We start from the raw sequence: 143,220 nt of genomic DNA on the forward strand, positions 1-143,220 counted from the left end.
AATAAAGGAAGGTTTTGTATTTACTGCTATATTACATGGGGATATTCAAAGTGGGACCCCGATTTTCATTTTACAACTATTTTCATTCTGTAATCTAACAATTTTCCTGCTCTCCCCTTCATCCTTTCAAAAGTATTTCTTTTTAATGAAAATGAAATAATTCAGTTGCACTGATTTCTGTTTGACAAGCAGAAAATATTTTCATGTTGAGGAAAAGTTGAGCACTGCCATCAGATGGAGAACAACTTCCCCTCTCTCTGCAATGGGAATGATTTCTTCCATCAACATCCTTCCCCTTCAGTGCAGGCTGAGTCAGACCAAGGTCTGTCTCCAAGCATGGCCAGTAGCAGAGGACCAGGAAAAATTAAGACAAAGATTAAGAGCAATAAAGCAGGATATGAAGTGGCCAACTAGCAAGTTGAAAAATTCCAGGCATTCTTGTTTTTGCATCCTGAGACTTCCTGAGAAGGCTCCAAAGTCCCTGTCTCTCCTCACCTCAGCTGCATGGATCACGTTCCAGCTTTCCCTTGACGTGTGTCTCTTTTTACCAACTTTTCCTAATATTTTTCACAAAAAGAAATTACATGTCCTGACTGCTCCCATGATAAATGTACTGGCCTCCCAGAGCAGCTTTTAAAGACATAGTAAGCATGTTCGCTTGCCAGTGAGGAGTCATTACAGTGTCTTTGCCGAGCAAATGAAAAAATATCAGTCTGTCCTTCCCATCACAGATAATTTGGGGAGAAGAAGTACTCCTAAGGGCACTGCTTACTTGTTGCCTCTGGGAATAGGTGCACTGAGCTGTGCAGTGCCTCTCTCAGAGGTATTTTCTTCTCCACAAAAGCTACAATGAATCACAGAGCATATTATTTCTCACCTAAGTGCCCCCTCCAGAGAATTAATACGAAATACAAGTGGGGAGGAAAGCTGTAGTGGGAGTATGTCAATACCTTAGCTTAAATTTGGAAAGATTTGCTCCCTCAGTTTTAAACCTTTTCTAAAATCAATCCCTGTCCTAAGGCAGGGTATTCACAAAAACACATAAAACCAAGGTTTCCTTCCTTGCAGCAGAGGCATAAAAAAGTATTTTTAACAGATGACCTGTTGCTTAAAACTGGAGTGTCCTGTCAACCAGCATTCAGGGAAGCTGCTCCTCTATGTTCTTCCCTTTCAAGCATCCTTCAAGGAGGATCAAAATGCAGGAGGTTCTACAGTTGTTTAAAATGCATCCATATGATGTCTATTCATGGGAAACATCGAATTACATATAGAATCGCCTTCTGCTTGACATTCAATGAAATGACTGTGGCAGAACATATGGTAGCATATCAAGTGCTTTAGTACGGCCCAAAAATGCAGCAGTGAAGGGCTGTTTGGCTGTTCAGGGGATTACTCAGAGCTAATTACAGGTGATGGCACATCAGTATAATACTGCAGTTGCTTTTCTCTGGATGCCTTCTAGTTTTTTTACAAAAGATCTTGGAGGCTGTTGGAGCCAGCATTCAGCTTGGAGGTGGGCTGGGGCCATTAACATGCAACAGATCTGAATGTGCCTTGTAAGGGACTTGGCTTAGTTTAGGACAAAACAAAAGACCTGGTGAGGAACAAGGGGCCGAACTACAATATTCAGTTTTTTCTTACCTGTTCAAGACTTAGTCCAGGTTCACAAGTACTTTGGCACCCATAGGAGCTTGGAGATGCTCTCCTGGGCTTCCAGCCATGATCCTTGCCTGCTTCATTATGTCACATTACCTGGAAGAGCCCTTAATGGATTGAAACACAAGAAATGATCTTGGTGCCAGTGAAGACCAAACATATGCTGTTATCCTAACTCTATCTGCATATGTATGAAAGCTTACCTTGGATAAAAGTTAGGCAGCCACTACCTCCCTCTCTCCTAATAAATTATTTTCTTCAATAGATTAGGAAATTAATACTAGTCTTAAAAAAAATCAGGTGTAAAACAGAGCTAAGGGGAAAAGACACTTGCTGCATCTCCTCCCTTTTTAACAGAATTGTTGTTAACTGCATTAAGTACCTGCCTCTCAGATTCACTGTGAAGATTACTTAAAGCTGGTGCAATGCCTTGAAGACAAATTGAATGTAGGAAGACCAGCCAACATTACTGTGTTACTAACAAGGTTATTTTAAACTCAAAGTAGGTCACGAAGGAGTTCCATAAAACACCCCTGCAAAATGCAGTTCTTAAAACAATGTTAGCTGAGAATAAAGCACTAGCAGTCTCAAAAATAGAAACAGACTGAGAAATAGACCTTTTTTTAACACGTATGGTGCAATCACTGCTATAACCTCGCATCACCTGGCAGCTCAACAGGAGCCAGCCTGTGGAACAAGGTTCAGCTGTGGTTAGGGCATTGCCTTGCTCCAGCTACCTGATAAATCCCAAGCATATCTTCTCCCAGCACTCTGCAAAGGCCATGAGGGATTTTACTTTTGTTTTGGGGGCTTTTGTTTTGTTTGGGGTTTTTGTTTGTTTTTGGTGCTGAGGCCTTCTGGGGAGGAGAAGAAAGCCCTGAAGCCCATGCTGATGTACTTTCTGGCTGATTTCTGGCCCTCTGTGGGGTGGGATGAAGGGCTCAGCTGCATTGCAAAGACTTCAGACTGAATGATGGCTCCTTCAGCAGGACTGGCTGGGTGGTGCCACCTGAAGTGGTATGAAGAAAGACTAAGCAAGCTGGGCCTGTTTAGCTTGGAGAAGAGAGGGCTGAGAGGAGATTTGAGTAACATGTTTAAGTACCTGAGGGGTGACTGTAGGTAGGATGAGGCCAGGCTCTTCTCTGTGGTGACCAGTGACACGATGAAGAGTAATGGGTGTAAGTCAAAACACAGGAAGTTCCACCTCCATGTGAGGAAGCACTTCTTTCCTGTGAGAGTGACAGAGCCCTGGAACAGGCTGCCCAGAGAGGTTGTGGAGTCTCCTTCTCTGGAGATCTTCAAACCCGCCTTGATGCCACCCTGTGCCATGTGCTCTAAGTGTCTCCGCTGGAGCAGGGGGGTTGGACTAGATGATCTCCAGAGGTCCCTGCCAACCTCAACCATTCTGTGATTCTGTGAGAACCCGCCAATGCTTGGATTCTCTTCCTCTGGAAGATGGCTTGTATTACATGTTTGCTGGTGCTCAGACACAGCTGCTATCATAAACGCTCTCAGAAGGCATCAGCAGCAGCCGCAGCTTCCTAGGGAGAGATGTGTAGGTGTCCCAGACCCAACAGGCCCCATCGGCTGGTGGGCCCCAGCCCCTGGAGCAGGAGAGCCAGGAGGCTCCAGGGCCTCATCCAATCCCAGGTTTAACTGTCATGTCTTTGAGGCTGTCAGCAGGGGAAAAGAGCGGCTTGGTTTCTCATCAGGACTGGATTTCCGGCTGACTAGTCTAGGAATCTCAGATGTAGACATGAGAAACTGCTTTTTTTCTTCCTCCATCTGTTTCTCCCCTCTCCTCTGTCCCTCCTGCTTAGAGGGAACATTGGTGACACATTCACAGAATGAGTATTTCAGGCATGAGCTAGTGCATGTAAATCAGAGACTGACAGGGTACTGAGGGACAACTCGTAGTTCAGAGAAGTTACAGGTTTGCAAATGCATTTCATTATGCGTTACATTATTACATTTCCACATAAAAGAATTGAAATTCTGATAAATGGGTCTGAATGTTAAGCCAGCTTGCTTTGATCTAAAATCTTGTTTATTAAACGCACTAGTAACACTGTCAATCCACACAGGAGGTTCTCAGTTTGTTTATGTATATTAGCTTGCACATGGGGAGAAGGAACAACCAAACCCAAACCACCCACCTGCATGTCAGCAGCTAAATTTCCAGTGTGGGTGCAGCTATGCTAATATCCGAATTTTATACAGTATTTTACTTTATTGCATCGTACGTGGCAATACACATGTTGTTTTCATCTGAACAAGCCACCATTAGCTTTGCTGATCTCTCTCCATGGCTCATGCTGTGGCCCCCCGGGTAGCACAGAGGACCCAAATGCTCATGAATTTTGTGCCATGCAAGTAGCTCATCGTGAGATTATCACTGGAGCTATTAGCAGAGTTAAGATGAGGTAAATTGCTTACGTAATGATAATAAATATCAGCTTTCCCTAATCCGGATGGTGCCACTACCCTTTGCCCCTCCATAAAATGAGCCAGATGCTAATGGTATGATTTAAAACCGGGTAAAACAGATCATTCCAGTTCATGGAGGATTTTAAATGGGCCACTCTTGCAGGGGAAGGGAACTGTTCCCGTAGGCCTCCACCCAGCCATAAGGCTGCATGATACCTCCCATGGCAGCAGGGAGACTTGTGAGTGTAGATTCATCTTCCCTGCAACTGGGGAAAGCTGATTTATGGAGTCTGGAAGGTTTCCATGCTTGCTTTCCTCTGGCCTTCCAATACTCTTGTCCACAAGGGTACCTACGCACAAATAAATTGGGCTGAAATTTTTGAGCCAGTTCGTTCCTCGTACTCATAAAACCCACAGTGAGTAAGATAGACTTACAGTTCATACATTCCTAATAGCGTGAAACGTATGCACAATATAAATAAATTTGTTTTTAGCAAATATAATTTTAACTTAATTGTCATTTTAAGATGCAGCAATTAAGAATAAAATCACTACTGATTGGTGCAGCAGCAGCCTGGGTTAGGTACCATGAGAAGTGAGCATTAGGGAATGTCACAACAAATCGGCCCTAAATTACACAAAGCTGCTAAAAATATAAAGCTTTAATTATTAGCTCATAACACCAAGTGAGAAAGGGAAATGCTGCCATAGTGATGAAGTGCAAGCTCCCTTGGTGGCTGGCTCACTGGGAGAAACGTGGGAATGTGCCATTTCTGCAGCCGTTTGAGTTGTGGGAAGAACCACCTGCTTCTCCAGTGGCTAATCTAACATGACAGAAAATCCGAAACATCAGTCCAAAAGCAGGAATACTCATTAGGGACTACCAGGCTACAGCTTCAGGACTTGGTATCAGTCATATGGGCAGTGTCCTTCTCCTGCACCTTTCACATTCCTCCCTTCATGCGAGTGGATGGATTCCCAATTAGCATCACTTCTGCCAAAGCCAGAAGAACCAAGACAGCAGGAAATATTATCCTTAATGCCAGAGACTTAAAACATAACCTTTTCAGAGCACAGACAGACCCTGACCACAGCTGAGGTCTCTAAATGATACCTGAAAGGAGATAAATAATATAATAATAGGTAATAATAAATGTCAGGTTTGTCATAACTTGAAAATGCAATTTACCTTTTCAGCTAGAAGGAATATAAGCTTTAATGTTGTTCTTTGCCATTAATGTTCAGCCAGTTAATGTGCTAGAATTCTATAATTATCAACCCTACTTCTGTGATATCTGTGGTTGATTGAATGTTTGGAGATACACAATGCACTGTGCCCTGCACATTGGCCCTCGATTTATCAAACCTTAGGAGCCCAGGCCCTGCCTCTTTAATAAAGACAAAACGGCTTGAGGGAGCTCTGGATATTGTGTCTGTTTGCACCAGAACAACATCAGCAGCAGAAAAAAATAACTTGCTCCAGCTTTGAGTGGAGAGGTTACCACTGTCCACAGCCTGCTCATTAATTACATTTAATGATGGGATGCTGCAGACAAATTGTAAGAAACTGGTTCATAAAGTCTGGGAAACAAATGCTTGCAATTGTGTTATTTGTGTGCAGAGCTAGGCAGCTCCGGGATATATCTTGCCCGCTTCCCAGCTCTATGAGAAGATTCCTGAAGGGCCGGCTCGAGGGTGAGCAGGGACCAGGAGTGGCAGGGTGCCCTCCTCGATGGCCTCCACGCATTTACTGGTCACTAAACAGGGCAGGAATGTCCTTGCTGGTGGATTTCTCACCCCGACGAGCGGCTTCGCACTTGGAGAGGTTTGAACGTCTGGAAACGAAGTCTGAAGAACCTGTATGTTAAGTCTCCATAGTCCTTTTTCTTCTCCTTCTCCATCAATCTTTTGTGCGTTTTTGAATAGGTCACACTAAAAAAAAAAAAAAGAAAATCTTTAGACCGGCCACTTAGAGAAGTGTAATGTCTAAATACGTTTTTTTCAATGAGAGTTTTGGGTGTGTTGTGTGCTTTCCAATGTTTTCGTGATGTTCTTCGCATGTGTGATGTTTGGGGGGCTGTAAGTGATGTCCCTTTCAAGAATAGATAGTCCCTCCTCACAGAATATATTTTAAAAGCAAAGATGACTTTAAAAAAATATATTTTTTTAAGCACGCTACTATTTCCAGTCTTGTCACCTTCTGCTGCAGTGGTGGCTTTCTCTTCTCTCTGAAACCACCTCCTTCCTCTGGAGCACAGGGCAAGCTGGGTTAAGACATGGTGCACTTGGTTCTGCTCTGGTAGAGCAGTGGATCCACCAGTGCAGGAAGCCAAGAAACCTGCCAGAACCAGCACCTCGTTAATCAGGAACACTCGTTCAGTAATAAGGTATTAAAAATGTGAGGTCAGAAACTTCAATCAAAGCAATCTAAGGAAATAAAATAAAAGCCCTAAGCAACATGCAGAACAGGATGTTGGGAAAGCTGCTCTCCTGACAAGTATGCTGGTAGAAATGAAAGGCCATCAGAGAAATTGGGAACAAATATAAGCTTTTATAATCCATAAGTTAAATGTAAAGACACTTCTGCAAGCTAAGGGTCTTCATCACCCTGCAGAAGAGATGTCCATCAGGGAAGCTCTACCAAGCGGGTCACATCTTCAGAGGGCAGAGCTCTGCTTCACAGTTGCAGATGCTCAAGGATTTGCACCGGCAAAATAAATGTATCTAGCGATGCCACTTCCCCAGAACATGTCAGCTCTTTGATAAAATAGTTTGCAAACTGTACATCTAAACAGAAATTAAAGCCAAGTGCTTCCCAAAGCTGAGTGTGACAACCAAGAGCTTTTCAGTTGAATCCAGCTTGCTGCCAAAGTATCTTTCGTTCACAAGTGCTATCTGTAAGCCTGAAGAGTTTGCATGGTGTGAGGCATCGCTAACCTTACATCTCTCCTGCTCCTCAGATGATGCAAGATTCTCCATCTGCTCGTATCTGCCCTTCTGCGAGACTTGCTGCATCTCCCTGCACAGACAGACATCAGACAGACACGGTGTCTGGGAGCAGGGCCGCGGCACATCCTGGCTTTCGGGAAGCAGCTCCAGGCAGGCTCCAGCAGCGCCCTGCCACCCACGTTTGCTAGCACTCCTGCAGCTTTCCTCTTTGGGACAAATTAGTTCAATATGAACCGGTTCAGGAGAAGTCTGGATTACATGCACAGTGGTTCTGGGCCTGAATCTCCCATTTTCAGGAATTTCTGCACCTACAGCCCAAGATTCCTGCCAGTCAGACCAGCCTGGGCTCCTGCTGCTTCCAGCCTGGGTGTTTGCTGCTCTAATGGTTTGTTCCGCATCTCCATAACCTCACACCAGTACAGCCAGGCCCTGGGAGCAGGGAAAGCGGCTGGGAGACATCTGGGCACATGGATATTAACAATGTTTCTAATGTCACCAAGTGATTAAGGCAGAGCCGATAAGCAGTCGGGAGGATTGCTCTTGGTGGCGGCAGCCGGGGAGATGCAGATTCCCAGGAAGATGCAGACTTGGAGGGGAGAAAATCAGTGCCTGGAAGAGTGTTTGCAGTGTTCTGGATTTCCGACATGCTGCTAATATTGGATATTTTTGCGTGCAAGTGAGGGTAAGGCAGCAGCCAGCAGTGCCCAGCTGCCGGGCCGTGGTGGCTGCCAGACTCGCAGCCTTTCCGCTCCAATCTGCTCGCTTTTCACCTCGCTTTCCAAGGGGCTGCAGCCCCTTTCTGCAGATGCTCTTTTGCAGACTGTGGGAAAATAAAGCACAGAGTGAGTCTGAGGAGAGACCCGTATGCTTTAAAATCCCTGATGTAACAGCTGAATTCTCCAAATGCCATGAACCTAAGCGTTGTATTTTTTTTTTAAACTAATCCAGCAAAGCTGCCTATTCACCAGAAAGCGGCTGCCCCCCATTGGAACTTGAGGAGCGTTAAGCTAAGCCCCTGCCGTTTCACGCATGACGCTGTCGCATCCCTGTCACGGCAGATGCAATCTGCTGGTTCGGGGGGAGCATCTCTAATGCCAGGCGCGAGCCCCCCTTCGGCTGGCGGATGCGGGCTGCGCGCGCCCGCGTTGTGTAACGCGCTGCCCCGAGCTGCTCCCTCGCCCGTGGCCGTGTCGCAGCGCGCAGCGCGGCCCGGTGCCTGATGCCGCGGCTGCAGCAGCTGCAGCAGCTTCTGCCCGCTCTCCTCTGCTCTGCACTGTTGTATTTACCTTAGGTACCGCCATTCCCTTCCCAAGAGATGCTCGCTGTCTTGGAAGTACTCGTTTTTGGTGTGTTTTTAATGTGTCTTCCTGGTGTTGCCATCGGTTTTCTTTCACGTGTCACTCTCATCCTGCTGGAGTCCATCCTATGACTGCGTGCAGTCCCTAAATATTCATCATCCTGGATCCCAGCAGATTTTGGAGTGGTATTTCACCACGGCTGACTTACCTCCTCTTTGCACAGAGGCTGGAGATCCACGAAGGGAGAGAGACAAGTGAAAAAGCTTCCAGCAGTCAAGAGAGCAGTGATGGCACGTGAAGAACCAAATGTCTGGAGAGCCTGTAGAATATGGCAAGTCAAAGAAAGAGTCACAGAAATCCCAGGTCAAAGGGGAATCGCTCCTTCACTTGCCTTTTGCAGCATTAAGTATCTTCCCGCAGTGTCTAGGGCCCAAATATACCTGAATGTGCGTGTTGGGTGACAGCTATGGCCCTAGGTAACTCCCAAGTGATTCTTGTTGAACACTGGTATACATTGCTGAATACTTGAAAAATAAAATAAATTGACATTTCATGAAAAGGTCAGGCTCTGAGAGCAATAAACGTGTTTCTTGTTTGGCTGGAAGTTCTTAAGTGCTGTTTGAGCAGCCATTGGTGCTGGTGGGATGACCCAAGCCCTCAACAGTGGAGTAGTCCAGGATGTAGAGACATCTCCTTTGAAGAACACACAAACATGGACACGTGCATGAAGAACATTATGACGTATAGCAACAGCAAGGCAAGACGGTGATGCTTTGGCATGTGGAGAAAATGCAAACCTTTTGGACAAAGGCACCTCCGTGACCAGATCTTGGCTGCTTTGTCCTTTTTGTCTCTTCCTTTCCTCCTTTCTTCTTTTCCCAAGTGCTCTCCTGAGCTTTTTTAAATAAATTATTCAAAGATTTCTGAAATGGTCCCTCACTAATACATCATGGCTTGGATTAGTCTCTCTGCCAGTACTGATGGCAGCAGCAATCACTCTCAGGCTGGGCAAGGTAGTCAAATGATACCTCTTGCATAATGTTGGTCTAATGAAGGATCATTACTTATTGCATGGGGGTTGGAGAGGAAGACAGCCAGAAAAGTCTTCTGAGAAAAAAAAGGGTTTTAATTAGCTCTCCAAGCCTCTGAGCCAAAGGAGGGCTTTCAAATCACATACTGCATGCTGTTACACAAAATTATGCTGGACCCTGTTTCAGCCCTGTAGCAGCAGAGGGCATAGCTGAACCAAATCCGCATTTCCTGTTGCCTTCCTATTGCATCCTCTTTTTGATAAGGTAGAAGAAAAAATAGCTAGTTCCCAGCAAAAGACAGAGAAACCCTCTCACCTCCCAGCTTCAGACTTTTTATGTCTCACTAACAGGGAAGTATGTTTAAACTGAACAGTTTTCTTGCAGCCAAAAAAATTACCCTTCATTTCATGCTTTGCTCAACTTCAGACAGAGAAGCATCACAGCACTCTCAGAAGCCCAGTGCTCCTCAATTCTCTGTAACTGAGAGGGTGATTTAAGGTGATTTTTGGACAAAGAGAATCTGTCAGGCCACAGGGCTCTGTCTCTGCTCTAGTAACACTGACCATCACTAACATCTCTGTGAGCGCAGCACCAAGTCTTTCAAAGCCAAGGTACACACCACGCCAGGCACTTGGGGATTATGGATCTTGTACCAACACTTCATGCCCCTATGAGGTGCCCCCAAAATGGCACACCCTTCCATTTGAAAGAGTGTTTCTCCAGCTGAGCACTGGTCTGCAGAACATTGGGCATAGCCCATCCCGAGAGCTGAGCTCTACTGAGACATGGAGAGAAACAGCAAAGCTTAGTGCCCTTCTCTTTGGCTTTCCAATCTTGCTGTACATTGATCTGGTCTGAAATTTCTTCATCTTTCTGTGGACATAGTGACCAATGGGCATTTTAAGCATGATTTGGAGGAGAAGTGATTGCAGGCAGTGAAGAGAAACCATCAACAGAGCAGGAGGTGCTGGTGGGGAGGCTCACAGAAGCTTCATAGAAATGGGATTTTTTTTCAGGCTTCTGTATGTATATAATTAAGATAGAGGTATTAATATTGACCTCTTTTGTTAAAGACTCTCAATCCCCATGAGTTCTTCTGATGGACAGCATTACAGAGGAGCCTGAGATTTGTTCTTATTTAAGTTTTCCCCTACAGACACACCTAGATGGCTGTGCTGTCCCCACAGCACATTTAGAGACCTAAGGCCCATTCAATTACCAGGCATCTAGCTACCATTCCCTAGAATAATGTTGTTAAGAACATTCACCTTGCAGAACAGCTTAAATGCCATGCCAGGCTGGGAAAAAATGTGCCAAGAAAATCTATATGGATACAAAAATATCTAAGAAAATCCCTTGTTTCAAAAGCAATTTCAAATGGGGAAATAGAAAAGAAAAATATGGTTAAGGCTTTCCTTATGAGAAGGAGCCCTTCACTAGCTGCCTCAAACTTGGAGAAAATTGAAATAATTGGGGCTGAAAAGAGTGTGGATGGATGGGTGCTGGGCTGTGCTGGTAAGAGCATGTCCCATGTTGCTGGCAGGGCCGTCCATCCTCGCTCTTGGCTCTCTGCACCCCTCCAGCTTCCCGAGCCATCAGCCATCGGATCAAATCCACCCCCTGCTGCAAGGAGGAGGGTGAGGAGGAAGGTGCACACCCTGCAATACTTTTACCAGCTAGATGCAAATATGCAATGTCACCACAGCTGTGCTTTGTGGAGACCTCCCTCTCAAACCCAGCAGTTGAAGGGGATTGAGAGGGTCCCTTCAGTTTTAGCCCAAAACTCCTGAGCCAGGACCAGGGTGAAGACAGGGACCAGCAGAACAAAGCAGCCATCTCCACTGCAGATACAGATTAGGTTTGAGTGCTGGAACCAACCAGGGCTATGTGGGGGATGTTCTATCTGAGATCATAACAGGAGAGACATCGCTCCTTCTAGTCTGCGCTGCACATTTTCTCTTCCCTTTTCCATTATTTTCTTCTTCCTTGGTTTCTCCCTTCAGCTCGTCTGCACTTCTCAAATCTTCCTCCTTTCATTTTTCTCTTTCCAACCTCTCCTGACCATCTTGGCTCAGAAGACTCCTGATCAGGCAATTCCCCTCAGCTCAGTCCTCAACTAGACCTTGAGGAACCACCCTTTTAACATAACTTTAGCCCGATACTATGTTGGAAACATGCTGATATCTATCTTTTATTTATTTATTTATTTATTTATTTATTGCCTCCCAATTTTCATGTGATTCGTTTCTTAAAAGTTATAAGTAGTGATTTCCCTTTGGGACACCACAGCAAGCGATTTGCTCATGTCCAAGCCTGTTAAACCTGCCATACTTCTCTTTCTTCACAAATGAGCTAACATGGTGACTGACAAAAATGACAGCCTTAGTAATACCTCTTTTTTTCCCTATTCCTCAGAGATTTCAGTGCAATTCACTGCTGAGCCATTCAAGGTGATAAATTTGGGTGGAAGCAGTTAGAAGTGGTTTTCTGCAAGGAATGGTGATCTCAGAAGGGAGGAAAATGCTTATGTTTAGCCCCATTCTCTAGCCTAAGAGTGCTGACGCTCTGGTGCCTTCTTCCCTCCTTCCCCCTGGCTGGTAATCAGCTGTGTTCCCCATAGCCGTCTCATAAAGACGGTTCTGATGTTATAAAAAGATCTGTATGTTTAAGCTCATATTCAGAGCTGATGCTATTTAGCACCACTGCTTTGCCTGCCAGCATAAGACATGTTTGCACAACTTAAGGGAGTTTCTTTACAGACAGCAAACTATTAAGATCGCAGCGTCGGCCTGGCTGGGCGGCGCGTTCCAAGTGCAAGAATAAACAGGAAGCTTCAAGGCCTCAACCTCAACCAGACCAGGAACATCCAGACACCGAAGCCCAAAAGCAGGAATTCAGCCTCCAAGGGGACAATTTCAAATACTGAATGAAGGTGAGGAAGCTGCAGCACCTCTGGGGGTGATCAGAGCGAAGTGGAAGCAACATTCCCCGAATATGTGTTTTTCTTGGGCATCCTTAGGTTGCAAGGCCTGGGGTTGCCACTGCTCTGCTGCTCTGCCACCCTTGCTTTTTCCGCAGTACGTCAGGCAAGCATGAGGCCTGCACGATGAGGCACTTCAGCAAAGTTAGGAAAACAAGATCCCTTGGGTTCTTTGGGGAGGTCAGCTCCACGTGTGTGCATTTTGGGAGGCCCTGTGACCCATCCAAGGGAGCCAGACTTTGGAAGCAGCCCTTCATCACTCATCGCATCAGTGGTAGCACTGCCTTTCCTTGGGCAAAGCAGAAGGGTCTGGGGAGCAATTTTGCATGAATTAGCATGGGAAGAAACAAAGAAGTTACAGCGAGAATCAGAAAGAAATCAAAAACTCGGAATACAGTGAGGGATTCAAAGGAGCAGAGGTGGATGAAACCTTGCACTGAAATACAGCCTGCCCCTGCCCTGCACTGCTTTGCCTCCCTGGCACCCCGGCGTGGGCAAACGGCAGAAAAGGCTCTTGCAAAAGGAGACATTCGGCCCCATCAAGTGGCTCCTCCGTGAATTGCAGGGAAACACAACTGTACTTTAGGAGCAATTTTAAATGTTTATGCATTTCATTTTCCTAAGCCTATGGCATTGCAAAAATCAGAGAGTTACTAGTGTCGTGCTCTTTTGCAAGCAAAAGGCATGCTGGCCATTTTTAGCAGCACAGATTTAAATGCATGACTTGCTAAGGGTGAAGCTTAGAAATGTTAATTTTCTTCGCAACATTAAATTCAATTAATTTAAAAAGGACTTAAATTGGCTTGTCCGAGTAGCACTATTCATAACAACTGTTTCTGCACTGAAAGTGTAAGCGCTGCTGTCAGGCTTGTAAGACTCTAGTATAATATATGTGCAATTATTTAGTGTAATGCCAAGAAATTTGGCTAAGATCAGAGTATGTGGCTGTGCCTCATACACTGAAGCTTATAGCCTAATTGGGTTATGAACGATACAGTTTTTCTAAAGCAACATGCCATGCGTGGTGGTTTTAGCTCCGTTGAGGATTCAAAGCGCCGCTTTTGCCAGGCCCCACAACTGCTGCCAGCAGATGCCCGTCCTGGCACAACCCAGGGAGGTCATTGGACCTCTCCTGAACCTGCACGAGACCTGCAGTGGTGAGACACTGAAGTCCTGGCTTTTCTGCTGCAAAAAGAGAAGGAAATACCCTGCTCTTCCTGCTTCTGAGAGCAGGAGCCCACTCGGAGGTGCAGCTTGGATGAAGTAAACCATCATCTGAGGAGCTTGGCTTTCCACAGGCCAACACTGCTGTGTCTGTCCCTTCAGGGACCAAAACCACTGTAGGTTTTAGTGGCACTTCGCTCATTGCAGAGACTTTTCCAAGAGAAGGGATACTTTGGTTCTTAGTGATACTATTTAACATGATGCAATTTAACATATTGAGAAAACAGAATGACATCATGAGAAGTGTTTAGGCTGAGCAAAAGCTGAAACTGTGATTAATACCAGCACAATCAAAATTTTGCCATCAGGTAGGTGCTTTCCCTGTCAAGCACCTGCGAAGAGCTCTGAAAACAATTCTGTGATTGAATCTGTTAATTATTTTCTCTCCTCCTCACCTTCTGTTATGTTCATTTAAGGAAATACCAATCTAAAAACTACTTCTTCTATGCAAATGAATACAAACACCTGAAGAAAAGATCAGATGATTTGCCTGCACCTCAGCATGAAGCGTCCCATGAGGAAGAAAATGCAGCTTGGCTGGCAAAAGTAAAAATCTCATCTTTGTTGAATTTTAACAGTGAGGATCCTGCATTTTTGTGATTCAGGGCACAACTTTAAGGATGGGTCACACACAAGGGAATCCGTGTGAATAATGTGGCCATGATACAAGTTGCCCAGCAATTTCAGGACGTCTCGGCTCAACACCCAGCTCCTCTCAGTCGGAGAGGAAAAGGCGGCAGGAAGAGCAGCAGCCCCCCTAGTGAAATTCAATATAATTCCAATAATCTGTTAAAAGGTCATGGAAGAGTGAGTAATTCAGCGTGCAGCCGATAGCAAGATGATAGCGTTACTGGCAGGCAGTCCGTGCACTCTCACAGATAACTTGCTAAGCAAGGCCATTTTCCCCAAAAGACAAAGTTCAGACTAGAAGCAGCCCTCTCACTGTGAGATGGAGTTGGGGTTTAATTTCTTGCAAGAAGATTTCTGTCTCCTCCAGACTGCCTAGTTCGATCTTGGAAAGAAAAAGCTAATGGATGGTTGGCCTCACTGCTGGGCCACTCAGCTGCCACGTGTCTGGAAACCAAGCATCACTGGAAAAAAACAATGTCTGACCGGAGGAAATGGAGATGGTGCTTCTGGGTGTGTTTGGGGAAAGACAGGAGAAGGTACTAGGAGGATCCGGCCACTGGAGTCATCCTCTCCTTGAGTTATGCTGCTTCCTGTCTCCTGCCAACCAGTCTGGGCTTCATGCTCTCCCAGCAGGTTGTGGCCGTGGTGTGGTGGCTGGGTTTGCAGCTCCAAGGAACTGTAAAATCACCTCTCTGCCCGCAGGGTTGTGAAAGTGGCACGAATTTATCCATGTGAGAGGCACCTCCTGCAGAGCGCCCAGAAATGCAGGGTGCCGGAGGGGACATTTCTGCACAGTCCTGCACCACATTGGGTGTCCCTTCCAGGATAATGAGGTCCTCACGCCACCCAACCAGCCAAAGGCATCATTGCTATGATGGGGCTCCTACGGTGACCCATGGCCATGCCCAGCACCCTGGCAGCCGAGCCAGGCACCAGCACCACCAACAGCCAGCACCCATGTCTCTCATGCAGCACCCAGGGGTGGTACATCCTCCAGATGGGGAAAGGACATGCTCTCCCAGCACAGCTGGAGCAGACAGTACACATATAAACTGTGCTGGTCAGATTATCAGCCATCATCAAGGGCCTTCACACCTGAGGGTTAGCTCATTTCAGTTCAGAAAAAAAAATGCTGTGTTTTGTGTTAATGCAGGAGAAAATATGCAACTGCTTCTTTGCTCTGACATACTCCCTGTTATTCTTTACGTTCCCAAGGATCTCAGACAAGACCTCTGATCTACTGTAATAAATAGAGCATGAAAATCAGGTTTGGGCTTCAATTTTATCCATGACGTTAGTTCTGCCTTCTCTCTTTTCTCCTGCAGGGTAACGTCCTAATGAAAAAGGCAAAAGTCACTGCTAATAATCTGGGTATTATTTTTTGCCTCCTTTCTTTCAAACCTGAGCGAGGTGGATTTCAGCAAGAATGAATTTATAGTTCAGCATTCTCCTGCACTCATGTTATTTAAGGCTGCTGGCTAAATCATGAAGACATTGGCATCTTCTAGCCTCAGGGTCTTCCCAGTTCCCAACTCCAGCAAGGTTCTGCCCCACTCCCAACTCCTCCCACAGAGAAATTGCTGATAAAAATAATAATAATAAAATAAATGGATTAACCTTTTCTACCAAGAAGTTCCACCTACTCAAAATAGAAGGATTGTATGTGAACAATCCACTTTGGTTACTGTTCAGAAGGTTTCTCAGGGCTAGGAGATCACTCACTTCAGAGGTGCCCAGTTCACAGTGCTCACGTAGGGAATAGGACACATTGCCTGCCCCTCTCCATCCTGGTACAGTCAAGGTTTGAAAGTCCATCTTCTCTATTCAGATGGATAGATCTGGGTGTCAAGCCTGCACCTCCTTTCCCTGTGCACAGAAGAGAGGAAGGGAAGGCCAGCAATGGATGCAAGAGCTTGGGAGCAACCAAGGCACAGCATAAACCGGGTCTGGGGCACTTCCAGGTCTCCCAGGGGACAACCTGTGGCTCTGTGATGAGCTAAACACATCTACACTCTTCAGAAGCAAAAATGGGACTGTCTAAAGCCGTAAGCATCCTGAAGGTCTTATCTTGCTGCGTGTTTTGCTGTATTTGCTCATCAAAAGCAAAGCAGAGCACCTTGCTCTTGAAAGAGCCTGGCAGCAAGCGTGGGTGGGAACAAAGTGGCGGTGTCTGGTTAGGTTATCAACCACTTCTCTGTGCCGGCGCTGGTGGTGCCACCCCAGGCACAGCTTGACTCAATGTCCCACGCTCGCCAGGACGCCATCGCGCGGCCAAGCAGACATGGGGACAGCCAGGTGGAAGGCAAAACCCCTTAGTCCCTTCCCACAGAGCACTGAAAAAGAGAAGGACTTAATTTAGTTTGCTGTTAGGCTCAGTTGTTGTCCCTGGTTTAGCTGACTAATGGAATTCGACTTGGTTAGATTCCTGTTGAGGGGTCCTTCATCCTGGGAGATGCTTCCCAGGTTTGCCTATGTGCAAAAGCAGGCAAGGTGACAGCTTTTCAGAAGGATTTGCTGCAGAGATCAGACTCTTCCTCTAATTCAGAAGGTGAGAATTAATGGTATTAATTAAATAATATTGGTAAATTGAGAGTGCCTGGATAGTAGAATGCTTCCTGACTTGTCACAAGTCCCTTTTCTGCACTCATCTATGCCAAAAATTACTCCCTAGCAGCAGCCTCTCTGATTCACAAAAGTCTCCTATCACCCCCACAATAAATGGTGCCCCAATAACACCTCCCAAGGATTATTATGGAACATCTTGCAGGATCAAGGCTTCTGTGTGACTGCATGGTCTCTTTGCCAGGTGCAGCCCTACAAGCACTGCTTGCAGCTCCATTTCACAGGAATCCTGCCCATGGCTGGTGCTGCTGACATCTGCGAGGCTTTGAGACCCAGCCCCAGCCAACCGCATGGAAAAACAACCTTATGGGGATTAACCAGGCCAGGCATAGGCTTGCAGGTAGCAAGTACAAAGCAACACTTATCTATAAAATAATTCAGCAGTTTAAAAAAAGATTTTCCATTTTCTAAGGGCCTTAGGTTCTAAGAAGCACATGAAGCTCAGCTGCCCTTTCACAAAGGAGTCACATGAGAAGGAGTTGAGAGAGATACTGAAGCTGCAGGACCGGACAGAACGGTTAGCCCGGTATCCTTGCTCATCTGAAGCCCTTTAACACGCTGCGCATTTAGACCGTCAAAACAAGGGCTGTCATACAGTGAAGACCAAGAGAAAAAAAAAAAAAAAAAAACAGCCTTTGCCCTGCAGGTTAGTTGGCTTTTGGGCCATGAAATCAGTGGTCCTGGGGCAGTTAGGACATTGAAGGATGTATCCCAAACAGAGCTAAGCAACAGCCCCCAACCACCACAGTGCAGAGGGTCCAGGCTTGGGTTTCTGACCGCCCCAGGGCCAAGGCACCAAAAATGCCCTGAGCTCTGCAGCTGCAGAGAAGGTCCCTGTGGCTGCTCCTGTCTGACCCTGCACAACATCTGCAAATCCTCCACTCTCCAGCTTTCCTGTCTGGGTGGATCCAAGCAGGAAAAGTAGAGCTGGAGTGTGAATCGACATCATGGTTCATCTTTCCTGAAATGTATCCTTTCACTGTGATTAAACAGCTATTCTGTAAGACATGAACTTCACTTAAGACTACATGGTTTATTTGGGTTTGGGAATACAGATGCAGTCCTGTTCAAACTGTCATGCCCGGGAGCCAATGACAGAATATAAAAATAGCTTATGCTGTCAGCATGGCTTTTTCTTATTTGTATTCTGAGTATCATCACTTTGGCAGGCACAGGAAGCTCTTCTTGTTTGCATTTTATTTTGCCTGCAGAAAATTTACAGTTCAAATGACTTCTCTATGCTTCATCAGACTAATCGGATGACAAATTGCTTGAGCTACAGAGAAGAGACCTCACACAAGAGAAAATTGTAATGGAAGTAAAAATTAAATACATGGTTTCAGTAGGAGAAAAGATTTTGCTTTGTTGCAATCTGAATTTTCATGTCTTCCCTCTGTGTTAGGGCAGAGGTTTGTGAAAACGGAAGCAGATTATTTAATCTGATTACGAGGATCTGTAGGCAGGGCACTGTCGCTTTCTTTGGTGACACAAAACCTTAAAGACACCTCCCTCCCTTAACCAGAGGAAGCAGCTACATTCTCTAGCGACACTTCCTCCTTCCACTGCAGCCTGGCAGAGCATGGAGAGGGAGGCTTATTTTGTGCTCATCTTCCTTATTGTTCTTGATGGCTTTCTGCTACCCAGAAAGAGCAGTATAACAAATACCCAAACATTTGTCTCCTTTTCAGAAGCAAATGGAGAGGCAGGATGGGATTTTTTTCTTGTCTTGCTGGCTGACCTTGCCTGGAGTGACACAGGGCAAAAGCAATAAAGATACATTAGTTTTCAGTAAGAGCCTTAACACAGGCTAAATGTCACTTTTTTCAGCTATTAGTTGCCCTTGATTATAAGTTTGCTCTTAAATTTCTATCAATTTTTTTGTGCAAGTACTCTCTTACAGTCTGTTATTCATTTTTCAGGCAGAACTGTGGCACCATCTTCTGGATGACTCTTCAGACAATAAAAATAACCCACCCAAAGAGAAGACATTTCTTTATCATGCCTAACACTGGGAACAGCTTGAATATTCATTGACTGTATGCTCCTGATTACAGCTGGATTTAAATCATTTAATTATACCAGCCCTTTTGGAAACACCAAGAACTACAGACAAACTCCTGATTGATGAATATTGTTACAAGAGAATACAGATTTTGCTTCTTAAAGGATGCATCCACCCCCAGACTTGTGGCAAGGAGCCTCCTACACTCAACACAGGGCTACAGCTCTCCCTCATAGGAAGTTACAAGCTCAGACTAACCTGCAATGGAACAGATGTGAATTCTTGTGCCTCATACTGTTTATTCACGCAAAGTTCTCCTAAAGCTCCTGAAAAGTCAGTATTGCTCAGACACTTGTGATATCCACAGGTTTTATTGATGGTAATATTTGAAAACTCTAACAGGGGAGGTTATGTGTTATATCCCAGGTATTAGTTGCATTTCAGCTATCTAGCTATTTTCTTCCTATGGTATTTTGACCTCTCTGATTATGACTAAAAAAAGGTCTTGGGGTCTTGCACGCTTGGAAAGATGAAGTCGATGGGTTGCAGCTCCCCTTTTCTCCCTCCTCAGACACCTCATGCTGAAGCCTTTACTGGAGCCCCTTGTGAACCCACTGTGCCAGGTGGGATGCACAATCTACATCAAGGACACACTCAGCTCCTCATAGCCTATGAGTTGGCGCAAGGAGCTTTTCTTGGGTCTGACATCTAGTATTAGTTGTCCTCCTTAAATCCCATGTACAAAGGTCTCATCCCATGTAAATGCACTTGAAGTCATACTCCATGCATGGTTACACATGGATAACTCCCCATCCCAACAAGAACCCACCTCATGAAGCCAGAGAGCCTGACTACATTTGCCATGTTTCCTGAAGCCTTTTGAGAGCTCCTTGGCACAGCCCATGATCACTGCAATCATGACATTTATTTTGCTGGCTGATAATTGGGTTGTTGTTCACACACCCATACCCCAGCTTGCAAAATGACCTGTCAGGAAAGCTATGTCTGTCACAGCCTGACATTTAGGCTGTGACAGAGCTGCCTACCTGCACACAGGGCTGCACTGCACCAGAGCTCAGCAAGGAAAACTGCCCTGTTGGCTCTGGACTATCAGCACTGACCACACAGCACTGCCTCCTGCTTCAGGAATTAGCATGTATTAGCAGCTTTTGACTCTGTTTCAGACATAGAAAGACAACAACAACAAAAAAGGTTAATACAAGGCTAAAGCATGCATTATTTTTCATTGTATGGAATCCCTAATCCCACTGTCCCCAGAAACAGAACCAAGAGATACACATGCTTTGCTCTACAGAGCCTGCAAAGAATACAGGTCCAGATGTTACATTATTGATTACAGAAGAACCATGAATACAGAAATGACATGCAAACATATTTGCAATGTCTAAGTCTTGATGATATCTAGTCATGTTTGGATCACGTTCTCTTTTGACTGTTTCACCAAAATGTGTGATAATTTGCACAGATGTTTAGCAGGAAGCTTTTATCTGTGCAAAATCAAGGCCCCCTTTACAAATGAGCTTATGCTGATTTGTGTCAGAAGTTCCTGCAGAAGCATCTTTTCCTGTCTCAGCAGCTATGCAATTACATATTGCAAACAAAGAAAAAAAAAATCAAAACCCAGATCTGCTAAACATCCAGCACCTACTTGATTTTCTTGGCAAAAAGTGCAGCATTTTTATTCTCTATTTCTATACTCTTATCCTAGGACCAGTGCTGCAAGTTACTGCACCAACACAAGCAATAAGTCTCACCACTGCTTCACTCAGAGTCACATATCCAACATTGAATCTCATACACCCATGCAGAGCCACAGAGTTTTGCTTTATTCACAAAAGATGAATTGTCCAGATGTTATCACCACAGCTGTTTCTTGCTAGCAATATCTGGGTTAAAGAGAGCACAAATTAGAGAAGAAAGAGGAAGAGCCAAACCTTTGAACATGGCCTCTCCTCCATCCTCAGTTGCAGCACTCAGAGCTGTTCAACAGGAGGAAAACCACGGTGTGCTACTGCAGTTAGGTGATGGCCCATAGCAGAGCTAGCTTTGGTCATCAAATTATTCTACCTGAAATACCCATGTTTGTCTCGACAGGAAGGTGAGGTTTGGATGCTGATATATACCACAGTTTTATCAGTCTTGCAATATTGGAGGATTTTCCCAGAGCTTCAGTAGCACTATGAACAAATTCAGGCTTTTGTTGGATGCAACTAAAATCTGCACCAATCTCTGTAAATATTGCCAACTTTACTTCAGCAAATCATATTTTAAGGTGCCTGATCTGTGTGTTTGAAAGTGATGCAATGTAGATCCTGGAAAATAAGACAGAAAAGGCAGCAAAACATCCTCGCTCCAAAGTGAAGTCCAGGGCCCAATAAAACCCTGCACAAAGGTGCATGCAGAGGAGCCATCCACGGCTACACAGAACAACATCTGGCCCGTGATAATCTGTCTGTGCACATAAGGGTTTCGTCGTGGATCTCTGAGGACTTGCTCCAGATTTAGCATTGCATAGGATCAGAGCAAGGCTGCATCCTTAGAGGTACCAAACTGAAACAGCGTAGACTTCAGCATGGCAGGAACATGTAGAAAGGGTCACATTTAGCAGATATGCAGCAAAACAGACTGGCCTGAAGATCTCCCGAGGCACCATGGCATGTGATGGAGTTGGCTGCCCTACATTTAAATGGATGGGGCCAGGAAAGGACTTTGTTGGTTAAATAAACCATCCCCATCCTGGGGCAGAAATTTGGTTGGTTCCAACTTCTTGACACACGTCCCAGCCCTCCGGCAGTGACGAGCCCCGAAAACAGCCTCCAGGAAAGAGGATGAGTTAATTGCTCCATCCCAGCACTCAGTTTAAAACTAGCAGTTTGAAAATCATTTCTGCAGCTCCCATCACTGCTGTAAAGTGTCTTCCTTGCCCTAATCCCTTCAGTGCCAGCTGAAAATTGGACTCATTTGCCTTTTCTTACATATTTTGCCATCCCAAACTCACTAAGTTTTGAAATTAGAGGTGAAAAATCCACCCCTCCACCATGCTGCAGAGTAAAGCAGATAATTATTCTGTGTTGCCAGGCACGTCAAGGCAGTATGATGTCAATGTAGAGGAAGCCTGACTAAAAATACCCACCATGACAAATTGTAGCATTTCAAAAAACAAATTAATATTTATAAAATATTTAGGCTTCTCTGATTTTCACTTTGAACATCAGATTTTTTTTACAAGCTCAGATTAACATGTAAATATGCATATAATCAGGCAATTATTTGCAAAAATTATTCCTGTCATCATGGAATACAAATAGGTTTCTTCTGCCAGGTTTGAGGAAAGGGGCTTGGTTCTTATTCAAGCTGAAGCCTCCATGCTGTGCAGGCAGATTACTCCTATTTTTAGGCCCTTCTTGTTTTACCAGAGAGGTGTAAAAAGCCTTTTGTGCAAATGAGGCTTGGGAAAGAACTGCTGGTTGGTGAAACGGGATTACACTTATCTAGATTACAAAGGATGGAAAAAATCCTGGAAGAGTAACAGTGACACATGAAAATATAAAACCTATGATCCCTAGTATTGAACTCTACTACTAAAATATTTATAGCTTATCGGTGTTCAATTCATGCCTTTCTCAATGATCCATACGCTTTTCTTCTATAAGGAAAACAAGACAACGGATTTCTTCATAATTAACTCAGTTGCTCTAAAAGTAGAGGAAAGGCAATTAAACTACCCCAAATCCTGCTGCATTAATATTGACTGAGCAGCATGGAACGGGATTTGAACTAGATGTGCCATCCAAGAGCTGGGGAAATTCTCCTAAGAATTTACTTATGTGCACACTATTTTCATTAATGGCCAGCGTGGCATCAAAGAAATAATGTCTCTTTTAACTACACAAAGAACAATGTTCTATTTTTGTTCAGTCGGTGACTCGATTGCTTTCTTCTTTTAGTGGCATGGTTGTCCGTGGCAATAGAGATTTTGTTTTAAAACAAAGCAAGCTGTTCTTGTTTTTCACATCAAAGGAAATGAACATGTTTTGAATATTTTTTTTAAAAAAGCATTTTAATTGCCTGAACTGTATCTTTCTAAATGAATCCAATTATTTAAATCGATTGAACATTTCATGCAGATACTGTAAAGGCTCTGTTCTGCTCTTGGGGATCACCTTACTTTTAAAACAATAAATTCTGATAAGAAGGTTTTAATACCAACCTTTTCACATCATTTGCAATGTTTTCTTATACTCCTGAGGGGAAGCAACCCCTTTGAACTTAGAACTTCTTAGAACTCAGGTGCTGAATAGCAGATGTCAGAGACCAGCTTTTCAGGAACCTGTGTTAGAATCAGGAGAAGAGGGGGAAAGACTTTCCCAATGGAGCCTCTTTATTTACCCAGCATCAAAATCTCTCAAGTACCACTGAGACAACAGCCTGGGCAAACTGTCTTTTGGGATGGGCTCCTCTTTATGGTGCATGCAAGAGTCTGTCAAAATACAGTCGAGCTCCCAGCCTCAGCACAAAGCCTGTTGCATGCACTGGCAGGTGTGTCCTGTGAGAAGCTGTGGAGTAGCCTATGCTTCAGCCAAGAGTTTTAACAAAAGCTCCCAAATTGCCCCCAAGGCACCTACCTATCTGACCACAGCAGCCAGAAATGTCAAGTGTGAAAACCTTAGCACTGAAACCCCAGGGCATGTTCGCATGGTACGGACAGCCTGCACAGGAGAAAGCTGGTGCAAAAGTGAGCTGGAACATGGTGACCTCCAGGACTCTGGAGCACCAAAATTTCCCAGAATAAAAGTTCACACATGCTAGCACTAGGCTACGATGCCTTATGCTAGCCGAGGTGGCCAAAGACTACTTTGAACCTATCACTCCACAGTCAGTAAGTTGGAAACAGCTTTTCCTTGCAAGAGAAAGCAAGTCTGAGACTTGAGCCTTCAGCAATGCTTGCTCACAAGACATTTAGAGAACAGTGCTGTTCCCTTTTCATTACCAGTTTGCCAGAAAAAGAAGCTAAGCTCTTTCAGTCTCCTCTTCACACCCATCCCTGTGATTTCACCTTTCTTCTTAAAGAAAATGCCATGCAATATCCCAAATTGCAGTGATACATATTGCTCCATCTCCACTGGAAATACTGCTCCTGGGAGGGTCTGCAGCTGTTTGCCTTTGCCATAATTCTACCACATCAGTGACACACAGGTATCCTCAAGTGCCTATATACTTTCTTCCTGCTTAAACTCACTGAGCAACTTGTTTAAGGGCAAAACAGCCAGATTTGGTCCTTTGATAGAACGCATGTCCCTATATCTTGTGTTCCTGTAGGTATACTGGGTTAACAAAATTACTCTGCTTAAAAATGCTAGGAGAGCCAACCAATAAAGTATGAATATTCACATTAAGATTCTCTATAGATTGCCTTGTTCAGAGGAAGCTTTGATGTATAGTGGTAACTAGGATAAACTCTATGAACTTTATGGACTGCTCTAGAAGCTGTTTCTGTCATGGCAGATTTTGAGCAAAGACATGTATTGTCACTCTGGTACCTCCTGCTGACAGCAGCCTGGGGAAAGGAGCCCTCTTTACTTTCTTCTCCATCCCCCTCTCCTTCCTCAGACTTATGAGACACTCCTATTTCTCCTCTTATTTCTTTCTAGCAAGCTATTTCATGGACACCAACCCCTTTCCTGTCTCCTAACCTGTGAAAGCTGCCATAGCCTGAAGCTCCTCCTGCACCCAAGGAGATGTCCTTGCAGGACTGCAAGAACTTTTAAGTAGTAGGGCAGGAAACAAGAGCCAAAAGCTAAAGAAAGGGAAATGATAAAACTGACAGAGGAAAAAAAATTACAAAATCACCTTCTAGTCACATTCTTGTCCTTGCTTAAAGGATAAAAATTAACTATTCCTTACCTTATTCTAGCTTAGTGCAAAGTCTTACATTCTTACATACCTCCATTCTCCTCTTCTCTCCCAAACTCTCCCCAAGACCAACCAGAGGTCGGGCCCTAGGGGTATATATAGCCTTCCCAGCCACTGCTAATTCACTTAACGAGGCCTCTGGGAGGAGCTAATTCAATATAATTGCACCCTTCAGCAAAGCCCTCTATGTTTCTTCATTGCAGCTAGGCAGTGCTGCTTGTTCTGAGCTCTATCTTCCTTCTTATTGCCCTTTTAGGCCTCTATTTTTTAATTCTTTGCCCTTTTTTGTTTTATTCTTCATGCTCCTTTTGGTATAGCTATTTGCTGTAGCTGTTGGTCTCTGTCTTGCAGTGTCCCCTTGTGTTTCTTACTTCAAGTGAGGTGTTCCTGGTTCCCCAGAGAGAACAGTGACCCTTTACTTTGAAGTTTCATGGAGTCTTTAGGTATCTCCAGGATGGTGCTATTAAGTCCTTCAGAAAACTAGCTCTTCCTCATGAATCATCTCAGTGGCAAATAGGATTTCAAAGGCTGGTTTAAGTTGTAGAAGGGAATGACTCAGTTTGTTAGTAGCAAAACTTTGTACAGCAGCTAATGAACTAAATGCCTAATAACTGCCTAGCTAATCTAGCAAATAAAAATCAGATGTTGCTTGGTTAGTAGATATAATATGTGCATGGGTGCAAAATGTGCTCTTGAAATGGGCAGTGGAAGTTGCTCCTTCTGTGTGTGGGTTTTTTATCTTAATTTTTCCATGAGTCCTCAGAAAATCTTGGATTTTATTTATGTATTTATTAGTTCTAATTTGATGGGAAAAAAAATCTTGGGAGGAGGAAATGGACTTCAATGCTCTTAACAGCTCTTTAAGTGGTATCTTAGTATCTAGTGTGACTGCTATAACAAGTTTAGCCTTTGTAGATGGAATGAAACTCAGGTAAAGTTTTACAGGAGAAGTAGATGTTAATTGATACAGAAAGTGCTATGTTCTAAAGTCTTTTCAATGGTTATCTCTTGTTTTAAATAATTCTTACTGCGGGCATTAAATTTTTTGTTCTGAGGCACTTCTGATATCTGGCCCCTTGGCCAACAGATTATTGATAGTTACCATCATTTCAGATTAACTCCAGCTGAACTGCTTGTTACAACACGAAGGTTTACAGCACTGTGCTGCTTGGGGAAACACCAAAGCTGGGGAAGGCTACTGGAAAACGTCAGTCAGTATGAGAAAGGCAAAGGTGATGTATGTGCTGCTTTCTCCAAGGGTGACAAGAGGAATGGATGTTACTAACGCTCTTGTTGATCCTAGGTTCTTGTGTTCCCAAAATTCACACTCTTCCTTCTTCACTCAATTTTTCTGGGTTGAGAATTTGTTTCCTAGGAGCTTTTTGAAAATTTGAGGGAGTTGGTCTTGCATGGCCAGGGTATCACCAGTGGAATTCTCCAGGTACTTGAGGTTCTTCTGGGAGTGTTCACCTTGCTGGAGCTGCATGGCTTGGCTGCTCCCACTGCAATCCATGCTTCATCCCTCCTCTTGCCATCCGTGTTTTCTAACCTTTGAATTTTGGATTAGCTATTTAAGCTGGATGTGAAAAGTCCTCTCTGGCCATGTCCATCTCCTGGGCACAACTGGGAGAAGAGAGGTGCCTTCCTCAGGGCTGGGAGCCATGTTCTGGGAACAGGCACTGGCACAACACCAAAAATGTTGGTATCTCTGTGGCTGTAGACTGGAGTGGAAATTTGTCTGGTGTGTCAAATCTCTTGCTGGGCAGTCTCTGGTTGCTGAGCTGTCTGATTGGGAAAATGTGTTTTAGGATGTAGAGGTGTATGCTGTGCACGTACCTCATCCCCTTACTCATGCTCCAGCAGGAAAACATCTCAGGGACAAAGGTTTCAGTGGCGATAGATCTTATCTGAGCACCAATCTTGAAATGTCAAGTTGAAACCTCTTAGTCACTGGGCAGCCCTCACATTCCTTACCCTGAAAAGAGCTTTTCTCACACCAAAAAGGCTGCAAGGTAGGGTCCTTGGCTCTGAATAAGACTCTGCCGGTGGAGATGGCAGGTGGCTGGCAGGGACACAGCTGTGTCACAGCCCCGGGCATCTCCTTGCCTGTAGCCATGCAGAGGTGGCCACCTCTATAGTGAAGCAGCTACTGTTTCTGGGGTTGTTCTTAGGAGCCTGTGCACTGACATTTGTCTCTCTAAGGGTGGAAAAAAAATACATAGCATTTAAACATTGCTTTTGTAAAGGATGAAATGGAAAAGTAGGTCATATCTGAAGGATCCCAACCCTGACAGCATCCCCGTTAGAGTGCCAGATTTTTGGAGAGAGATTGCAGTGGTGGTTCTTGTGCTCCTCTCTACAAAGGCACCCGGGGTATGCCCAGGCCAGAGTGCGTTCCCAGGCTTTGAAGGAAGGGTTTTCATCGCTAGCAGTACTTTTGTTATGAAACTGCCCCTGTACAACTCTTCTGCAACTTTAGCTGAGATTTGCTAGAAGCAGGTTTTTTTTTCCCCCCTTTTAAGAAGTCTAAGCTAAATTAGCTGGAACCTAATTACAGAATGCTTTTGATTAAAGTCAGACAATATGCTCTGGAAGCTAGGATCAAAACTGACAAGATGTGATGTCAGGGAAGGATTAAAAAGGGAAAGAAACTGACTGATTAATTTTTTAAATCAAACCAGTATTGTTCTTTGTACACTGTACAAAGGTTCCCATGAAGACAGGCAAGCCTTTTGGACTTGGAAAAACTTGAGTTTTAGTAATATGATTTTCAATTTCACTTTACTTGCACATGAGTGAGTCTAAAAGAGCCCCAAAAGAAGATTTCTGCAGCTATTCTTACAGATCAGGAGAAAAATAATGGTGAAAGTCTTGTGTGAGAACTAGAAATTTCGTTAAGGTAGTTTGGCTTCTACATACCCCACACCTTTTGGTCATAAGCCATGCTGCCAAACCTCTGGTTGCTTGCTTTAATCACTGAGCCTTTAGAAAATGCTCCATAGTTTTCATACCACACACTGAAATGATCCTGCTACCTCTTTAAAGAAATTGCATGTTACTCAAAAACAATTACTGAATCAACAAAGCTCCCTTTAAAACAAATTGCTCTTGTACTTTTAACTTAATGGTGAGCAATGGCCTCTATCCAAACTTAAAAAGCTTTGGGCATCCCTCAATATTTGTTAATATTCACATTTCTTTGAATTTATATCTTGAAGCAGACTAATGACATAGCAGGATAAAAGCTAATTGTGCTGCAAAACTACCAGGGGGGAAAAAAGCTATACTCAGTGTAGATAGGAAAATAAAATTCTATAATGTGCAAGGCATTCCAGCACTATAAATACAGATGAAAACACTTTCCTCTGACTTCTGAAACAAGTGTAATCCTACTCCTTTGAATTCTAAAAATTTATCTAAGGTGTACTAAGGCCTACTTTTTTTTCTTCGAATTATTCTGTTCAGAAATGAACACATACAAGATTTTCTGTATTCAAACTTTTTTTCAGATTCTGAGGGTGGAATATGTGGAATATTCTATAATACTGTGGTCTTTGAGTTCACTGCCTTTAATGTGCAGGGGTGGAGGGGGAGGATGTTCCCAGCTGGCCCTATCCTGTGGACAGAAAGCAATCTACTGCAAAATAAGCTTTTAAATTGAGAGTTATTTATATGAAGAGGTGTGGGCCTAAAGCTCCAAAAGAACAAGGAGGGAGGCCCATGAATGCCGGAAAATGGCATTCAGGGAGCTGGCTGAGGCTTCTGGAGCACCCACAGATCTTCCCTGCATGCTTTTTGGTTACTTGAGATAAAATTCTTGGCTGTCCCATGGCCTCCTATTTTCTTGCTTATCTGTTATTAAAATTTGAGAGTGAAGACATCAAGCAGACAAAGCACAGCCATGCAATGACCGGCAATTGGCACTAGGATGGGAGAGCTAACTCGGGGCCAGGGAAAGGTTCGAGGATGCTTGGTGCAGAATGCAACCACAGGGAAAAACATCGCAACCTCCTCGGGAAGACCGGTGGCTTTAAAAACAGCGGAAAGCTCTGAGAGGTGACGCCCCGATTTGCCTCATGCCGCGAACAAATTTGACGGAGCCCTGTGCGAATGACGCGACCCTCGGCAGCGCGTGTCTCGGAGAGTGACAGGTAGGGTGTGAGACTGAGGCCTGGCTGTAGCTGGGAAATCTGGTGTGCGAAGCGCCATATGGTCCTCCTAGCGTGCGTGCGAGACCTCCTTTCCACACCCAACTGCTCGTGGAAAAAAAATAGCACTGGTGTTAGCAAAAGTTGCTTTAAAGGCGCTCCCAAGCAGGCTACCCCGCCGTCTGGCCTTGGCTGCTGCAGCCTGGATGAGGCCTGTTGGCCATAGACTTTGTGTTTTTTAGATATAAGTTGAAACACATTTTCAATTTTTAATATTTTTATGAGGGGGTGGTGGGTGCATATACACATGTATCAGGCCTACATTTAATGCCTGGTCTGGATGCACTATGTTGATAGAGGAACACTTTCTAGTCCACCTGTGATCTGTGGACCACATGCGTAGGGGGAAAATGCCTAACTTGACTGGCCTGGTGCTTGGGGCACCATCGGAAAGGATTTCCCAGATTGTGCCTTTGGGCAGGTCAGGGGGAAGAAGTTCAGAGGTCTAGCAGGTACCTTTTGGGAAAGCTCTGGGATAAAACCTCTTCCAGAATGTGAGGCAGGTACCTCATGATACTTCTTCTGCCAATATGACCTCTAACATATGTAATTATTCAATACTAGTGTTAATGAGGAGGTTTTCCACCTTCTGTGTGCCAAGCTAAACCACTGTGCACCTCTATGGCATCTTTATCTTTTGATTAATGCATGCCAAGCACAGACATTTTTCAGGTGTGAAAAAATGACTACTTTAGAATAAAACTGAATTTTAGTGTGGAGCTTCTTGCTTTCTCTCCAATAATTGCTGATCTATCATGCCTGCTAATTTTAACATATGTTTAGGAGTGGTTTTTTATTACACAGCTTCAAAAATGCTTGTCATTTGTCAAGCAAGGTTTGTGCTACCTCAGAGAGGCTAAAGAAGTAGCCAGGAGATGCTCTGACTTCTCAGCTAACTGGGATTGTGTAAAGAGAGCAGCTGTGAAAGCCAAAAAGACACATTCTGCCATATTGAAGTACAAATGCTAATAGCCATCTGGATCTGGAAGACTTAATGAAGGCTAGAAGAGGCACCAAGTGCTGACTGTAAAATCAGGTTGATGCTGCAGTTCTGCAAGGATTTCAAATCAATGGAGAGCTTGTGACGGGGATGGCTGGGTACCAAAAACCCACCTGGGACAGCAGGAAGGGAATGCAAATTGCATTGTGAAGAACTTGTGCGGAGCTCAGGCATGTGAAGTGAGCCAGGAGCTGAGAAAACCATGCCAGGCTGCAAGAGGGTGCAATCTGCAAGTGTGGAGCTTTCATAGTAGTCAAAATACTACTTTTCAGTAACAAGTACTTTTATTTTTCTGACAATTTCTGAAAAAAAGTGAATGCTAGTGCTGCTAAAAATCTCTGGGGTATGCTAGGAGATGATGATTAGGTCTCCACAATGGTCCATGCAGACTGGGTATTTGTTCCTTCACAAATGTACTCTTAATAAAATTGAGAAGAGAAAAAAACGATTCCCCACTTCTTCCCCACTGTTTACTGCTTGGTTAAGCCTCTACAAAAATGCTCCAGACTTTTTTTTTTTTTTAATTTTTCAGGAGTTGTTCCTGAGTTATTTCAATATATCCCCAGCTGAAAGTCTGCTCTAATATGAGAAGTATCTATTAAATGAAAGAGCATGGGAGAGTTGTGGTAAACAGCAAGCAGTGAAATTGCTTGAAAATGAAACTTTCTGCAGCAAGTTTCTGCAATTTAAGTATTTGCTTGTGCAAATGAGCTGCAGGTGATGTGAGCCATCCAGCCTGAAAATTTCTGCAGGAAGGAATGTGGTGGTCCAGCTGCATGGGGCACTTGACCAGTTTCTAACTCTGGTGCAAAAACTGCTAGTAGGAAACTGAAGCCCCAGCCCTTTCCCAAGCCTCTGCTGTGGTGGGACACGGCTCCATGGCCAAGTTCTTCTTGCCGTGGTCCAGCGTGGGGAGGAATGGGTGATGGCCACTGTGGAAGCAGTGCTCTCCACAGCGGGCTGTGTCGATGCGTTATTAAGGATGTGCTGGGAAATGAGGTCAAGGCGGGAAAGAAAACGCAGCTCTGCTGTCAAGGAAATGCTACAGAAACTCGTGTGGCCGCTTAGGGCAGCGGTGGGATGGCCTTGGAGCTGCTGTCGCTGAGGGCTGGCGCCTCTGTCCCTGGGGCTGGGCTGTGTCCCTGGAGGCGAGAGGAGCCCGGAGAAGCAATGGGCTGGGATAGAGGGAGCAATCAGGGTCAATCAGGGCTGGCAGAAGTCAAAATAATATTAATATCACCAAGAGTTGCTTTTCAAAGGTGCTGGAGACAGTGACCCCTGTATATTTTTTTCCCCTTATTGCCTCCTCTTTTTTTTTTTGCTACTATCCCTGACAAAAACAATAGTTAAAGAAATAAAAATAATTTAAAAATAAAATCAGCTTTAAAAAGTTAAAAAATAAAAAATAATTAACAACATATTTTTAAATGTTTTAACTAGTTAAAATAATTTTAAAATGGTTTAAAATAGTTTTAAAATAGTTTTAAGACTAGCTTAAAAATATTTTAAAGAGTTTTAAAGATAGTTTTAAAAATAGCTAAAAATGGTTTAAAGCAGTTTAAAAGTTAAAGTAGTTTAAAAATAGTTTTAAAGAGTTAAGAAATAGTAAAAAAAAGGAAATAGCTTAAAAATAAAAATAGTTAAAGGATAGTTAAAAGATAGATAGGTAAAAGATAGTTAAGATAGTTTGACTACCTTAACTATTTTTTAACTATTTTAAATAGTTAAAAGACGGTTAAAAGATGGTTAAGATAGTTAAAAGATAGCTAAAAGATGGTTAAAAGATGGTTAAAATAGTTAGAAGATAGTTAAAAGATGGTTAAAAGGTGTTTAGAAGATAGTTAAGATAGTTAAAAGATGTTTAAAAGATAGTTAAAAGATGTTTAAAAGATAGTTAAAACAGTTAGAAGATAGTTAAGATGGTTAAAAAATAAAAATACTTTAGTTTAAAGGGTGAAAAGCGGCGGGGCCATGGGGGTGCGGAGGCGCGGGCGGCGCCCCGTCCCCGGGAGGGCTGCGCGGAGGCCGGGGGGGGCGCTGCGCCGCGCTGCGCTGCCTCCCCCCGCGCCGCCCGGCCCCGCTCCGCCCGGCGCGCGCGCGGGGGCAGCGCGGCGCCTCGGCGGCGGCTCGGGCAGCGCGGGGCGGCTCCGCGCGGCGCGGGCGCCATGGAGGCGGTGGACCAGGTACGCGGGCAGCGGGGAGGAGGAGGAGGAAGGGGCGGCGGGGCCGGGGCGGGGAGGGGTGCGCGGAGGTTGCGCCGGTGCGTGCCCGTGTGTCTCTCGCTCTTTCCGTGTCTCTCTGTGCCCGCAGCTCGCCTCCGCGGGCGCCTTCCGCGTGCTCAAGGAGCCGCTCGCCTTCCTCCGCCTGCTCGAGTGGGTGAGTCGCGGCGGGGGCGCTCCGCGCGTGGGGGCGGGAAGAGGGGGGGCAGCACCGCGGACCGCGCGCGGTTGTTTATTTTAATATTTATTTATTTATTTATTTGGGAATGTGCTCGGGGTGGTCGCGTTGCGCTTCTTCCGCGGAGACTTGCCCCAAAGCGCGCGGCGCTGCGCGGACGGCGGGGAAGGGGTTGCGCGGCTCCCCCCATCCCCGCGCTGACCGTACCCGCGTCTGTCCCCCCAGATACCCCCGTGTCGCCAACTCGTGGTCGGGGCCAGGGGTGGCCGGGGGGCACGCGCAGTGGCGTCGCCCTGGGTGCCCGTGATGCTCATCCGTAGCGAAGTGTGCAGGTCAAGTGACATCCATCGCCAGTGGGTGCGCGGGAGGAGCGAGCGGCTCCGAACGGAAAGTTCAGAACACGTCAGGGAGCATTAATCACGCTCCCCGCGCGACCGGGCCCTTACATAAGACGGGGGGCCCAGGGGACGCGTCCACGCGTCGGTGCCCGCTCTGGGGACCGCGGCTGCCCGCTGCGGGGTGCGCGTGCTGGGACGTTCCTTTGGGGTGGCCCAAAGGCGGTGGCTATGGGGCCACCAGCGGCTCCGCACGTACCCCACGCTGTGCGCCCACGGCTCGAGACCATTTTGTCGTTCAAGGTGCTCGCAAACCTTGTGAGACGGGGGGCTCTGAACCACCCACCTTCCGAGGTGATCTCTTATGGGGGCCTTGGGCTCCTGACGGTGGCTCTTGCATTGTGGTCTTCTACTTCTGTGACTTCTCCTGGTCACCAAATGTGAAAACTGCCTTGTTCCTGGTGGAAACCCACAAGTGAAACTCCCCCGAGTGTTTTGTCTGCACACCAGGTGTGTTTGGGCATGTGCGTGCATGTAAACATATATGTAAGCACATATGTAAACAGAGCTCTTCTGATGCTGCTGAGAGGTCTGGGAGGCCAATAAGGAAGGAGGAAGCCCGGGTGTAGTGGGCTTCAGTTTAAGGCACTCTGAGAAATTGTTCTTTTCCATTTCTAAACATATGCGTGCGGAGGATTGATCTCTCTGTTGTGTGTGATACCCTGGTCACGGCGTCTCAGAGTCATGTTCTCAGGCTCGAAAAGCTCCCTGGGCTCCCCAAACAGCAGCTCTCCTCGTGGCCTCGCGTTGCTCCGCTCTTCGATCTCCTCTCACCGTGTCTCCTGGCTGCCATCCCGCTCCACCTGCCCTCTCCGCTCGCACGTAAACGCCTGTCTCTCCCTCAGACCCGTTTCTTTGGATGAGTTACTGCTTAAACTTAATAAATAAATAAATAAATAAATAGAAAGCCAAATGCTCCAGCAGATTCGGCAGCTCTCAAACTGCGCAGCAGCCTCGCAGCCTTTGGTGCACTTGATCAGAACAGTCAAATTACACTGCTAATTGCTGGATTTACAGCTGTTTCGTTTCAAGTGTTAAATGATGTGTGAGAGGGTTTTTTTTTCCCCTCTTTTTTCCTTTTTTTAATGCAAAAAGTGCTGATGACGGTGGAATTTATTAAAAACTGTTCTTGTTAGCACTGATGAGTTTTTCAGAGCTTTATGGGAATAACCTGTCTGAAGGTGTGACTGGTGTTGTGTTAATGGTGTGAGAGCTGGGTTGAACACAGATATTTGCTCTTTTATGTAGAGCTTTGGGATTTGGGAAAGTGAGTTCAAATAAAATGATTATTATCTTTTGTGGGAGATTATTTGAGGTCTACAAGGGAGACCTTGTTAACTTATGCACTTGGAAGTGCAGAAGTCCCTTGGAAAAGTTACACTTTTTTAGGCCTGGTTCCCAGAAAGCCAAGTTTTGGATTTCTAGTGTGAGAAGCAAGCAGGGTAGGTCACAGAGGTGGGGAAAGCCCTTTCTGGATCACCTAAAAAAAGATGAAAACAGACTTTTCTCCCCTTTACTGTGTGTGTACTATCGCCCATATGCTGCTTGTGTCACCTCTTAACACCTCCCACTTGAATCCCAGCTCGCATCTGCGGAGGAGCGGAGCTGCTGGCCCTGGTTTGGGATCCCTTGGGATAGGTGGGATCAAACCGCTCGGTGAGCGTGGTGGCCTTCCCTTGGGCTGGGGGAGATGCTCTGCTCCAAGAGGGGCCTGGAGATGCCCTTGCCAAGTCCACCCTTGGGCTTGCATCTCCACTTTCAGGCGCTTTCGGTAGGGCCACAGAGAAAGCAACTTGTACCCTAATTTTAGCAGCATGGCTGTAGAAGCAAGTGTATATTTTTGGGAATGTGGACACATCTGGAATAGCAATGGGGTTTCTGGGTGGGAAGCTATGAATCCATTGCAGAAGCAATCTGTAGGTGTGCAAATTCCAGCTTCAGACACAAGTTACAGGTTACACGTCCCTGAAGAGCAGGGACACTGTCCAGTCTTTTTTGGCCTTTTGTTTTGATGATCACCCAACATAAAGAGAGAAGATGCTGAAATAAGCACTGACTCTTCTGAATATTCATGAAACTGTAATATGCTTTTATTTATGGCTCTTATGTGCTTTGTAATCTTATTTTCAGCAAAGTAATTGGATTTAGAAACGGTTAAGAGACAACAGTGGTTCAGGCACAGGAAAGATATAGGAAAATGAACAAACTAGTAACAATTAAGCAACAGAATTATGTTTCCAGAAAATTCAGACTTCGGCCCCAGTCATATTGTGTCCTTGGAGTATTTATGTCCAATTCTGTGTTTGGAGAGTTGCACACCACTGTACAAGCTGGGTCTGTGGTGGTTCCAGTTTTGAGTCTCTCCTGCTTCTTGGCAAGTGCTGGTGGTGGGATAAGCTCTTTAAAAGCCATTTTTGTCCTTGCTTCCCTTAATTCCCTTGGCTGTTCTTCTCGAGATCTTTGCATGGAAAGATGGTGTGCTTCTGATTAGCTGCTGTGGCATTACAGTCATTTGCAACTGGTTGCAATGTCAGGGACACTATTGCAACTTCTCTTGAGAAATGACTGTCCTGTACCTGTCCCTGACAATAACGATCGAGGAAGGGAGAAGGAAAAAAACTATTTGTCTCCATGTGTCTGCCTGGATTAATTTCAGTTGTGTGGCTCTCTGGATGCCTTTAGAAGGAAGTTTGTTAGTTGTCTTGTGTGTGCTGTACAGAGCCTTTGCCTGCCTAGAGACCTACAAAAGGAAATGAGCTGAAAACTAGGGCACCTAGACACATGTATCTGCAGTGTGACACGTATACGAAGCACTGGGTACATACCTGCAAAAATCCCTCTGCAAATACGGAGGATCTCTATGGTTAGGCTGAGGTTCTCAAGGACTTTTGCTCTTTCCTTGCAGCCATTGGCCACGGGCAACATTTCTCCAGCCCAGTGCGAAGCATCCTGACGCTTGTCGGGTTTCCGTGTAAAATAACGGGAGCTGCAGGATCCTCCGTAACACGTTTTCCCGTAATCCACATTAAAGAGCGGAGATGCAGAAACTCCACCGTTGGCCAGGATGATCACGTTGGTGATGACGTGCAGGTGGTGGTTTTAAAATACTCCCTGCCCCGGGCACAAGCTGACAGTCACCTGTCTTGTCCCTGTCTAGGCTGACTTGAACACAGTGTGGGGACCCTTTGGACACAAAAAACATATGGATAGCTCTGTTAGGGCTGCTTGTATTGGGACAGAGGCAAGTCTTACAGATTGCAGGACCAATTTTATGGATGTGTTTACAGAAGTGAGTCATATCCACCCCTTATTCTTGTTGCTGACAGGGCTGTGCTGCTGCTGATTTGCTGTTGTGTTGCCATGTATGTGTCTGGGAGGGGTTTTATAGCTGTGGTTTTAATCTGCCAGTCGTGTGGCAGTCTTAAAAAACCCCACTGGGGCTTTCCTTGTTAGGACGATTTGGAGGCAGACATTAGGATGCCTGACGAACCCCAGTGTGTCTAAAGAGTTGCTTTAATTCTTTGTGCAAAAATTCCATCTCAGGCCTTGCGTGACTGCAGATAATCACTAAACATGAGCATCTTTTTGGGATGTGCCAAAGATTTCCAAAGCAGTCCCAGGCATTTGGACAACAAATCTCCATCCATCTCTGATGGAAATTAGACAACTAAATTGCCAAAGCAGTTTTAGAAGTTGTGTGTGTGTCTGTATGTCTTCTTGTGCGTACGTGAGCCAAAATAACCCTCATGCATGGCTTCCTTGCCTTCATGTGATCATTTTTTGTGAGCCAGGAAGAAGAGCAGGCTGTTACTGGTCTGGCAAGAGTCAAGCTTGCTTGAATTGGAAGGTTTAGCACCCCTTGCCTGGCAAACAGATGCCTTTTTGTAAGGCAAAGGGAATCTGAATCTTGAAAGACTGGTAATAAGTCTTGTCTTTTTGTCCTAATGCTGATTGCTCATCTGGCCGTGGAGCACTTTTGTTGGATTATATTTGCATGCATATGAATGGTCATAAGTAGCTGAATGCTTCCAAGTGTGTCCTAGAAAAGCCTAGATATCTTTAGATGATAAAAACAAAACAAAATTTTTTTAAAAAAGAGGTAACTCTTGCATGAGACATTTGTGATCATCAGTTTGCTCTATATAGTCTTGAAATGTTGCAAAGCGTTTGAGCCTCTCCATTGCACTTGCCCGTGCTTGCTTGGTTTTGGCTGCTCAGAAGGTAGGTGCCTGCTCTGATGAGCACAGCACGTTCTGACAGGGCTCTTCTGGGGATGGAGTGGGATAATCTTGCTGGATTAGTCCCCAGCATGGACACCTGCATCTTCACCCTCATATTGTGAGAAAAGCCTTAACAGAAACATATTTGCTGACTACTGATGCTGCGTATGCAACACCAATATCAGATGTTGTGTTCAGTGTTCAGCCCATCTTGGTGTGTGGGATACGCAAACATAATTAAAATGTGTTATTGATTTTTTCATTTGTTTTTTTTTGATATGTTCCTTGGGATCTAGGTATCTAAGCCTTTTTGAAAACCTCACCCTGGTTGCTGCCTCGAAGATTGTACATGCGCAGGGTCAGGTCAACAAAACATGTGGAAGTTAATCAATAAATGTAAATCCATGTCTATGGTATTTTAATATTAGAAAAATAATTATTATGTAGGTAACCCTTCTCCATAAACCATCATTAACTGGATTTCTCATAGGCAGATTAGCATAATGCATGCAAAATACACCTCGGGTCTGAGCAGACCAAAATTGCCACCGCAAAACTGCAGTAGGTGACCCCAGAGCGGTGTCACAAAGGCCACAGGGAGACTCATTGGCAGATTGAGGGCTTGTTCTAAAGTGCTTTGGCTGGTGACATTTTCTTTTCAATATCCTCAGTGGCTGAGGAAATAAAACCAAAGCACTGCTCATTTTGCAGAAGCCCAGGGTACTCCATGGAGTGAGTTCACCTCATCGGGTTTGAATGGGGCACAGATCTTGTGCTGTTGGAAACTCTGTTTGACAAGTTGCTCTTACTGTGACAAATGGAGACCTGGACATTGCCATTAGAAGACAGGCTCTGTTATGCTATTTTGCAAACTGACAGGAAATATCCCATAAGGTTTCATAGTCACCTTGAAGACAGATGTGAAAGTTGCATGTGGCACTGTGAGTGGCACTGGGATAAAGGCAATAGAAGCAGTAGCAGCACCAGTGTGGTTTCCCTCTTGTAATATGGGGTGGTGTCCTTCAAGCCTTGGCTTCTAGGAGCCTCGTGATTCTCAGCCCTTTTGCTTTTACACCATAAGCCCTAAAGACCAAAAAAACAAAAGACAGATGAAAGAGCAGCAGCTCTGTTTTCTGGTCTCGTGTTTGTCTGCAGATTGCCTGAAGCTGGTTGTTCTCCCTGTCTTTCACGTGTAAATCTTTGTGCCTATTTTTTCTGGGAACTGAGAATTGTCCTAAACTTGGCAGGTCTGAGAAGAACTGTTAAACTGGTTTAAATGCTGGCAAGGAGAAAGAGTTTATTGTTTGCTAATATTTCTTGAATGTCTGGAAGTTCAGCCAGAAGTTCAGAGTGGCACAAGAGTGGAAGTTCAGAGTGGCACAAGTTAGCCGCATTGTAGTTTGAATGTTGGTATGTGTTTCATTTGGAGATAAAGGAAAAAAGCTGTGGATCAGGAGGTGATCCACACATCTTCCCTGAAATGGGAGCCGAAACGCGCTCAGCGGGCGGACTAGTTGTCTGTTCCTCATGCTCTAGCATAGAAAAGCGAACAACTTTGTTGAAGAAGTGAGAGTCAGGAGACTGGTGAAAGATGGACAGAGGCTGCTTGCAGGATGCTTTTTGGTGTGTGCTGCTAAGGTCTGTGGAAACAGCTTCCAGAGCTCTTCAGAGAAGATCGGCCTTTATGAATGTTGTACTTTGAATCTTCAATACATCATGTCCAGCAAACAGCATTTCTTCCAGTAACTAACTTCTGGAGCGCTGGGAGACAGAGGTCGTCAAATAATCTGCAGTGGTGCTGCCAGGAATGCCTGCCGCCTTCCAGATAAAAGGCATCTTTTGTCTGAAATGTGCTTGCATTTGCACGTAGGCTCCCATTGTAATTGTAAAAGACTTCATTTTAAAAGGTTAGTTAACAATTCCTTTAAATCATGATGCTTCTCAGGCAGGTTGAGCCCCGAGATGACTGGGACTGGGTATAAAAGAATTATGTAAGATTGCCACGTGTGATCAAGAAGCTGTGCTGCAGAGAGCAGGAGGTTTTTTGGATTTAGATGCTGCTTCTGTAGAAATTCCTGAATGAAAGTGGTGAAATCTGCTTCTGTGGAGTCACGCTGTCGATGGCAGAATCAGCTGGCGCTCTGAGGACGTGGCTGCTCTGAGCATTAGGAATAGAAAATGGGGAGAGAGACTCATTAATGCTAAATTTGATTATCCATGCAAACCAGGTTTCTGTGAAAGGAAGAACAAAAACGATCTGACTTCCAAACTAGCAAGAAGACATGCGGTGGTAGAGTTCTGTGCCATTAGACATACACAGTTAGAGCCTTCTTGTCAATTTTTATGAGAGAGATGTTTCAGTCATCACTCTTGTAAACCAGCATCTGCATAATTTGAGCCTTGGGTTAAAGCCCTGCGTGTTGACATCTCCAGATTCAGATGATGCAGTTAGGGGGAGGACTGGAAGTGCTTGTGATAAAATGCTTTCAAACGGTGGAACCAGCAGTCCCGGAGTTAGCTGGTGTTTACTGCGTGTGACCCCGAAGGGCTCAGGAGTCCTGAGCAGTGATTGAAACCTGCCCTTTGCTACGGAGGGAAGGAGCCTCCTGCTCAAGCAAGCAGAAAAGCAGCAGGGAAGTGCTATGCTCTCCATCACACCTCTGCAAGGGCAGCTTTCCCCTCCGGCATGGTGTAGAGATGGTTGAGTATTATTTTGGTCCTGGGGTGCAGTGTAGAAAACATCTCTTGGCCGTCCATCCGTCTGTCTGCAGCTGGCCGGAAGGGTCTCAAGAGCTTTTACTCCTGGGGGAGATTTGCAAAGTGCTTTAAAGAACACAGGGAAAAAGGACATACAGTGTGGAGGTGCTGCTTTTAAGGTGTTTGCTCAAAGTGGCATATGTACTGCAAAGTGTGACACAGTTGCTAAGGTGACAGCTTGCTTGCTTTTTGGCTAAGGCAAAAGAATACTGAATATAGACAAACTGCGAGATTTTGCTTTGTTTCATTTGCAGTCCTATCTTCTGGTCTTTGCAGAAACTTCATGTTTGTCTCTGGAAGCAGCGTTCGCATGTTCAGGATACTTCATGTCTCAACTTAGAAAGCTAATATTGCTCCCTGTTCTTAAGGAAATGCTTAAATCACATGAAATCATGTCTCTTTTTTCAGTGAATGTAATTGTGATATAAGTTATGGCATTAAAATGGTTTGGTAATAGGACTCAACCAACTAAGGAGGAATTTTCCAAGAACCTTTCATATAAACAAACAGTATTAAATGTTGCCTCATTAGCAACCTGTGCGCATCTGTACACGTGTGTCCCTGAGCAGGGGTGACATTTCTGTGTATTCAGCTAGCAAAAATTGTAGGGCAGGAAGATTTCAGTAGCTTCTTGCGAATTTTCAGAAGATGGGAGATGTATAGTCCCAGGCCCACTGTTAGAAATAAATCTGACTTGATGGTCTCACAGAACTCCTAGCCTGTCAGCTTGATCTTCGTTCCATGAGAAATACTGGAGTCTGCTGCAAACAGCCTGGCTGAATATTCACTTAGAAGTGCATGAAAAGCTGAAGTACTGAGGGTGAAATTCTGCCCAAAAAATCTATCAAAAAGAAGTCCGGTGTCTAACATCCTCAAGAGCATCTTCAAGTACATCACAAGGTGATCTATAGTTGCAGTTCTTCGGTAGCTATTTGTATTTCAATAGGAAAAAAAAAAAAAAAAGAAGACTTTATTGAATCTGTCCTCAGAAACCTCACTTCTCCTGATCTTAATGCTTTTTCCTGCTCCAAAATTTCTCAGGTAATGCAAATTTGAAGTATTTTTCACTTGAAATGGTAGAACTGGGCTCAAAATCTTTGGGCACGTGCATCTTGGGTGCTCCACACGCCACTACTGAAGAAGCAAAACCTTCCTGGCCAGAGCAGCCCAGAGGACAATTTCCCCCTTTCCAGGGAATTCCTCTGGCGGAGACAGCATGACTATCGGGATGCCTTGGGGAAAGGGATTTGGAGACCGTGGCGGTCGCTTGGAAGTGACAAGTCCAGCGCTTGGCTTGCTGCGAGTCCGGGACTCGCCGCGCTGTCCTGCTGCGCATCCCTTGTCCCCATTTGCCGCATCCATCACGTGGAGGCTCCGGTCCGAGGGGATCGCTGGCCGGGAGCGGGCAAGGTCGCAGCTCCCCGCTTGGGACCGCGCGGGTACAGCCTGCCCAGCCCAACGGGGTTCGGTTTGATCCTGGAGACTGGCTTCTTATCGCAGCAGGCGTATGTTGTTTTACACTGGAATTGAACAGTTTTTCCAGGCTCTTTTTTTTTTTCTTAAGAGACCGAGCTTCAAAACCTTCCCCTCAAACCAAAGCAAATGTGGGATTCTCCCTGCTGCCAAATCCTGCAGCTGATAAATCCAGCAGAGCTCTCCCAGTTGCCATCGACAAGGGCAGCGAGCGTGCTGGAGTGGAATTAGGTCCCGGTTTGCTAGAGCACGCCTGCCAAAAAAAATTAAACAATGGATGCCTTCCTGTTTAATTTTAATATTTTTAATTCAATTATTTGCTGCAGCTTGCCTTTGATCTCAGCGAGCTGATATACACAGTGTCTTTTGTCGTGTTGTAGCAATATTCCCCTTTAATCTTGCACACTGACGCAGGGATGTGTTGGAGTATGAATCAAAGCGCAGAAGATGCGTGCTGTCAAGTACTGAATGCATCACGAGCCGGTGACCGGAGACATGTGGACAGAGGGATTATTCATGAACAGTTAGTGCCATCTCGCTAGAGCTGCTTTTTGAACATATTCTATCCCTTTTTTTTTTTTCCGTTTAAATCCACTTCTGTGAACGATACAGCGAGAAAAGTTTAATTAGCAGAATTACCATTGAAAGGTTTCAGGCCTGGAGCTGAGCTTGGTTCACGGGATCATTTTCAAGCTGGACAATTAATAACATTTGATTCCCTCCATCAGAAAGCAGAAGCAGTGCTGGCCGGCCCTGCCTGGGCGCAGGGCACATTTATTGATTATTCCCAGCCAACTGCACAGTTGGAGAGCGTTTGGCAGGCTGCTTTTTCCCTCTATACAGAAATGCAAAACGTGCGTCCCGGGCACCGAGCAGTGCTCAGCCAAACGGCTCCCCTGCAGCTGATCTGTAAATGTGCAGAGGAGCCTTCAAATGCAGATACGGTTACGCACCCTCTGCTCTGCTCTGCTGGTGACGGGCCTTTGATGACAGGAGCAGGTAAGTGAGCTAGAAGCATGCGAAGAAAGACACAAAAACGACCTTCCTCATATATATATATATATATATATATATATATAATTATTCCTTCAAGTAATTTTTATCTAAATATCTTCTGGAAACATTGTCATTTTAGTGAAATAGTGGATAAGAAAAAATTTTGATGGAAACCACAATTTTTGCAGGAGACAGTGGTCTGGACATGTTCTCCTCTCTGGGGGCATGTTTGTATTGTAGTTCATGATTATAGTTTGTGCCTGGGACCCTTTTTTTGGGTCAGGTGAGGAGTTTTCCTGAGGTGGCAGAGCCAGCATAATGCTCCAGCAAAGCTGGCTCTGCCGCTCTGCCCCGCAGCTCGTGGCAGTCGGCTCCGCAGCGAGGGTGCCCGTTCCAGCCCAAAACTGCAGCCCGCGCAGATTGCCATGCCCTGGGAAAGCGGCCCGGGTTGGTTTTTCCAGCAGGCTGACATATGCAGGAAAAGCTCGGCTCACCGCAGAGCGGAAAAGTGGGAAGCGAGGAGAGGTTTGGCTCCCATGGCCAAGCCAGCCCGGCTGGCCTTGCTGCACCGTGAAGCGGAGAAGCTCTTCTGCTGGCGATGGGTCCATCAAATGCTTGGTCATGCGCTGAACACGTCCTCTGCTTGCACCTACTTCTATTTATTTTATTTATTTTTTTCCCCCCCTCTCTTGGCAATAGCTCCGTCATCCCTAAAAATAGTTCTCCGTCATCTTGTTTCTGTGCTCATTAGCACTGGCCACCTGTGGAGGTGCTGCTGGTTGTTCACGCTGCCGAAAAGGCTCTTGTGGAGCTGGTAGATACTTTTCTGCACCAAAAAAGTAGCGGCTCAGCAATGATCCAAGCCGTGTCATGGGACAAACAGTTCCCCACTCTTTGCAGCTTACAATAGGAGCTGTGTGTTTCTGGGCAGCCCAGAGGCCGGGCTCTGGTGCCCGTACATCGCTCTTACGCCCACACAGAGATTGCTACACAAGTGCCATCAAGCCTGGCTTGAACGTTAGGATGAAAGTGCTTGGCTTAAAAGAGTTTTTCTGGGGAATTTTACACTCCACCCTGTGACGCGCTTTGGGATGCGTTCAGCTTTCTCTGTTGAATAGGGCTCCAGATGATGGCAATAAATTATCATAAATTAGAATAGATTGCACTCTTCAGCATCTCTACATCTGTCATTATGTTTCTTTAACAGTTCAGTTTAACATTTATACACACTCTGACAGCAGCTACTGGTGTGTATGCTATAAATATTGGCTAGGAGAAGACATTAATGGCGTTTAGGTAAACGTTTGATGCCGCTGCGATTCCATCCCATATGGCGGAATGTGGTGAAACCGGATCCGAAGTGCCATGTATAGCGCCGTTGTGTTTGCTCTATGCCAGTCCTCTGGATTTTAATTCTGTATTTCGTACAGTTCTGGACTATTGAGAAGAAAATGGGGTATTTCCCTTTCACTTGAAGAGCTGGTGGAGATATTTTCGTATGGACCAAAAGCATTTCTGCAATAATGGTACCCTCTGGGGTAATGCCTCTCTCAGTTTTCCTCAAGTTTACGGGTTTTATCATTGCTTTGACTGGTTGCATTTTTCTTCTGCCTCCAACCTCAACTTTCCTCTGCGTCCTGACTCTTGCAGAAGGAAGCGTGTTTGCAAAACCACTAGCAAAATCCTGCCCCCAGAAGCAAAATCTTGTCTCTGATTATTTTTCTTTGGACAGCTCGTTGTGCCTGTCTGAGCTTGAGGCTTGCATTTATATCTGTTCAGTGACGCTGTAAAGGAACTAAATTGCCTTTAAAGAAAGGCAATGCTTACGTTTGCCTGATGCTAAAGAGACTTAGCCCAACTAACATGGTTTCTTGGTGAGCCTTGATCTGGTGAAGAAGGATTCAGCCCTTTTCAAGCTGAAGGAGAAGGTGGACTCCAGGGACCAGCTTCAAAACACTTTGTTATTGGGGCACATTACTTTTTCTGGGCCTTTTGGCTCTTTGGGACAGGCAGTAAGACTTGTCCTTTCAGACATGGACTTCCTTGCCATCTGGATAACAGCACAGTCCACGATAGGCCCAGGTTTCTCTGTGATGCCCTCATAGGAGCTTGATGAATTTGAGAAAGGATGCGCTGTGGGAGGGTAGCAGTCTGCATCATGAGAATATGGCCCTTGACTGGGGGACTTCCTTAATTGTATTGTTTTACTTAGCTCTGATCTAGATTGTGAAGATCCTTGTGGGTGAAGGGGAGAGAAGGAAGCCCTTTTTCTGGAGTTGGTTTCGTCATTTTTCAAATACTCCTTGCGTCCCTTCAGGAAAATGGAGATGTGTTGTTATTTTTCAGGTTAACCTGACAAGTTTTAGCTTTCACAAATGACTGATGTTCATAAATCCTGATGCTGCTTCTCCTGGGCTGCTTCCCTGTCCCAGTAGCAAACCCATTCCCAGTCCCTCCTCTGTCACCTGTACCTGGCTGGAAGGCCACTTGGGGCAGGATGGGAGGGAGCTTGCAGTTCTTGCACTCCCATCATCACTGAATCTCAGAGTTTAAAAATATCACAAGTGCAAAACATGAACGTGAGTCATACAGAAAACAGCCTTCATTCCCAATGGAATACAATATTGTAGAAATACATTTTTCAGACATTTTAGACGTTGCTACCTCCGAGGAGGGGGGGAAAACATCTGAAGTGTTTAATCGTAAATGTTGGTCTCCTCTTGTCAGGCCTCTCGTACAGGAGGTGCCTAGTAAATGCTAATAGTGAATACCCTGCTGGAACTAAAGCAGTCACGAGGGTCTGGTTGACCTCTGAACAACAGGGAAAAAGCAGAGAAGGCTCCAGCTTGGGTCAAGATGCTCCAGTGATGGCAGCCAGCGATACCCACCTGACTTGTAGAGAGCTTGGTCCTTGCTTTGGACCCAAGTGCTCAACTGTGTCTAACATGCCTGGTGTTACACACCATCTTCTAGCTGCTGGTGCCGAGGAGGCTGCGTGTCCCCGGGCAGTGTGCTCAGCACGTGGTGCTGCTCTTCCTTTTCAGTCCTTGTCCCCTCTGCCCCTCAGCAGCTTGGAAACTGCTTGGAGGTTTAAATCTGTGTGTATTTTGGAGCAAGCATGCACTAAAATGCATGTGCATTTTCCTGTGTTTTTAAGAGATTAATATTTTAAAGGTTATTTAATACGAAAATGCTGAGAATTATTTAAATCTGAGACATGAAGTGGAGATCAGAGGATTCTTATAAACCGTTGAATGAGTCAAAACGCATGAGCAAGCATTCTTCAGTATCAGTGATTGACAGGCTTTTCAGGGAAGTTTTTACACCTTGAGTGTCTCTCCTCCTCCTCCTCAGGCTCTGTGTGTGTGTGTGTACATAGGTCCAGGTGGGCACAGTGCACACAGTGCAGACCCTCATCCCTTCAGCCCAAAACGTGGGCTTTTGGGAATGTCAGGGCTCCACGAAGTCTCCTCTCTGGAGTCCAGTACATTCCACCTTGATAGCAATCCGCTGTGGGAGCCTAGGAAAGCAATGGGAGACCTGGTCCCACCAGATGGATCTCATTTGTGTTGCTGTTTGGAGTCATGATAGGCAGCAAATTGAGTGGAGCCTGAGGCAGCACTTTGGTGCCTGAAGTTGGTGCCTGATGAATTCCCAAGATAAGTAAAGCGAGAGCCTGCCTTTGCTTTTCTCTTTGAGCAGGCACACGAGGGTTAGGTGGCCTGTGTTTGAAGAGCCGATGTGAAATGAGCTTTCAAATATTTCCTTGAAGTTCTCTTAATTATTTCATTATAATGGTAAGAAACAAAGCAGAAGAATCAATACGCCTAATTATTACATCTAAATGCAAGAGAAATTAGCCAGTGAACTCTCCCTTCTCTGGGGAGGATTAATCTTCCCGTGCTCCGCTTCAAATGTCTTCCAGAAAAATGAAAGGCTTATCACCCAGGAAACACGCGGTCCTAATCACCCAGGTCTGCACTTGGATTTTCCAGTGGTGAGGGGATTCTTACTTAGTTGATCTTCTGAAGCCAAAATGAGATTGTTTTTGCTTGTGTTCAAATGTTTTGGTGGGAGTTTTGTAGCAGGGCGATGCGTTGAGTGACAAACACGAGGGATGCGTGGACAACATGTAACCCAGCGAGGCCTCCTGGGCGACCTGCTGGGCACCAGGCAGGGCCATGGGGAGGGAATGACTTGGATCCTGGAAGCAACCCTGTCCCTGGGGCATCTCTGGGGCATCAGTGTCCCACTGATGTGAGTGCCCTCCCACTGAGCTCTCCCTTTTACGTGCACACTGTGCAATACCCACTCCTTGGGTACCTATGGGAGACTTGGAAAAGATCCCATTTTTGTGTGCCCTGGATAGGAATAGCCATGATGTTGCATCCTGATGGGGTGATCTGATCCTGATGGGATGTTGATTCTTAATCCTTGAATTAGTTACTGAAATGAAAAGGCAAAAGTGTGTCCTGTGTTTTAGGTTTAGTAAATTCCGGCTCCAGCTCCTTGTTGTTGGCTTGCACCAAGCTGACAACTTTTTTAATGTTTTCTGTTGACTAAAATAAGTCTAAGCTGTAACACAGATGTAGGATGGTTTCAAATAGAAAGTGTGTAAATATATTGTTATATAAAATGTGTTTATCTTAAACAACAACCAAATAAAAGTCTAATTTCCTTCAGATTTTGCAATTTGTCCTCCTACAGGAAAACTAGGTCTGTAGCTACTAGAATGTATGTCTCCAAAATATTACCCCATTCTTGCATGTGCGTATCATGCCAGGAAGAGAAGCATTAGGTTTATTCTTTACTTGAAAACCCACCTCTGTGTAAAGGAGACTCAGTAGCTAAAAGATAAAGTCCAGATTTAAAAAAGGACATTTTGTGTAACATTGGGGAAATCAGCCTTCCAGTTCACAAACCGAGATGACAGCTCGCTGTAGGGAAATACTTCATTCCATCAATTATTTTGCATTTTTGGATTGCATTACTCATGGCAGTTTATTAATTAGTTTGCATTTTGCATTGTGTCTTAAAAGTAAAAGGTCTTAGTTCATTATGTATCACCCAGCACCTTTCTCCATTCCCAAATTACTCTTTGAGTCCTGGTCGGGCCCCCTCTTCCTTGGCTGTCGAGCTGATTAGCTGTGGTGATGCTGGCCGGAGGGCATGGGATGGGCTACTGATACACCACCTGATTATGTGGTCATGGAAACTCCCTGGAGGTAAGACCTCTGTTATCAAAATAAATTGGGATTTTCTGCAAACTAATGGTTGGTGAAGCTTGCACTAATGCTAGATTCTGCTGGATGATGCACTATGGAAGCCAATTAGCCTTTGCTGTGATAAGCTAGGCTTTGATTAAGCTTTTCCAGCCTTTCATTGCAAGAAACATGTATTACTCATTGAACATGCAAATGCGTTTGCAGTGTGTAATTATAAAATTTTCTAAAGGAGTGACCTATTTTAAACAGCACTTTTGTTTCACTGCTCTTCCTTCGCTGCGCTTCCCAACCCAGTTGCGCAGTCTAATTCAGCAAACGTAATTGGCTGGTTTTAGGAGTTAAAAAATCCCGTTTTTAAATGTTTTATGCTTCGAGTGTGGAATATAATGAAGAGGACTGTGGTGGGTCTGTAAGCTGTGCACAGCCACGCTCCGAGCCCTGTCCTCTGCAACGAGTTTTGGGAAACAGGGGACCAGTGATGCTGCGATCCACCGTTTCAGCCCATTTAAGAGCGATCGCATCCTGATAATGCTGAGAATGAATTATTTTCCTGTAGCCATAGGCAGAGATGACTTTTATCCTGCTGAGTATGCAGCTCGTTCCACTTGACAGAATTCAGTTATTGATCCAATTAGCTCCCAACCTGTTCACAGAGCGAGTGGAGATGAAACAATGTAATTAAAATTGATTACGGTGGTATCGTGTCTTTGATCCTTGATGCTTGGGCTTTGGATTTGATGGCTGGCCTTCCGGATCTGAGAACGGATTGCATAGAGCATCAAGCAGTTAGTATATTTTCACACTCCTTAGGAATACATTTGCTGTGGTACTTTCCCTAGGTACCATCCTGTTGTATCTACCTAAGTATCCTGTTTCTTACCTGCTCGTGCTAGTTGTAGTCACTTCACCTTATAGATTGTCTATATATGTATCTCATATATATGGCTTTTTTTTTTTTTTTTAAAAAAAAACATTTAGGAAACAGAAATTTTGTTTCAGATTTAATTCCTAGCCATTGTACTTAAGTTTAATATAGAAAATGTATTCATCTGGCTCTAGGAATGCTTATTTCTAGTGTCTTTAATGTATTGCATGCCGAGTCCCAGGGAATTCAGGTTCCCTGTTCAGAGACATGTACTTTGGGACACAGGCGTAATAGTCCAGGAATGGCCTATTTAGTGGTTTCTGACTGAAGAGTCTTACAAATTCTCAAATGGGAGCAGAGGGAGTTAGAATTTCAATTCTGCAGCATTTGATATTAAACAGAATTTTAAAAAAATCTTAGAAGATTTAATTCTTTCCCACTCTATCAATAGCAACTGCAAACTTGAGCATATGCTGTAGAATAATGGAGGCAAAGCATCCTCTTACAGAAAGAGCACAAGTGACTTTTTCATCTCAGAAAATTAGCAGAAAGGATTCAATTCTTAGCCAAGTGCAGCTTCTGATCCACAAGCTGATAAAATCTGCCTATTAGCCACGAGTTATTTTTCTAGATTTTTAGTTCATTCTGTTTTCTTAATTAAAGATGTTGCCGTTCTCTTTCAGTCCTTTCAGTCTGTTATGTTCCATAACTAGTATGTTTGGGGTAAAAAATGGAAAAAAATCCCCACCACCATTGCTAGGGTTTACATCTGGCAGGTTTTGAGCTGTTTATGCCTCAGAGCCAACAGAGTTGCTAAGCTCTTTTTTATCAGGAGTAAATCTAAGGAAGAATACCATCTTTTATTGAGGCCAAATTCTGCAAAAGTGGGATTTTTCCCAAAAGGGATGTGTTATTTTATGACAAAAAAGTATTAAAAAGAATTGTTATATTGAAACCCTTCATTGTATGGATTCTGTGTGCAGCATCCCAGCACATCTGATGTTTTCACGCTGGATTTTTGTATTAATCAGAAGTAGAACTGCACATTTTATGCCAGTGTGGAAGCATGTGGCCAATTCTGAATCTTTTCTGTAATGGATGTGTGTCTGCTTAGGTCTTGCTCCACTCTGCCCTAATTGCTCTGTGGATTAATGGAAAGTCACCAATTTCACGTGGCTTTCAAGTGTTTTAGGTGCCACCAGGTTTTCCTAGTTATAACAGCAGCTTCTCCCAGAGGGAAGGGAGAACATCACTTGACTCATTCAAAAGCTCAGGGAAACGTTCTGTTATCCAGAGAGATGGTCCCTTTTGGTCCAACAGTGTGGTCAAAGAACGAGCTTTTCTGCCAGAAATAGCAACCACTGACCACACGGGCATTACTTCCTAAGATCATTCTATGATGTAAGAACATTGTGACTAAAAAGCTTAGCTTTTCAGCATTACAGTGACCAAGAAAACCTCTTGCTCTTAGTTCAGTTGCGCATGATGTTTTCTGCACTTGCTTGCAATCCACTCCCAAGTCATTCAGACTGTGTCCAAACCAGAGTTTCTGTGAGATCATCACCCCTGGGAAAGCATTAATGGTTTCAGTGCTATCTGTCGAGGGGCAGAGTAGCTGGCACAAGCAGGGCAACAAAATCTATTGGTTGTCATGGTGCAATTAATGCTCATGCAATTTGGCGCTGTCTGTTTTTGGCTGGTGTATTTTTTGTTTGGATTTTACTGTGTTTTGTATCCTGACATATTTTGTATCCTCTCCTTACAAGTGGAGGCTGTTTGGCCCTATAACACAGGGAAGGGTGTCACCAAACCACGCTTGCACAAAACATTTGCAGACTGTACTGGTGAGCTGCAAGCAGGAGACACCTCCAGAAAGGGTGAGTTTAGTGTGAGCAGCACGTAATGGTTAATTTGCAAGCAGAAAACTTACGCCTTATTATTGACCATACTTTGAATCATCCATACCTGGCTTTTCACTATCCATTTTAATTCCTTGCACCCTTTGCTTTCACCCTGGTTTTCTGCGTGTAGCCATGAAGTGCATGGGCATTCGCCCATGTCTCATGGTGAAGATTTCAGTGCTTGAAACAAGATTTCTAGAAAGGATTAATACAGGGTTCACATGATATTGATGGCATGTTTTGAGGTTTTTGTTATATGTTATTGCTTAATTTGCAACAGCGAAACTTAAAGATTCTCCAGCCCATCCTTACCAATGCAGGAATTGAAAGGAATCTGACCGTTTGGATATGGCAATAAAAACTTTAGCCCCTATAAAATACTAAAATGCTTTAAAGCAGTCTGTTTGTTACAATTTTATGTGTGTGAATGCATAATACATAAGAGAACCTTTGTCGTTTTGATGTCAATGATTTATCCCAGAGCTGTTTATCTCACAGGGTCTTTCTAAAGCTTTTCTAGACCATTTCTATTTTCTCTCAATATCTGCTCCGACATGTTTTACGTTTTGGAGTAATTGCCCTATACTAGATGAAACACTAACCTGTCATCATTTTTTTCCTTTCATGTGGTAAACTCTGGGAAGTTAAATGATAAATTCATGGTAAAACAGCAGGAATGTGTGATTGTTAACCTTTATGTCACTGCTTTGCATAGAAAATGGCCTTTGTTCATTTTCTGCTAAGGAAAATATATTGATTTGCCTGTACAAGATTTTACCTTCCTATGCCATGTCATTAATAAACATAGTATTTCATAATAGCCGTATCATCCTGTCTCTCTCTGTTTTTGGCCCGAACTTCATATTGATTTTGTTTGTCATTAGGTTGAATAGATTACAATGTTCTACCGTGTTATAACACTGCTTTTGGGTGCAAGTTGTGACTTTTCTTGTTTGTGTAGTAGGTGGAGTTCATGGATCTGGTGAATTCCTTAATCCAAGATACCAGGATACTTTCTGCTGAAAGTAACACATCTCCTGGCTGAAGGAGGACTTGGGGGAAAACAATTGCAAAGAAAGTTTTCACAAGAAGAAGCATCTGATATAGGAGCTCGCCTAGAGAAGCAGGGTAAAATAAGAGCTCAGTGTATGCACTGGCAAAATCCTGGTGGAAAGCTGTACCGTGGTGTTCACAGCCTTCCTATGGGCAAGGAGTGAGGACTCGGTGTGGGGCTGTGCTGTTCTCCACAGGATTTGTATGGACATCTCTGAGGAGGGATAGGTCGCTGCTATAGAGGTTGTTGGACCTTCTAGCAGAAATAAACTCAAAGCTTTTCAGAAGCTGGGAGCAACTAAGGCATGGTTTGTAGAGAAGCTGCTTCAGAGCATCCAAATAGCCAGGTTTGGTGTAGTGGGACAATAACAAGCCATTGCTAACATAAACCTTGACCTTCATCTGCTGGAAGTGACCTTCTGGCCTCCAAGTGAGTGCTGGAGTGCAGCAAAGCCTGCAGGAAAGTCTCGCCACATATTGATGCGGCAGTACTGGGCCTGTTTTTTAAAAAATAATATGTTTACTAATAATCTGAATTCATTTTAACCTTCTCTGACTGTGGGCAGGCATCACGCAGAGCACTGTAGGTAGGAACACCATGTATTTCCTTCGGCCCCTTCGTTTTTACTTTCTAAAGGTGGACACTGCTGGCAGGTCTTGTTCCTGAGAACTTGCTTGGAGCTATAAAGGTTATAACCACCAGTATTTTCCTCTTGTTTTGCTATTTTTTTTTTAAAGTCAAAGCTTGTTAAACATGGGCAAAATGAAGATCTGAAGGGAAGAGAAGCCAGGAATGCTAAAGCGAGAGAGAGAGCAAGTGAGCGCAAGCTCGCTTGGAAGTGTTGGCCAAGCAGCTGTTCGTGCCTCCTATTTAGCATGAATGGAAGACATAGCCCTCATTAAAAATGGTAGGTAGCAGCTGCACAGCCTGGGCTAAGGATTACCAGATGGTTAACTGTGATTGACTTGTCTCCATGGAGCTCGGTGGGGAGGGAGGAGTGGAAGAGCTGAAATGTGATGAACATGCTAGGTACACAATTTTTTTTTATATATATATATATATATATAATGAATGTGCCAGATTTGTTTACATGCTTCTTGAATAAAATATGGCTGCTAGTTTGACTTAAGACAGACATCTTTAGTACATGCTATGTTGCAAAACCTTGCTCTTTTGATTGTAGGTGTGATGATTTTCCCCCTCCCTCCCCAGTGCTGTGATACAGCATAAAATAATTGGTTGACAGAATGTTGATTCTGCAGCACGGGGAGGATTTGCACAGATGGGAGTCAAAATATGTCTCCTTGCCTTATGCTAATGCCACCGCAAAGGTTATAGAGAAGTTCAGAGCTGAATGAGGCATCCTTGTGCTGCTTTTAGCTGTTGCAAAGTATTAAAAGGTGGTACCTGAAGAAAGAAGATCTGAATCCAAGTGCTCCAGCTGTCTGCTCCCTCTGCCCCTTACAGGGTAAGGGCTTATTAAGTGCACACTTAATAAATGCAGTAATGCTTTAGACCGCTGCTTCTCCTTGACCCGTGCCCATCTTGGCCAAAGAGGGTGATTTTTCAGCCTTGTAAGGGCCTGTGCTCAAGAAATGTGAGAGCTCACAGATAGCTCTAAAAATACCGTGGCAGGAGGGTGACACGCAGACACGGCTCTGAACAGGATCTTCTCGTGTGGTTTGGCCAAAATTTGAAGCAACTGCCAAACGATTGGCACTTGTGTAAGCAATATGTTCTGCAGAGGCCCTAGCCATATGTGGGGGAATTTATTCAATGTATCATCTATTCTTGGAGGTGGCTGCGAGAGAGGTCTGGATGCGGGCATCGGTCGGGATGATAGCTGGGATGGGGGGATCATGGAAAGTGTCTGCTGGCTTCCTGACCTCAGGAAATGAATGTCCTGTGACTTGATTTTCCTTCCCCTCCCTCTGATGCTGACCCCTTTGCTGAGGGCAGCAGCTCTCGGGACATTTTTGGAGGATTCCTGGAGCTGTGACACCCCAGCCGTGCAGCTGGTCTAGTGCAAATAGTCCCGTGGGCTTCCTACCCTTAGCTCCAAGCGCCTGAGAGTCCCTGACTTTCCCTAATATGCAGTGGAAGGTGAAAAATGCAGCTAACTAAGAATAGAAAACAGTAATTTGGAAAGTAATATCTTGGCATGTCTTGAGGAAAAAATAGTAATAGCAGCGAGTAATTTGGAAAGATGAAGATAAATATTGTATTTGAGGGAAAGTGTTGCCTCCAGCTGAAGGTAGTGGGAGATGTTAATTGTGTGTCTCTTTATCCTCTAAACTGAACATTTTTACTTTGTGTTTTCATTTATTTTTAAAGGGAATTAAAAATATGTCAAAAAGATTGAGGTGTCAATTATGCCAGCTCATTCCCCCAGATTTGGGTGTGAGGGGAAATTGTGACATGAATTTGTCTTCATAAATGCACTATTTCCCAGAAAATGAGACTTTTGAGCTCATAACACTTAGTGCTTTCATTATTCTCACCTGCACTTACTCATCGTATATAAACACAGATAAAATGGTAATCTGAACTTCCAATACTGAAAAGTAGATGTTTTATTCCATCATGTTTTGGGATTTTTGTGTGTGTGAGTGATTAGGCAATACCTCCTCCCTTCCTAACATAAAAAAACAACCTGTGTCCTATGGGATATGCCAAAGAAGTGGTAAAATCTTGAAAGCAATGATGTAAAACCTCATTACCCCTAAGACATACCGGGAGGAGCTGAAAGGAACATGTGGGCCTGGGGATGGGACCCCAGCTCCCTGGCTCACCGTGTTTATGGTTGGAGTACACCTATGTGTTGCAAAAGAGCTGGCTGAGGACAGCTTCCTTTCTGGTATTTGTTTTTAAATCACCTTCTGATAGCAAAGAAAGGTGCAAAAAAGCACGGCTATGGTGAGAAGAAAAAATCCGTGCAAAACGTGTCATCCTTCCCGCATTTTTTTTTTTTTGGACAAATCAATATTTTTGAAGGGGGAAACACTCCAAAAAAACACCCCTCCCTCCCCTCCAAAAAAAAATCTTCAGAAAATTCCTTTCCAGGTTCATCAGGCAACAGATTGCTTCATTTTTAATGGAAGAGAAAATGTCCAAGAGGGACCCCGTAGCATAATAAGGGAATTAATGGCAATTCTTGAAGTTCAGTCAGCCAGTCCGTCACTGTGGATGGAGAAAGAAACTGGACCTATTTGGTTTCAAAATAGCCCAGTTGTTAATAAGCATAAGTTGTTAATAGCACGTCACTGAAGCTGCCCTTGAAGGTTGGTGTCCATGGTCATCTTTTTATGTATCGTTGGCTGCTGCGTGTTGTAGTGCCAATAAATGCCAAGAGAAGTATTTATAGTGGATTGCTGCTGCACAGCGGTGTGTCCTTCTCGTGCAAGGATGCTCAGTGCTGCCTGTGCTTCTCTTCCTCTTGTCTTTGCCATGCAGTGTTTTCATCTTAGCAGACAGCACATTGGTAAGTGCTTGATTGCAAACAAAAATATCTGGCTGCCCTCATGAACAAAACAGATACATGACATCTCCATGTCAGTCCATCACGGAGAGCTCTCTGCGTGACATTTTCCCTGCAATATTTGTAAGCAGGCTTTTTGTCCCCAGTAGCATAAACACTGGACCAGGATTTGTGTTTGTGACTCAAGGCCTAGCACTCTGTACCGAGAATAACATTTCAGCATGAATAAAATCTCTGTGACAAAATGTCAGGTGACTACAGCATCCTGCCTTCAGAACCGCTAAATTTGCCTCGGATAGAGTGTGATAAATTAGCTCTTTGGCACTTTCTTATACACGTATAGTCTGCTTTATGGGTGCTTGGGTGACTCACTTGTACCACATAATGTAAATCAAATATATCTTCTGCTGGTTGAGTGCTACCTTGGATGCAGACAGTAAAATCAGACATTGTCTCTTTAGGATGGCAATTGTTAAGCTTAATTTATGAAGTTAAAAATGAATTCTAAAATGAATTATTTCAACTGGTATAGAAAAACATATAGGTTTTGTTTAAACTAACTCTGTTTTTTAAAAGTATAAAGCAACATCAAGCTGGCTTAAAAGAGAGCACATCCATAATGTGCCATTTTGCCTTAGTCAGCTTAATTAAAGCAGTGAAATTTTGCCATTTAGCTGCCACAAAATAAGACGTATATATGTGTATGGAATATGTATGTATGGAGAACATGCATATGTGTGTACGTGGGTATAAATATGTATGTGTATGTACATAAACACATGCAAATATGTAGAAAGGAAGCGAAGGGGGTGAGTGCGTGGGTGGCTGTAGCAATCTGGATTTGAAGCATCGGCTTCCAGTTTGCAACCTGCACCAAACCTTGCTGGGCAGACGTGTCGCTCTGGTGCACGTCGTCCGTCTGACGCGGCAGGAGAGGTCTGGAGGCTGCTGCCTGGAGGCTGTGTTGAATCGTGCCCGTGCTGCACAGGTCAGTGGCAGTCTGGGTGTTCCCTTGGCCTCCTTCCTCGCCCTGGTATTCACGGTTTCAGTTGGATGCAGCTGCATAACCTTGAGAGGAGCCTGCAGCTGGAGAGCAGAGACTTGCTCGGCTGCGCTGTGGTACCTGCCCTGCGCGGGGGTTTGTGCAGAGATGAACTAGTGCAGATGACCTGGTACTGCTCTCTTGGTTTGTGCCATCCACCCAGCCCTGTATTTAGACCTTGATTAGCAAAGGAAGCAGGCAGCAGCTTTCATGTGCATGTGTGCCTTGTGTGTCTGCACTTTTGCTCCCCAAAGCAGCCTGCCTTGGTTATCTGCATCGGAGATGGGAGGGGATGCTGGGCCCTGATGCTCCCTCTTGGGATGCATTAAAACACGGAGGGATCCGTAGCGTTTCCTCACATAGAAATGGGCTTCAGGACCTCACTGCCAAAATGCATTGTCACTTCTTGTGGCACCCTCTGTGTTCGCACAGCAGGAAAATCTCCTTGCAGGGGATTAGAGGGTTTAGTTTTGCACTGTGTGGTTGAACTGGTTAAGCTGCACTTGGGTTACCCGCGTGCCTGAATATCTTGATGAATTTGTCCTGCCCTACAGCATGTGCATGTTCTGCCAAGAGTTAATTTATGTTTTTAAATATCTGAAAAATCTGAATAAACTAACAGAGTTGAGCAATTGATCTGGATTAATGGGGACCAACTCTATTAGCCTAATACAACACTAATCTGATTCTGAGCTGTTAGCATATTAAAGCTGCTTAATTATATGTTTGTTTGACACAATGTAGTAATCCTGTACGATATAGGTTATATTGCTGCAGCTCTTGACTTGAAATGACTCACCATTGATAAAAACACAATTAAAACCCTTCAGTAGGGTTTAGTCATTCACTTCGCCCTGTGCGTTGCCTTGAACTCTGTGCTGAAGTGTGGCTTGTAGTAAATGGTGCAACCAGCCTGTCCCCCTGTGTTTATAGGTGGGGAGGAACGGAGTGTTAACACTGCTCTTTAACACCCAGCTATGCAAGAGGCAAAGGAGAGGGTTTGCATATGTAGTGAGTCCATGTTGGAGCTGGGCAGTGAATCGAGGGCACCTGAGTCCCAGTCACTGATTAAATTATTCCTAAGAATCTAATAAAGGAGAAGGCCTGGAATTACTTCCAGACTAACCATGTGGGTAAGGCATGGGAGGCTATAGCGTTTGGATGTATTTGGGTGGTTGTCTGGTGTTGTGCAGTATTTTCCACCCAGTCTGGATCCAGCGATGCTCCAAAAAGTGGATGGCCTCCTCACATCTGCTCCTTGTGGAGAGTGAGAGAAGGAGATGCCAAAGCCAAACAGGACACAAGTCCTCTTGGCTCACTTGAGCCCGGCTCCTTTGGTGCTTAAGAGGCCTTTTGGGCAAATTTTTTGGACAAATTTGTTTTTTTTGTGAGCACTGTTCCTGCAACAGACCCAATCCTGGATGCAAAGTCGGGACATTTCTGTGTCACTCACTGTGCACCTCCATGTGCTGCTTTTTGCAGCAGGAGGTGCAGTGGGGAATGCACCTCTGCAAGGCAAAATGTGCAATTCCTTGTGGAAACACAGCGTCTTTGTGGCTCAGCAGAGAAGCAGAAGGAGGTGCAAAATACATAATTCATAGTGATGAATTTCCTGAACACACTGAGATCACTACTGAACATCTTACCAGAATATTTCAGCTAATAAGCTTGTCCTGAAGCTGCATTTATCACTTCTGGTTTTCAGACTGCCAAATCTGCAGTTTACTACTCTAGATTACAGCTTTTTGATATCTCATACAATACTCATGAGATTTTGCAATTCTAACAGGCAAGGTTGGAATGCAAATTTTGCATGTTTAAAATCAATACAAATCAGAGGGATTTTACTTGCAGCTTTGCACTGAATTACAAACTTAAATATTTTTAAATATAGATGACATTCTTGCAAGGTTGTTGGTTTTGTTTTTTTTTGTTTTTTATTTTTTTAGCTTTGGCTTGAAGATCATAGCTTAAGCTTGATGTAACTTAAGCGTTGACCATCCAGAGTGGCAATAGTCCTGTAACAGATGACATATAAAGCAATGTCTTTAAAAATGAAAAGAAAAAAAGGAAAAAGCCTTTCTGGTCTTGCATCTGTCTCTCAAATTCAGCATCTGCATGGCCTAATGAAGCATCTGCAATAAAAATCAGAATCCAGGGATTGCCTTCCATGAAAATGTGGACAGCAGCATCCCTGAGCCTAACAGATCTGATCACCAGTGATGATGTTTTCAGTGGGCATCATAGGGGCAGCCCCAAGACTAAGGTGCCATGGGACCAGCCGTGCCTTAGGTTTGGGGGTGCTGGACAAGGCTCCAGCCCTGGCCTGGGTATTCAGGGGGAGAGCAAGAAGAGCAGAATATCAGTTTCTGGAGACAACAAGCCTGCTGTTAAGCCTTGTCGTTCTGCACGAGGTTGCTTACTTTGACCCAAGGGCCTGAGGCACATTGACCAGTGGGGAAGGTCTGTTCCCAGTTAAAGAATTCTGTACCCATGGCAGCTCAGATCAGAGAGAGAAGGAAAAAAAGGTTTTTTAGTTCCTCTGGGTTTGTCTTTCATGTGACAAGGCAGTGCCAAGATGCTGCAGGGGTGTTTCCCCACTGACCGTCTTCAAAATGTGGCAGTGTCCGTCGGCACCTTGTCCTGGGAGGACGCTGTATCCGGCGTATTTGGAGAGGTGATTTTTGCTATCACAGCTGCTTCTCTTTCTCTCATTTTGAATCATTTCGGATGGATGTGGAAAGGTTTTTGCTCCAGATTCATGGCAAGGAACTGTGTCTTTTGCACTTACTGCTCAGAGGGCTTTTTCCAGAAAAAAAAAAAAAATCTCTCTAGCTTGGTGTCCTTATGCCTGTGTCTTTACAGCTTTGTGGGTGTCCCAAAGGATTTTCCCTTTGGGAAACCGGGACATAACTCCTCTCACATGGGTTTTGCCCAGCAGAATAACAGCAACAATACTTTATTTCCCTGTTATTTAGGACTGGCTTCTACTGCCTTGTGCAGAGCCAATACCCTCCAAACATCCTCTGGGGGCAAGAATTAAACTCAGTGCTGGGGCTGTGTTACCTCTGCCTAAAAGGCAGGGGGCTGCAAGGGCTGCCAAAGAAGCAAACATAAAATATGAAATAATTACCCAGAGGCAATTTAATGCAAGCTGCTGTAAAAGAGTGAAGACGAGCGGCGGCTGATATTGGAGGAGAAAGTGGCCATCTTCCCATGGTTTCTGTGGATGTATGTGAAAACGAAGCCCTGGGTGATAAAAGCAGATAAAGGAGCATTTTGGGATGTGATGTGCGTTCATCGAGAAGTTAGTGACACCTGGTGGCAAGTTCCGACTGCCTGGAAAACCAGCAGAAAAGCCACGTCCTCCTGGCTGCCCTGGATCCTGTGTGCATGGGAGTAACTAAAAGGCATTTTTTGTATTTTCGAGTTTTGCATCGTGGTGAATATTTTGCTCCTCAAATAGAGGCATGAGGGAATTGGTTAAAAAGAAGATGACAGGATGCTTAAATTTACTTGTGCTGCCTAAACCTACCAGTGTCTGCCTGAGCAGAGTGCAGCTGCCCGACAAGGGATGTTGGGGACATCATGGCCTGGGGTGAGACCAGGAGGACGCATGGCCTGGCACTAGCTGCTGACTGAGAGGAATGGGCCAGGGGGGTTGCAAAAGGACAGAGGGTTTGTTCATCTCTTCCTCTGCTACTTGTCCAGGGTGGAGACAACAAAACGCTGCTGAAACAGCGTGTGGAAAGGACATTAGATGGCAGCAAATAATTTCCTGGAAGGATGGATGGTGTCTCCTGGCTGTGGTTTCACTCCCCTGCTCTGTGCAACCGCACACGCATAGTCAGCGTGAAGAGGAAGAATTACTTAGTGTAACCATAGGTATTTTCTGTAACCTGTATTCCTGGGAGCTGATGTGCTTTTACCAAAGTTCATCCTCGAAAGCTTTTTCCAGGAGACCTCCTGCAGCCTCTGAGCAAGCGCGGGACCATCCGCACGTCTTACGGGTGGGCTGAGCGGCTTGAGCGCTGCCAAAGGACGGGGGTCCGTTTGGGTCCTGCCGTTGCCAAGCCCTGGGCACCTCTTTGCATTCAGGGTGCCCATAAAGCTGCACACGAGGCTTCCCCCCTGGACACTCTGTGGGTTTGGTGGGTGCTTGAGCAGGCGAAAGGGAGAGTCTTGGCAAGGTTTTTTCTTCAAACAGTTGGAAGAGGAGGCAAGTCATTCCCCCGGATGCTGCTGCTCAGCTGTTATTTCCCTCTGAGTTATCGCAGGCAGCCAGGACAAGCTGGGAGATGCATCTCGGGGACATGCAGGGGCACAGGGTGTCCTGGAGCAATGCTGGGGACAGTCTGTGTTCTCGAGATGTCTTGAGAAGTAATGTGGTGCAGAATGAAACCCATGCAAATATTTACAAAAACTTCTTGAAAGAATTCTTTCCTCCCCTGTAATCACACCTTCTGGTGGATAGAGGCAAGCACAGCATCGCTGTATCATCCCAGTGACTTTAAGGGACTGCTGAGGACTTGCTGCTGCAGAACTGCTTCTCCCGGCATGGTCTTATTGCAAGAGATTAACTATCAGACACATTTGTTGGCAACAATAGCATTTTAAGACCAGAGAAACAGAGACTTTTCCTAATCCCACTCAGTTTCGTTGTACTGGGGTGTCTTTTCAGACATGATCTAATGCCTTGCAAGTTTTTTTATCCTCTCAGCATAATTAGTTTCCTACAGTTGCGTTTGATTTTTGTTTGTTGACTAAACGGTTCTTTTAGATATTGCCCGAGGCGTCGTGCTGAGCTCGCAGAAAGGCTGAAGTAAACGTCGCTGTTTGGTGGCTGCGACCATTCGGGTCCCATCACGGGTGTCGCGCGGTTACTCGCTGTGACAGCTCATTATCCCCCTGATTTCCTAGGCACAATAATATCAAAATCACTCCATCCACCTTCTCAGTAGACCATTTTGTTTGTATTTGTGTGCATTTGTGCATGTACTGTTGTTGTCTGTACGGTGATATCAATGTGTTAAGTGTACAACGCTCGGATTGTAGTTTTATTGGTGCAGAGGCTGGGGGAGATGCACAGCTCAGAGAAACTTGTTTTATGGAATCCCGTATGTTTTCTATGTGTTCCTCTATATAATACATTGAATTATATGTATACACAATTTTATGGAAGTCCATGTATGACTTACTGTTGTCCAGCTTCTCTTTTGCTCTAGAAGATGGAAGGAAAGTGGAAAGGGAAAAATTGAGGAACAGGAAAGCAGGGCAAATTGAGGAAGGGGGTGTGCATTTTATTGTTTCGTTCCAGCTGGGTCATCTTAGCAATCAAGTTTATTTTTAACTGGAGTTTCCTCATTTTGCACAGATGGGTATATTTACATTGATTCTCGTAAAATGGTTTTAAAGGTACAAGAAAAAGATATTAATGTCCTTTTCTAGGTCCAAAATGCTGTGATGCTGGGGCTATACCATGTTGGCTATATCAGATGCTGGAGCATCCCAGCAGCTGCTGTTCCAAACCCCAAATGTAGCAAAATGTGTTTTGGAGGTAACATCTCTCAGCTGGAGCACCTGGTGCAGCATCACCAGCTGGTGGATGGCCACTGGTTTTAACTTCTTTGTTACATTTTTAACCAAAGATGTTGCCTACTTCCCCATGAACTGGAGCAATCCTGTGATGCCAACCTTTGGATTGAGCAAGGAACCTTTTTTAAAGGTACACAGAGTCTGTAATCTGCATTACACTTATCCATAAGTCATCCCATATTCGAACCTACCAGATACCTGTACAACTTTTCCTGTTCCCTCTCCTGGCTTTTCCTGTGCAACAAACTGCAGCATATTCTCATCAGAAATAGAGAGGGAGCATCCTGCAACTGCATACCTGCCCCCAGCTGCAGTTTAGGACCCGCTGCTGGGATGGGAGCAGGGAAGGATGCTCTGCTCTCAGCACCCCAGTCTCTGCCCCAGACAGGTCCCAGGTGGCAGCACATGGCATCTTGCTGGGTGATAGGAGACTTTATTTTCAAACTTACAGATAGCAAATGCACAGCATAATGTGCACAGATGTTTGCAGGGGTGAAAGCTCTCAAAGAGGGAGCCTTTGCTGCTGGCAGGGGTGCAACGTGGGCTCCCGCTGGAGCCGGCGCTGCAGTCGGAGGGGCGCTTGCACCGAGGGTGTTTTGCAGAGGCCTTTGGGAGGCTTCCCTGCTCTCTTACTTCACATTTGCTTTTATTTCATTTGCAATAAATTTCCCTAGTGAAGGCACTGATGAATAACTTATGAAGTTACTGTTATTCCAGATCATATTCTCCCCCCACCCCAAATCTTTCTCATGTCCTCAGAAATGCTTGCGTTTTCCTGCAGCAGGATAGACTCACTGCATCATATACAGATACAATCAAGAATTCGCTTCCTTTAGCCCATCAAGTGAGTAATATTTTTCCATGCTATTTCTCATCTTCTTAGAGTTCCTTTAGTCCATCCTCCTGCCCCAAGACAGAATCAACTGAAAGCGTGTTATTAAAAAAAGGTAAAAGTTTGATGAAGAAAACTGTTAGTTTTTGCATAGTGTGTTTTGTCATAAACTAAGTCAAGTAGCATCTTATATTGCACATAAGAATGCATAATAGAGTACATCAAAAAAGAAAAAACCCTATTCGGTTGCAACCATAGCTACATAATAATATTACTGCACCTGTTGCTATAGTGTATGACATAGACATTTTCAAATTACACAGAAAACAACCTCTTAAGTTTCTGAACTCAAATGTGTGAGTTGGACGTGACTGGCTCTGTAACAGCAGACAACAATCTCTGCTCTTCTTGCAGCATTATCTTCACTTCAATATTTCTGTGGTTTCCTAGCCCAGGAACAGCTTGTGCTTCGTTCCCAGAGCTCCTGTGTGCATTAGGGAGTACAGAGACTTCATGCAGCCCTCTACTCGTAGCTGAATTTCACCCTTTCACAGCATTTTCTGTAGCCTCAGAGCTCTGCTTTCAGAAGAGTCCTAGGCTTCAAAGCACCTTTGATTTGGAGTGGCTCCCAGCATGCTCTTATCATTTCTTAACACACTGCTGTAAACAGGACATAAAATAGCATAGGCACTGAGGAAAGTCTTGTCTGCTGTGTTTATTATGAAAGTAGCAACAGTACCATTGAAGAGGTTTAAAAATGCAGGTGAGGTGATGTCTGTGCTCACTGGAAGGACCTGATGTCCCTTTGCAGGGACCAGATAGCATCTAGTCTGATGCTACCCTCATAAACCTGCTGTTGGAAATGGGGTTAATGAGCAAGCAGAGGAGCGAGCTGTCACCACGATAAACACAACGGACAGCAAAACCTTGCTGAAGGTATTGCTTTCAATGCTACTTTTCCTTTCCTAGGTCCAAAACTTGAGAGCAACATTTGTTTTTTTTTTTAATTAGCCAAAATCTTGAAGAATCCATACAGCCATTACAACTATCGCAGTGTGAAGTCGATGCTACCTGTACTTTACCCTTCCATAATAACCTGTCCCCAGAAAAACAAGGAAGGAATGAATGAAAAAACCCTACAAAATAGTGAGATTTCTTGTGATGTGTTAGAAAATTGCCTGGGATTGGAGGGGTTTGGGGCTTCTCCATGTACAGCACCTGCTGCAGCAGCTGCCTTTTCCTCTCCAGTGTTGGTGTGTGAACTTACTGTAACCAGAGAGCTTGGCCCAGAGGCTTAGTAAAAGTTGCAATCATTTATTTATTTTTATAATAGTTTAAATAAGAAATAAGCCATGATTCATTTTGCAGTGCCTTGGGTATTTCAGTGGGCTGGTCAACACCATGATCCATTGATCTATCTAATGATCTGTTCCCCCATCACCTCCCGGCACCTACTGGATGCAAAAGTAAAGGCAAAGTCTGACTGCTGTTTTATGTTGATGCAACTGGTTTCAATCACAATGAGTATCCGTTCCCCCAAAGCCAGGTAAATGCACTTGTTTTAATACCTCTGCCTCCCAGAACAAATTTAAGCCTGGGCATGCCTAATGTTCTCTAGAACATTACCCAGCTTTGCTACTTGTCCTGTTATGGGTGAGTCGGTAATCTCTGATTAGGAGCAATAAAAATAAAATTTTAAGACAATAATATTACACTATATGACTGGCTGAAATAAGCATAGGGCTTCAGAGATTTTTTTTGCTTATTCCCCGCTCAGCCCTTCTCAAGGTTATAGACAGGTACTTGCAGTTTCAGCTGATCTAAAATATGGGCCTGGGGTGTCATCTGTCCTAAGTGACCTGGTTATTACAAACGTTTCCAATTATACCCTGAATTTCCCAGTACTAGCAGGAAGATGTTGCCTCCAAAATGGGTGTTAAAATCAAGTTTCAGGTAAGAACCAGAAGTCTGTTTATGACTGTAATTATTAGTTTTAACTGCAACTGGCAGACTGGAAATTTAAAGATCCTGCCTGCATTAAAATGTCTTCAGGCAACGGTGGAACTTTGCAGAGCTCTATGAAACCCATCAGCTCTAATGAAGTCACTCGCTTTGATCTCAGATTCCATTTTAGTTTTCCACAAAATTAAATGAAAGTATGCAAATATTTTAGAAGAGAATGAAAGTTTTATTAGAAATAAAGGGTTTTTTTTGTGTGTTTTTTTTTTAGTTCTTATGGAACATGTTTTGATTAAAATTGGTATTCCTAGACTGAAAATTACTTGCACGATAGAAGAGGAGAAAACGAGCATGTTAATTATGTGGATTTGCAGCTACAAGGTGATTCTTGGTTTTTAAATGTCACTTCTGATATTCAATAGTGCTTTTTTTTTTTTAACTGATGAACTCAGTCTTTTTAACAAAATAAATGCCAGGAGTAACAGACTGAAGGAGAAGCTGTGAGCTGCAAGTGCAAGGTCAAGGGACCACGAGGGCAGCGGGCCTCAGGCGCAGGGAGAGGGAAGCAGCAAATGGTCAGTTGTACATAAATATTACATAAATGTGCATTATGCAGGTCATATTTAATGTGATAATATATAGAACCAAATGCATGCGTGCACATACACATTTGTGGTTGTGTGGTTTTCAGACTCCTTTTTACAGCTATTGGTTCGTGTTAGCGTGGCCATGTGTTCAAACCCAGCCAGGCCTTGGTGTTCTGCAGCTTGGATGCTCTTTACTTGTCCAAGATGGAGAGCAATTTATATGTGTTTTATTTATAACTCTGTAACTGACCACAGTTTTGCACTAATAAAAGGATGCTTTGCCCTTAGAGTGATTAACTAGTCAGACACAGCTGCTGAGCATGCACTCAAAAATTGTCTAGGCTAATAGTACATTTATGGTTTTCATGAGAATTTGTATGTGCAAATCAGGTATTTGGCTGCACAATTACCACGTGTGTTGCTACAAATGCATACAGGCAGGTTTGGCAGGTTGTTTTGGGGCTGGAGTTGAGAACTGCTGTATGCTAAAACCTGTAGGGTGGTTTGAATCAGGCTCAATCTTGGTCATTAGCATCCGAGGGACATTGTCTTTGCAATGCCTTGTCTGCTTCAATTTCATTTTACCAGGGATGCTGGAATTATGTGTTCTCCTTGGGCAGGAAGCTAGTCCTTTTGGATTATATTTGAATTTATTAATCATATGTCTACACGGTTTATCACTTTTGATTATCATAACCTTGTTTTTCTGAGTGATCTATAATCCAGAGTGATTGAGTCTCCTCAATGAAGACATGATTTTTTTTAAACGGTCTAGCAAACCTAGAGATAATATGTGAGTTAAATGAGTGCAGCACAGTGACCCAGAACCACTGTCTGTGATAACCACAGTCACTGATGCCACAGTTAGAAGGACAACTGTGCAGGTGGTGGAAGAAGCACAACTAATATACTCCTTCCCAGCAGTTATTTCATAGTAAGCATCTGGGGATGTGGGCAGGATACATCTTAATGTTCTACCCAGCTCTGTTTCAAGAAGGAAATTGCATGCCAAATTGTTGAATATTCAATAAGGAGTGATGGAAGTTCAGCTGCAAATCTAATCCTTGCTCAAAAGGAAGGAAGGTGGAGCTCAAGGGGCAAACATGAGCAAGTGAACTCTGCAGATGCAAGCTGAGCAGGAGGAAATCTATGGATGGAGAAGCTCTGAAGCAGCTTCGCCCTGGGAGTCTGTGGAGTCCCAGGCACTGGGGGTCGGGAGTTAAATGAACATCTGCCAGATGGGATGCGGCTGACCCTGCTGCAGGCAGGGAGCTGGGCTGCCTGGCCTCCTCTTGGAGGCATCTTCCAGCCTTCCTGCTGTGATATTAAAAGCATATTTTGCACAAAACCAAATCGATGTGTTGACTCTTGCAAGGAAAGAGATGTAGGAAGTGCCCAAGAGGAAAGGATGTGGAATAAAGTAACTCTGCAAAGGGCAAAACATGACTAAAACATGACCTGAAACCAATGTAATTATCACTTCATTCATTCTCTTTATCTGTTAATAGTAGATTTTTTTTCATGCTATCAAGATAGCCAGCATTGAAATCCATTATTCTACACTGTAGCCCAAGCCATTACTGTGTGCTGCTCTGAGCTTTGTTTTGTAGTCATTTTCCTCCCCCTCTCAGAAGAGATTTTCTTACCGAGTGCCATTATCCGAAGTGAAGCCAGGTGCTCCTGTAGGATGCAATATGGTACTTTAGAAATGAGTTTCTCGGGTTCGGGAACAAACAGTGACTTTGCGGCGTCAGACTCCTTTGCTTTCCTTCTTGACGGCAGGCAGCCCTGCAGGATGACGGATTATAATAATAAAGAAAAGCACACTGTGTGCACCGGGGAAGTAATAAAAAAAGGATTTGTGTTTCTGAGCGGGATCCACAGGGCCTGTATCCATGTCCTGGGAAGCTGGCAATGCTCCTTCCCAGCTGCACAGCCGAGGAATATCGGCTTGCGGCTTGGCCCGTGCAGCCGGGAGAGGGGCACGTGGCGCCAGGAGCGCTTTGGGCAAATGCATTGAAAAAGTTAGGGAGTGCGTCTTTGCATATAACTCAGGGAAAACTTCTCAAGTCTGTGATTCATGGTCCCTCCTACTCCTCTGAGATCTGCCAGCTGCGGTGGGAGCTGGTGGAGTTGTTCTCTTGAAGATAGATGCCATCACAGGCAGGATGAAAATGCCCTTAATCAGTTGTATAGGCTGGTGGCCGTCTGCTTAAAGTCAAAGCTAAATAAAATCTCAAAGCTTTTGTGTACTTGGAAGATCTTTTCCATCTCATAGGATGCTGAGCAGCAAGTGTAGGCAGCTGAGCATCAGTGTAGTTGATAATCTGGCAGGGCTAATGTGTTAGCAAGAGACACTCCTAGCCCTGGAGGTCTTCCAGGTTTAATAAGGAAGATGGTCCAAGCAAGGAAACGTAGAGTCTTACTGGCTCATCGGTGCCCATGTTTATCCCTGAACCAGGCTCAGGGGTGGCAGCTACGAGGATGAGCAACTGCTTCTGCAGCTTCGCTTTCTCAGCCCCATAACGCATGAATTCATTGGGAGTGAGAAAACACCCACCCCAACACAAACCCATGCGAAGCCTTGCAGAAGAAAGAGCGCTGAATGTGGTATCCAAATGCGGAGCCCAATGCGGTTTAGTAAAACGGGAACAGCTCTCTGAGGTGGAAACATGCCAGAGGGCAAGTTTGGTGATCCAGGTGCGAGCCAGCTGAGGTGTGATGAGCTGCTGCCTACTTGGCTTTAATGGTTGTGGAGGACAGGGCTCCTTCCCTGCTCTCGGGTGCCTTTCCCAAGGAAACCCATGTGCAGAGGAACGTGGTTGGGAACCCCAGATGTGCTGGGCAGGGCTCGCATGCTGGGCTAGGTGGCAACGCCGGTGCACTGCCTGAGGACCAGGCGTTTGCAAACTGCAGCTGAAATGTACAGGTCAGAAACATAGATTTTGAGGGCTGGAAAGTAGTATCTTTGTGGTAACTCTATTAATTCCTTCTCTGAAAAATAGCAAGGCAAAATAGACTGGTTAGCAATCAGTCCTTCAAACACAAGTGCTCCTGGACAGTCAGCAGGAGCTTGCAGACAGCTGTTTGATTTATGAAACGCTGATATTTCATTTCTCTGATCTTTCTTAGCTTGATTTGACCTGATAAGAGCTAGGGCATTTTCATCAAGTTAGATCATCTGCTCGCGGTCTTGACCGAAGTGCTTCACGACTCAGCTCCCAAGATGAGCTGAGCTCTGTGGAGCTGGAAGTTTGTCAGGGGGCTTGATGATTCAATTTGGAGGTATTTTACTGCTCAGCTGTTGGTGCTGGGGAGGAACTTCAGCAGAGTTTAAAGATGCTGAGGTTAATGGGGACTTGGGGTTCTTTTTCTTGCATTCAAACCATAACTACTTGACTTTTGCATAAATTGCCCAGGCATGGGGCTGTTTATGCAGACTGCCTTCCTGATCTGCATGCACTGATTTTACTCTTTCTGAAACCCAGGCTTCCTATGGCAACTTTTGTTCTGCTGTGTTATTTCCTAGTTTCCTTTCCCAAGCACATACGATCTGTGAGCTCCCCCCATCCTCCTTGTTGCCTCTTACCCAAATGTGTTACCCAGACTCATAACCCAGATGTGATGGGGGTAGATGGAGAGTCTCTGCAGGCTTTGTGACCATCGGTGCCTAGGTGGAGCGGAGAGACCTGTTAGTGCCCCTCAAGACTACTGCCATGTTTCATAGAAAAGATCATAAATGGAAGCGGGAGATAAGAAGAAATAAGAGGCATTAGTAATTCCCAAGCTGGGGAAAAGTTCAGCCAGAGCTTCCTCCTGGTGTCTGTCAGTTCCTTTCTCACTCCCCTTTAAATATCTCTTCTGTATAATAAAGAAGCCTTGTGTTTGCTTTTACATTTGAGTTAATTTCACTGCATTCATTACAGGGTGAAATAATATAATTAGAGGGATAATAGCAAAGAGAGAGGTAAATTGAGAGGCACAGGAAGGGAAAGAAAATAAGTTTTCAGCCAAGTTTCAGAATGAGATGGAGAGCTAATGAAGTGGAGCTTTTCCAGACAGCAAGAGCAGGCGTCACATTTTCATTGCGAAGGGCTCTCAGCAGCTGCTTTTGTACCCGCCAGGCCAGGAGGTATCAGCTAGTGAGGCCGTCATACGTTGTCCTTGTCCTTGCCTGCGCTGCAGCCCGGGTGCATGAGCGTCACCGGGTTCCCCTCGCTTGGCCACCGAAGCCTGTGGTCGAAAGCCTTTCCTGCAAAAAGGAAGAGCGAAATTGTCTCCGATGGGCTTGACCACCATGCACGTGGGCCAAGTCCTGCTGCTGCCCATGGGGATGCGGCTGCACACGCGGGGAATCGCTGCTTGGGTGATGGGACAGGCGATCCAGAAGGTTTGCCCCGGGCTGAAGAGCGGGACCGAGGCACACCAGGGGTTGTGGCTGTCAGTGCACAAGTGAGCAATGTGCTTCCCCTCACCCCGATCCCCATCACCTCCTGCTCACGCGAGTGAGCGGGGACACGTGGTGGGCTGAGAAATGGCCTTGGTGGCAGCCCAAACTGAAGCCAGTGCATGTGTAGCCAGAGCCCTCTTGCCTGTGTGCTGTACTCCAGAGCATCACGGTGGACCACAGACCTGGAAATGAGCAAAGCACACGTAGCATCCTTTGGAACACACAAGGATGCAAAAGTAGATGCGTTTTATGGAATTCCTCTCCCCTACGAGGAGAAATCCCGACCGCTGTGTCTTCTCCAGCAAGCAGCTGTCCCCCGAGCAGGAGCTGGTGCCCATGGGCACGTAGTGCGTTTCTTACAGTACCTACTGCATCTTGAACTCATGTAAAGCACAGATAGGGTTAGCTCTCCTCCCTTTGGTTTTGGCACAGCAATCAAACCTGGCAAACTGCAGCGAAGATGGACACAGGTGGGCTGCTTAGTGTGACGGAAAATAATTAGGAGAGCATTAGTTTTAGCATGAAATAAATGGGTTGTCCAGCTGTAGTTGCTGTAGAAAGGAAGTTGAATGTTAATTAGATGCCACTAGTAATTATGGTGATTATGTATTTTTTGAGTAGCTGTTGGGAACGGCTCAATTCACATCCAAAGTGCGACGTGAATGACATCCTAATGGCTTTGAGGAGGAAGAAATGTCTCTTTTACAGCAAAAAATACAGTAAAACAAAGCTACAGTAGGATACAAAACTGCATCAGTGGCTTGATGTAACTGCTCAGTTGCAGGAAAAACATCTGTTGGGTGAAGTTAGAGAAAACGCCTCGTCTGCCACAACAGGTCACGCGTCTGTGGCACCAGCAGCGGTGCCGGCAGCAGCCCGCGGTGAGCGGGGCTCAGTCCTGCTGCCATCCGGCACGTCCCTGTCTAACAGCAGCGTCACGGACGAGGCAGAAGCTGGGGATAATTATCTTCTGTTTGTAGGTTGTGAACTAATTTAACAAATGTCATTAACAGACCATGACAGAGACAAGACCAACACCTATTCTTCCAAGTCCTGGGGCATTTTCTTAACTGAGACTGTCACTCTTGCTGAAAATAGCCTGAGTTTATTTTGCTTATTTTTGGGTCCGTTTGATGCTTTTTTCCCTCTCATTATCCAGATAGACAAAGGCAATGCCGGGAAAAGAATAATGAACTCAGTGATTTTTATAGGATACTCTTACCTGATTTATTGCGGATAGCCAATTTTAAAATTCAGACCAGAAACCTAATTCCACAGACTTGTCTCCATCCATAGAGCTACCCTGTTACAGTTGTTCCATGCATATTTATATAGGCATTTCAGGAAAACAAGTGCCCGCATGTGCACTTGTCTATATCTATTCAAGAATAGCTAGTGTGCTCCAAATTCACTTTTTCTTAGTAATATTTTGGTTGTAGATAAAACCTCTCGTTCGTGCTCACCAGTTAAGAAGTGAACCCATTGCCATGCCAACCGCCGTGTGTGATAACCTAACCAACACCTTCAATCTCACTGAAGCAATCTCAGGGTTTCTGTGCTCTGAGCATTATTTGTCAAAATTATTTGTAGAATAAATTTGCATAAATTCCCAGCAAGCGTGTTCTAGGCACGCGGGTTCCCAGGGAATGTTTTGCCCTGCTGGAAATGGGAGGCTGAGACCTCCTAGGTGGAGAGCTTTCGTGCACTGCGTCCCAGTGTTGTTTTCCATGCAAACCCAATAAGTGCTCCTAGGGGTCCTGTGTATCCAGAAGTGATAATAAACACTTGAATTCTATGTATACGAAATGCCCCAAAGCTTCAGGCAACATTTCTATTAAATGCTCTTGTATTAAAAACGAGAGTGTCGTCCCACAGTGCTGGGGCTGTTTGCATAGGGCTGGGGTGGGTACAGGGCAGAGCAGTGACCCTGGGCTGCGTTTGGGGTGTTTTCCTCAAGCTCTGCTGCGTGATGCCCTTTGTACCTCCTCTGGGGACAGGTGAGGGTCCCCTGCCCCTGATGCTGGGTGCTGATGCACCAGGAGCGGCTGCCCGCAGGGCACTGCCTCCGTGTTGCTCCCAGCTCCCGTTCAGCTCCGCACGCTCCGGCGGGATGCGGCTTTGGAGGGTGTCGTGGCTTTTCATCGCTGCCTTGCTCATCTCTCGGCAGTTTCTGTTCGTGCCCACCAGAGAGCAACGCCGGCACAGGGTTGGTGTCTCCGGCGAGACAGGGACGAGGCTTCTCCCTGCCGCTGCCCGCCTCGGTCAGAGCCTGTCTCAGACCCCTCGGTCCTTGCAGTCCCGTCGCCTCGGCAGGGCAGCGAGCACCACAGCAGCCTGCAATGTGCTGCAGCATCCCGTGCAAGCCCACGCCGGCCGTGGCTTACACCCTGCCCCGTGGGCACCGTGTGAGCAGCAGGGGACGGGGGACACTGCGGGGTTGGCCCACAGCTGCTGGCACTGCAGGCAGGGGGACAGTGAGGGAAGAGTCTGCCTGGGCCTTCTGCAGCCACCCCACCTTGTCCCTTGCTGAGGATGATGCTCTGTGGGCTTCCAAAGCAGGAGAAGCAGTTGAAGGTGCGAGGAGGAAGTAGGAGTTTGGGCAGACCCTCAATTTTCAAAAAAAAAAAAAAAAGGAAAAAGAGAAGAGCTGGTGCTTTATGCAGGCTCCTAATTAATGTTCAGACAGATCCTCCTCATCTCAGTGAATTTCTTTGGTGCCTGACTATGGACTTGTGGGTCTAGGCATGGTTTGGTGTGTGAGATAGCACTCCAGCACTTGGGGCAGCAAGCACCCATACTTGCCATGTGTCAGCAGACATAGCAAGTGACAGCTAAACTTTCAGCAGGAAAAAATATAAATGCTGCAACCAGAAGGAATTGGATTTAAAAGTGGGGGGTTCATGTTTGCAACATCAAACATCTTACCTGACCTTGCTGCCACGAGAGAGAGGGACAGATGGGATTATCCCATCCTGGGGCAGCCGTGCGGTGCAGATGGGCAGTCACTGGCTGGAAATGCTGCAGGAGTGACGCCTGGACGGCTGGTGGAAGGTGCAGTGGGCTCTGGCCTCCCCGAACTGCAAGCCCGGGGTTTGCAGAAGTGTTTGAGAGAAAGCTGGGCAGTGAAACAGCTCTTTGCTATTTTTATCCTTGCACCAGCCTGGGGATTTCAATTGACAGGATTAGTTATGAAGGCAATATTATGAGTTTAACTATGAGTGAAATAACACAACTTCTGTGGGAAGCGGACTAAAAGAGGCAATTATACAGTAGTTTAATAACAACGTTCTGCTGGCTTGAAAACTTATAGTTGACAGTAATTAGGTTTTTTTCTTTCTTCCTATTAAATAGTTACAAAAATTAAAATGGAAATTCATCTGATTGATTTTTATTCTATGCTGTTTCCATCATCCAGTCCATGTCCGTTTAGCCTTCAGGTTACTATTATATATGCTTTTCAGTGTCTGGTGTTTAAGACAGGAGTTAAGTGAGACTTAAGATGGAAAACAAGCATGGCAACAATAATTAACAGCCCTAATTAATGGCCATCAACGGAGCCACAGGAGTTATTCCAAATCATTTAAGATTACAGTATGAATGAGCTGGTGTTACAAACTGAGCACTCTTTGGCCTAATGTTTACTATATTGAACCGTGTATGACTAAACTGTCATGGGAAGGAGGGAAAGGGTCCCCATCATATGATGGGTTTGATCTGTGCTGTAGTGTGATTTTTTGGGCCCACCTTAGGGGGTGTGCTGGTCCGTTCCAGAAGGTGTTTGTCAGCTGGCAAAGACCTAGACTCGTGCTGCTTTGAGCAAGAATTTGTGCAATGTCTGCAGGTCTGTGGGGCCACTTTTCTACTAAACACCTCTGCTCCCTGCAGCTCCCATGCTGTGATGTGCACCAGCGTGTGGGCAGGCTGTGCCATCCTTGGTTGCATCCCGAGTGATGTTTAGTTGTCGCCTACCCTGCTTTCTAGCCCCGTGCTTCCTTTTTCGATTCTAGGCAGCCTTTTTTCTTGTGCCATAAAAGTTTGAATTACTTAAGTGCGGCTGTTTCCAGACTTGCAGAGTAGAACTTGATGAGCCAGCAGACGTGTGGCACTTCAGCCTCTTGTGATCCTAGCTTGAAAGCACTGCGCGGCGCGAAGCGAAGCGCTCTCGGGCTCACGCTCATTCTTGACAGCTCGGGATGGGAGGTTTGGTTGGAGGCTAGAAGTGTTTTTCCTCCTCTTCTCCTTTGTTTTACATCGCAAAGGAGCCAGGTGCAATAAATGAGGTCTCGGTGCTGCTCTCCTGATGAGGTGGCACAGGGGACCGACTGTGAGGTCTTGCAGCTCTGCTCGTGCCTCGCGGGATCTCTGACACAGGCAGTAAATTCTCTCCTCCGCAGCATACAGAGCGTGCGTTTTATTTCCTGTCCTCTGCCAGGGCAGGAACCTCACAGTTCAGCTGCACGCTTGTCTTTTAGCTTTAAAACACCCTGGAGATGCCCAGAGCCATTAGCAGGGCAAAGGCTACCTCCAGGTACGCTGCTACGCTGCTTGCTTCTGCCTGTTGACAGAAATACACCATGCTTTTGGCAGATGCAAATGCTCCAGATGGTACTGAGAAAAGTGCAAATGAGAGATCTGAGTCCTGCCCCTCTTCACTTCCATAAACCCCGTTCAGCTCTCCAGCAAGTCCTTCCTTTTAAAACACATCGCTCCTCATTCCTCCTACCCTGACTCCATGCCTTGAGCTAACGACCTCTGGCTGGTCCTTGTGCAGAAGGAAGGAGCCCCCCCGCCATTGCAGTCCTCTGCCGTCCAACACACGTCACCCTCATGCTCAGACCATCATCTGGAAGACTTGGATGTCATCCACCCATGCAGCATGTGCACCTGCCTCGGGCCGAGGGCCAGTTCTGGAGCTCGTGAGCAAGGAAGCAGCTCGTGGGATCTCGGTGCCGTGCACCAGTGGGGTGCAAACCTGCAGCCACCACGTAGGAAACATATCCCATTTGCCAGGGGGTTGCCTCTGGGCTTGGTGAACCCTATGGGCAACTGGACTCACCTAAATTTGGCTTTATGTCAGGCAGAGAGAAGCTGTCGTCTCTGCCATAGCTCTTTTCGGTGCTCCAACATCATAAGCTGTGTGCGCTCCGACATCATAAACCGTGGTGATGCTTGTACAGCCTCCGAGTCACCACCCCGCATTAGCTTATTCCAACATATTTCCGTGTTATAAAATTAGATGCATTTGCACATTGCTACTGCACTAGCAACTGAATTAAAGGATGGGTTTTTGGGGTGTTTTTTTTTTTTTTTTTGCACTGGAGTAAATCGGGAATAAGTCAACAGATTCAAGCCCTGAGTGCTTTCAGCAACATGCTCATTTAAATTGGATGCGAGAGGGTGTCTGTGTTTACATTTGGCCTGCCAAGAATCTCTGTTTCAGAAACTGGCTTACATAATATGTCAAAATTGGTTTACTCATTAGCATTGCAAACGGCGTGAAACAAGCCGCAGATTGATAAACTCTCGGCAATATTTGCATCCCAAGTCGAGCGGCGCAGGGGGAGGGGAGGCTCATTAGGAAACGTTTCATTTCCACGAGAAACGATTTCCAGTTCTATCTCAGACCTGGTTAATTCTGTGTCTTCCCAAATTTGAATCAAGATTGAGAGGGGAAGTGTGAAAATCACTTCTGGCAACCGGGCAACCCCTTTTAATGCATCCTGGGCTGCTGAGTTGTTTGCGGTTCCATGTGGGTGAGTTACCCACTCCCACGGGCCTGCTGTCCTGGAGAGCCAAAGTGTTCCCAGCGGGATGCTGGCCTGGTTCGGGAGCAAACGCATCCCTATCAGCTCTGCTGGCCATGAACCTCCTGCACACAGGGATTAAGTCTGCTTGGGCCCTTGAGTGATGTAGCAAAGCTGGCTGGAATCCGCCGGATATGTAGAGCTTTGTGGCAGTATCTAAAGGAGTTTGTGGCCCAAATCCCACAAAGCTTTTCAGTTGGCTTTGAAACTCCCAACTTAAAAATCCCAAGTAGAAAGCTCTGATACAGTATTGAGAGAGGCATGTCAAAACAAAGCTGGCAATGGCAGAGGCTGTTTCTATGCTTGGGGACGTTGAGTGCCATGTTCAATATTTCAGATTTTTTTTTTTTTGCAAAAGAATCTAATAAAGCAGAAGAAAGCACCAGCCTGAAGTGCTGCATGATGCGCCGCTGCAGCCTGGCACGAGCGTTTTGCCTCATCACCAGCCACCAACACGTCCACCTTCAGCAATGATAGGCCTGACCCGGGTACAGGGTGTCACCAGTTTGGAAGAAATCCGACCCTGGTCTCCTCACATGGTGGAGTCTGTGTTAGGGCATCGCTTGGAGGAGAGTGTGACAGGATGGTCACTGCCTGCTGTGACCTATTCTGCTCTAGCTGAACCACGTCTTCCACCCCATCCCGTTTGGGTGCCAAAGCATTCACCTTCCGGAGGGCTTAAAGATGGTAACACCCAGGGCACATCTGCCAAATTACTTGAACGGGTGTTTTTCAAAGCTGAAATTACTGAAATATTGAATTATCAGGTTAATCCAGTCTCCTTTGCTTTGTCTCCAGGATGTTCCCTATCCATTCCAGCTCTCATCTCACCATGCAAATCCCAAGGCAGCCAAAAAAAAGCGAACATGCTCAAATTTTGCTGTGTAGAGAACTGCTGTTATCCAGCAGGAGTTTCTGTACGCCAGCATGTAACGTCTGTCTGCAAATGAAAGAGAAACTTCTGCTGAATTCACCTTGTGGTTTATCTGTTAAGTCATAAGCATCTGCATATATTTCTTGGAGAAAAGAGGGTGAAATGCTGATATACCGAGGGATGATAAAATAGCATGCTGGGTGATTCAGTCTCCGTTATGTCAGGCGCTGTGGTCGGATGCCGACTCTCGCACAGGTAGAGGGAGATCCCCACAGCCTGAACCGTGGGCCAGGCTCTTTGCAGCAAGAGAAGGATCCATGCATTCATTTTGTGCTCCTAATGTACCAAAATCCTGAATGTGGAGCCTAAAACCCTTCTCACAAAGCGGTTTTACAGTGACAGGGACTTGAGTCTTTGTGCTGCCCAAGACAGATAAATGTGACTTTTTTTCCAGGGAGGCAAAGGAGTATCAAGTAATGAGGAGGACTGATTTTCTCTGGTTCTGGAGAAGATCTTTCCAAAGACCTGGCATGTCTTTGCTACCTGTGTGTCGCGCTCACAAGCAGATGCCTGTACATCCTGGTGATGAGTATCCCACCGTCTAGTAGGAGGTTTTTGTCTCCCTCTTTCCAGCACATAGGTCCACAGCAAAGGTTTTGTTTGGGTAAATTAACAGAATTTACCCCTCTTCTGGCAGAGGAACCCATGGGTACCCCATGGGTTTGCTTTGATATACAAAAAGAGGAAAAAGTTAAAGTCCCAGGAAGATGCTGTTAATGTCCAGCCCTGTGAGAACTTCAGTGCACACTTAAATACATGGGAAGTGAGGGCTCTTTTCCCCTCTCTGAACGGGCTCTTTGCAGTAGCTGCTGCACAGATTTATGAGACCCAGTGAGCGGCATACTGTGGACATCTGTCAAAACATAATAAATAGCCCAGGAAGCCCCCTAAAACCAGGCAACAAGGAATTCTGCACCCATGACAGCTTGGAAATGTCACAGATTCAGAGGATGCTTAATCTTTGTGCAGGTTCAGCCCAGAACCGTGAAGTGTTCCTTTCCCTGTAGCACGTTCCTCCAAAACGAGGCACTTCTGCATTAGCAGCAGTGAGGAATGGGCTGCATCTCGCAGCCCTCCGTGGTGCTACCTGCAGCGAGCAGAGCAGGGAGCTCCTCGCCGAGGGCAGAGCACGCGATTTCTCTCCCTAGGCTGCGGGTAGTCGCCGTCTAATAACATGACCGTTTTGCCATTGCTCCGCAAATAAGGCTGGGGCTGCTGCCTGATTGGTATATCATCTCACTTTCTCTCAGCATTGATTTTCTTGCTCTCCTTATTTGCTTCATAAAAAGAGAGACAAGGAGCTGGTGCTCTCGCGCGCGCTCTCGCTCGCTCTCTCTCTCTCCCTCTCCTGTGAGAAGCTTTTGGGAGCCTTTATTTTTAGTATGAGACAAACCTTGCTTTATTTCAGGAGACACCAGTTGGATTATAAATCCTTTTGTAAATGTGTATGGTGATATTTGCTCCGGTAAGTTACATGCATATGTATTTATTTGTGTAACTGTTTTGTTTGGGGAAGAAAGGAGGGGTTTTTAGTAATCATGAAGCCCACCAAGTTGTTTTTTTTCGGTTTGGCTTTCTCTGTACTCTCATGCTGTGCCCAGCTGTTCCATGTTTTTTATATACAGTGAAATATTTTCGTGTTGTATTTTGCTTTGCAGAGGGGGGTGCCTGTTCGGAAAACTTGCTTTGCGCTTCATTTCTACAGCAGCAATGTGCAGTGAGGATTAAGGGGGAAGGAATTCTGATTTGCCAAGTTTCTTTAATCAAAAGCTTCAGAAAAAAGAAAATAATGCAGCAATGTTTAATAGCAAAAATTTCAGGAAAAGCTGGCTAATATTGATCAAACTGAAGTGCGAATATCTGCCTGCATATTACCTGAGAAAGATCAATCTCAAGTGTGGCAGGTGGGCAGGAACACGCTCCTGCGCAACATGTTCAGGAAAATCTTTGCAGTGATGAACGAAACAGCTTTCTTTCCGAAGTGCAGGATCGCTGGGACGGGTCAGGGACTGTTGCTTTGCCTTGGGGGCTCTGCGCAGCTCGGCAGCCGCGTTCCTCGGCATCCTTGGCTAACTTGGAGCCTCCTGGTTACCTGGAAATAACGGCGCGATGTGGTTATTTATCGCACCCGGAGCAGCTCCTGCTCTGCTTTCCAGGCAGCGCAAGGCAGTGATGGTGAGAGGACAGCTGGGCAAAATAAGATGCCGAGCTGTGATGCTTTCAGGTGGCATAATAAATATTTGATTTTGCAGCATTATATTCATTTTATTGGCACTTTGGTTCTTTCTCACTCGAATCACATCCATGGGAGTTGATCTCTCTGGTGTTTCAGAAGTCTTTAAAAACTCCAGCTGGAGTACAAGCTGGAGCTGCCGTGAGGACATGCCTCAGTGTATAACTCCTTGGAAAATCAACATATGAGACCCAGTATAATCTACCGACTCTCAGGATACCATGGCATGCTAATAGATATATGAAATGTACTTTAATAAGATGTTGGGAGGCTGTAACTGGGTTTATTATGCCCATAAGAGCAGGTAAGGATGTGGTGTCTGGCAGACTAAGCTGAACTCTTTTTAGAGAGCAGTTTCAGAACAGCAATAACTGCTTAGTCATTTCAGGTTGGTTTGGGAAGAATTTAATCTTTTTTTTTTTTCAAAATGCGAGAGTTAGTTACACTTTCTTTCCCATTTGCACCAAGCAAGTGTCTTTTCTATTTTTCAACCTTCCCTAAATGCATAGGTTCAGCGCAGTGTTGGGGAGCAAGATGTGCCTGGCAGCCGCCGTCTTTTGCGCAGTCATTTAGTTCCTCAGGTGTGCAGGGCATCGGGGTGCGAGCAGGGCAACCCTCACCCTCCTTCTGCACCGTCCTGCGGCTCCACACATCGTCCTCCTGCACAGCTGGTGGAGGACACTCTGGGCACCCGTTTGGGTGACACCAGCATGGAAAGGGCTGGGTGGGATGTGCCGAGGACACAGCTCCTGCTCGGAGCCAAGGGGGTTTCTGTGCCACCGTAGCGGGGGGAACCGACTTCCCAGCAAGCTGCACACGCTGCTGTTTGGTAGGAAGCCGTTTCAGCCCAGCTTTAAGCAGGAAAAGTGGCCAGGACTGTTTGGCTTGACTGAAGACCAGGAGATCCTTCAGTCCTGGGGGCACCCTCAGGCCTCCTGCGGGACATCAGTGTGGTTGGGAGCTGCATCCCGCAGCCCTTCTCGGGTGCCTTCGCTCCAGCACTGCCCGTGCTCACGTTGCCGTGTGTGATGCTCCTGCATCTCTGGCTACTCCATGTTAGCAGGTCTAAGGGCAGCTCTGCTTGATGCCAGCCCCACCGCTCACCTTTCGGAGGGTTTGAGAGGCATTTGAAACATTTAGCAGTTCTAGAGCTTGGAGGCCTTTCCCTTGGAGACTAGTCTTGTTGGCCGTGGGGCACCTAGCAGAGCCTGGTGAAGCACAAATGATTCCCTGAGAAATTCCTTACACTCTGGAAAGATTGATTTCCCAAATATCTGGCTCCTCCTGAATACCAGATATTCTTTTTTTAGCCAAGTCCTTGGAACACTTAATGAATCCTTTCCTCACCTCTGTTAATCCTGTTCAAATCAATAGGCACTCAACAGGGAAAATGGTATTTGTGTTGATACTGGATAGCAGCTGCCTGTCACTGCTGGTGATGGCAGGTGGTGTTTTATTCTTAATGTCATTTTCGATTAGGAGCTCCTGTACAATTATATGGCCATTTTTTTTCCCAGGGAATATTTCCCTGCACATAGGATGGCAGATGGCAACCTGACCTAGAGATCGGTCTTTCCTGATTTTGCCTTTGAGCTCTTTTCCTCGGCGAGCGGAACACGAGTGGCTACAACTAGTAGCGCTGCACCCCCTGGGAGATGCAGAACCTCTGTGTGTATGGGACGGGCTGGGGCTCGGAGCCCAGCTGGCTTGAGCAGATCCGAGGTCCCCAGGGTCACTGCCTGTGCGGGTACCGCTGCGGGAGGCAGGCTGGGCGATGTGCTGAGGAGAGCCCTGGATTAGGGGCTGGCAAGGGCTGCGGCTCTATTTGGCAACCAGCACAGCAGAACAACCGCTACTTGACTAGAGCCAACGCGGGCAGCTTCTTGTAACAGCAAAAACAGCAAAAGCAGCTGAGACTCTGCACGCCCCTGCGTGTGAAATCGCAGCACCAGGCACCTCTGTGAGCGTCCTCCTTGGCAGGATGCGGCCGTCGTGGCTCTGCAGCGACGGAGCTGCTGTCTGCCAGCCTGCCGCGTGCCTGCCCATGGGCAAAGGTGCCGCTTTGGGAGAGCCCGGGCAGGCCGGCAGGGGTGATTTACACTCTTGCTGGGGTGCGTGGTGGAATAGCAGCAACCCTTGAGAAGTTGGAAGGGACCCATCAGTGTGTTTTGGGTACGGGTGAAGTTCGGGCTTGGTCCCCACGCTCCTGCCTAGATGCCAAGCGTCAGCGGGAGCAGAACTGGACAGTGCTTGCTTAGTTTTTATTTGATTCTGTATCCAGTGCAGATGCAGATTGTGGATTGACTCAAGTGGGATCCCTGCTCTTTGTCCGGGGGAATGTTCAGCACCCTTGAATCTGTAACAGAGCTTCCCTTTACTTTGGTAGGCAAGTGCTTGGGCCAGAGACCTGTGGATACTGTGAAACTCTTCAGCCTTACTCCTCTGTCATGCACAAGCTATTATGTTGGAAGGGAAAAGAAATGGGAAAAAAAAAAGGAAAATGGATAAATATGTGCTGAATCCTACTATACCAACAAGGGGGAGACAGGTAATCAGTATGGGGTGCTTTATCTGCAGAGCGGTGCCTTTCATTTTCTTCGCAATACACTGAGTGCCCAAGACACCTGTCTGGCTTGGTGTCAGTTTGGGGGTATAAGGTGTGTGCACCACTGCATCACTGTGCACCACCGCACCACTGTGCACCACCTCATCACTGCACACCACTGCACCACTGTGCACCACCACATCACTGTGCACCACCGCACCACTGTGCACCACCTCATCACTGCACACCAGCACATCACTACACCACTGCATCACTGTGCACCACCGCACCACTGTGCACCACTGCACCACTGTGCACCACCGCATCGCTGCACATCACTACATCACTGTGCACCACCGCATCGCCATGCACCATCACCTCACTGCGCAGCGGCTTGTCTTAGCGCGTGGCCCCAGCAAAGCAAATCTGCTGCAGCAGGCTCAAAAGCTGTAAACATATGGGCACTAACAACAGATTAACTGAGTGATTTAGTCTGAGGGGCTCGGTAGATTACCATAAAATGTATCTTAATTAGAAAAGCAATCAAATTTGCATGGAGTTGGTGAGACTGAAATGTCCCTGTGGGCAACAGCTTTCCCCCCCCAGGACAGGATGGGGATGTCAACATGTACATGAATGCCCTGTCGTTACACGTGCTCTGCTGTTTGCCCACTCCGGCCACGAGTGGAGATTGAATTATTTGTTCTTTGACCCATGAGCATCCAGGGAGCTGCTCAAAATGAGACTGATGGTTAAGTCGGTCTCCTTTAGCAGCATCAACAAACCAGAAACAGCTGAAGGTGAAAGAACAGAGCATTTGCACATTTTCCTTAAAAATGTGTGCAATTACCCAAAGATATATTTGAGTGTTTGCCATGTATAGCACAGCTAGTGCCAGTTAAAGGATTGGGGCTTCTAAGTGCTACCATAACACAAATAATTAATAAGTCTATCTTCCTTGCTGTGTCCTCTTATTTTTAGTGAGCATGACCATAATTAGCTTTTACCTGATCCTGAATTTACAGCATGTTCAATTCTTTTTTTTTTCTTTTTTTCCATTCCGCTTATGCTTCCTTGGCTTCCTTATTTTATTGGGCCTGGTTTTATTCTGCAAGTCTGAATCTGCAGCTATAAAAGCTAGGTAATCATCTCCAGCAGTGCAGGTATAAAGATTGCATCAGCCAAGCGCATATTGATGCATTATTGGTTTTGAACAAGTGCTTGCTTTCTCCTGGGCCTGGTAGGATTTGAAGTACTTCGGGAAGTGACACGGGAGATACACAAGAGCTGCCAGCAGCCAAGAGAAAGAAAGGGAAGCCTGATTATTTCCAAATTGCAAGTATTTTGTAACACAAAGGAAATGGGGAGAATTCAGCCAAGGGTTTTTTTTTTCCCTGAGTTTCTGTTTGTTGCCTCTTTTGTGTCTCGAGAACCAGCTATAGCTGCAGGCTTCAGGAAATGGGAGTGAAAAGGTGTGAAAAGGAGACAGGCAAGATATGTGTGGAGAATCAGAGCGAGGATGAACATGTAGAGGAAAAAGATGACTTAAATTGTCCCGATGAAGTGTGTCTAGCAAGATAAGGAATCTTCTTTCAGTTAAGGACAGTGATATTATAATTTCCTTAATGAATTTATTTAGATGTTCTATATGATGAACTGTTGTGATGCAGAGCAGTGCCATCTCTGAGACCAGAATATGAGAGAAGTTGAGAAAGAGGAAAACGAGGTTTTAATTTTGAAAATGTGCCTTGCTCAAAATGTTCACTTTGAATTCCCAGACCTCAGCAAGGCAAACTTTCATTTATAGCCCATCATTTTAATTACTAGGAAAGAAATTGTTTTTAGCATGTGTGCTGGTAGTTAGCCAGGAGCAAATTCTCTCTCAGCCCCCTGGGCTGAGCCTGCTGGTTTGAACTGGCAGGGAGTTTTCCATCCAGACAGGTTTGAGGTGAGCTGATGCGTCCTGCAGTTCGGGACACTGGGACAAAGCTCAGGTCTGGAGCAATCAAGTCTTCTGGATCATTAAAGGTGCTTTAGAGGGTGGGTAGGGACCAAGAAAGAAGTCTTGGGCATGAGCAGGGGAGGAAGACCCTTGATTCCCCTTGATCCTGCATGTGTGGACATTCAGGAAAGCATTCAGGTGTTGTGAGGTGGCAAGAAGGAAAAAAATGGCCAGCCTTGGTGATGCTGGTCCATCATCTGCAGGCAGTATTGCTCCATGGGCAAGGAGAGGCTGGAGGCCTCATTGTTCAGCAATCTGGAAGCACTTTTAGATCCTGATTATCAATCCTAAGGGCTCTCTGCTTTGATCTCATTCCAGATTCCTTCACCATCTAGATCATTTCCCTCCCATTGCCTTAAGTCTGCTTGGGAAACAGGACGGAGTTGCGCGCACGCCTGCACGGTCCTGGGGAGAGGGTGGGTAGAGATGACGCACCGTGTAGGGACACTGCAGTCCCCAGAGCTGGGAGGAAGCTTCTAATGGCCTCTGATGAGCATGGACATGATACTAATGAGGTTAATGCCCTTCCATTCACCCAGAACCATCTCAGCGAATGGATAATTCCTGCTAGTCACTGGGTGATCATTAGGTCATAAATATTACAGCGTGATGGAGGCACAGGAGCCTCACAAAGGTGCAAATGAGAGAACGAGGGGATTTCGGCAGTGCCCACACGCTGCTGCGAGGGCTCCGCAGTGCGGCCGGGTTCCCACGCAGGGAAGGATGCTTGGCCCCAGCCCAGGCTGGTCCAGGGGGAGGCACTGCCCCACACATGGGAGCTCTTTGGTGCTCTTTCGGGCTCCTGCTTTCCCTTCTCAGTTGTTCCGCACACGTGGGCTCTGTTCAGCCATAACTGAGATCCCCGTGTTGGTCAGAGGGAGTAAATCCCACTTAGCAGTGCCTCGGATCAGGCGGTACCTGCATCAGGGGATGCTGTGAGTCAGGGTTAGGGAGGCAGCTCCATGGGAAGCAGCGTCTCGCCTGTCCGTCCTCGCCCCCAGGACAAGCTCTGTCACCGCAGGGTGGTGACAGGGTTTTTGGGCCCTTCCCCAGCAAAGCCACAGCTGCCCCAGTGCCAATGTGCTCCCTGTGGGAGGTGGACAAGAGACCCCACGGAGCCTTCCCACCTCTCGCCCCTGCCCTGCTGCAGCACTGAGCCACTGGAGTTCTCTAAAGCCACTGATCAAGCAAGCAACTGAGCAACCATCCAAACTTTTTAATTTCATAATTAAATGTTTGCACTCATTACACAATAAATCCCATATAATCAGTCTCTGGAGCCTTCCTGAACCTGTGTTTTCAAGAAGGAGTAGAAGGAGAATTGCATTTATGCATGAACCCGAGGAGCTGTCAGATCACCCAACCTCATCTGTTAAGAATATAAGAATCAACATCACATTGTAGAAAACATCTCCTTTACATGAATATGGCTTCGTTCCTCATTGCCCCTCGTGTTTGCAGATGACCAACACCAACGGTGACCTGGGCTGGCCTGGGGACAGGCAGTGACTGCTTGTCTGGTCCAGCTTTGCGGCTTTGGGTTTTGTCCTAACATCTGTCCCAAGGAGAGATGTGGGTTTCTTTCTTTTGCTTGCAATCTTGCACTGGGAAAGTTGTCAGGCCCAGGAAGGAAGGCATGTCTGTGCTGACATGATGGATGTCACAACACGAGATATTCAGGGATCATAGGGACAAATCTAACTTTTGCTCCCACCTCCTTAACAGAAGAGGGTGCAAATGTAGAGTCTGCAGGGGAAGAGCAGCAACTTCAAGCTAATCTATGCATGAGGAGAAAAAAAAAAAAAAAAAAAGAGCAGCAGCCTTTAAACACAGTAAAACCTCCACATTGCACAGTATATCCCAAGTGAAGTAGTATATACACAGCAATTATCTCAGGTTACCATAAATCTGTCCACAGTGGGTATTTTGTTTCATGGAAGACTCATTGCCAGGCTGTCAAAGTCCACGTGCAGAAATCAATTTGTACAGTAAGAAAAAAATCTCAGGTGCTCGTAAATGTCTTTAAGTAACTCAGACCTTTGACAAGTGGTTCACAGAGGGCTGGAGCAGCTCCGGATCTCTGCCTGTGTCTTGAAAATGTCTTTGTTCTGTGACAGCCTCTCATTTCACTAACTCAAGAAGATGCTCTAAATATGTCTTTATTTTCCGCACGTTAACTCTTCTTTGCATCCTGCCAACCTTAGCATTAGCTTTCAACTTTATGGCTGACCCATTAAATACTGGATGAAATACATCTCATCAGCTTACATTACATTTTGAACTTAATAAATAGGGAAAGCATTACTCAGATTCTGTCTGGCCATCTGGAGGAACAATGTTCTTTACCTCAAAGAATGGCTATCTAATCCGCCCTTATACTGTTGGGTTTTATTCTATTAAAATATAATGAGAAAAGACTACCATACCATTATGTGGTAGAGCTAAATGGGTTTTTAGAATAATCAATGAAAGATGAATAAAGAAGATAAAGATTTTCTTCAAAGAAAAAGAGAGAAAATTGTCTCCTTGGAATTAAAGTATTGTAGAACCAAATCATTATAACATGATCTTTACTCACTAAAAATACCCCAATTTCATTTCCATAAGTCTTTCCATTAAGAATCAAATTAAGTTTTTTTTTTTTTCCATTTTAAAACATGCAAAGCATTAAATGAAATGCTGTGCTTTAAACGGATGATGTTGCAGGACTCCTGCTGCCATGGGGAGCTAAAACTTTCCCTGCTGGGGTCCGAGCTTTCCAGGCCAGCAGCACCTGCCGGGGATCCGTAATGGGCAACGTGGAGGTGTGGAGCTGTGGACAGTGGGTGAGATGAGAATGTCCCAGCATAGCCACTGTTTTCCCATCCTTCCTACTGAGCTGACACCAATTTAGGGCAGAAATTGCGTTTTTGCAGGCCAGGGTCACCACTGAGCCAGGGCCATGCATATCCCAGCTCAGGGTGATCTCCAGGGGTGCTGGACACTCGCTCAATGGTCCGTGTTGGAACACAGGTCCTGTTGGGTCAGCGACTGCCAAGCTGGACAACAGCCCCAGGCAGACTATGTGGTCCTTCAAGGCCAGCACCCCGAGATGCTCATCCTCATCGCACACACTGACGCTTTCCCATCCGTGCCGAGCAGGTCCAAGCAGGATTGCTCTTTGCAAGACTGCTCTTTACTTCTAAGGGCACATGACAAATCCTTGCAATTAGTGGGCACTTGCTCTGCACTGTATTTCTCGCAGGAGGAGGAGGTATTTCAGTGTGCTCCCCAGGTGGCTGCTGGAGGCCATGGCCCCGGCACCCCACTCCCCACAGCCCTGCTGCGGCCCAGCTCCCATTTATCAACCAGGCGACTTGACGTGATTAGGAATCCCAAAGTCAATAATCTGATAATCTCCCGTGCGCAAAGGCTTGCGTGGAGGAGCAGTGATTCCAGGAAGTCTGCAGCTTGGATTTGCACGGGAAAAATGCCAGGTTCTAAAAAAGAAACCTGGAGGAGAGAGCGCTTCCTAATCTCTCGCTGCTCACGTATTTGAAGCCGTTGGCTCGGCAGTAAATGTTTTCCCGTACAGTCATTTAGTGCCTCCGAATCTCCCTTTACAGTCTTAATAATAATGTTCAGTCACTGGTTCTGCTCTAAAAATAAATGATCTAAGTTTAACGAGATGCTCAGTAAGGGATGTGGGCTGCAGGGTGATGTCCCCAGGGTGCTTGGAGCAGTCCCCAGCCCTGCATGCTGCTGTCCCGCATGGGGCATGGTGTAAAACAATATTACATTTGGCAAACGTTGGCTGTCTCTTTTTTAGGGAGAGCTTGGAGAGAGATATTTGATGCAAACATCGTGCCAGAAAAATGTCTGTCTGTAAAACATTTTGAATGTGTAAAGGAGCTAATAAAAATGATTAAATATTTCAAATGCTTCACGTTGCTCTTTAGAAATGTCAGATGTTCCCGTTGGCTTTTGGTATTGAGAAAGGAATGGGGAGTGGGAGGGAGTGAAACCTTCCTTGGAAAGTGTTCAATAGATTAATTCCAATTTGTGCCTCTCAGCCCAAAGCAAAAGCATCGAAGGCCAACGTGCTTCCTGACCCACAGATCCTTCACAACCTGCCTTTTCCCCCACAGCTTGAGGCAAGGTTATCGTGATGCTTTTTACAATGTAGACACATAAAGAGGAGCAGGTGAGGTGGGAGCTCATCTTCCTGCCTGGGGACTTAGGGTGCAGGATCGATGGATTGTATGAGGGAAACATGCTCTTGGGAAGCGCTCCTGGCTTATATAAAAGTTTCATCAATTTTAAATGACAGTGTTATCTTCCTAACAGGATGTTTTAGCTGCAACATGCTCTACATAAGCCTTTTAGCTTGGTTTGTCACAAACCGCTCTGCCTTCCGCAGGTTCGTAACCCAAGCTTGTCGCGCAGAAGGCATTGAGGGGAATTGTCTGAAAGCCAAGCGCACGGATGTGATAGGAAATTGTCCCATTTTTCACTTATGCGGTGGGATGAGTGATGGCCAGGGTCGTGCGCCAAGGTACTGCCAACTGTCTAATGCACAGTTGGGACTTTAACTTCTCCAGGGCTCTGCTTCCACAGGGCCCTTTTGCTGAGAAGGATGTTGGGACTGTGAAATAAGGGGACAGCCTTGGATTGGGAACCGGGCTCCACAGACAGCTCAAATGAAGGTTGCGTAGAGCTGATGCACGAGTGCAAATAAGTGCACTCCTTGCATGTGAACCCTGTCCCTGGGTGACTAGCAGCTCCCAAATACAGAATGGGGGGATATCTTGCCACCACATCAAAACCTGGCATTAGAGAAGGAGCCGGGCCTCCAAGCGGTCCGATATGTCAGATGATGGACCATCATCTCCCCTGAAGTGGTGTGTGAAGCACATGCTCAGTGAGAAATTATAATTTTTCTCAAGTGCCAATGAGTGTATTTGATCTTTATAACATCCTAATCCTTTTCTACAGCAAAGACTGTTTATTATTATACCAGACCATGATAAATACTGTTTCTATCAGTGAAGTTAGGCTGCAAGACCTGCCTCACTTGCAAAGACGTAGCAATGGAGGCAGCCAAGGCTGGGAGCTTGCAGAGGAAATATCACCATGGCACAAGCAGGGCTGGTGTTTTAATCGGTGCTCAGGAAGACACTGCTGTCTTCAGAGATGTGCAGCCTCGTTAAAGACATGTCAGATGTCTTTTGATTTATCTAAGATTTATCCAGTGTGAAGGGGGAAAGCGATATGCATGCACAGTGCAGCCAGGACTAGCGCTGAGTAGGGATTTATAGGCAAGGAGTAAATAGGAACATAGGGAAACGCTTTCTCTTTTTCCATAAACTTTTCAATTTCGGAGAGGCTACATTCAATAAAATTATCTCTCAGACGAAGGTTTTATTGAATCTGGCCCATAAAGCTCCCATTATGGGGTTTACAACTGCCATTTACACAAATCCTGCTATAATAAAATACAGTGGTGTTTACAACGTTCTTGCAACTGCCACAGAATTATGGCATGCGCAAAACCTGACGAGTAAATCTTGGCTTAATGCAGCAGGCGCTCAACTGACAACATAAAGCAGCGAAGCTTAAAAAAAGTACGCAGAGCTACGAGGGTGAAGGTTACTTGGGCAAGAGGAGAATTATGCCTGCTACTTTGCCAGGAAACTCCAGGGAAATCGCAGAAGTTTATAACCTCATTCTTCTCTCCTGCAATGCAAAATGTAAATATGCTTCCGTGCAGGTGCAATGTGGGCTGGGCAATTGCAGCCGTTAGCAGCACCTGGAGCCAAGCCGTGCTGGCCAAGCCCTTGCTGAGGTTGGGTATAAAGGTCTCCAGCTGCGTCCCCTTTCTCTCCCTTGTTCTAGAGGTGCTGCCAGGGTGTTTGTGGGCAGAGCTTGTGGTGGGGCTCAAAAGCAATGGCCAGGCCTGGTGGTTGTGGCTGGAGAGGAAGGAGGGATTGCTGAGAGAGTGAAGGCATTGGAGAAGTCTTTGGGCCCTGGTGTGGGGCACAGGGGTAAGTACAGGCTTGTTCTAAACTGCCTGAGATGCTGAGATTTCAGCTGTCTGAATCTGTCCTCAGAAGAGGAGAGAAAAAGATGCAAATTTGGGCATATCTCCTTTCTGTGCTTCAGCAACTGTGTTGATCAAGGTGCTGAAGTGGCCTCTTGGGCTTAAGGAGCATGAGTTTATCCTCAAATCCATTACTTTATTGGGAAAGATGTGTCTGCAAAGCACTCTCTTCCTCAGCCTGTGTCCCTGCTGAGGCTGGTGGGTGAAGGAAGATGTGGCCCCTGGTTTCTGGCATTGTGCCCTTCAGTGCCCACTTTATTTATTGCAGTGTATTAATCGTTGGCTCCCTGTGTCTCTGCAAAAGGCTTGCATTTGCTATGCCATTAATTAGGACAGAAAGCAGATCAGTGCCAATCTCTCCTGTTCTTATTAATATATTGTTTTCTGACAGTGCCTCACAAATTAAATTGGGATGATTAATTCCAATTTTCAGTGCTCTTGCCCGTGTAAGGGTAGAACAGCTCTTTCTATTTGTAGAGGAAATGATTAAGTCTAATTTGGGATGAAGGCACACTATTCAAATTATGGCAGAAACACTTATGCCAGGGCAAATATTTAACAAGCTAATTTATAGCAAGCCTCAGCTTTCCTGCTACCTCTTCGTTCTGCCAGCAAGGCTGGTTTAAGGAAGTGACTTAACTAATATTTTCTTACCTTTCTGTATCACTGGGTGCCTCAGCACCTTTGCAAATCTATCCCCAAGTGATATATGTTGGTTGCAGTGGAATTGTGTGGGGTGTGGGCAGCTGGGGACAGATGTGGGACATGCTGCGTGGAGATGGACGCAGTGTTACAAGTTCTGCCTGTGGTAAAGCCCATCTGGGAGATGGAGAGCCTTTTTTAGCATGTTTGCTAGAAGGAGAGGAGAGATGGACTCAGGCTTCTGGCACAGCAGGTTCTGCAGAACTGATAATGAGCAGCAAAGTGAAGGTCTGAGACCAGCTGCTAGAGGAGCTGGTGTTCAGGCCTGTTCCCTGGTGACTGCTGCTTGTACCTGATGTGAAGCTGAGCTGCTTGACCCTTCCTGGAGCTGCAGTTCAGCTCTGCTCTTCTGTGCATCTTCCCCTTGCCTCAGGTGCAGCCCTGGCTGTGACACTCTGCTCCGTCACACCCTGCAGCCATCCCTGTCCCAAATGCTCATGGATTGTCCCCAAACCAGGCAACCTGTGAGGAAATGATGTGTGTTTAAAGTTCAAGTCTGAGGAAGACACTGATGCTCCCAGCTCTGCTTGTGTTGGAGCTGGCAGAGCTCAGGGTAACTGTGTTTCAGTGGTGCCTGCGCAGCATCTGGATGTGTCTCTTTGTTATCTGTCCTTATTGTCTTTAGTGTGGCACTTGCTCCATATTTTCCCTTTTCATTTGTTTGCTGTATTTTTTCCCCTGATTTTTCACCTTTCACTTCCTGGGTTCACACCGCTGTAGATCTTAGAGGAAATCTGTTAAAGCAGTGGTGATACTTCACAGGTTTCTAGTTATAAAAGATCGGAACAAGATCTGCCCCACATAACTGTTCACAATGCACTTGAGAAAACATTTGTTCACACCACACCTTTGAGATTTTCCTGCTTGAGGTCAAGCTGATAAGGCAGGTAAAGCAGGTGGGATGGGCAGCCCTGTGGTAGGTTGCTGCAATAAAATAAATGTTTTGTTGTTTTTTTCACAGCTTTTTGCAATCTTTGCATTTGCAACATGCGGTGGGTACTCTGGAGGGCTGCGCCTCAGTGTGGACTGTGCCAACAAGTCGGAGAGTGACCTCAACATCGACATAGCCTTCGCCTACCCGTTCAGGTAAGGCCTGTTGTTCAGGAGGGTTTGTTTGTGGGGCTGGTGTGAAGCCTATTTGCAGCTGGAAGTGCTGCTGCTTGCAGTGGGCCTGTGATTCAAGCACCAATGTGGGACGCCTGGGCTCTTCCCATGGCTGTCCAGGAGCTGGGAGTGTGGGAGGGAGAACTCTGGTTGGGTCAGGCATGGAGAGGGCCCAAGGGAAGCTGTAGGGGGTGGAAAAGGCACTTAGAACAAAAAGACATTTTTAGCCCATGAACAAATGAGGATGAGTAGCCTTTACTGTAGTAGCTGCTAAGCTGGAAATGCAGAGCCTTCTCCAAAATCATCCAAGGTGCAAGCACCTGGAAGAGGCACTTTGCAAAGATAAGGAAGCAAAAGAGAAAACAAGTTTTAACCATAATCTTGAAGTGTTTCCGAAATTCTGCTTGCTGCCTGTCCGCATTTCAGGTAAGCGAAGACGTTAAATGTCTTATCGATAGTGACTTCAGAAAATGTGGTTTTTGTTGTTTAAGTATTCTTGAAAGCTATCGGAGAAAGAAACACCAACTGTTCCTGCTGTTAAGGATTCTGCTTCAAAACACCCAGAACCTTGCACTTCTGAACTCCACTGTAGAAACTTGTATTTCATTTCTGTACAAGTGTTTACTTTAAGGAATTGAGATGATTAAGAAAAGAGTGTATAATCCAATCTCATGACTCTGAAGTTGTGCTTCTTTGGGAAATCACATGCTGTTTTGCTTATGACTCTTTTATGTATGGATCAAGCATAATAGTATTTACTACTAGTTTTAAGACATAGCATCTTTCTAACAGTGGAAACGAAGTTGATTCCGAGACTTGTTGCTGTTGGAATAATAAATACATGCCAAGCAAAGAGTCTTACTTTCTGCAATTGCAAATATTTCTTTTTTCTTAAAGTTGTCCTTTTTCTTTTGCTGCTGTTTAGTATGCATGAGATGGATTCTGAAAATTGAGTTATGTGAATTTGTAATGTGATTCACTTCCAAATAGGTCATTTTTTTCCAGCATTCATTACAGAATACACCCTACAGTAAAGTGCTTTTAATTTGCATGATTATAAAATATGACTTTGTGTAAAAAGTTAATAAAACTGAGCAAAATAGTCAGCAAGTATCTCCTGGTGTTCTAATGGGCCGTGTACACAATTTCTGTTAGAAGAAAGTCCCTGGATCTGCATTTCCTACAGTTTTGCTTATTAGGAAACTGAAAACACTGCTGAGTAATTAAAACATTCCATCAAGCCAGAAAGATAATGCAAAGCAGCGTTTTCTTGTGGAAATGATCTAGTTGGGACTGAAGCTATAGATGGTCCTTGAACTGTTCCTGTTCTGCTTCCAGCTATGGATGGTGTGGGAAGTCAATGCAGGCTCTTCTTCCTTGAAACAGCAGGCCATGTGATGTAAGCCAACAAATGTGTAAATATATGTGATATAATGTGAATATATTTGCACCTGGGAAGGAAGATAACCCTTAGGCAGCTGACGTTTTGGGGCAGAAACATAAAGATACTCCCTGTTCTTGTGCAGTTCTGAACTTTGTGTGCAAACTTGAGGGTTGGGCTGGCATAAGTGTCCAGAGACCTACAAACTGCAGCAAGTAGCATCTGTGCACCTTGGAAATCCAGTTCAGTTCTGCTATTGAACTCAGTTGCATTTAATTAAGTTTCATCTAAATATTCGTGTGACTTATGAGTTTGTTTTTCCCACTTCCCCCCCTATGATCCTTCTAGAGCAGGGGATGCTCTCAAACAAGAGGGGAAAGCTGATCTCTCAGAGCAGTTGATACCCTTGGGAAAGGCAGATGAGCTTTGAGCTGAGGCGGCCTCAAGACTGTAACCATGAAGTGCTTGCATGTGTGTGGCTTTTTTTTTTTAATTAATATGGACAGTGCTTCCCCACTGGGAGAGGCAGGGTTACAGACTGAGAAGGTGGCTGAAATGACTCACAACAGTGGCAATGCTAACTCCTCTTTATTCTTGTGCCATCCTATTTTCCTTGAGAGTCTCCTGTAGGTGTATGGGGTTTGTGCAGAGCAGATCTTAGTGGGCTCTGCAGGGCTCACTCAGCCAGCCTGCATCCTGCTGCCTGTGTGGGCTTTGCACAGGTAGGATGAATCCCCTCACAGTTGTTCTCATGCATCCAGGTCTGAGTAAGTCCATAGTCACCTGGCAACTTCTTTTCAAATGCTTTGAGTGTTTTGATTATTGGCTGAGAGCTGGAGGAGGTGTGGGTGGCAGGAGCCAGGCTGCCAAGCACCTGATGATGTTGGCTGCTGTCGTGGCTGCCAGCAGCGGTGCCGCTGAAGCAGCTGGATACATGAGAGCTGCTTTTTGAGCTGAAACTTCCAGAATGACTTAAATTGATTGAAAACTGCAGCTGTGCTAGCAGCTGCTCTTGTCCACGTTGCTCCGGGCATGAAGATGCTTGTTTCCCTCTAGATGTACAGACTAGCTAGACCTTGGCCAACAATATCAGGAAAATAAGCAAAACTGCAGGGTTCAACAGGATAGGTCAGGCCGGCAAGAGGGCTTGGGTGCTTTGGCAATGAGATTGAAGTTATTTAGGAGCCCAAACCTACTACTGAATCCAAACCTACCATCTCCCCACTGTAACAGGAATTGGGGTTGATGTGTTTTTTCATCTGCAGCTATGTTGTTTTACATAACCTAATTGATCTTAAGGCTCTTCTTGATTTTGACCTCTATTTTCCCTTAACTTCTGTCTGCTTTAGCTGCTGATTTTAGTAAACTCTGCATAGCAGAAGTGCTCTGACAGTGCAGTGTGGTATAGACAAGGAGTACACAGCCAGGCAGAAATATCTAATATCATAACCCACTGCTTTGTGGCTGCCTCATTTCTGCAAATCCCTGTTCCCGGCCAAGGGAGAAATGGCTCTATCAAATACTGTGATGGTAGCTTGGTGCCTTGCACAGGCCTGATGGGTGAGTGCTGGGAGCTGGGAGAGATGGAGGCATTGCAGCATCCCTTCTATGAGTGCAAAACAAGTGCAAAAAGCCTGGCTGGGGAAGTGAAATGGGCCTAGCTGTGTCCCTCTGCTCCCACTTGTATGACAGCAGCTCTGGCTTGCTCCAGGCACCTGGAGCACACAAGGTTTTTCAAGGATTAAAATATCTTCTAAGGGGAAGGAGCCACTATTTTGAGAGCAGGCAGAAGACAAGGCAGGAGAAGGGGTGTAATGAAGTAGATAATGAGTTTTATTTTTTCAGTTAAAAGGAGAGGGGAAGGAGCATTTCGGAGGTAACTGTTACCTTTTCTGGTGGTCTTCATTCTCCAAGCTATTTGCACATTGGCCTCAGAGCACAGACCACCTCTTAAATGTGAGGAATCTCGCCTAAGTCAGTGGTTAAGCTAGGTATATACATATATAACGTGTGATGGGAGAGCTGAGAGGTATTTTATAGTGGGGCAGAGAACTCGATTGCCTGGTGGTACTAATACATCTATATTCTTCTTTGCATCACAGCAGTGAGCAAAATGAATACTGATTTTCTTGCTTTATTTTACATCACGATTAGTAGCTTTCCAATGTGCTAGTAAAGCTGTCTTTTGAAGCAAGCCTAGTGTCTGAAGGAAAAGGCACAGAAATTGTATTTGATGGAAGCTTTTCATTCACTAAGTATTGCATCTGAATAAAGACGTTCCTGTTGAGCACCCTTTAAAGTGTGTGCCTCATCTACATGCATTGGCTAGGCTACTCTTTCATTTGAAATTTGACAGCCAAATCTAAATTACCTACTTATAAGCTACAGATGATAATTAAGAAGAAAGTAGCTAGCTTGCTATGCTTCACAAAATTTTTCTTTGGTAAAAAGTCTTCATTATATTAGCACATTTCTGTCTCAAAATGTACTAGCCTTCATTTTGTTGTTGCTTTTTAACTTGCTTGTGATAAATTCTGTTTCAGAATTCAGTAGAAAATATAATTTTGGCAAAAGGTGCAAACAGCCATTGTGGTTGGAGACCTGTTGGGTACTAGGTGGTCACCTGCTCTGCAGACCTATAGATGTGTAGAACACTTCCACAATTGGCTCGACGTTGGACATGTATTTTAATATGGTTTTAAAACCAGATCTGTCTCACCATACACCCTGATGGGCAGTAGATCACTGCAGAAATTACCAAAAAGTTGGTGCAGAGCCATTTCAGAGGCATTGCATTGGACATGGAGCATCCCTGCATGCGATGTACAGGGCAAATGAAGACATAAATGGCAATTCTTGCTGCATGGGATGTGTTTGGAGAAGATGTTCACGCCTGCCTGGCAGCTCAGGCATTTTGGTTACTTACGGTTTTACAATTAGCCCACAAGAGCTGTGTTACTTTAGCCCCTTTCGTTGGCAAACTCTGACTCCGTCCTCCAGCCCTGCAGGTCTGGGGTTAACATCTGAACCAGCAGGGAAACATGTTCAATAATAGATCAGAGACACTGGAGGTTTTAAGCAATATTCTTATATAAACTGGCACTAAGGACAGGCACTAAGGGCTGGGTCACAGCTTTAATTATCTTCTTCCACAACAGACTTTCAAACTGTGATCTCAGTGGTTCCTTTAATGCCTAATTTTGGCCTTTGGAGAATAGTTTTGCCTAACAAGAACTTCTAGCTTTTAACTGCTGTTAGTGGAAACTGGAAATGATGCGAGTGAAGAGCCTAATACTGCATCCTGCTGTTTAAAGTTCAGGAGATGAATCCTTCAGGACACAGGAACCTCTAGTTGTGACACTTTGATACAAGTCTCTTCATATTTAATGTAACCTAATGATCCAGGGAAGACCAAAGGCTTAAGATCTGCCTTTTAACTAGGAAAAACAGGCACTAACTTTTTTATTTGTGATTCATATGTTCTAGTAATTTATAGGGCTGGCCAGAAAGCTGAGGCTTTTTTTTCTTCCTCAAAAATCCTTCCCCCAGCCCCTTTTCCCCTTTTACTAGGGAAAACCTATTAAACACTTTATTCCGTAGTACCATAAAAGCAAGAACTTTCTAAACTACTTACGGTGCAGCCCTGACCCTTGGATTTTTTGGTGGGGAAGGTGTTGGAGGTCTTGGTCAAGTCCCTGTGCTGAAACAAGTCCATAAGAGACTTGAATATTGAGCTTATGTAGCCAGGCTGAGTGCTCTAATCGAAGAGCTATTGACTTTGTTAAAGTTGCTTGCTCTTATCTTCCCTCTTGGGCCTGAAAAAAGGTGATTCAGGTCTGCTCAACAAACGTGTTTTTCAGCTTTGGATGAACATGGTTTTTAATGGAAAGATATTTCACTTTTTTATAACCAGCTGTAGTTATTATTAAAGAGAATGTTGTAATTCAGAGCCCCAATCAGATTTTGTTAGTTTGCTCATGTATGGCTACAGGCTACTCAAATAACTATAGGGTGTTGGGTTTTTTGATTGATTGTTTTTCTGTTAGGACAAATTCTTAGCGTGTGACAACTGGTGCTCTCCAGTCTGTATGGGTCTCCAAGGAACCCTATGCACTCTGGGAACAGTCTTTGCTTTTCTCTGTGCTCATATGTCCCGTGGGACTAATTTCTGGTACCAAGGAGGATAGTAGAACAGAAGAAAATGCCTGTACTTATATATCAATAGTCCCTTAAAGGAAGTTTAAGAAACCAGTGTATAGTAAGGGTGACAAATGCAATTACTTTTCCACTTGAAAGGCTAAAGTCTTCACTTGCACTTAGATATCCAGCCTAAGTGCAGCCTGTCCATTAGCACAATGTATGCTGCAATTCCGTCTTCCGAGAGTTTCATGAAATGACTATTCGTCTGATTAAAGCAGGTAAAATAAGGGCAACTTTGTGGCTTTTCTGGTTTTGAGGTCATCAGTTCCCTTTCCTTGCCCCAATTAGTCTTAGCATTTTTTTAGGAATTGTGGAGAAGAGACCAAAGAGCACCTGTTACTGCAGCTTGTCACTTGTTTGAAGCGTGTATGAAGACAAGCATCCTTTTCCTGGCAGTATGGGAAAAGGCCTGACTGATACTTCCAGTCACTTTGCTCATGCATAAGAGCCACAGGGAACCACCATACATTTGATACAGCCGTATCTTTACCTTGTCTTTACTGCTGACCTCTTGCATGTTCTCCTCTGCATGTCTGATGTCCTGTAGGGTGGAGGAGGAGAGGCTCTGCTGCTTCCATGACTTGCTCGTTGGTTTGAATGTTGTCAAGCATTGCATGAACACGGCGTAGTCAGATGAGCTCCCACTGCCTGGGAAATAAATGGGAAAAGTGGGTGGTAGCAATGCTCTGGACATGCCATTTGCTGCAGTGGAGAGTGCTCTTTCTTGGATCTTCATGAAGCTGTAAAAGCTTTTCTTTTGGTGCCCAGAGCAATCAGATTTTTGATGAATTTGAATGATATTGATCCAGACTGACCTATTCTGCATAGTAAGTGCAGTATTTTGTTTAACATTATCTAAAGCATTATAACAAATCTTGCTTGTACCAAAACAGAATTGATTCTTAAAGTGGAAGTGCGTATATCTACTAATATATGCAGCTTTTCCCAATTCAAATTTTAATATATATTCATGAAGGATCTCTACGGTATTGTACAAGTAATGGTGTTTTATCTGCGACTGCCACAAAGGCCTTTGTAGAACGGCTGCCTTTCCTAAAACTTTCCTTGCAGATTTCTTTTTGCATGTTTCCATGCAGCGGGTACAAGCGCAGGCATTATGGAATTCCTTCTGTTTTGCCTTGCTTTTGATCTGTTCCCTCCAAAGGGATGTGCTGGCCCAGCTAGACAGCAGTCAAACACATGCTTTTCCCCTGCTCCCAAATCTGTGTGTCCCATGCAGGGGCCCTTGAGTGTTTCCCCAGGGCAGCAGGGAATTCAACATGTGGGATGTCTTGGGCAGGGTGCCACATGTGACTTCCACAGGAATTTATTTGCCACGAGTTTAATGCAGTATTTTTACATGTTCAGTAGATTCCAGAGAGGGTGAGTGTTTGGTCCCAGCTCGCATAGGTACTTCACCATGAGGCGCTATTTCCATGCTTTCTGGATTTCCAGATATGACCCTTGGTGTGTTATTCAGTGTGAAGCTCATAGCAGGATGTCCATGGACCTGTGGGTCTGCCTGGCTCCTGCCCTGGCTACTGCTCAGTCTCTCTGCAAGCCCCCAGGTTGCTGAGGAAAGCTACCAAAGCCTGCTTGGAATGAAAATATCCTCACTGGGAGTTTTATTGGAGTCAGTCTTAAATGTCCGCAGGGATGTGAATTTAATTACCTCACGTCCCTTAGGACAATTTATTTGGAGAAAACTATAGTTAAAGTACAATATTAACATTAAAATATAAAGGAAGGATACAGAGGATCTTCTGTAATTGCTCTTGTAATTATCTCAGCTGGGACTGAAACTTTTCTTTTGAGGGTTTATGGACCTAGATTAAACTGTATGTAGACTCAGCATTTTCACAGGGCAAAGGATTTATTCTTTTTGGTGGTTCTGGCAGAGCCTCAGGTGATGCTCAAGAACCTGGATCGATTTTGCATGGACTTTGTCCATGTGAACCTGTAACACAGGGTGGGTTGGAGGCATCATAGATGTTGGGAATCAAAGCAAGCAACAACTGAGCACATTAGCTGGGTGCAGACAGCGGGGCTCCGTGTTCCCTGGTTGCCGTGAGGAAATGCAGTGCCCAGGCTTGAAACCTTCCCCAGGAGCGCTCATTATTGGAATCAGTTGCTACTACCTGTGCCTTTGCTTTGTACTTTGTGTGGCTTCTGAGATGCCTTTGGGAGTGTAGATCTTGGTAGGTCTTAGCTCCAGCTTTCTTTCTTGTCTGGCAGAAGTTTGGTAGTTTGGTAAGTCTTGGGTCCCTCTGGAGGAGGATGGAGCAGACTGGGGTGCAGCTACAGGGTCAGTTGCACTCTTCCTGGGTGACCAGCATTTGATGACTGCCGTTTGGCAATGCAAATCTGTTCCTCTGGGATTTCCAAGCCTCCTAACTTTCTTTGTGGCAGCTATAGAGGTTTGCAAAGAGCGATGGAGCACAACTTTGAGTACCATGTGCTGCTTGTGCAGTAAGGAAGAGCATACATTTGCAAAAAGAGCTGTCAAGATATCATGGGATAAATATGGATCTGGGTGTAGGCTTGGAAATTTGGGTTGGGATCACCCACTCAGCTTTTGAAGCACTCGTTGAAGTGCTTACTCCATCGTGAGCCTTTTTATTTTCTTTCTGGTGTTACGATGAGGTATTAGAACTTGAGTTACAGTGTGCATGCACAGTTTGGGGAGGTTCTTTGCTATGGCTGGCACGTCTGGGATGATTCTCCAAGCCCAAGCATGGAAAAAGGCTGTTTTCCAAGAGCTTTGCAAAGACGTTTGCAGAGAAAAGGCTGCAAGCTGCAGGTACAGCTGCTGTTCCCTCCTTGCCACTGAGCAATGGCTCTGCCGTGCTGCAGCTCTCCCTTATCCCAGGGAGTTTAGACCCCATCCTCAAAGAGGTTTTGGTGCTTTGCTTCCTGAAGACCTGGGAGATCTCCAGCTAATGGGAGAGGAGGTGCAAGAGGAGGATTTGGGACACAAAGATGGGATGGAGTGTGTCTTGTCACACTTGGCAGCGCGGGGGACTCGCCACCTCTCCCAGCGCCGTGTGTGCAGTGCGGAGGCCTGAGACAGCAACTGTGGCTGACAGCTTGTCCTATTAAAAACCTTGCAAAAACCTGTAGCAAAACAGCACTGGCCAAATGTTTGCACAACAGCTATGTGCGAGTGAGTGCTGGGAACCCAGCAAGTTAAATGGAAAAATGTGAGAGGGGAAAAATGTGTATGTATTTTTTTATCAGACGTACCTGGGAGAGAATATAGGTTGCTATGACTTTTCTGGCTAGTTCTCTTGCATTTCTTTGCGATGCCTGCTCTGAACTCGCTCCGAATGGGATTTTGCCTTGCATCTGAGCAAGGCACATCCCTGTACCAACCACTGCAGGAAGCTCTGAGACAGGACACATCTCTAGGATGTTCAAATGTCCTGTGCAGAAGTTAGGAATAAAAGTTTGCAAGTTCCAGTGTGTTCTTGTTTGAGGGGTATAATGTTGAGTAGTTCTAGAAAGATCTGTGATGTCTTTTTGGAAGAAACTGGGAGATTTCACTAAGACAGAAATTTCAAACCGAGTGCTCTTTGATCAGCAAACAATATTCTTTCTCTGGAGAAAAAAAAAAACAGAGAGAAACAACAGACCAGACTTGAATTGCTGGGTCAGCTGGAGCACTTTATCTTTTTTTCCTGTTGCCAGAGAGAAATGGGCTGATTTAGCAGCAATAGTTGTGTGATAGAGGCTGATGTGCCAAGGCTCATTCTGCTGCCTTGGAAGCAGAGAAAGGTGCTGAAGGTGCTGGGGAAAGGTGAGGGGCAGGAAGAAAAGAAAATGGTAGTTTTCTCTCCTGAAAAAACAACCTGTCATACTGGATACAACTGTTCAGATCCCAAGGGAGTTTCTGGAAGATGCTTATAAATGCCAAAAATACAGATGCCTTGAACCCCAGGAACAGGCAGGAAAGCTGCCGTGTCCTCCTGTCTTACTGTCGTGATTTGGCTAGCTATAGGGCCCCTATTTCTGCTCTTTTCAGCATTTTGCTCCTGTATATGAAAATCCCATTTACCCCTCATGTTGAAGATTACCAACCAAGATAAACATTTCACCACAAATTCTTCCACGGGCGCTACCTGCAGTAATGAATTTGCAGGACTGACTTTCTCCGCTCGCTTGCTTTGCAGATGGTAAATACAATTGACAGTGGCGAATACCAGGAATAAATGAGGGGAAAAGAAAGCCCGAGTGAGTGGGTAATGGGTCTTTGAATTCTCACAAGCACGTGTGTGGGTGTTGTGTATAGTGTGATGTCAGAGGCAGGTGTAGGGATAGATTACAAGATGCTATTTTTGGAAAATAGGACAGCTTGCCAAAATAGGTTTTTTCTTGCCTGTTTGTTCACCACATCCTACTAAGCAAGTGGAGAAATACTACCCCCCGTTCAGAAATTTGAGGCAAAATTTGTATTTTATTAAGCCTGGCACTGATGAAAGCCTGGAAGAAGAAATCTGAGTCAGTTCATCAGTAATACCTATGCACGTGGATGTATCTATACATGGTCTATTTGGTCTTTTGGTCTATACGGTATTTTGGTTTCAAGGCTAAGCATGTGCTTGTGTGTGCTGGAAGAGATTTCCCAAATCAAAAGAGATTAGATGAATTAATAGGGGACAGTTTCATGGTGGCTCTTCAATGGTGTTTGTGAGTCCATAAATCCATGAGTATTGATGTCTGGCATGGTCCACACAGAGGGATCACTCTGTGTGCTCTCCTCGTACTTTGGTCCTGCATGGGCTGGTGGCAATGGGATGTGGGACAAGACGGTGCTTGACTCTTTCTGTGCTCTCTGGTCATTGTGGCGGCCGAACCAGTCCAAAGAAAGGCCATAATTAAAAGCAAATCATGTTTTGAATGTTGCAGTGAGGAACCAGCAGGAGGTAGAGGCAAGGTTGTGTTTACAGGCAGTGTGTGCAACTTCTGCTCCCCAGCGCAGCTGCAGCCTCTGAACGTGTTGGGCTCTGTTGTTTTCAAAGTGTGGGCAATTAGTGTCTGAAAACGAAGCTGTTCTTTGCAATTGTGGGACAATGCAAAAATCCTTCTTTTCCTTAGAAACATTCCTGCCCTCTTTTGCTCTTGTCAAGCCAGACAACACAGCTGTCTCATCATTGTGTTTCCCACAGCCACAGAGAGCTGGCCAAATGGTAGGAGAAACCTCACGAGCCTCCGATGGCCGTGACTTCATCAGTGTTATCAGATTTGTATCAATTTGAGGGAATTCAGGGCTGGAAAGTCCAGCGGGGCTGCTGGCCCTGGGCACGGAGGCACTAGCAAGGCTGGCTGTGACACTGCTGTGTGGAGGTGGAGGGCAAGGTCCTTTTGAGTCATCGGTTTTATTTCCGAGTTAATAACAGTGCTTAGCTTTGCACAAGGCAAAAAGCACTGTCACACCTCACTTCCTGAGGAGCATTTTGGTATCCTTGATGAGAGGTGGGAGGCTTTCAATGACACTTTTTTCCCCCCAATTGGTTAACTTTATGACTGAAGTGATCCTATTTGTGTTGTCAATCAATCAGTGAAAATCACTTCTAGCAATGCAGCCCAAACGTGTTGCTCATGTGTTAAATACGTGCCGAGGGCAGGATTGCAATAAGTTGTTCTTGGGGTTCATGATTTTATTTAGGAAATGGAGAAGCAAAGATTAAATTCAGATGTAGAAAAGCAGCAGAAGGAAGGTATAGGTCCTGGATGATCTGAAGAAAAGGGTGGGGGGTAGGGAATAGCAGATAAGAGAAGATGAAAGAAGAGGTGAGAGGAAATAAAATGCAAGCCAGGTAGGATTACATCAAAAGAGGCAGGCAGAGTTGAAGGCAATGAGGTTTTTGTGAGTCATTCCCAAGCAATCCTGCCCCCAGAAGCCTGAGTCAGCAGCAGATCTGTGGGAGAATCAGAGCTTTCTCGGTGGTGCCTTTACAGATCAAAGAGGATTGGCTTTGATTAATAAAGTTGGACTTTTCTTCATTGATCCTATCCTACTTTAAAGAAACTTTGAGTGCCTCTCAACAAGTCATCACTTGAACCACCCCTTTGCAAGACTGAGGTCATCCCTGCTTGGGCAGAGGTGAGGTGGCCGTGAGAGGCACCAGTTACTGCGGGTCCTCATAGAGACTAGAGAAACCTAAGAAGAAAAGCTAGTGAATAAAAATAAGGCAATGGGAGGAGGCTTTTGTGACCATGATGTGTTTGGTAGCCCTGAAAGATGCTTGGCCGGAAAAGCACTGCTGGGAGGATGCATGAATTAGATGTTAATATAATGTATGAATACTTATTCTGACCTGTTTAGGATGCAGAACTAAGATGCAGTCAGAAGAATAAAGGATAGAAAAGGAAAGCAGCCTCAGTTAGGAAACAGTTTTCTTACCATGTGTGTCTTATGTGGCTACAGCCAGTTGCTTTCTCCCCATACTGCAGAACTGGAAGGACAGACACTAAGAAATCCTTTTGCTTTCCTTTTGGAAAGGACCGTAATAACAATAATGAAAAATGTTTGCACATTAATGCCAGGAAGCTTTTGAAACCAAGTCAGGAAACAGTCTAATTATGCTCAGAAGCATTAGAGTCTCTCATGTGTTCAGTTTTCATCGCTTTGCTGTGGTTGTAGGAGAGTGTAGTCAGGTGCTGCTCATCTCCAAGTGTTGCAGTCCAGGCGGGCACATTTCATGCTTTAATCCCACGGATTCTATAGCAGCAGAAGCTCAGAGAAGGAGGTGCCCAAGGCCAGTAGCTCATGTTATGCATCAGCCACTGATGAAGAGGCTCTGCCTGCTCACTTGGGTACTTTTAGTATGGACTAGGAAAAGCAAAAAGCCAAGCAATCTTCCAATGCCCATTAATCCATCTTGCATGCTTTCTACTGCAGATACTTTGTTTTCCTCTAGGGATCTAACTTTTTTATTTAGTCATATATTCATGGCTGCTGCCTCCATTGACTTGCTGTTCCACACATTAATTACCCTTGAGCAGAGGAATGTCTCCCAGGTGGCCTCGGCCTTTCTCAGCACCAAAGCATATATTTTTTTAATTGCTGCTGTTACCTTTCTGCTGTTTTTGTCCCTTTTGCTCTGTATATAGAGCAGAACAACATGCTCCCCAGCACCACCCACCTGCTGCCAAGGGTCACCTGGACCATGCAACAAGACCAGCTACAGGAGGCCACCAGGGAGCCCCTCTCTCTTTCCAAAGCAGAACTTGCAATTATTAGGGTGAAAAAAGGTCTGGCAGGAACTGCCAGGCAGAACCACAGAGTACAGAGTGTACACAAAAGTCAAAATTTTGTACTTCCAAACACAGGCATCCCATGGCTTTAAGGATATGACCTGTTTGCTGTGTTCTTGATTATAAGAATTTGAGAATCAGATCATATTTTGTATTTTCTCTTTTTTTGGCTTTTGCCAAGGCAAAGCCCCATAAAGGAAAGGAGTTGTGCCAAACCCCTGGCACATCAGCTTCTTTCTGAGTTTGGTTAAAGGAGTGATTAAAAGATGTAATTGGCGTCTCAGTTCTTGACCTGCACAAAAGTAACCCCATGTGCATCAGCAGCTCTGAAGGGTATGGAAGCTCATGGCTTATAGGGTCTGTTTGTGTTTTTTGCAGAAGACTAATGCACTTCAGGAGTGAGATGGAACAACGGACCAAATGTAACTCCATTTTTATTCAGGTAATGGTTTCCTGCTGCTCTGCTTCAGCTTCTCTTTGGGCTGTTTTCCAGGTTGCACCAGGTGAATTTCGATGCTCCCACTTGTGAAGGCAGACGCCGAGAAAAGCTCTCCTTAATCGGGGACTTCTCCTCCTCGGCGGAGTTCTTCGTCACCATTGCAGTCTTCGCCTTCCTCTACTCGCTGGCAGCCACCGTCGTTTATATCTTCTTCCAGAACAAGTACCGTGAGAACAACCGGGGGCCTCTAATTGTAAGTGTGCCATTTCTGTGCTTAATGGGAACTTAAGCACCCAGCACCAATAGTAATAGAGCCAATGTGTCCCTGGATTTAACTCCTTGCTTGCCGGCAGCTCCTGCCATGGGGTAATGTTCATAAAATCATAGAATCATTATGGTTGGAAAAGGCCTTCAGGATTGAGGCAACCATAAACCCATTACCACCATGTTCCTGCAAGGGTGGCTGGGCAGCAGGCAGGAAGCGGGGAGGCATTTGCCCGGTGGGTGGGTGAAATGGTGCCCTGACCCAAGGAAGGCTGCGTGTTGCTCATTAACCCTGGGGTTAGCCAAGCTCCCATGGTTTGGAAAGGTGGCCATGGAGCATCGCGTGGCAGCTCCTGTGGACTTACCCTGAGCTGCAGCACATTCACGTGTCTGCTGGTGCATGACACTGGTCCATGAACTTCCTCACCTCCCCCTTGCAAAGACATGCTTGTGCCTTTCCTTTGCTGTTCACTGATTCCTAAAAGTTCATGCTAAAAAGCAATTCCTATTTAGGCATTTTCTTATAAATCAAGGCTGTAAAATCTGTCTGTTACTTGTTCTGTTTCCACTAACCATTAGAGCATCATGAATCATAACACAGCCCTTGGCCTTGCTAGATAAGGGCATTGTGTTGAACCCCAGATGCACTTGAGCTCAGTTAGGTCTCTAAATATGCAGGCTTGAAGGGTTGCATCGTGCTCTCCATCCATGGCAAAAGAGAATAAGGTTACGCTAGAGACATGTTCTGTAAATAGCTGAAAGCCACCAATACATAATAGCAGAAAAACATATTACAAGGGAGGATAAATCATCAGTACAAAAGAGCCTGTACCTGTTAAAAGAAATGGCTGCAGTAACAGTAAGTGAATGATAAAGAAAAAAAGGTAATCTTAGCATCACCTGGTTTTTAAAGGAGAGAATTTCCTGCTGCAAGGAGATGTGAGTCCTTTTATTTAAATTTGCATTATTTGAAAATGATAAATTGATACAGAAATAAAAATTTTCTTTTCACTTTAAAGGAAATAAAACTTCAGTGTTTGGGAGTATTGGAGGTCTTCTGTCCCTGGAAAATGATGGGGAAAAGAGGGGAGATCATCACAGGAAAAGTACTGATAGGAGAGGCAAGATAAAGGGGTCCCTGCAGAAGCAATAAATAAATGAAGTGCCTTCTTTCTGCATGATTCAGTTGGCATCGAGTAACTCTTTTTCAAACTGCCTCATCAAAGGATTAGTTGCAGAGATCTGTCACTTTAATTTTTTTGTGGAACATAATTCTTTTTTTGGCAAACCACATTTTTCTGTGAAATAATAGGAGGGAGGGAAAGGGGGGGAAAATAATACTAATATGTTGGATTATGATGTGGATGCTTGAAACTGTCCTGGTAATTGCAGCAGTATGATCAGGAGAGTCCTGGCTGTCTTGTTTGTTATAGGATGCGTGCTGCAATCCATTGCAGCATCAACAGGGCATTAATTTAATTTGTTCTATGTAATGGACTGTAATTGGATCTACAGGTTAAATTTAATGGGTGTCTGTTACTAAAGCTGTTTGCAATTTCCCAATCTCTATGCCAAGGCTAAATTACCTTTTTTTCGTGTACATATAGAGATGTCTGTCTGTCTCCTGCCATTGTGCTGGGTTTAAGCCTGCCAGGAGGGCAGCCCCACCTGCCTGCTCTACTGTTTCTTGGGGGACGGGGAGAGGAAAAGAGACCCTTTAAGGATTTTTGGTGGTTTTTTTTTGTTTTGTTTTGTTTTTAAGTTGTCTAACAGACCTGACTGAATGCTGATTACATGGTTATCAAGAGTTTAATGAGCATTTGGTCACAAGAAACTTGAAGAGAGAATTTCAGCCAAAAATGACTCAAGCTTACACTATTTGTACAAATGTAAAGAAACAGGCTTGTCTGTGTCATCATTTTTACCATGGAACGATATTTTAAGGTTTGGTGTTGAATAAGGCCTAATGCAAGGAAATATTTCCAGTAGGAGAAGCTGTTAACTCTTCTGCAGCTGCTTTTGTAGCACTGGCATGTGATATTCAGCAATATCTTGCTGAAGTTGCATGCCACTTTTGGGGGATTAGCACTTGAGGCCCTCCAACTCATCTGTGTCTCCCTTAGTTCAAATCTATCTATTTTCAGGTTCCTGCAAGCCGGGAGCAGCCAGCCTTAGCTCTGTGCTTAAATTTGGGGCTTTTCCCTCAATGGGAAAGGTGTTACCATTTGTGTCTGGATCTGGGAAATATGGAAGAGAATATTCACAGTCAATATGTATCAGTACTTGTTACTCGGACTACTGCCGTCTTTGCCATTTCTGTATATGAACTCCACACATTCTGGCAGCAAATCATCTTTGGAGGGCTGTAGATTGTCTATGAAAAAGCACATACATTTTAAGTGTAAGGATGCATCACTTGATAAATATTCCAGTTAATAGATAAGTGCAAATTAACAAAGGTTGCTTAATAACAAATAAGCTTTAAGCTTATGATTTCATATAAATTGCATAAAACAATTTAGTAAAAGTGAATGACTTAGCCCTGAAAGATATTTCATTTTTATAGTGATTACTTGATAATCTGATTACCCTGCATAAACATGCTAGCATGTAAGGAGATGAGATCTCTCCTTTGCATCTGGAGTCCTATGAATAATTACATTAAAGCCTTACATTAAAGATGTTGGATGTACCAAGTCAGCTAAAGCAAACACTTGTTCTCTTCTTGGTGATATCTTTGATTATAGGTGTCTTATTTCTTCCTCTCTGGTCTAGAAAGTAACACAAAAGATTCCCACAAACACAGAGGAAAGGGATAAAGAGCTGTCTAAGCCCATAAAGCAAAGACTGAATCTTCAGTTAGAAAACAAACTTCAAGTAACCTGAAGAACTCTTTGCTTTTCAGAGAGCTGTTTCAACCCATCTGTGTCCTCTCCTTTTGGAGCTGCGGTGACCTTGCTGTACATGTTGGTGCCTCCCAACAGGCTCAGCACAGCCCTGCCAAAACAAGCTTGCAAGGCCATAAACACTAACTAAAAGTGTGCAATTCTTTCAAAGCTTCATCCTGCAGAAAATCCAGGGTGGAATCTTCCTCAAAACATGAGGATGGTGAAGTACCCAGGTACCTGCTTCCCTACTCAGTCTCTGGGACAGCCGCCTACTCACCTTGTAAGAGGTGCAGGGGATATTTGCATAAGCAAATATTTTTGGAGAGGCTCTGGAAGTTGCCAGTTGCCCCTATTAGGGAAGGGAAAGCAAGCAGTGACCATGGCAGGACGATCAAGGCCATAGAGGGGTCCTGCTGAAGCTTTTTGTGTGTTTTGGCATGTTTTCTTGTGCTCAGGTGAAACCCTGGGTACCTGGAGCACCTGAAGACACATGTGGTACCATGGGTTGGGGCTGAGTTGCTTCAAGCAGTCAAAGAGCACGCAGACCTCCAAGACCTTTTGGCTGGATGAGGTGGTGCTGGGCAGTGGGGCACTCAAAACTGCTCTTGGGAGGCTGAAGGGGCTGCACTTAACTGCCCCAGCAAAGATATGAATTTTGCAGAAGTTAGTGGTTTGATAGCAAAGAGAAATGTTACACTCATCATGAAAGGAAAAGGAGTATTCACAGTTCCATCCACAAACTTGTAATATATGAAATTCTTCCAATTAGACATTTTTGAAACACCAAGTTTCAACTTGAAAAAGGCAGTAAGAATTTTTTTTTTTTTTTTTTGCTATGCATACTGCACCAAGCTCAAAGTCTTTTCTTGGTTATACAGTATGTTTTCAATCTTGATGTCTGCTTTCTTTTACATGTTGCTATTTTGCCTCCTTCCCAAAGGCACCTGCAAGCAGACCAAAGTATCTCAGCTGAAATCTGAAAAAGGAACTTTGCAATTAGGAGGGCAGTGTAACCATACAACAATACACACTGAAGAGATCTGTAGACATCATTTCAAGACAGCAACTACAAAAATTACTTTGTTCCAAAGGAGTGGGGGGGAAACATACTATGGGGATATTAAACATTCAAATGCAAGATTTGTTTTAGTATGCAGGCACTCTGGCTTTAATTACCAAGGAGAAATTCCCCAGATAGACATTAAGCCACAGAACAGCTTAGCTTGAAATTCACTTTTATTTTCAGCATGTCATTATCTTGTAACTCTGTTCCACCCAGAGCTGTGAAAATGTTCAGCCAGAAATCCAAACCCACTTGAAAACAAGAGAGGTTCAAGTTTCAGCCAAGGCTTGAAGGTTAGCAAAGATTCAAAATAGAGGAAGATGCAAGTTTACTGTAGTCCTAGATTTTGCTCTGTGCATAGTGCCATTTCTTTCTGGGGAAAGAAGGAAATGGTAGAAATCTTCAAAGAGCCTGAATGCAGGCCAGTAACCTTGATGAAAGTACACACTGAAATAATCCTCATGTTTTATTAGACTTTTGGTTAAGTCTTGACAAACTCTTGGCCTTGTAACCTCTTTTGGGGAGTGGTTGTAGCCTCTGGCTTTTGGAGGGGGTAGATGGCTTCTATTTCCAAGTCCTACCATCTGACAGCCCTCCTTTCCACTTGGGTGAACTGTCCCCTGCACCCAGATGGACTTTGTCCCCAGAATCATAGTTAGACAAGTAGACAAATTCTTCACCGAGATGGATTGGAACTACATTACCAAGTGTGTTAAAATTGGGTAGGATTTCTTCGTTTGCACTCAGATACCCAGGTCCTAAGGTCCCTCTCTGCCTCTTCTAGAATCATTTCAAGTGAATTTGCTGCATCCAAAATTTGCTTTTGCCAGCTTAAAGCAGAAAGATGTGTGTTTGCTCCACCATGGCTCATGACAACATGAACCTGCAATTTTTGAACTACAACACAAATTCTTCTAGTTGTATCGCTGGGGTCAGTGCCTGCTGCCCGGAGATGCCGGTAACTCTGCTCACAAATGTTGCTGGAGGAAAGGCAGGATTTAACCCACTGCCGGATGGGTTGGGAGCTTGGTATTGGGTTTGAAAATCCCCTGTTGTTGTCACCTGTTTGATGAACTTTGCTAACTTTTAAGCTTTTCCTTTTTTAGTAAGATTAATCTTCTGTATTGTGTTAGTTTTGCTCAATTTGTCTGTTTGCCTCAAATTCCTTTCTGCTGCCATTTATTTATCTTGCTGTTATTGTCAGAGGCACTGACTCCCCAGCTTGATTTAGCTTGCAAAGCTTTGCAGTTGGGTTCCGTTGAGAAAGTCTCGATGATCTCTTTCAAGATGTGTTCCCCAAACCTCTGGTGTGTCCCAGTCTCAGCATCAGGGGAAACCTATATACAGGCTTGGTGTTCGGGTCCCAAGCCTCTTGGTAAATAAGCATGCATCATCGTAATTCTCAGCTTAGAGAATATCTGACATTTCTACCAGCTGAAATTTCTAGGAAAATATTTACTATTAAACTGTTGCCTCTAGGAGCTCATTTCTCATTCAGTTACTGCTGAAACTTTTAGCATACGGTAATTTCTTTGGCTGGAAATCTCCCTGATAAGAAAATGTACTCTGGGCTCTATGCCTCTGTCTAAATTGAGTCCCTTTAGGTTTTAGGAGAGATGTCAGTTCCTGCATTTTGCAGCATGCTCTTTGAGAGCGCCCATTTAGATAGCGCAAAGTGAGGGCAGAGTAAATCAAGGCTCCATGGCAGACACAAGCCCGTAGGAAATAGACAGTGACCCCGTTCAAAGGGAATGACTTATTCCTCAGGATAGCATCCAAGCGCAGTTAATCCCATCTGCGTGAGTGGAGAAATCCTTTGTCTGCCCCTTGCAATGGGGCCAGCTCGTTGCCTTGTGTCTTCCATCAAGGGAAACATAGGGCGCGTTTGTAGACGAGAATTGGGTTCCCTAAGATGGTTTATTTCTTTGGCTGGCAACCCAACCCACCATCATCTTCACGAACGTTTTCTTTTTCCATGTGCCTCCCCTTTGTAGGGGGAAAGGGCGGGCAAGAGGAGCCTCCACGGGAGATGGGATATCAAGACACAGTGATGCAGTTAGTGGCATGTTAGACTTTGGCACCTCGACCATCTGCTGTGGGTTGACAGATGGGATGAAATACGACAGTAGAAAGGCTCTTCTGTTTTAGCAAGACACAAGAAAGCTTGAAAAATCACACTTCCTCCCTCCTTTCCCCCCAAGCCCACACAACAACGGTGTCATTTGGCCACTTGTTCTGGCCGCGATGAGGAGAAGTTTCTGCATGTGCGCGCTCCTGACAGCCTTCCGAGGGAAAAGTGAGCAGAGTGGTTCAGAGTAGAGATACTTGCGGTTGTTAGATCCTCGAGGCAGTGCCACACGTTCTCCTTGGGTCTTGTGAGGATGGGAGCTAGAAATGCATTATGGAGGAGAGAAGAGCTGAAGAGTCTCTGGGCTTGGCAGGTCTTTCTGCTTGTTTGTTTGTTCCTGATAATTGGTGGTTGTGCAGTTCGTGCTCTTGGGGATGTTTGGCCTCTGGTAGCTGGGGATTAGCCGGTTTTGGGCTCTGCCAGAGATGCAGATCTTTGTGGAAATGCTTTCCAGCAGAAGCCCATGCTGGCTGTGGGTAGGAGGGTCGGCCTTCAGGAGGGCTTATCACCTTCCCAGGCATTGAAACAACATCTGAACTGGCTCCCAGTGCAGTAGCTGGGCATCATGGACAACCCCATTTCAAGGTAGCTCAGCCCTTGGTAGTATTCTCTCCCAGGGTCAGAGCTCCAGATGTGCACAGCCAGGCTCTAGCCCTTTGGGTATGTCAAGCCCTTCTGCAAACTGTCATTGCAGGTCGTGACAGTAACCACGATCTATTAGGAAATTATGAGCTCTTGTTTCTCATCTCCTCAGATGCAAGATTTTTGTTTTCTGGTGATTTTTTTTTTAATGTTTTTCTTCTCGGGTGACACAGCAGTATAATGCTCCTAACTCATTTGTCTTTCAGGATTTCATTGTGACCGTGGTCTTCTCCTTCTTGTGGCTCGTGGGCTCATCTGCTTGGGCGAAGGGACTGTCGGATGTGAAAATTGCAACGGATCCTGATGAAGTTCTATTACTGATGTCAGCCTGCAAACAGCAGTCCAACAAATGCTTGCCTGTCCGCAGCCCGGTTATGTCGAGCCTGAACACTTCGGTTGTAAGTGAATTTGATCTCTGCTTTCTGCTGTTCCCTTGCAAATGTATCTTCATTTCTTTGGAGCTCTCTATTGACCTAAATCAACTGGTGTAAACTAACTAGCTGATGTTTTAACTGGGATTACCTATAATCTTTGTGCAGGGAAAAATAGAGTCTGACCCATAGCAACTCCCTAGCTAGCTGCAGCGTTAGGGCAAGCGGATGCTTTGGGATTAGGAGAAAGCAAATTGTCTTTTCAAGTTCACTGTTTGGCCTGTTTACTTTTAATTTACACCGCAGAGCTTTAGAAAAGGATTCTGTGTTCTCTTCAAAAATCCTCAAAAAGAACAACAAAAAATAGTCTTCAAAACTAAAACCAAAAGCAATGACTTAAAAATACTCTGGACAGCTAAGCAATCTGTTTAACTCTTTTAAAATATTTTCTTTAAATTTTATATTTGCAAAGTTTCTTTAGATTATGGGGGGAAAAAAAAGCAGGAACATCTCTTCCCTTAAAGAAGAAAATAAGATAAAAAGAATTGTTTACTCAGCGGCCTGTGTCCATTTGTTCCTTTGCAATCTGATGTCCCTTTGGGTGTCCAGTCACCTAATAAATTTTGAAGTGTTGCTCAGGGGATTTTTGCCACTTATTGATGAGGAGGTATGTGGTTGCACTCTCAGAGCAATGAAACTCAGGTGACTTTCCTCCATCGAGCATTTTCTCTTCTGAGATGCCAGCAGACTTCACCTTGCTGGCTTCCTGGACCAAGAGATGTGCTTCACTGTTCTTGCATTGTGGTGGTTGTAGTCTTGTCTTGTCTGACTTCAGCCATATCTTGCCATCTTCTGTGGTCAATCAAGGAGGTTTTTCACCTCCAGGGCCCCATTCAGCACAGCTCCCAGCAGAGCCAGGGCTCTGCAGGTGGTCTCTGGAGTCAATCATGGCCTTCCTTGGGTGGTGACAATGCAGCCAGCTAGCACAGGACATAGTTGCATCTGCCAAGTGAAGTATCTACATGGGGTGGCTTTGTGGAGTCTCCTGCAGCAGCCCCACACAGCAGGAGTGTTCCCAGTGCCCACAGGACCCAGCAGACTCGGTCGGGCCGTGGCACCACGGTGCCTGGGTGACACGCTGCCTTTTATCTCGTGCAGGTCTTTGGATTCTTGAACTTTATCCTCTGGGCAGGCAACATTTGGTTCGTCTTTAAGGAGACGGGTTGGCATTCGTCAGGCCAGCGGCACCCCGCGGACACCATGGAGAAGCAGTCCAGCAGCTACAGCCAGGGCGGCTACAACCAGGACAGCTACGGGCCCACGGGTGGCTACAACCAGCCCAGCACCTATGGCCAGGTGGGTGAGTATGGCCAGCAGCAGGGCTACGGCCAGGGCGGCCCGACCTCCTTCGCCAACCAAATCTAGCACAGCCCTCACGCGTAGAGAGTTTCGCAGGTCTCTGTTTCAGTGGTGCCAGGCTTTTTTGGGGGTCTAAATCCATACTACAACACAGTGTTTCATGTCAGCTGAAGATCTAGAGGTGCCTCCAGAGCTGGCTGGTGAGCCGGAGGTGGCACCTCATCCCTGCCTAGCCCAGTGCGGCAGACGTGCTCGTCACAGGTGGTGGCCTGGAGTCAGTGCTGTAGTATGTACCGTAGAGATAACATTATGGTAGTTTTGTATGTGTAATGATGGTAGAAGCATTTCGTAGCCTCAAGTCTGTAGTATTTAATATGCATAGGATAATTGGATTTCCTTCTGCATTTTTGTGGAGAAAAAAAAAAAAAGTGATTTGCTATTATTTCTACAGATTACTCTGTATATCCATGCATGTAATATTGCTCCTAAATTTTCAAAACTGCCTGTCTGTGACTCTTCAGAGCATTTGTTTTGATTATATTTTTTGTTTCAGAAGATTTTGCTATTATTTCAAATAATCAAGTCATCCGTAATTTAGTGCATGGATAACCAGTTTATTACTACCAAATGTTTGGACTGTGTAAATGGAAATTCTCAACTTCTGCCACTGCATTTTGTTAAATGTATGTTTAAAAGAAGTATGCATCTTTTATATATTTCACAGAGTTGAATATATGGCTTATCCAAGTTCTGAATGCTTTGTAACTAAAATGTTTTTCCTTGAAATGGCATTCAGTAGTATATATGGTACCTGACCAATGTTTATTCTATTTAACTAAGCTAAGTATTCATTCTATAAATCACTATTTCTATGGGTGTTTTGTGAATCTTTTAATGTGAGCTGTGAAGAATAAGGACCAAGTAACTGTGTTATATGTTTACAAAGGTATTTATTTAACTAAGATAACAGAGGTGCAGATATCAGTACAGAAAACCGTGTGAAAACACCCCATTGCTTAACACAGCAAAACAGGAAAAAAATGCACATATTGTTGTTATTTTATAAAGCCTAAATATTCCTTTATGCCCTCCTTTAATAGAGGAGGGGAAAAAAAAAAAAAATCTTTCTATCCATGCTGCTTAAGAGCTGTCAGGTATCCCTCTGTCCCACTGCTGCCCTGAGCACTAGCTTGGTGCTATCAGAGAATGTAACCAGATTGACCAAATAGCCCAGGTTCAAAGGAATTTATCCTAAAACAACCGAGCCAGGGCCAGACTTGTATCCCATAAACATTTATCCCTGGAGATTTGAGCCCTCCCTTACAACAGCTTAGGGGCTCCATTGCAGCACCGAGTTTTCTAACACAATTTAAAGCCTGAAGCACAATAAACTAATCAAAACTGATCATCTGCATTTCTAAATAAAAGTGTATCAGTATATAATCTTATTGTATGAGCTGTAATGTTGAAAGCATCTTAGCTTAAAATGGCTTAGTCTCTTCTATGATTGTTGTAACCAATTTATGGCTACTCGGTGGATGAATCTATATTGTGATATCTATTTGACCCTAATAAAGTTATTGCATACAATTCATATTTTAAGAGTATGGTAGTATTAAAACGTCAGTGTAAAATAACCAAAAAGATGGGTAGGGTATTCTCCTGTGCTTGACCATATCAGTTAAAATTTTGCCGTCTTCCAACACTTGTTTAATGTACCATGAAGTGTGACACATCTGCAGACACTTGTCATTAAAGGTCAGTATCATCAGTTTAAACGAAAATCATTTAAATCTTTGTAATTTAGAATCTGCCTGCTTTGTTCACCTCTTTCTCCAACTGTCAGTAAAATTAGCCCAGTGCTGTCCTAACTAGTGAGTGCCAGGGATTGCTGGAAAGCCTTGTCTAGTGCTTGTAGAAAGGACAAGCCTGAATATCTAGATGTCCTTGTATTCCAGGTCAAATGAAAACCCAGGTCAATGAAAAAGTGGTTTTTCAGTTCTTTTGTTCCATGTTTTTTTTTTTTAATATGTTTGGAAAACGCTAAATATAGACAAGCCATCAGAAAATGAAATCTGTGCAAGTAGAGCAGGAAAGGAGGTGGGAAGGGTGTTCTTCATGCCCCCAGGCCCACTTAGTCCCACTTCTCCACAATCATTTCTGTTTGAAAGAAGTTTGCTTTGTATTAGTTGATCAGAGATATCCCAAGTTATCTCCACTAAGGCCTCTCCACTAGAAGCATGTGGGTTTTTTTGTGTGATCTGTTTATCTATTATCAACTTATCCCCCTACATCAGCAGGGTCATATTTCCGAATTTTTCTATGCAATGATGAAGGTTAGAAACCTGAGTCTTGCTTAGGTTTTTTCCTGTATTTCAAGCAAGCTGAAATTCTTGTGCCGTTGCAGGAGCACAAGAACTGCAGCTTCCTCAGCTTCCGGAGTTGACCTCTCTGGAGGGAAGCAGAGGCAATTCCTGATAGAAGCTTAGAGTCTGACTTAGGAAGATACCTTATTTCGAGTACTGTTTGTCTAACTTCAAGACAAAGCACAGATTTCCTCATGAAAAACAGGACTACTGGAAAAGTTTACAGAAAAAAGGACACATTTTTCAGAAAAGAATTGCACTTTGCTTTATTCAGTACGAAAGCCTTCAATAGGTACAGATTCTCCTCACCCCACGTAGTGCCAGTGAGCTGATCATTATCTGAGATAACCTTCGGGCACAATAGTCTTCGCTGTGAGTTAGGAGGGATGAAAACTCTTCATCTTTAGCATCTCTGATTGATATAATATGGCAGGAGCAAAAGTGAAAACAAAAATGGTATGTGCGCTTGCCCGAGTTACATAAGGGAATATTTCTGAATATTTCCTCTGTGTTCCTCTGAATTCAATTCTTATCACATCCTTCTGTAATCACTGAGAAATTGGAAGCTTATTTGAGATGGAAATAGTGACTGTGTAGCAAAATATTAAGTAACAATAATAAAAAGACTGTATTTGATGTTTCCCAGTTTTAAGACAAACAGCTAAATAAATGCTAGCATCCTCTGTGAAGCTGCTGCTGGCAGACTGATTGCTCTCCTGCTTCATCATTAGTGAGTATCTCTGCCAGTTAGCTAAATAACTAGGTCAGACTAGAAAAAAAAATGTTCCTTGATCTTGTGTGCTGGCCCTCCTGTTTTCCCATGTGTTTCTCTTTATAGCCCAGTTCTCAGCTACCCTGGATGGGAGCACATGTGCATTGCCAAGGCAGTAGCTGTGATGGGGAGGCAGGAACCTGGTGCGATGGGGAGACAGGAGCACAGGGCCTGCTCTCCCATCTCCCATCCTTTCCTCTGGGAGATGTTGCCCAGATGCTTCCTCAGACTTATCCACAGCTGAGTGCTGAGGTGACTGACAAGTCCCCGCACATAGAGCAAGCTGGTACCTCTGCTTGCACAGCAGGCCTGTCCCCAGCCAAGGGGGGTCTTTCTCCCTGCCTGGCACATCAAGACCATGAGGATAAGTTTATCCAGCCCATAGGACTGTGCTCCTCCTCGACTGGATATTTTTGTTTTTAGTTTGCTGTACTTTCATGATGACTGACTGTATCCCCTCTGTGGCCATGAAGGTTCCCATAACGCAGAGCCTTGGTGATGACCAGGACTTAAGGAGAGTTTGTTGCATGAATTTGTATTATGACTGTCTAACCTGACTTAATTATTTCCCATTGATTTCTAATTTGCATATGCTCTGAATTTGAATGAGCAAATAGAGCCCCAACCCTGAATTATTTCTGGCCGAATCTCTGATGTACTGATGAAAGAGACAACCACATGCAACATTTATTGCATCTGCCTATAGTCTGCTCCTGACACACTCTCTCCAGAGTTTCGCATTTAATATTACAGATTTAAAAAAAAAAAGAAAAAAAAAAAGAAAAAAAAAAGTCATGTTATTTCACACTTTTCAGAAAAAAAATCTTCTCATATTGTGCCACATCATATTATAAGGATTTAGTTTCTGACTACTAGTTTTAAGACAGATTTAAGTCAAAATCTTTATTCAGCTGAACTGATGGGCTGCTTAGCTTATGCTCTGTCTGACTTAACTATTCTTTTTTCGGGATTACTTTTTATTCTTTCCTTCTACTAAAGCCTAGAGCTTTTTCTCTGAGAATTTTCTAAGAGCAGCAATAATCTGCACTTCAGTATTAAAATCGTGTGCTGCTTTTCCTCATTCATCAAGTCTTCCAAGAAGATCTTAGTATTTTGGTATGAAGTTTTAGTAGTAGAGTGGGAGCAGTATTCCTTTTATAGCATTTAGCTACTCATTTATTTTCTTACATTCTCTGTCTCACATAGTTCTTTGGAAAGTTTGTAGTTTTCGATGCATACAGATGCATCTCCTTGTCTTCAAGGGGAGGAGGATGGACAGTGCTGAAGGCACCGCAGATTTCTGCTGGCGCTGGCAGGTTGAGCACACTGATTTTTCCCCTTTTCCCCCTGCTTTCCGCTGTTAAGGAACTGATTTTAAGAGGATGAAGCAAGAGGAAAATAGCATCAAGCTTTAGTCACCAGGCCTGCTTTGGGCTAAGAGGATGCAGTTGGGGGGCCTCTCAGGCTCAGTGGGTTTTTTTGAACCAAAACCCTGCCATGTAAGTTCAAAATTAGCAGTCTGTTCACAAAAAGTTAAGGCTTCTATCTCTGCCGTGGTGGTCGGGGCATCTCAGAGGGGGTCAGGCTGTCACCCACCTGGTGTTTCTGAAACATGGGTCTCCTTGAGCTGCAGAAGTCAAGTGAGGAGGAGGAGGAGAGGCTCCGGGAAAATACCCCCAAATGGGGTGGCACTGGTGGATTTTTGCAGCATGAGCAGCCATAATAAGGATGTTGCAGCTGAAAGCTGTCTGAGAAGAGCACCTGGCTATTTCCAGCACAAATAGAAGGCATCGAAATAGCTATGGAGCAGATGGCCTCCTCCCGGCACGCCTTGGCGGGTTCGAGGGCTGGCCGGGTTCCCATGTGGATGCACGGAGCCGGAATCTCGATGCCGGCCTCCCGGCACGTCCCAGGGAGGCAGCGAGCCGACGGTGGCCTTGGCTTTCCCAGCAAAGCCAGGAGTCCGCTGGGTCGGAAAACAGAAAAATGAATAAATAAATAAATGAAAAGTGAGCTGAAACCTGATCTGCAATGGAAGCGACCCAAAACGCAGCGGCAGGCGGGCTTTGCGAGCCAGCTCCCGGCGCATTCCCGGTGTAGCTCAGCACCACACGCTGCAGCTCACGCTCGTCTTCAGCTCCGATGCTGAGACCAAGCATAGGGATTAAGCCGGACACGAGGCTTTCCGTGCCCTCTAGTAGGGTTCAACAGATGTAAAGGGGAGTTATCACTTCAATGTGATATCAAGACTCTTTTTTTTTTTTTTTGACTGATAGCAGATTCCTAAGCCTGAATTCTTGTTTAATTTTAGTGTGTTAATTGATGGGGTAATGAGCATTGATTATATGTGTTTTGGCTGCGTCACTGCAATTATGGGCTCTGTTTTATTCATGAGCCAGCCCCAAAGAAAGCTAGAGATCTAAGACAGCTTAAACCTCTCAGAAAAAAAATAAAAAGCTCTGAATTGTTTGAGTAATGACACTCTTAGATGGAAAATTAAAGGTTCTCTTTTCCCATGCTTTTTAAGATAATTAAAATACAGGAACAGTAAGGTGGTGAACATCCTTATTCATTAGCCTTCAGTAATTTAGCTTCTACTAAATGAGGAAAACATTTTAATTCTCTAGGCCATCTGTTGCAGTCTCCTTTGAGTGTCCTGTTACATAAAGTCTCTTTCTGGGTAGTTCTGACATCAGGATTTCACGCGTTCACCAGCAGCGATGAGCTGGATGAGGTAGCTCGAGCCACCACCTTCCATCAGACCAGCCTGGGATTAAATCAGCCTCGATTTCTCAGATCACAGGGATCCTGTCCGGCCACCTCTAGGCTAAGGATGCGCAGCAAGGAGAAGGCGCGGAGAGATGTAGCGCCCGACAAGCTGCGCGCTTCCTAACAGCGGCATTCCTGCCAATAAATAACAAAGTTCATGGGAGCCCTTCCAGCTCCCCTAGCGCGCGACTGCTCTGCCATATGGCTCAGCGCTGCTTTTGGAAGCAGGCAATATCCATTCGGGTAAAAAATGGGATGGAGGCACCGCTGTTGGATGCTGTTTTGCTAGCAGGTCGGAGGCAGAGTGGAGCTCCCTTCGGTGCAGTGGTGGGGAGGGATGCGGGAAAGTGCTGGGTTGGGGAACATGCGGTTTGGGTCTATAGGAACAGCTCGCTCGCTAGCCCGGAGCAAGTGGTACTAACCCTCTCTAGGGAGTTGCCCATTAAATGCCCATGCGTGCAGCTAAATGGGTAGAAAGCTTTAATTTTGCCTCATTCGAAGTTATACCTGCATGGATTCAGGTCCCATTTGGATTTTCTTTGCCTAAAATAAGGGCTGCTCGCTGGCAGGGTATGGCTGCAGGCAGGCTGCTTTCGCAGGCAGGGCTCTCGCTCGCCTGTTTGCTCTTGCTCCAGTTGCTTGGAGATCTCCAAACACCGGGGCTTGGGACAATGTGTGGCTGCAGAGCCAGCGTGGCCAGCACAGCACTTGGCCCCGGGGACCTGCCTGCTCCTGCTTCGCCCAGCAAGAGCCCTTCAGCAGCAGGGGACATGCCCAGACCGTAAGTGATTGCTCTGTTTCTTGTGCCTTCATTAACCTGGTGTTTCTCTCGGGATTTTGTTAGCGGGACAGGTCTATCCCCACCAAAAGCAACCTCTCCTGCTGCGCCTGGCCTGCTCTGCGTTCCCTTCCCAGTGCTTTAGCAAAAGTAGCCATCCTGGAGCTCCCCCCAGGTGCAAGGGAAATAACTTAAAAACCTGTTGAAATGCCTCTGCCTGCCACTCACATTTTCTGATAAGCATCCAGGGCCCTGGAGCTCAGAGCAGAGCTGTGGGATGCTCTGCGCTGCCCGTGCAGTGGAGCTACCACTCTTCCTTTGGGGAATTACACCATGGAGGTGGAAGCAAGTGAGCCTGGTGATTGAGCCCTGTGTGCCCGTGCCTTCCGTCAGGCGCTAACTCTCTCCTCTCTCACTACCAGCATACCCATAGCCAAGCAGCTGGCCTCCATCAAAGGTAAGGAGCCCCATCGTTGAGCAGGGGGGTGGATTCCCAAAGGACACAGCCCTACGGCAGAGAATGGGGGTGATTTAGCAGAGCCGCTGGAGCCCTGTGCAAGCAGCAAGGGTCTTGGGGGGACACGGTCCCTGTGCCGCCTGCCCCAGATGCACCCACAGAGCGGCAAGGGCGGCCGGTGCCCACAGCACGGCCGGTCTCTGCTGTGTAACCCTCCCCTTGCGTGAAGCCAAGGAGCTCGTCTGGGAATTTGCTGGGCTCAAAAGCCTCCCGTGAGGGCTCTGGAACACACAGTGCATCACTGACCCCCTCACATAAAGCATCAGCCAGGCTCTGTGGGTAAAAGGAGTTTCACTAAAGTGAATTCCCAATTCCCAACCGCTCGGGCCATTTCTGATGGATTCCCTTCACTTCCACCGCCAATGCCGGCCGTGCCACCGTCTCTGCCGCAGCGCTGCGGAAAGGCTCGGAGCTGGAGAAGGCCTTTGCCACGGCCGCCCTGGTGTACAGCAACGCTGCGGACGCGCGCGGCAAGCTGGGCCGGGGGGACGCCAAGCGCCTGCTGCAAACGCAGTTCCTGAGCTTCGTCCAGGTGAGCCAGGAGGGCGGCCAGGCTCTGCGCGGCCGTGGGGGGACGCGAAGTGGCTGCTACAGAAATTTGGCATTTCCAGCTCATGCGTTTCTGCAAGCTTCACAGCATATCTCCTTCTCTGGGGATCTTCAAAACCCACTTGGACACAGTCCTGTGCCACATGCTCTAGGTGACCCTGCGTGTGCAGGGGGGTTGGACTAGATGACCTCTAGAGGTCCCTTCCAACCTTAAGCATTCTATGATTCTATGATTCTATGATATGTTCAAGTACCCACCTTGAGCATCAAGGCCGGAAGGATTTGTGCTCATTCCCTCTCCTCGGTGTGAGCAAGACAGATGGAGAGGGCTCCACTCCTCGGGCAGTTTCTAGTTGAGTTTCTCGCGTTTCAAGAAAAGCCAATGCGAAGGTGGACATGGAAATCCGGGTGGGAAGAAAGGAGCTCTGTGCTAAGTATCCTTCATTAAAATTCTCTGTAGGGCCAAGAAAACAAACCAAAATACCAGGAAATAATTTCTGCCCTGGATGAGGAGTCGGAGAACAAAATGGATTTTGAAGACTTCATGATCCTGTTAGTCAGCGTGGCGCTAATGTCTGACCTGCTGCGGGAGATCAGAGATGTGAAAACCACAAAGTGATCAGAGCTATGAAGGAAAAAGTAGCTGTGCACATTATGGAGAAAGCTCCGTGCAGAGAGAGCATTAAATGTCTGGCTACCTTATGTTATTTCCTTTTAAATGGAATAAAGTCTTTTGGAAACCTGAGTGAATTCACATCTGTGCAGATAAATAAATTGTAGCCAATGTCCCTGCAGGAGCAGGTCTGTGGAGCGGCACAGAGGTGCCAAGGTCTCACAGGTCCTGAGGTTTCCACCCCCATTTAAGCACGTCTTTTTTTTTTCCTTTTTTACAGCTGACCTGTTGCAATGTTTACCAAGTGATCACTATTGCAGAGATCGAGGCCAATGCTTGCAATGTGTCCATGGTAGTGGAGCAGTTGCATGACCACAGAGTTAATTAAACGTGTCTGTCGGCCAGGCCCGTTGCTTTGTGAAACTGTGAAGAGGGGAAAACAGAAAAGCTAAGAGGTGGCCAAGATTAGGAATAATATAAAAAAGGGACAGCTAATAAACCAAAGTAATGGAACTGAGTGATGCCGGCTGCCCAAGCCCATTCCTAGGCAGGGCCAGATCCTCAGTAGTAAATGTTCATGATCCTAATCTTTGCTTCTATTCCTACCTATAAGGTCTTGCGGCCTTCTCACAGCCAATATTTAGCATACTGTGATATTTTTAAGGTACAAAAAACAGCCCTATGCCTCATTAACAAAATATCCTCTGTAAGAATTTAACCACCTCTAACAAGGCAGTGAACACAGCAGAGGCAACAAAATAGTGCAACCCCTTTAATTTTCTTTTCTTCCTTGTCTGAAAAGAAAAAGAACGATTTAGTTTTGTCTATGGGTTTGTGGTGTTTTTAAGCAGAAGGAATCAAAAATTAGCACATTCATTGCCCTTTAAATCAATGCCATCTGAGTAGCCAGATTTAACTCATTGACTTAAAAGCCCTTCTGCTTCCACAAGTTAATGGGATGCTTGGTAGTGGATGTTGATGCAAATGAAAGACATGTTGCAGTAGGAGGCTTGCAAATACGTTGTTTTGCGAGAGGAAAATTTATGTCTTTGTGCAGTATCAGGAGGCGTTTGTGCAACGTGGGATGGAGTTGAGAGAAGGAATGTGAATGGATGTGGTGGATTTGGAAATGAAGCTCAACAGGTAAGGTGCTGCTCTTGGCACTGATCCTGTGCTGGTGCCTGGCACCATGAGCTGACTCAGAGGGTAAACATCTGCAAATGTTCCTCCTACAAATAAAAACTGGGGTTAGCTAATCCCTGGTTCTGATGGTGAGGTGACCAGGCTCACCATCCCCTGGAGCAGACCTTGGCCAAGTATCCCTGGTTCAAAGTGAGAATGTCATCTGCAGCATAATCCACGTGGGTACCCCAGAGAGGGTTGTTTTTATGGGGTGGATGCAACTTCAGTAATTTATCCTCATGTTTCTCACCTTCCTCTCACCTTATTTTTGGCTGGGCAGAAAATCTGTGAAAGCTTAAAACAATCAGCTGATGCTCCTCCAGGGTAAAAATATGGATTGAATCTGCAAGTCCTAAGTAGGCTTTTCCCATTACTAAAGTAAACACTGCACTGCCCTGAAAAGCTTGTTTGGGAGCCACTGATAGGTTTAAAAGCATGTATTTCATAATATATCTCTGTTACAACAAAAGGCCCTAACACAACTTCTGTTATTGCTGAAATGTTTCTTCATATTGTATGACTTGAATTAATGAGTTAAGAGCCTTTTATCTGCTCGCTTCAATCTGTCAGCTCATCATATACAAGCCCTTTTTATTCCAATGCAGTATGTGTTGTGTACTGGCATTGAGAGCCCCTGGCTTCAACTAAAAGCCTCTTGTGTTAAGCGCAGCACAAATCCAAACTCAGAGGCAATTCCTGTACATTTCAATAGGCAAAATACTCAGATGGGAGGAAAGCAGCTAGAGGCAAAGAGGTACCAGCACCTTGCTCAACACCTGTAGCAGAGCTAGAGGTAGCAGCCAAGCTATCCTGGGCTTCTTGCAGTGCCTGGATGGCAGAGAAGGGCTTTCCAAAGGGGCAGTGATGGTTTCTGCAAGAGTTTCTGAGTAAAGTGAATGGGATATCCCTGGTGTGATTTGCAGCAGTCCTTCGAGATACTGCCCAATGCTCCAAATCCGAAGGAGGCACTTGGAAGAGCCACAGCATCTTCCTACAGCTAAGAGTAGGCAGAAGTTTGCAACTCGGCTATGGAAGTTGCTCTTTTATTAGCTCAGACTATTTGTGGCTGCCCTGAGCACTCTCAGCTAACGACTTTGAAGCTGATCTGGCACAGACAGTGTGTCTGGCTGTGTCCTTGGGGAGCTGGCTAAAAGCTAGCTTAAAAGGCTACTGTTGTGTTTTATTTCATTCCTAGCTTGCTCCTATCGGAAACGGTGGGCGTTCATCATTGATTTCATACAGCGGAGCCCACGCAAGTGATAAGGAGTTGAGCAGGCAGCTAAAGTGATGAGATCTACAGGCCCTGTGCCTTGGCAAGTGCAAATATCATATCAGTGCATGATCCTCCCTGGAAGCAAAGGCAGTCTTAAGAAGCGTCTAGTCAAAATCTGACCTGTGTGGGCTGGGGCTGGGTTGGGATTTTTTCCAGCTGCACCTTTCAGGTGCAAATCACCACCCTGGGGAGGCTCTGCAGACCTGAGACCTGCGTGTGAAGCTCTGTTGTGAAAAGCCTGAGTCATCCCTGCAGTTAGTCATTTGAAAGCTCACCTATCAGAGAAGTGGGGGTCAGGGACTGCTGGGCTAGAACCTCCAGCTCCAAGTCTACAGCTTTCACTTCTAAATATCAGCTCAACAAGGCTAGCTCATTCACACATTTTAATTGACACACCCAGAGCTACAGCTTCTCCCCATGACTTTTTAACTTCAGATCTTGCCTTAACTCTACAGTCTTGGAAGGTTTTGAAGATCTGGTTGCTGTCTACTCTCTAAGGTGTTCTCCTATGTGGGAGAGGAGTCCCAACCAGCTGATGCTCAGTGGGTGAGCCCCAGCAGGGTTTTGCATGTGGAGCTTTCTACCAGGGACATAAAGCCATGTGCACCACGCATCCAACTTTGCATGTATTCTTTAGCCACAGGAAATGTACTCCCTGGCTGGCTCATTGCTATTGCACCTTCAATAAATCCTTCCAACGGGGGCACTGGGGCCTTGGTGGCTAAGGAAATCTTGCAGTCAGATATAGATACTTCGCCTGCTCTATCACCTTTTTCAAAGTAAGTCTTGTGTTGCCTTTTCACATCAAAGAAGAGTTGCCTGTTTGCACACGCTTTCCAAGTAGATGTGCGATACACACACCCACCTTAATGCTTCCATGCATGTCGGTCTGCAAGAGCTTCTTGGGCACCTATTTGCAACATGTACAGGAGGATCAAGTCACCTTGCAGAGAGGGCACAGAGGAGACACCTTAGTGCACCACTGGGCAACGGTTAAATTGCATCCACACAATAGAAAAATCCTCTCCAGGAGCGTTGGAACAACTCAGACCTTACATGGTGTGTTCCCTTAGGAGTTCAATACAGAGCTGATGAAAAGCTTTGTCCCAGAATTATATTCTCTCCAAACTGTTATAGTTTGTTAGCTGAAAAGGAGCACTCTGAAATGTTTCTGCATTTAAAAAAAAAAAAAAAGAAAAGAAAAGAAAATCTGTTCACTTTAAGCTCAGTCAGAGAAGGCAGATAAAGAAGAAATTGTGTATTTCATAGCTTTCCAAATTAATAGCTTTTAATTCCTACGTCGACTTTTATTGCAGTCATTGGTTTGCAAGGTTTCCAGTGAAGTTCTCAGCATCTTTTCTCCCTGCTTTGTTCGTCTGCTGCTTCCTCGCTCCACAAGTGTTTAATGGACATCAATAAGTGAACTTCACAAGCCTTAGTTCTGAGTCCTCCTTCTGCAAAGGTAAACAGCAAAAGATGTTGAGCAGCCAGATATATCAGGTTGTCTCTCTAATTCCCAACCACACACATCAGCCATTAGATGCAGAAAGATTCAGAGCCATGGGATTTATCTTTTATTCATTGTTATTGTAGGAGTGAATTTATGCCATGCATATCCATAATGAGATCCAGTCCCAAGCTCCAATGCAAACAGAGGAGGTGAAACCTTAATCCCCCTTTGCTCAGCCAGCGCAACGAGAGTCCCATGGCTTCAGCCTGAGTCCAAGGCTGGTTGAGCACAGGCAGTTTAGTGCATTGCTCGTTGCTTCTCCTGTTTGAAGCTCTTAAAAAGGCTGCATTGCAAAGGCTGTCCTGCCTCCTACTTTCTGCAGGCCAAAAAGCAAATTGGATTTTACAGTGAATGAGCATGTAATGGCTTGTCAAAGAGCCAGTGAGTCTCAAACAGGACTGGAAGTAGATTCATGGGCAGGTGGGGACTCCAGTTTGCTGAACTGCTCCAAAGCAACAGGCTCCTCACACAGTTCTTGAGCAGCAATTCTCCACCCCAAGATGATGTAGCTCTTCAGGATGAGTGGGAGGTTCAGGGAGCGGCGGGGCAACCTCGTAGGGCTGGTCATGCACAAAGTACCCCATGAAAGTGGAAAATTGTTCAGGAGGGCTGACGCATTCATGCTTTTAATGTCTACAAAGCTCTCCTTGTAGCCAAGGGGCCAATTTGTGCTTCTTTCCTCCTCTTTATTTTTTTACCCATGATCAGACTTTCTCAGTCACTATGTGCTTCATCTTGGTGCCCAGAGAAACACAACGGGCTGCAGCACATGTTCCTGTGCAGCTCAAGTTGACGAGAAGCCGGGACCTCTTAGGTAGAAGGAGGTATCCCCTCCAGAAGGCTTTTTTTCTCTAACCGTGCAGTAAAATAGCAGATAGACAGAGAAGCTCATCACTGCTGAATCAAGTCTCTGTCTGTCCTGAGCAGGATATATGAGATTCCTGCACCCTGGCAACAACGAGCAGCAATGATTCGGCCTTGGGAACGAAAGGGAGCAAGCGTTGCACTAAAGGGTCTTTGGTGAAAGCCTTGACCTGCTGCAAATGATTAGTGTACAGCTTGTTAAGTAATTAGTCAGTGTTTTGAAGCAACATCTGAGCTCTTGAGAAGCTAGACTAGATAAGGCTAGAATGACTTCTTGCCTGGATAAATAGATGTATGCTAAGTCTCTGCTTTGGTTAAAAAAACACAGTTGGCTAGAACTGCACTAGGCCAAGCACTCTTGCAGTGGGGACAAATGGAAAGATCTCTAGCCCAGCCCGGAGACCTTTCCTTCTCTAAAGCAGCCCAGAGTCCTTTGGCCATGAGTTTAACTCCTTTTCCCAGAGATAGAAGATGGTTTGCTCTGACATCTGTAGCTGTTAGAGGAAGCCTGTGTAAAAGTGTTAATCCATTTCCCATATCCACTGGTGGCTTTTTCCTCAATTGAGTTGAGCTAATCTAATTACCTCCCACCTCCATCTCCACATGATGGTCTTTTATCTGGAGACAATGTGCACATCCAGGGCAATCAGTGCGTGATAGAGTTTGTATCTGCAGAACTGGAAATGCCATTGCATTTGGCAGATATGAAAATCACACTGGAGGGACAACTTCAGCAGCTAAAATCCCCTTCCCCAGGTAATATCCCCTTTCTTTGGACACCCTAGTTGAGGTTAGAGCTTCCCTGGGTTCATGCTTCACAATGTGGATTATGTCTGGTTTAGCCTAATTATCTCAAAAAAAAAAAAGTTCTTATTAAACCAATCTTGCTATGGAAATAAGGTTGATTACTTCCCCCACAAATTTTAATTAGGCAGCTACAACAAACTGTAATAAAGAGAACAAATTTAAACCAGATCATATTAGATATGGCTTTGTCAAATGCTGTGTTAATACTGTGCTATGTACACAGTGATAGGAAGAAGCTTTGCTTTTCTCCTCTGGTAATCATCTAACATATTCCTAAAGGAAGAACAGTTTATATTAAAACATCACATTAATAACTAACACACCAGTGAGTGTTTATCAATACTTCCTTTCTAACAACAGCTCTTAACTTGCATGTTCTGTAACACTCAGACATTACAGTGCTCTTAATCTTCTCCCTAAATTTATGTTTGTGCTACACGCTACTAAAGGTTACTGGAAAAGTCTCTGAGGAAGAGAAAAGCTTTATTAACCTGTACATATATTCCCCAATTTGCCTTCTTTTTCTGCCTTTTTTTTTTTTTAAAAAAAAAAAAAAAAAAACGTACTTGGAAGCAGCACAGCAGAAAAGTGAGCACAAATTGAGAGTAATTTGCATAAGAATTGCAAGCAGCCGCCTGCACAAATTAGGTGTTAATTAATGAGCACCTAAAGCCTTCTGGTGAGCACATCCTGAGGAGAGGCAATGCTGGGAGTCCTCAAGTCTGCATGGAGGAAAGAGGAGGCAAGTACATCAAATAAAAGAGCAACACTTGAATCTCCTTGAATAATTATTACAGCTGCAGGAGAATGGAGGAGGGTTTTTTTGCTGGTTATAACACAGCAAAGGATGTCCCTGTTTAGATCAGCCCTGCAGCAAAGCCTCATTAAAAGAAAGGCTCCTTTGTGGGTGGCTAAACTTACAGAATTGTTATGGTTGGAAAAGACCTTCAAGATTCTCAAGTCTAACTGTAAGTTCCCCCAGCAGATCCTGGGCTACAGCAGTTGAGGGAAAGACCTCAGGGTGCATCCCCCATGTGGAGGCTTTGTAAGGCTCCTGAATGATGGCCATGGTCTAGCGCTACTTTTAGTGCTTTTAACTGGGAGCTCTTGGTTGTAATGAGTTTTTGTTTGACTGTTAAATGTTGATGTGGCCAAATGCTGTTCTCCTGCAGGGCCCTGGGGAGCTCTGAGATCCACAGAACAAGCTGGGCTGAGCTGGCAGGAGCTCTATTTTGTGCCCCTGTACAGGTATGTGAAATGTGGCCTTGCAGCAGAGATTTGCTAATAAGCAAGAAAACAGAGGCTGATGTCAATGGGAGCTGAAGATGCCTTGGAGCCCTGGACATCATGCTGTGCTGAAGCTGCCTGGAATATGGACAGGAATCTGGGTAGGTCCGGGAGGCTTTGGTCTAGCCTTGTTCTTCTTCCCCCTAGTGCCTAGAGCTTTTGGGAAAGGTGTTTTGCCATTCCAAGCAGGAAGGCTATGAACTGTTGGGGTGCCCTGCTGGGACCAGGGAAGATTTTTCTCCTGGCAGTTATTTCCTAGCAACGTTCCTGTCTTGACTTCTGTGTCCCAAGTAGTACTGTGGGCTAAGAGGGGCCAAGAAGTGCTTTAAGATGAACTGAAATTCTCAGTCAGCTTGTTAGAATAACAAGTAAAGGCCTAAATTATTATCTAATAAATAAACAGAAACCTTTTTCACTTTAAAACTTTATTGTAGAGGTTGTTGCAGAATCTAAAGTGTCAATCATGATTCATAAAAAAAAATCCTCTGCCCTTCTGGAGACTGCTTGTGTGGCTCTGAGATTTGCTATGTGTACACACGTGTATACATGTGCACACATATATATATGTCCTCCAGCTTTGCTATTGTGACTTATCTCACTGATGAACTTTGAGTTTCTAGATGGTTTCTATCTGCAGGGAGCAGTGCAGATCCCTGCATCCCTCCCTGGCTGCCTCCCTCTGCTGCAAAAACCCATGCTTATTCCTAGACCTTGTTTTTCATCCCATTAGTTATTAGTGCATTAAGAGAGCTCCCTTTTTCTGTGACATCCTGGCAGTTTTAAGTGCTTTGGAGAGGTTCTTTGTCAAAGCCCCTTGGAATGAGAGTGCTGCTCGATGAAGAAAGGGATCATCTCCCTGGGCACTGGTTCCCCAGTGCTGAGATGGCTCCTGCCCTTCTGCTCCAGGAGCAGTGCTGTTCCCCCTGTTACCTGTGCTGTTTTTTGCCAAGTTTCATCCAGTCCACCAAGTATTGAAGTTAGCAGGTCTTCTGTGGTGGTATCAACCACATTCAACCCTCTAGGTACTTTCTCAGTTACAGAATTTAGCCTTCACATCTGTCTGAGGATCTTCAAAAGGTGCTTTTTAATATACATCTAACTCGTGTGTGTGTGTGTGCTACCTTGTTGGTGGTAAGTGTACAAAAGCTGCCTTTGTTCGTAACCTAATATCTCCTTCCTTTGCTCTCTCTCTATTCCCCTACTAGTCTGGATCCAGAAGAAGGCAAATAATTTTTGAAGGTCTAGGATATATATATATTTTTTTCCTCTAGTATCATCCCTTTTTGTTTGAATCTGATTGCACCACAACTCCTCCAATCAATTTCCAGGATGATTACAGAGGAAGGAGGCAGTGAAGGCAGCAGGGTTTTGCTGTTTTGTCATTTTGTCTGTAAGGAACTGCCACGCTGTAGCTGTGTCTCAATGAAGGTAATTACCAAGAAGAATCACTGTTGTGTTCTCAAGGCACCACCCCTAACAGGTGTGCACGGCATGAGCCAAATGCTCTTCCCACCTGACGTGGACTCAAGTGAGCTCTGAGAAGCAGCTACAGAATCGGGGGTCTCAGTCACTAGTTAGTGATTGCTCAGGCTCGTGATGAAGGCTGGGGTTTGAGGGCCTACCTAGAAATATGGAATCAAAACTATGTGGGCTTTATATAATTTTCCACCAAAGAAGGTGGCTGTGGTGGAGCACTGTGTGGGCTAGTTTCAAGGACGGGCTATCAGCAGCCTCCGAGTTGGATGCTACCAACCCTGAAGGGTGTGCATGGTTTTGTGCATTTAGCAAGAAGGTTTTGCCCCTGCAGGGGATGAAGTCCCAGGAGAAAGATGGTTCTGTGGTTGCAGTTTGCCAGGCGACAACCCCAAGCTAGTGATGCTGTGTTAGCTCCCTGCTGGGATCCGTGTTTCTGGTGGAGCCCTGCAGGATGGGCTGGCAATGAATGGGACATGGATGGTAGTGTTTGGGCTTGCACAATGAGCTGTGTAGCACAATACTAAGCTTCTCCCTTAAAAGTGTGTTAGCCCAGACAAATCCTGGCTTCCAGCTAATGGCTTTTAAGGCTATTCCTAGTCAGCCACCATTTGAAAGAGCTAAACTATATAAGGTGTATTTTCCTATCTCCTGAAGCTGCTGTGCTATGGCTTCTCCTATTATAGGCTTTAGGAGCGAAAAGCCCTGTTCCTGGTCACTGAAAACCATTGTGCTGGGGAGCCGTGCTGCCTTCCCGCACCCCAGCTTTGGCCCTGGGATTCAAATGTGTTCCTGCTGTGCCACAGGGTGCAGACATTGTTGGTCAAAGTATCCAAAATGAAACTGCATGGAATATTTAACCAGCTTCTTTCGACAAGTTGTCTCTGCTCTATTGCAAGACTCTTGATTTGAAGGCTTAATGCAGGACATGCTAATGAACCAGCAAAGACAGCAGGCAAAGATCTGTCTGCTGGTTCCAGACAAAACGGTTCTCAACTGAGCAGCTGAACCTGGTGCATGCTGATGCCACTAAGAAATGCCATAAAAATAACAGCAGTACTTGTGCTTGTCTCTGAGGACAGAACTAGTCGTATTTCTGGATGTAGCTCCACTGCTGTGGTGCGGTGTTGGCACACCTGTACGATGCCCATCACGGCTCGTGGTTGAGACGCTCCCTTGACAACTTTGAACTTGCCCGTAGCATATTCTCAGCCCATGCATATGGAAACACAACCACTAAACACAACTGCCTGGAGAAGCTCCAGCCTAGGAGGACAGCGTTGCTCTGCTGCTATTTTGAAAGATAAATGACGTGACTGCAAATGGCTGTCTGCTCACATAAGGAGCATTTAGTCATTTGGCGTAAAGCGGAATATATAGAACATAAAGGTGTGTGGTTTTGCAGTGCATAAATAAGTTACAAATTAGGAATTCTGAGTGGCGGCTTGCTCCTCGGGCGCAGCGTGCCAACTGATTACTGCTCTCCTCTTTGTCTAATCAAAGATCCTCAGATCAGGTTTCTAATTTAAACACTTGAGCACAGCCTATCTTGCTAAATTAAATAACCTTTACCCAGACAAATCATTGCAGAAATCTGAGCCTCATACATATCGGATTCCACACCCTCACTGCATATACATATCTGTATTTTCTTTTGTCACTGTAATACGATGACTTCCAACATGTAAATGATTCCTACTATAAACAGGAATAATCTAGACTTTGTTGTGTTGCATCTCCAAGCAAATCTATCAGAGACTTACTAGAAAATATAGGACTAGGATGAATATCTGTGACTTTGGACCTGATGTTTTGGATCATTATGTCTCAATCCAGGAGAAGCTGGAGCTACTTTGGGCTTGTGTTTATAACAGGGCATCCTTAGTTGATGCCTCAGATATTCGGCACTCCCTGATCTGCCAGCGCTTCTGCCTTTATCACAACACTGGAGTAACTGGAGTATGCACAAAGCATATGTGCAAATGTCATAGGATTACTCCTTAAATGAGCCCTCCTGATATAAACACACTTTTGCATTATGTAAATAGTTGATGACCATCTACTTTACCCACCAATATGGGGAGCACATGACAAATATAAGATCTCTCCTACACTGCTGCTGGCTCCTGCTGTGGATATTGTTTCTTGGCAGTGCTGTTTGCAGGGCTTAACATAGGTTTTGAGATGAACTGATGAAAAAAGCTACGCTCCAGCTGGCCGTGTTCCAAATTTGAGATGGATGTGGTTATTCCGGTTCTGTATATAGTAACAGAAAGGTCTTTAAGGTATCCAAGGCCCATGACAACCTATAAGCACTACCTCCATGGCTGGTCAAATGAAAAAGCAAGTGTGATGTGCTTGATAAATGGTGTTATCAGATAAAATGCACATCTTGGGGATGAGGGCATGCAAACAGAGCATCCTTGTAGACAGAGGGAGAAACTTAATAGGGTTATGTGTGTGCCAGCAATGAAGTCTGCCCTTGTCTGCACTGAGGCTGAAATGAATTAAATTGGAACCTGACATGTCTGTGTATTAAGGCCCTAACTCAGAAGAAGGGTGGCTTAGTTGTGGCTTTTATTTACTTTTTTTTTTTCTTCCTTCTGTCAAAGGCAGAGACATCTCAATCAGTTGTAAAACAGCTGCAGAGCTCACAGATGAGCAGGCTGAAGCACTGTGCAGATGGGAGCCAGCTCGCTTTGCTGAGCCAGGGGCTACAGTGTGATGGGAAGGGTTTGGTGGGGGCAGCCTGCAGTTACTGCATCCACCCCCATATAGGCTTTTTCCACTGGTGATGAAGCTAGATGCTCGTATTCACAGGCGTTTAGAGTTACAAATAGAGGCTTTCAGCTTGTGCTTGAAGTTAGGCAGCTGCACCCTGCTGCTGCCTCCTGCCTGTGCCCTAATGCCTGCTGCGCTCCAAAGATAACCTCCCCCTGCAAAACCTGCCCATTCAACTGCTTATCCTAAAAGGACAGTGAAGCAGACCTTTATGTGCATGAAAATATTCAAATATATGTCTTTCAAAAACCCTTCTAATTGTGTCTTCAAAGGGCTTCTTGCTATGGAGTTATTGAAGACAAGACCTTGGGGACCCACTGCAGAAAGGGCCAGCCCTGTGTTTTTCTCACAGAGGCTTCCCCTTTTCCTTTCCTGAATCAATTCAGTTTTATACAACAGGCTATCACATTCCTCAGAGTTATTTCTTTCATCTTTCTTTCTTTCTTGGGTCCTATATAACCAGCAAAAAGAAGGAAAGGGCGTGTGGCTCGCTGCTGTGCGGAGGAGCTGGCTTTTCTTTCAAGTATGGTTGGAAAAGTTCAAGGGCTTCTGTGTTCAGAAACACTGGTACTTAGCGTACGGTTTCTCACAGACTAGAATTGTGTTTTTTTTTTTTTTTTTTTTTTTAATTTATGGCTTGATAATCTTTAAGTCCATGGTGTTACTCGAGCTTTTGCAGAGCTGCGGGGGGCTCCTGCAGCGCACGGGTGCGTTGGCTCTTGGTGGGAATGGGATCATTAATATGGCAGTGCCTCCGAAAGGAAAAGCGCCGTCCCTTGGCAGAGCAGCAGGCAGCAATCGATGGGAGCTGACATGGGGGATGAGTTGCAAATCCACTCTCTCAATAAGCAATTCATTTCCTTTTTTTTTGTCTATGTGTGATCAGCAGCTCATCATTTATGGATGTGTGTCTTTCAGACAACAGATTGCTCAGTGTTAAATGGAATTGTTTCTGCCCTCTGGTTTTGATCTAAACCATCAGCTGATGAAGGAGAGAAATGCTAAGGAGAAGAGGATGATGAATGCCATATTTCTGGTGTAAGCTTTGGATGCGTAGTCATGCGCTAGAAGTCATGGAAAATTTGTGAGTGTCTCCCAGAAATGCCAGTCTGCCTTTGGCAAGTGAAAAACTCTAAATAATGAATGAGCTGCTGATGTCCCAAAACAAGTGTGAGGCTATAAAGAGTTTGCCAAAGGAGCAGATGCTGAGCTATAGACCAGTACATGGTTAAAACTCCCTGAAGAGGTTTCCCAGCAAAAGCTGGGATTTTCTTGCTGAACGGTACCTTCGGAATTGTTCTGTTCTGCAAATTTCAAGCTCTTCAAAGACAGATGAAAGTATTCAGTTCTCAGAGGGAATGCGTGTGTATTTTTTTTAAGGGGAAAAAATATTTTTCCCTCAATTGAAAGCTACTCCAATTTAAAAGAAGTCAATGAGTTTCTTTTTTTCCCCCCTCTAATTCTTTCTTTGTTTTTCCATTCCACTGAGACTGCTAACCCTGCTCTGTATATGTGTATTCATCCATGTAGTGATATCTTGACATAAGTCGATTTATTCAGAACTTAGTAGAATATTATCACACACATCAACTTAAATACTCCTTTCACCTTCTGGTGCCTTATTCTCCACTTTCGGGCATGCTTCTCTGAAGTCTATGTATTTCTACGTCACAATTCACCCTCCATTACACAATCTAGCTGTGAAAACAGGCCTCAAAATGAGCATGAGGGGATATACCAATATTCCCAGTTTACTGATGTACCAGTCAATACTGGTATGTGTTGTTATATATTAGTCTTTTTCCTTGCAGTTGGCATAAAGCATTTTTCTCAATATAACATTTCAGCTGCTGATTTTAAACAGTCTCTTCCTAGATGTAGGAAGTGTTTTACTGAATAAAATGTGCTTGAGGGAATTATTCATTATACGCATGGTAGAAAAACTTGTAGAATTTCAGTGTAGCTAATGCTTTAGTTGTCATCTTCTATAGGCATAGCCTATGCATGAAATAAGACATCGAGATGCTTTGGAAAATGAGGAGGACGAGGGGCAAGCTGAACCTTTTTTTTTTTTTTTTTTTTTCCTCTCCCCTCACTACTTGCCTACTTAATTTTTAGAATCGGAAAGGTTTTGTTTGGAGGAATCTTCTGGAGGTCATCTGAGCATGGCCAGCTCCCAGGCTGAGTTTTGATAATCTTCCTAATTTCAGGACGGAGATGCCCCATCATCTCTGTTGTCTCTTTTTTTCCCTTGTTTAATTTCCAAGCTGTTTGCTATAAGCTGAGGTTAGGTGTAGTCTAATCACTCTGCTCTAGTAGAATTAAGTAGGGCAGAACCAAGATTCAAGCGTAAACAAACTACTCCTCCTCCCCACATCCAAGATACTGGGTCCCTGTGCAAAGGTTATTCTGCATTTTAGTCCAAAATGGTTTTAGCTGGGCTATTTGGTCTGTGATTGCATGGTAGGCTGAAGCTAGGGATGTGCCAGCTCATGCCTCTTGGCATGGAAGAACTCTCAGCATTGCATAAGTGCAGAATTTTTTCTCCTGCGAGTCTATTGTGAAAGATAAGTCTTGAATTACCTGTCTGAGATGTCCTGATCCACAACCCAAACACTGATGTTTTGTTGCCACCTTCACTGTTTCTAGGAAATGGAATTGCAGGCACAGGTTTGGCAGTAGCTGTGCACTTCTTAACCTGCTAATACAAGTGCAATTAGCGCTGCTAATAGGCTCATTATCTAGTTCTTTTAACACATGTTGCTTTCTGAATGGCAAGAAGGACTCTACTGCATAAAGTAGGCATAGTGTGAGTTCTTCCAAAAGAAATGCCCGATTGCTCATCTCTAATTGTATATAAACCACACTGCTAGATACCATCCAAAACTGCATTGCAGAGCTGCTCCAGTCCCCATCATAATAGGTTAGCTGAAAATTGCTGAGGTTTGTCCCACCAGTAACTCTGTCAAATACAATTGCCTTATACAGAGAAGACTTGCAAAGCAGCTGTTTGTCGTCTGCTCTTTGGTGTCAGTTATAATCTGTCAGAGATTGAAACAAAACAAGCTGTTAGTGCCATAATACATATTTACACCACTGTGCATTGCACAAATTCTGCAGACCACATGAATCTACATAATCAATTTACTCACCGTAAAAAAAGCTGTAAATCACAAGCCTGACAGCTCAAAGATTAAAACTCCCTCCAGATGCACTCCCTGCCATCTAGATGGACAGATACCTGCCGATTTCATTCTTTATTCTTCAGGATGATGGGTTTCCTTTGACATCACTGGCTATGGCATTTAAACAGCTCACATTCTATTTTGCAACGTGAAATCCAGTGTGTTAATTTTTTTCAGAAATTAATCCAGGAGAAAAAAAATAGCCAGGGGAAGACACCATAGACAAGTAAGAGAAATATGGGGATTTGAACCTCACATTTTCTTTGCAAATGGGCAAATTCAGGAGTCAGTTTTCCACCATTTAAGTGCAGAAATGCCCAGCACAGGGGTTTGCAGATGCTTGCAGGGCTCCAACTGGCTGGGGTGCCAGGGTGGGCATGTGACAGTGGAGGATGGGGCCACACAGATGGCAGCTATTGACATTGCTACTCTTGACAATACTGAAGTCCCCCAGACTAGGAAATTGCTGTCTCCATTTGTACTGAGCCCTGAGGATTTCTTTTCTCTGACCAAAACACAAAAAGCTCTCTGGTGGGATATGCTATGCCAGTGGCTGCCTCTGCTAGCTGGAAGGGAAATGTTGTCTGGATGTTTCAGCTGCAAAACTTCAGTTTCGTGTGTATTTTGGGAAACTTTTTGATCATGTTGAATTGTATTTCTTTTTCTTTTAATGGATTGATTTAGTTCAGCATCGCCCAAAAGGTGAAGTATCATTTGCAATGCATTGTAATACTTAATCCTTACTTTTATTTCCATGTGGGTACCATTTATTCAGGAAAACAGGGGAGTAAAACTACAGTGATTATGTACTTGAGCTAGAAGAGCGTAAATGAGCTACATCAAAGAAGTTGTACAAGACAGGAGGTGATCCAAGTGGCAAATGCATCTCTGCCTGTTCATAGGAACTTCTTTATCTGAGATTAATGACAGGAGGTTAGTGGCATCTTGCTCCATACCCCTTTTTTGGCTCTGGGACCCTTGCCAAAGTTTAGACTCTAGCACTGAGTGTTGACAGGCAAAGAGATCTCTTCAAAATGTGTTATGGACATAATTAGTTACTGTTATCACAGTTTTCTTAATTAGAATATCATAAAAAGGGGAAGTGTGATGATTTACATTGTGAGTATGAGAAGAGCACCAATTCTAAAGGCCAGGGAATGAATACCAGATAGGAATAGAAAGGTTATGTGCCTCGTGGATGAGTGATGGTGCTCACCTGGGACATTCAGAGGGATGTCTAGAGGTGCTCGCACTGGGGACTAATTTTTTTCTCAACTTTCCACTAACTCTGCCAAATTGCCCGAGCCTTTGTTCAGCAACGGGCCATCCATCTCCTGCAGAAAGGCTCTCCCCCTGCCAGGAGCTTTGCAGTGCTGATAACCTGAAAATGATTAAAGGAACTTTCCTTTTACAGAGACAGCAGCTTCTTTCATAAAATGCACTTGCCTGCTGTTTTTAGACAAGAGGATCTGAGACATTGAAGTTATTTTATTTCTATAATTATAGGGAGAAACGGTAGAAACTCCTTTAAAAAGAAAAGCAGCTAAAGAAACCCTGTCATTTTGCGGATATCTACTCTGGCAGACCCTTAGCAAGGCTGAGCCTCACATCTGAGATGTGTCACCCTTGAAAAGACAAGATGCCACCTTGCCTGAAGCACAGCTTAGCAAGTCCTGCTTCAGCTCTGACTTATCCCAGGCTCACAAAATATTTGAAGGCTGTGTACCTAAGTCATTTTCCAAATCCCCCTGCCTGGGGAGGTTTCCTATCAAGGTGTTTTCAGGCCCAGCTTCTTTGCCATGCACAAGATGTCCCTTGTTATTGCAGGGATGCGGGCCCTGGTCCTCCTCTTGCAGAACTAATGGATGTTTGACCATGAGGGCCAGTGCTCGGGACTGTGAGTTATCCCATTTTAGAACGGGACTGTAGGATTAAAGCTTGAAACAGAGATTGCCACTAATTACCAAGACAGCTGAAATTCATTTCTAAATGAGATGGAAACTATGTCCTTTGGAGGAGAGGGTAGCTTTGAGACGTGCATCTGGGCTCTGCCCTCTGTGCCTCCCTGCTGCGTAGCCCTGCACTGGCACCAGCAAGCACACACGCAGCGGCTGTAACTCCTAATCAATAAACCTGTTTCTTTTGTTGCAGGAATCCTTTGTCTGCAAGTAGCAATTAAAATGTTCCCAGGAACCTGGGATGCAACAGCCCACGCATGTTCCGAAATCCCAGCTGAGCTGTGCGTCGGCTCCCGGCACCCCTGATGTGCCGGTTGCCACTTGACAAGTCTCCGAGTCCTGCAGTGGTTCCTTCCCCCTGCCCTGCTCCTACCCTGGCCCCGGGGGACACGAGGGGATGGGCTGCTCTATGTGATGCAGCACCCGTTGTCTCCTAACAGGTGGGACAGTGTGGAGGTCCCTTCTGCCCAGATCCAGCTGCTTTCTCATCCAAGAGCACCAGGAAATCACAGGGACATGTTTCTGTCCCAAGAGAGCATCTTTCACTTGTAAATACATCCTGCATGGCATCATAGCACTGGGATTTACTGGTATTAATAGTCCTCCCCATTGCTGGCATTGAAGTTTCTTGTGAGACTGGAGCCTAAATACTTCAAAGAAAAAAAAAAATCATTGTGACTCTTTCCCTCTACACAGTAGTGACAGAATCAAAATTTTCAGGAAGGTAAGAACTCTAGTTTTTCTTGGTGGCATTCCTTGTACATATGGCTGTGTGAACTCTCTCCTTTATATCTTTATATATGTATATAAATTCTCCCACCCCCTCAGTGTGTATGTACTCCAGCATGCACATGCTTGTGCATGCGGAGGGATTATGGTTTCAGTAGTCATGAAGTGTCTGTGTCAGACCAGGGTTGTTGATAACGGCCTCTACAAATGTTATCTACCTTTAATTGCTGGGGAGATTGAGCAGAAGCGCTGAGCAGAGAAGGGGGAGGAATCCTGGTTTGGGGAAGAGAAGGTTGTGCAAAAAGCAGAGTAGTAGTTTTCTCTGGAAAGAATGAGGACTGTCAGCATGGCTTGGGTTTGGCGATCACTGCACTGCTTTTGGCCTTCAGTGCTTCTGAAGGGGCCTTCTAGACCAATGCGATTTACTGTGACAGTCCCAGTCTAGAAATACTTTGTTTTAATTTGAAGTGCAAGTGCTGGTATTGCTCCTGAATATCCAGGAAAAAAAAACTTGGCAAATAAATTATACTAAGGTTTTCAGCAGTGCTCTTTCAATGCAAATGCAGTCTCTCATCAGTGTCAGCTTGTACACTGCTGTGTGGTGGTGGTACCTACAACTCTTCCTCTTTGGCTTTTTAGAAAGGTGTGTTTTGTTTGTGACCACAAAATATTTTTCCTAAGTGGAACAGGCCTTGTCTGCACTTCACGTGGAGGTGTTTGCACCATGTGCTCCATAATAGTCATGTGGGAGTAGTCTAGGCAGCCCAGGAGAATATTTGCCAATTCACAAAGCCACAAGACAATCCAAAACACACCCTAGTGTTACTATGAGCAGCTTAGCACGCGAAGGTGCTCGTGCTCTGTCACCAAGCTCCAATGTTTCATAAGGAAGGTGACCTTTTGCACCCAGTCTCATGGGACAAACACTTCACTCTCCTTCCCTCTGGATCTGGCTCTTTGCACTTGTGGTCAAATTTTCTTGCAAAGAACAAACTTTGTTTTCAATTGTCTTCCTGAAGCCTAGGTTTGTTGTGGTGTTATGAGTGAATGAAATAGGAGAAGAATCCTCTATTTTTTTCTATCTTGCAAGGCAGAATGGTAGAGTTTAGCTTCTTGCCCTGTTGACAGCTATGTGCAGACAAATGAAGTCATGGTGTGGTTTCAACCACCTGCTTGTACCATGGGAGGGCTTGGTGGGCTGATCAGGTCTCAGTGGTACCAGCTGCCCAGCATGTTGGACCAGGATCTGGGAGCTGGACTCCAGGAGATGCAATTTCAGGGATGTTTCTCATAAGTGAGAGTTACAGGGCTGCAAGGCAACAATGTTTTTACCAGCACTGATCTGGAGATACGTTTGTTTGCTTTAGTTTTCATTTCTATTTTAACGGGTCCCAGTTCACCAGTTGACCTATGATAGCATTGCTGCTTGCTGTGGAAGAGCTGCTTTTGAATAAGTTTTTACAATCCTCCTAGGAGCAAGCTGCCACCCATGGCACATCTCATGTTTTGCCCCAGTAGACAAGTCAACACGTTGGGTGGGAAGGCGGACGGGTAAACAACTTAGTCACTTATCCCTTCTGCACACCACTGTAATGATAGACCAAGTCCAGAGGGGCTGCACTGCTTGGAAGCGCCTTGGCCTAACTCTGTCATGAAATAGTATTTTTTTTTTTCTCAAAACAAGGCCCAGGGATATGTCCCCAATTGCCCTCTAGTGAGTGGGACTCCCCAGTGTAGGATGTTGAGGGCTGCCACGCTGTGCGCTCAGCGCCCTGACTATCGCGACTGCCGTCGTCTTACAGCTCTTGATAAAGAATGATGCAAAAACATGCAAAAATACTGTCGTGTAGTGCTTGGCATGCCAGCGGAGGCAACGCGATGGCCCATTGTGCCTCGATCTGCTGGGAAATGATGGGGAATAAAAAGCAATACAGGTTAAAAATGCAACAAACTTTGCACGTTTATATGAAGGGGCTATAATTTTCCGATTTAACACTCCGTTAGATCTAATGGAGAGCTGATATTTTTTTTCTGTAGGTGTGAAATTAACCTTTCAATAAAACTAAAAGCTATCTTGAGTATTTTCAAGCTGAAGTTTAAAATAGAGCAATTATGAAACTTGCTGAAAGACTGCCAAGTTTTCTTGTTGAAAACTACTGCAAGTGAATTATGTTTCCCTTGTGATTTACAGCACAATGTGAGTGAACTTTAGTTTGTATTTAAATCTGCTTTTGTTAAAGATTATTTGCAGCTTAAAGAAATTTGATTTTTTGGGACAAAGCTGTCAAACTCCATCATAGAAAATTACTTTCAATATTTAGTGCCCTAAATTGCTAAAAATTACATTGTTTTTAAAAGATGCCATAAAAAGCATTTTTATGTGTTTATGAAAGAAGACTCTTTCCAAACAAGAATGCTAATGCTATAAAAGCAACTCTTTCTTATGCAGACTGCTGTGGGCTGGCAGGGAGATGAGTTGATTTTTATTCCTTTATATCCCAGTAAAACACAGTTCATTCCAGGTATGGGATCAGTGGGTGGAAGTGTATGTTTACTATTTTATCCCTATGGGATGTGCCACATTCCTCCCTAAGCTATTGTTCAGATTCGTGGATAAATGAAGTATGGTCTATCGTGGTATCACTGCTGTAGTATCTATAGAGATAAGTGAAATCTGGCCAGTTTTATGGGAAACGGATTGAACTTTCTATGAAATATGGCTTACAGGATATGAAAAAAAAGATGGATCTGTAGAGAGGATTTGAAAAGAAGAAATTAACATTAAAAGTAGTCCTGTATGTAAAAGCCTTGGGTTGCCCTGTCATTTCAAATATATTGCCACCTGCAACTTTAGCTGGATCCTCATGCTGTAACTCCTCAGTGACCTTGAAAGCTTGACAAAGCAAGCCTTGTTACTAATGCTAGACGGTTATTAAAATATACATGGCTGAAATCATAAATTTCAGGTAATGACAAGGTAATTCTATGATATTCACACCTGCGGTCAAAAGTAAAAGAGCATTTATCTACATATTTTTCTAATTGCGCTCTGAAAATGGTATCTGAGAGGCGATAATATCCTGTTCAAACATCCTCTTCAAAGCCACTTTCATCCTGAGTAGTCCTGAGGACTTCTCACATTACTTACAGTGCCACTTGTGTCAGCTGTCACCTGTGTGTCTGAACAACGTCTGTTCTGATGGGACCCAGTCTGGCCTCTGTGCAAGGAAGGGATCTGAGGGGGGCTGCAAGGCTGCATTAGGTGGCTTCCCATGGTGTGAAGTGCTGTCACTCATGGTAATGCCCGGCAATGGGGCTTAATTTAGGTCTGACGTGCAAGCTGGCCCTGAGCTGAGCAAGGGTTTGAATGAGGTGACCTCCAGAGTGTCCTGCTGGAGAGCAGCCCGTCTTCCAGAAGCCAGGAGCCCTCTCCTCTGGGAGGGGAGGCTGGTCCATGGGAAGCACCTGTATGGACCTGCCTGCTTTCTGCCATCAGTTGCAATGCACAGGCTCGTTCAGCCCTGCCAAACACTGACAGGTATCCCCCGGCATTCATAAAATCGAAGTGTTTCTCTGTTTATGCTGGCTTAAATAATTAAAGACGTGACCATGGCAGCTCCCAGGACAACAACAAGCCATCCACAACCGTACCATTGCATGCTGCATATAGAGGGATGTAATGATCTCCCAAGAGCCTGCCACCTCCAGGGCATCTCTTGGGGTTTTCCCTGATGGGGTGTTCCCAGCTCTAGCCTTGTCTGAAGAGTTTTCTCCTCCTCCTTGGACTGTTCTTTAGTGCATAACCAAGTACACTTGGGGACTTGTTCTGGTTAAGGCATGTCAACTCAGCAACTGAATTATTTGCAATCATCTATGGGCTTGCATATTTAATTAAAAAGGAACCATTAACCTGTCAAAATAACGGATATTCTAGCAGTTTCCATAATTATCCTTCATAAAAGTCTGTCAGCTATACAAGTTTCATATATTGCCATCTCTTCTAATAGGGGCTGGTGCAGATGCATACGGTGCTTCTGACTTCAGCAAGGTGGTGATGATTTACACAGCTGGAGACCTGTTTTGATAAATGTAATAGCTGGTGGATAATTGATTTCTTGGTAAAACTCAGCTGAGAGAGTGTCATGATTCTTTAAAAACATGGCAAAGTGGCTTCTAAAAGTGATGAATCACTTTTCTGATCTCATATATGTCAGCCTTGCATGAATGTAGCTGTGAGATTTGTAGGGGGTGGACTCATCTCTAACTGTGCTGAAGTCAGCATTGATTTAATGGATGCTGAATCCAGCTCCTCTGTCCCAAAGCCCTGTGATGGGAACACACATCTAAAGGGTTATGTCCTAGCCTGTGTCCCCATAGACACAAACTGAGGAAAAAAAGTAGAGAACCCCAATGATGATGACAGCTTTTGAACTGGCTGTGGGATGAAACAACCAGCTGGTACATCTGCTGGGGATAAGAAGCAAGAACAAAAGGGACTTTATTTAAGGTTGTGCTCTGTGTTGAGCTTGTACTGAGTCAATGTAAAATGGTGGAGGTCACATACCGTGGAGAGTTCACTGCCAAATAGCAGCGTTTCCCATGAGGACGTAGGGGTCCAGCAGCAGCACGTGGGGAAATGCAGGTTTCATAGTCCGAATAATGTCTGTGCACAAACAACACGTGACAGCTGGATTTTTCAGTGTTATTACTGCATGTTGAAATGCTAGGGATTGTAAGGGATGGAAAAAATGAGTAATTTTTTTTTCCTAGAGGGGAAAAAAGCCCTCTGCCTTCCTCTCATGCACATGCTCTGCAGGAACCTGAGCACTGGGAACTCTTCTCTCCACGGGCACTCAGCTGGCGAGGAGGCTGCCCCAGTAGATAACTTTGGGAAATTACTTTGTCTGCTCTCTGAAATTGCTCAGCTGCTGTTCCAAGCATATCATAAGCTGTCCAAAAGCTGTAACAGACATTGAATTTTTGCCAAAGTTATTCTTGGAGCAGGAGCTATACCTGGGCTTGGCTATAAATGGCTCTAAAAGCTCACCAGAAACACCCCACTATTCTGCATATTGAACACGCTGCCCTGCTAGCAACCAGAGGCAGTTTTGGGTTCAGACAGGTCTTGGTTTATGGTGAGTTGCTAGTGCTAAGGGGAAGTTTTGCCCAATATTGAATGTGTGAGAGTTCCCTTGCATTCTTCCCAGCCTCTGCTTCTTTCTCTG

General features: G+C 45.1%; 2 protein-coding genes across 3 annotated transcripts; both read left to right on the forward strand.

Annotated features, from left to right (window-relative positions):
• The first annotated feature begins 32,062 nt into the window (after positions 1–32,062).
• Positions 32,063–114,176, forward strand: SYNPR (synaptoporin). 2 transcript variants are annotated; one of them, XM_088528279.1, is made up of 6 exons: positions 32,063–32,144; positions 32,272–32,337; positions 90,448–90,572; positions 103,922–104,120; positions 111,059–111,250; positions 112,382–114,176. In XM_088528279.1, the coding sequence occupies exons 1-6, from the start codon at positions 32,127–32,129 to the stop codon at positions 112,646–112,648; spliced, it is 867 nt and encodes a 288-aa protein (XP_088384405.1). In that variant the 5' UTR covers positions 32,063–32,126; the 3' UTR covers positions 112,649–114,176. The 2 variants fall into 2 exon arrangements, with proteins under 2 accessions (XP_088384405.1, XP_010224452.1); XM_010226150.2 differs by lacking the exons at positions 32,063–32,144; positions 32,272–32,337 and adding an exon at positions 77,210–77,390.
• Positions 114,177–119,160: 4,984 nt separating this feature from the next.
• SNTN (sentan, cilia apical structure protein) lies at positions 119,161–121,005 on the forward strand. Its single transcript, XM_010226151.2, has 4 exons — positions 119,161–119,270; positions 119,690–119,724; positions 120,177–120,316; positions 120,794–121,005. The coding sequence occupies exons 1-4, from the start codon at positions 119,161–119,163 to the stop codon at positions 120,950–120,952; spliced, it is 444 nt and encodes a 147-aa protein (XP_010224453.2). The 3' UTR covers positions 120,953–121,005.
• The last annotated feature ends 22,215 nt before the right edge of the window (positions 121,006–143,220 follow it).

The sequence above is a fragment of the Tinamus guttatus genome, unplaced genomic scaffold (assembly GCF_059628265.1).
Source record: "Tinamus guttatus ecotype Peru unplaced genomic scaffold, ASM5962826v1 Tinamus_guttatus_pri_ptg000307l, whole genome shotgun sequence".
NCBI lineage: Eukaryota > Metazoa > Chordata > Aves > Tinamiformes > Tinamidae > Tinamus > Tinamus guttatus.

Excerpts from the sequence above, each read along its gene's own strand:
- SYNPR (XM_088528279.1), top strand. Across the intron at positions 90,573-103,921 it reads GCCTTCGCCTACCCGTTCAG|GTTGCACCAGGTGAATTTCG; the intron begins GTAAGGCCTGTT and ends GCTGTTTTCCAG. Across the intron at positions 111,251-112,381 it reads CGAGCCTGAACACTTCGGTT|GTCTTTGGATTCTTGAACTT; the intron begins GTAAGTGAATTT and ends TATCTCGTGCAG.
- SNTN (XM_010226151.2), top strand. The coding sequence starts at position 119,161 with ATGTGTGGCTGCAGAGCCAGCGTGGCCAGCACAGCACTTGGCCCCGGG. Across the intron at positions 119,271-119,689 it reads GCAGGGGACATGCCCAGACC|CATACCCATAGCCAAGCAGC; the intron begins GTAAGTGATTGC and ends TCTCACTACCAG. Across the intron at positions 119,725-120,176 it reads GCAGCTGGCCTCCATCAAAG|CGCTGCGGAAAGGCTCGGAG; the intron begins GTAAGGAGCCCC and ends TCTCTGCCGCAG.